Source organism: Rattus rattus, chromosome 12 (genome assembly GCF_011064425.1).
Source record: "Rattus rattus isolate New Zealand chromosome 12, Rrattus_CSIRO_v1, whole genome shotgun sequence".
NCBI classification, from domain to species: domain Eukaryota; kingdom Metazoa; phylum Chordata; class Mammalia; order Rodentia; family Muridae; genus Rattus; species Rattus rattus.
Window position 1 is genome coordinate 47,887,542 of NC_046165.1, and position 144,179 is coordinate 48,031,720.

A 144,179-nucleotide genomic window follows, 5' to 3' on the forward strand; every position below is an offset into this window, starting at 1 on the left:
GTCTGCGCTTGTGCTCACGCTACCCCACCGCACCTCTGCCCTGCCACTGGAATGTCCCCTCCTGCTTGTTCTCTGTCATCTTTCCACTCGTGGCCTTCTTTCAGAAGCTTTCCATGATTCTCAACATCCAACACCCAGGCACAAAGGACCCCATCTCCCCTCCATGTCCCCTTGTCTCATAACTGACCACAGTAGCTACCTCGTGTCAGTGACAAGTTGTTTGAAGGGGGTACCAAGTCATACCCAAGTACCTAAAAGCTGTCCTGAGCTAAAATAAGATTGTAGAGGAAGGAGCGAATGAGTGAGCGCCTCTCCTCTCCTCAATGCTTCTCTTTAGTCCATGGTGGTTTAGGGCTGGCTGCCTCGACACTGACTGTGATCATGTGAGCATGCGTAAATGATACCACCCCTCTGAGATTCCTTGTCCCTTTTCCGAAGGCAGAGGACAGGGGGGAGCTCTAGGCTGCTCAGTAGGTCTTCTACTCTTAGCCATGTGATCCTGTTGTGTGACTATGGGTGTCCCTGTGTGCTGTCCAGGAAGAGCCTTCCACACAAATCACACTCTCTGTTCTAGCCACCACCCAGCATCAGTTCCTGAATCCATGCTACACTGGCTCATCTAATCCCATCCCGATCTCTGCCCAGCCAGATGCTGATCCTAGAGCAGTTTCCAGGACAACAGATTTGGGAATTGTTACCTGCATGTAGAGGCTACAAGGAGGACCTCAGAGTGTGGATTTGCTTTTGGATCACAAGTCATTGCCTTCCGATATTTCCATCTGTGGATATTGCAAGTCTCCTCTCTGCTTTCCCTAGGAGCCCTCTCGGCCTTGCCTTCTGAGCATCCTGCAGACCTCGCCTTCTAACGTACACAGGACACGCTTTGTAGAGGGACGCTCATCTGTGCACCTGGAAGCCCATGTGTGTTTGTCCCAGCAACGTGCTCCTGCCGGCTCTGAGAAGTTGCTGGTTCCCCATCTGTGTTGTGGTTCCAGCATCTTCTTGCCCTCCCACCAGCTATCAGTTTTTATATTTGTGATTCATAAATGTACAACATGTCTTCTACCTTTTCATTTTTCCCCATGTCTAGTTCTTTTTCTTAGCTGGGTCCTTAAGACACTGCTTTCTGCTGTCTCCTCTCACTCTCTTTGACCTCATCACGCCATTGACCATACCCTTCAGTTAGGTCTTTGCTTTAATGTATCTAAACTCATCATTTAACAAGCTACCCCCAACATCCTTAAGGACACTTCCCATTGATCTCTCATGTTCACTCCCGTGCTTGCCACATGCTTCTCCTGGACTTGTCTGGCTTGTCTCTCTTACAGATGAAAACCCTTCCTTAGTGTCCTTTGCTGGTCCCTCCTTCTGCCCCCTCAGAACTGGGTTCCATCAAAAGTCTTCTCCTACTGGACTACACTTGTTCTGAGCCCCATGTTATCCCAAAATATTTGCTACCACCTATTCCTCGGAGAGCAGAGAAGGTAGCCCGATTCACAGAGGACCCTGAAGTTTGCAAGCCACAGTCAGCCCAACTGAAACCAGTTCAGAGAGAAGAGTCATATCCAGCGTGGAAATGGGGCTTCAGACTCTACTGAGGGAATGTAGTGAGTCCCATAGACTCACAGCTCAGCCCGGTTGTCTTTTGTCTATTGTAGATCTACCTAATGACGCCCACAGAAATGAGGGAAAAGGGGGATGATGAGGTGAAGGATTTGGATGAGGGGCACACAATGACAAGCTTCTGAATTTTATGGCTGGAGTTCATTCTGATGGGAACCCAGGGCCAGGTGCATCCATGCTGTCTTAGTTAGGGTTTCCATTGCTGTGAACAGACACCATGACCAAGGCAACTCTTATAAAGGACATTTAATTGGGTTTGATGATTGTCTGTGGATCTTCTACTCTTGCATCTATTTCCCCTCCCCCTTGGTGCCTTAGAGGACATTTCCACGGCTCCTGCTGGCCACGTGAGTTAACAGCCTCATAAGAGCTTGAGGCAGGATCCTCCATATTACTATTTGTTGGAAGAAATGGATTTCCATGCTAGCCCCAAACTGCTTCCACACGACCTCTCTTCATGGGATAAACGAAAGGAGTGGATAGAATGCCAGCTCTGGAATAACTACAGACCCTCTACTTGGCAAATGTAGCTGCGTATTTGGGGGAAGTTACTGAAAAGTGGCTAAGAGCTCCAGATTTTGGTACAGGACAAATGTGATTTGTGTCATCTATATTGTGTCCTTATAATTGACACAGTGACAAGTGACTTCTCTCTTCTGGTGTGAAGAATAATATCCTGAAAATGCTTAGCACACAGTAAGGGCATACTATATGCAATAAGGAATGGACTCCACTTTCCTTTTCCTGGGCCCTGGTTTAGCCATTCCAGATCTATAAAGGCAAGTGTCCAACCGTGCCCATCTCCAATTGCTTAGACCAATGCAGCAAGCAAACCAAAACCTTGATAGTCATGGCAACAGGATCTACGTCTTTCTTCTTCTTTAAGAGGTCAAATCATATAAACCATTACATAAAAATTTTAAGGAGCTGTTATTAGGGCTGATGAGAAGCCTCGGTTAGGCAAAGGCCCTCGCTGCCAACCCTAATGACCTGAGTAACAAGCTCCAGTCCAACACAGCAGGAGAGAACCACCCCCACGGTTGTGCTCCGACCACCACATGTAGGAATGGTATACACCCCACCTCAGATTAATTATTTATTTTTTTAATAAAAAAGATTGAGCTGTTATGATCTGACTTTAGAACACAATTTCAGATGTCTATCTGCAGCAGGTACGGGAATGAGTGGCGTGCAATAATGACTGATGGTGGAGGCTGTTGTGGCTGAATTGTCGGGCCTGGTCCAAGGGAACAGTACTCCTGACTTGGCGGGGGCTGGGGCCTGTCAGAGGGAATTAGACTCAAGACAGGATGAATGCCACAAATTCACTTTAATGAAAGCATGTCTGAAAGCCAGATCTGGCCACCGATCTTGAGATGACCCAAGGACCAACAGGGTGACATCTGATTGCAGCTGATGCCCCACCAGTGGTATTTGGAAAACTGAATTACACATCATGACTTTAGCCAGCCAATTCTCGCTGCATAATATTTTTCTAAACTATTAGAAAAACAGTTCATCCCCACCACAGAGGGAGGCAAGTGTTTTGATAACGATGCTGAAGATCACTCTTCCCGTGTGTTATTTTAGTTTCTTCCAAGTCAAACTCAAGATTTTAAGGGTCGGGCACATAGCTCAGTTGGTAGAGTGCTTGCCTAGCATGCAAGGAACCCTGGGATTGATCCTCAGCACTGTATTGACTGGGTGTGGTGGTGCTTGCCTATAATCTCAGCACTCGGCAGCAGAGGCAGAATGGTCAACTGTTCAAGGCCATCTTTATCTACTTAGTAAGTCTGAGGCCTGTCCGGGTATATGAGACCTGGTTTGTCTGTCTCTCTTATACACGGTGGGGGGGGGGAAGTCGGGGGGCAGGCAGGAAGAGTTTTATAGTTAAGTAAGTTTACAATATTGGGTTAGGCCAATTAACAGCAGCCCTTAGGTGCCAGGTTAAACATGACTGGTAGACTGGTTCCTGGTCCTTCTCTGTGGAAAGACATCTCTGGCACTTTGTTCTCTGAAGTTCCAGGTCTCTACCACTAGTTTCCTTGCTCAGGTTCCCCAGATGTAGAATGGTATTTAGGAGACCAAGCTTCTCAGGACCTAAAGAGCTATTCAGACAGACCATAACACACTCCCAGCTCCTGCAGAGTCCCGAAGCCTGAGGGTTGTTGAAAGGTTTTGCTGTGACAAGTCTGGATTGGCTTGTCTTCCTTGACAATGAACCCCCCTGGGAAAACTAGTCGGCATCTCCTTTATCCCTTTGTCAGCACACTGGGTCAGCAAGGGACTTCTGCACATGCCCGGTTTTCATTTTATTGCTTCCTCTTCTCTACCACCAGGGTAATAGGAACCATCCGAAGAACATCATCTAAAACTGATTCTCAACTTTCCTAATGGTCTGACACTTGAGCACAGTTCATGTTGTGGTGATCTCCAACCATGAAATTACCTAGTTGCTACTTCATAACCATAATTTTGCTAGTTATGAATCATAATGTAAACGTCTGATATGCAGTATTTGTAATATACAACCCTTGTGAGGATCGCTACCCGCAGGTTGAGAAGCACAGATCTAAAAGGCACACCCTGGGAGTCACCACAGACCAGAGTTCTACAGAAATGAATTTGCCACTTTGTAGTACAGATCTCAGGCTCCCAACAGTCGCCCACCCGCATGGCCCTCCCACTAGCAGTGCAACATAGTTTAGGGTGTATGTCAGAAGCCATGGACTTTGGGATACTCATTTCCACATTAGCTACCTGTACTGGCTAGTTTTGTGTGTCAACTTGACACAAGCTGGAGTTATCACAGAAAAAGGAGCCTCATTGTGGAAGGCCTTCATGAAATCCAGCTGTAAGACATTTTCTCAATTAGTGATCAAAGGGGGAGGACCCAGCCCATTGTGGGTGGTGCCGTCCCTGGTCTGGTGGTCCTGGGTTCTATAAGAAAGCAAGCTGAGGGGTTGGGGATTTAGCTCAGTGGTAGAGCGCGCAAGGCCCTGGGTTCGGTCCCCAGCTCTGAAAAAAAAAAATTTTTTTTTCTAAAAAAAAAAAGAAAGCAAGCTGAGCAAGCCAGGGGAAGCAAGCCAGTAAGAAACATCCCTCCATGGCCTCTGCATCAGCTCCTGCTTCCTGACCTGCTTGAGTTCCAGTCCTGATTTCCTTTGGTGATGAAACAGCAATGTGGAAAGTGTATGCTGAATAAACCCTTTCCTCCCCAACTTGCTTTTTGGCCATGATGTTTGTGCAGGAATAGAAACCCTGACTAAGACACTACACAAGCAGAAGATTCTAAAATGCTCTGTGGTAACCCATGCTTGCTTCTAGGGCTGTGCTTCCTGATTCAGGACAGATGGGGAAGGCATTCTGCTTTGACCATTCTGTACCCAGGATGGCAAGGGCCTCATTTCATGGTCACTAGGTCTTTCATTTGCAGATGGGTAGAAATTCAGAGGATCATTGAAAATTATTTTCTTCTAGGCCAATTTGGCAGAATTCAAACCCTTCAGTGCTCACTCACCTGTAAGGAAACCTAACTCCAAGGCAGGCACAAGAAAGGAGAAGACAATGGATCTAAGACAACCATCTTGTCCCAGTTTGCGCTGGGCGGTCCAATAAGTGCTACCTTCTGGGAAGACCCTGGCCAAACAGTGTGGCTGTTTGCCACAGCAGGTCACCACAGCAGTCCTGCTTCTTAAGAAAGTGCTTAAGGAAAGCCCTTATGAAACAATGGAGAGCATCTTCATTGAAATATATGTTGTCCCTGGAAATTCAGAGAAATTGTGACAAAAACTTGTAGCACACACATGCACAAACACAATCTTAGTCCCTGGGTTGGTTAGAGAAGGTGGGGATAGGACCATCCTATCAAGAGTAATGGCTTCCCATTTAACAATAACTGTTTTTAAATTTTGAGAAGTGTCATGTTCTATAGCACCAGATGACCTTGAACTCAAGATCTTCTTGCTTCAGTTGGAACTACAGGCACGCATCTCCACAGCCATTACCTAGAGCTCTTACAGATGTCTACCCATCACTCCCCTTACTGTCCCCAGGGGTCTGTCTGTCTGTCTATCTATCTATCTATCTATCTATCTATCTATCTATACACATATATATGTATATACATGTGTGTGTGTATATATATATATATATATATATATGTATATACACATGTACAGAGATTGCTACTATAGTATCTTTGGCAGGTTGAAGATACTTGTTGATAATCTCTGAAGAAGCTAACATAGTGACACAGTGTTTAAGACCCTGTGCCCCCAGTCTCCACTAGAAAGGCTTTTCTAACTTGAGCTGAAGTTCAGACAAGTTATGATTTCCTGAATGGGTTGGTGGGTCTGCAGAGTTCCTGTCTGGTCCAAAGATGGAGTAGCCAGTTTCCACAGCACTCGGGCACCATCAGCTATTCTTTCTCCCACACACCGAGCAGGAGCCTCACCACACAATCTGCTCCCCGCTTCTGTTGGGGAGCAGTTGGCGCTCCATTTTCAGGCTATTTTCTCTGGGAGGAAATTTCATTTTCTGCAGGTTTCTGATCTTACTGTGGTTATTACCGTCCGAATGGATCTGAGATGGACGTCTGAAGGCCATCACTGTGCAAGGCTTCGTCTTGTATTTCACACAGCCTGAGGGACAGCAGTGCCTTTATGGAAATCATTTTCATTTCTAATTATGGTTATAATTAACTTTTATACGTTTCTCCAGCAAATATAAACCTGACTTCTGGCATGCTGCATTCATCACTCTGTATGCAGACACCAAAAGCACAGCTCCTGAGATCTGAACAATCGTTAATTCCAAACAGAAAGCAGGCATCGCTAGAATCACGTGATTCCTCCATCATCTCACAGGCACTGGGCTGAGGGTCTGTCCTGCTGGTGATTCATGAACACCCAGCGCTCACACTAGATCTCCTCCCGCTTTAGAAGTCATTCCTGCTCTGTGGCTCGTGAAGTGTGACACCATCAACTCCACTGTGACCCACAGGCCAAGGAGGCCTAGTTAGGTTTGGAAGCCAGCAGTTAAGAGGTGCTTAAAAATCAACTTAAGATTATGTTCAAATAGCAGCCAGTAAACTGTTCTGAATTACGAAGGTGAGGAAAAAGGCCACAAAAACATATCTTGATTTTAATAATTCATTACTATTTCATGTATCAAGACACCACAATTTTGTGGGTCTTTTCCTATTAGTAGAAATAATGTCTATTTGATTCATCAAGGATGGAGACTTCAAATTCTCCACAATTACATGAAAAATGTAAGTTTTTTTTTTTTTTTTTTTTTTTCCGGAGCTGGGGACCGAACCCAGGGCCTTGCGCTCGCTAGGCAAGTGCTCTACCACTGAGCTAAATCCCCAACCCTGCTAGTTTTCTTTTTAAGAGATGCGTAATTACCATCTAGGCATCATCAGGTCAGTTATGTGGCTCTGAGGATGACAGACATTGTCAAGAGCTTGCTGCTCTCCAGTTATGTTTGTGACAACTGTCATCGGCTTACGGTACACGGCTTTACCCCTCCCCCTAATAAACCTCACCCGCTGGCGGCCACTCTTCCCAGTGGGCCCTGATGCGAGCCCTGTCCCTCCCACCTCCCCCCAGCTCTATACTAAGAACTGAGGGATCCAGGACTTAGGGAAGTCTGAGGATTGAGGATGCGCAGGACGGACCCAGCTCCCATTGGGTCCCAGGGCTGTTGCTGAGGACCTGGGGCAGACGACAAAGCTAAGCCCATCCTGTTCTCTCTCCTTAGTCCTTCAGGCTCCACCGCGTTTACACAGCATCCAGAAGGGACTCAAGTGCCAGGTCCTACCTAGCTCAAGACCAATATATTCCTTCGACCCTCAGAAGAGTTTCTAGAAACACAACTACTTCATGGGCCAATTATTCCGCTGTAGAACAGATGATCTGTCCCATAACAGAGCTGTCAATGTGGAAATGAACCTGCCACTTCTTCCTTAGATCCTGACTGGGAGTACACGTGAGGCAGGCTCATTCTCTCAGTTCAGTAGCTACACATGAATACTCTACATAAACCTTTCCAGTTTTAAGCAGGGGAAGTTGAAGATACTATCTCTTATCAGTCCAGAGGGGTGAGGTGACAGTCACAAGAGAACGAGCGCCTCCCCCTCCCCCAAGCAAAGCAATGTCCCCTCTCCCTTCTTGAGGCAAACCACTGGTGTTCACTCCGAGACTTTACCAGGCAAACTGCTGTTGACTTTATGAGGAGCAGCTGTGGAAATGACAATTGTATTAATGGTGCCATGTGGAAACACGTATGTATCAACATTTGATATGCTTTATTGAAAGGTGACAAGTAGAACAGGTAAATACAGTGGGTTCTGTGTGGGGAACATGCGCAGGACTATACAGGTGAGATGCAGAAACCCCTACTGGGAAATCCACTTCCTCAGCGACTGACTGACGTTTCTCCATCTATTTATTCACCAGCTCAACTGACATCAGTCAACAGGGGGTTTACTTTGCAAGACTCAGCAGCTAGATTCCGGGTGACACAAAGTGACTAACTGTGCCAAATTCTTAAAATTTCTTCAGGTGTGGTTTTTGTCACGAAGCAGTTTTTAAGTAGATCTCTCTAGAAAGGACAATCCACACCTTTTTCAGACAGCCAATGGAACATCTAAATTTCAATCTGTACAACCTAACAGTAGTTACGGTCCTCTATTGTACAAATTCGTTACACTACATACACAAATATACAACAAGCAAAACAACCTTCATAATACGATAGCCTAGGTCCCAGCTACCTGTCACCGTTGTGTCACTAACAGTTTTGTGTCTTCTGATGTTTCAGAAAAGAGGGACAGTACTGTCCTGTTTTATAAGCTTTGGTGACAGTTGTCGGTTTTGTAAAAGGACTGCATCCCCCCCTTGCAGTCTCATTTCTGGCCTCTCAAATTCTTTGAAGGGAAGGAGAGGAGAGCACAAAATCCAGGAGCAGCCCACCTTCTGAGCCCCATGCAGGCGAGCCCCAGAGCTTGGGAGCAGGGTGGGCGGCTGGGGAGGGTTGAAAAGGCACAGAGCTCCTCCTCAGCGTCAATCAAACCATTCCTCAGACATCTGCCACGTTGCACAGGGTACATCCATGCTCACTCTCTGTTTAACCTTTAATTCACTCAACTAGTATATTTCTTCAAGCCAAAAGCATATGAGTGCTTAATACTGGGGAGAAAGCGAGAACAGCATGTGTGAGTCTCACGTCTCTTTCGCAGACAGCAATGAAATGGGTGACTGGAGGCGGCTTCTCACTAGCACATCTCTTCGGTCTGTTCAGTTCAGACGGCAGCAGCCAGTTCTGTTGGGGCATAGCAGGCTATGCGGTTGATCCTGAGCCCTGGGACGCTGGCTGTGCAGGGGGCTGTGTGGTCCCCTGTGGCTGCGTGGTGGCCGGAGGGGAGCCAGTCTGCAGCTGGGCCTGAAACTGGGCGAGCTGCTCCGGACTGGCCAGTGTCTTCAACAGATTGTTCTCCTGCTCCAGTTGGGAGTTTTTCTCTATTAGTTCTTTGATCTGCTCCTTCAGAACCTCCACCTCCTCTCTAACTGCATACATCAAATGGCTTTTCACCAGATCCTGAAAACAAGAGGGAAAGAAACGTTTAGGCTTACTAGGTCCTGGACTCACTCTGGCTTTTCTGAAGGCCTTTCTTAGCTCTCCCTAGCCAATTATGCATTCTACCTCCAAAGAGCACACTTGTGGAAATCTGCCCATTATCACAACCTCGGAATACTCAAGTTTAATGTATACGTGATCAAGCTCTCCAAAAGTCTCTAGACTTTCTTTGCAGGCATTAACCAATGATGTCTACAGTCCAGCTTCCAATTCAAGATGGCAAACCACACCGGGGCTCCGTTCAGGCCCAGTGTTCTCATCAAGGCCCGAGGCCCAGTGGCCGCTTCCCCGCCCCCAGGCCCTCCCGGCGCAGGAGCGTCTCCTCCCACCCTCCCTCCCTCCCTCGGCACCGGCTGCAGCCAGTTCCTACAGCAGCGTGTTGCCGCATTTTCTTCCCTCCACCTCTACTCCCCCCGCCCCCCATGATTAAGCTGACATCACAGAAACCTGGGCAGACGTCGTAGCCAATGGGAGCCCGAGTTATTTATAGCTCTGAATTAAAGGTTCAGAGTTTGCCTAGCAACAGTGGGCAGAGAATCCCGTGAGAAGAGCCACAGGCGCTGCTCCAATAACAAAGAACGACCAAGGCGGAAATAAAAAATAGGAGAAATCCAGGCGCAGGCCGAGAAAGATAAAACTTTTCTCTCATTCCCCTCCTTTGTGGGGCTTCAGCAGCACGGGAGAGGTTCTGGTCTGGTCTAGAGACGCCTTCCCCAGCTCCCCTCGGTGGGGACACCCTCCTTCCCAGCTCCCCAGAAAAATCTCAGGGTTCCTAGTAAAGCCACAGTGCTGAAGGTGCTCCCAAGACGAGCAAGGAGGAGGCTGGGCCACTGCCTTCTTATCCCGACATTAAGTGAAATGGGTCCAGGGCAGGGCCTGGCTCAGAACCTGGGGCCCTTCTCCTTCTGTGGCAGTCCTGGGGATACCTGGAGGTACGTGGCTTCTCTCTACGGCGGCACGGCACCGCACGGCACGAGAGAGCGAGCTAGCGCTGGCATTTCGGACTGTTATGGAGAGCAACCAGCACCAACTGGCTAAGGGATGCACTAGTCCCTTCCCAAGACATCTTGGTTTTTGTGCTGTGCCCACATTGAGTACAAGTAATTTTAAATCAGTACATACCATAGCTTGCTCTATTTTGTTGTCGATAGCTACCACACTTGCACCAGAGCTGGAAGAGAGAATAAAAAAAGAGATCATCGATAAATGGAATCGATCTTTAACATCCAGGATAAGGACAGATCTCTGAATTCGAATGGCGTTACTAGCATCACATTTTGAGCATTCTTTAACGCTACAAAAATGCATCATACTCCAGAAAATACCAGCCACTCTCGACTATCCAGGCATTTTCCTATTTTAGGGAGCCACAAAGGACTAAATTACATAATGGAAGAAAGCCTGTTCTCGAGCCAGATCTACGAAAATAAGGCTCTTCTGGCCATTTCAAAAAGCAACATCTATGCCACAGTAACCCTAGGCATGGACAAAGGAATTCGCATGGCTATCTTATACCTGCATTACCGCAAGTCAATTTACTCCGAGTCAATCTAAACCAACTATCCCAGCTGACATTTACCTATTGTCAAGTCTCACGGAAGCGTTTTCAGTTCCCAGCAAAGACGACAAGAAAGAAATTGAAAAATGTCTCAGTTGGTAAACTCCTAGATCCATCGCCACTGGTCTACACCATTGGGATTTCATGCAATTGCAGCCAAATAAAAAAACAGCCTCGTGGAAAAAAAGAGAGGGAAGGAGCGAGCTCCAGCAGCCTGGTTCAAACTAGATAAAGCCTCCTAGCTGTCTGCAGCCCGGGGCGTGAAAACGGCAGTGCTGGCTGGAGTGGCCTGGCGTCTGCAGCAGCTCAGTCCGACTCGGCTGCCGGCTCCACTCCTCTAGAGGAGGCCGCCCGGCCCCAGCGCCACATATAGGCGGGGAGGCGCCACGCCGATTGGCCGCGCCATAGGCCCGCCCCGCGCTCCGGGCTGCGGTCCCTCCTGGTGCCCGCGGCGGCGGGGAGGGGAGGGGACAGAGGGGGTTGGGCGCCAACTCCTCCGAGGCTTGCGTCAGGGTCCCTGAAAGCACCCGGTGCCCGCACGCTTACATCTAAGGGAGTCAGACCCCGTCTCCAAAGCCGCCAAGGCCCCGCGGCGGCGCTGAACCCGACAAGCTTGCTCTTTGCAACCAGATCCAGCCGAGCTACTGGGCATGCCCAGTCCCACCACTAAGACTCTGGAACGCCAGCGTCTCGATTTCAATTACTGGGTTCTTACAAGAAGCACTAACAGGAGGCTACGGGGGCTGTGTTATGTGCAAGGATAATAGTCCTGCTGCATGAATTCTTTTTTCATACTAATGAAATTAATAGAAATATTACAGTTGGTCTTGGGGGGGGTGAGAGATAGCTCCACATAAAGTTTATCGGTTATGTGCAGAAAACAATATTGTATTTTTCTCTGCTAGGCAAATAAGAGTCAAAGGAATCTCTACAAAATGCAGGGGACCTTCCTCAAATGGCCCCAGAGTTGTAAGCCTTAAAATCTCATTACCCTAACTGCACCAGTAATTATGTCTTCTTCCATTTATAGCTAGAAAAGTCAATCTACAGGTTCAACCCCAAACAGATCTATTTTCAGCTCATCCCTAAGGCCGAGGGTTTTTGAACTGAGATCGCAATTCCGCCAAGACGCAATTTTCAGTCTTCTTAAATCGGAGGGACTGAAAGACCATCAAGGACGTTTTCCAAAAGAGCATACAATTCCTTATATGTAGCCTTTGCTCACTTGCAGTGTGGCCAGAACCAGTAAAAATGTGGAGAGAATCTGATGGCGGTTAAAAAGGTTCACCAGTCAAGAGATGCTGCAGGCCAGTCACTACACCTCACCAAACGGTCAGTCAGCAGATTAATGACATCAAATCATGGTCCTTAGATAAGGGTGTAAGATAGCTTAACCCGGGGCAAAGTTACCTCTAATAATTTAAATATCTGTGAAGATGCTTCAAGGAAGATTATACTTTAACATACTATAAAACCAAGACCAGAAGTTTGATTATTACATGTTACATACGGTTTGCAGTATGGCTGAGGAAAATTTAACCTCTACAATACTGCCCTCTGGTGGCCAAAGACTAAAAAAACAGAAAAGGAATCCCAACAGCGTGGGACCTCTCCATAGGCAAGCGGTATTCAAATAAATAACTCCAAACTCAAATTTGACTATGGTTCATAAATACTCACTCTACACCCATGTGAAGAGTGAACTACTTTCTCCCTCAAGATGAGGCTTCTCCTTCAAGGAACATCCTTTCCTAAATTGCCATTAGAGTCTCAGGCAATCTTTGAAGTTGACACAAGGCTAGAGGGGGCATTTGGTTTCAGAAGCCATAATTCAGTTAAACACCAAAGACATTGAATACAGCACAGAAAGAGGAGAGCAACTTTCTTCTGTGTTAAAAATGGGTGTTGCCTCAAAACAATATTCCGTTTACTGTGTTTCGTGTTAGGCTTTGCTTCTGAATAAAAACGTCAGTATATTGGTAGTTTACGATGTGTCTTGTTTGAAGACGGCGACACTTTCAGCGAGGGGAACACAGACTGAACAATTCTAATAACTCATGAAACGGATGCAGTTCCTATGTCTGTGAACGCTAAGTGGAGTTAGGTTCCTTACAGTTCCTGCACTTTTAAAGTCAATATTATAACTATCCGTCTATCTTTTTTTAACTGGACAGCAACCCCAGAGGAAAGAACATCACAGAAAGGTATGCTGCAATGGTAAACAAGCTAGACATGGAAACAAAACCCACTCAGGCCTTGTGAAGAAACGAGGTTACGATCCCAGCTGGAATTTTAAAAGATCACATGATTTTATTCATGTTGTTCTTGAACATAAGTAAAAGGGCTAAATCGGTTCTGTTCTCCATCATCTTTAACTGAATGACAACCGCTGTATTAGCAACAGAAGCAAATATGGACAACCAGTCTGTCTAATCGACATCCCTACTGGAGAACTGGCTGGACCGAAGGATACGGAGACAAGGGAGCCTCTTACTCCAATGTGCTGGACGCCCTTAAAGCTGGCTTTTATAAGAAAGGGGGAATATACAGCTTGAAAGCCAAGGCAATGGAAATAGAGGAGACCTCCTTGGGCTATAACCGATGGGCTAGAGTGTCCGAGAATTTCCCTTACAGCGTTTTCAATTTACAGACAAGTATCTGTGAGGCAGGTGCCATGTCGGAGACCACGAGAGGGCCGCTGAGATCGTAAAGAAATGCAACAGCCCTTCAGGAGAGACTCCCAAAGGCGTGGGCCATAAAAGTCAGCTTCATTGGGTCTCCACACACACACAGGAAAAGCTACAGACATTTGATTTGCTATTGTGGTCTGCTTGTGAGCCTTTCAACGGGTTCTACTTCAACAGCTCTTGGTATCAAAGGTGGGGAATGAAGGGGCGGCGAACAGGCAGGGTCTGCGAGGGGCAAAGGCTGGGCTTAGCCCACACTGCCTAGGCAGAGATCCACATACACAGTGCAGTCTCTTTCCCCATCTAGACTCCCTGTGAACCTACAGGGACTGTCAAGGAAGCAGGCAAGAGACGCACCTGGTAAAACTGCTCTTGTCTGGGCCCCTCCCCCGGCCACCTCACTTTCCCAGGTTCCTAGGAAGCAGAAGTAGAATACTGAGTTTAACAAAACCACAGATTTTATGGCCAAGGAAGATGTGATGATAAGCACAGAGTCAGAACTAGAGACGGGAACAGAGACAAAAATACTACTAAGCCATTAAACATAAAATCTTATGGCTACCACATGGATGGAACCACAGAGTCCAGAGAGTCAAAGGCAAATCCCACATGGTCTCACATCTAAAGAAGTTGATCTCACTGAAGTAGAGGGCAGAACAGTGGTTACCAAGGTCATCGACGGTGATGGATGAAGAAGAGGTGCGTGAAGGGACTCTGCTCAGAGGATACAATCCCAGAGAGGAAGAGGAAGTCAAGTGACCCACTGACTAGCACAGCAGCTTCAGTGAGTGGGGATTCGACTGCACCCTCTGAAGGGTGGATGCAGAGCCCTCTCCTGACAACCCAGAGCATGGGAAGTTGTGCATTTGTTAGCAAGCCACGTTAAAACTAGCCCGCATGCATTTCCATGAACACAGAAATAAGCAAAAACGGCTAAAAGTCACCACGCTAGCAATGAATAGCCTAGTAAGATCACCAGTGGAAGGGGAAGCCCTTGGTCCTGCCAAGATTGAACCCCCAGTGTGTGGGGGGGAGGGCGGTAAGGGGGGGAGGGTGAGGAGGGGAACACCCATAAAGAAGGGGAGAGGGGGAGGGTTAGGGGGATGTTGGCCCGGAAACTGGGAAAGGGAATAACATTCAAAATGTAAATAAGAAATACTCGTTCATAAAAAAAAAAAAGTCACCACGCACAACTTTACCTGTCAGTCTAAAGCAGTATCACGATATACAGAAATACAGTAAAGCTTCACAGATACACAACGGACAACGGTTTAGCGATGGCTCCTCTGTACACCGCCAGAGGCAGATGAACGCCATCGAGAGGTGAGCAAGGGGTTGCATGCAGCCTCCCTTTGGTTAGAAGAAAAGGTTGCAAAGCCTCCCCAATAAAAAGAACATGGACAGGAGGAAAAGACGCTGGAAAGCCAAGGTGCAAACAGGATGTGACCCAAAGACACCTGCAGCGAGAAGGAAATTACCAGACGGTCATCTAAAGCAGGAGTCTCGGGTGAACGGAGATGGCCGAACACCTACAACAGTAAAACAAAAACCAAAGGAATCATCAAAGTGCACCATCACGAAACGCAAGAACACACGGATGGAGAGGCAGATCCAAAGCACACAGATGGAAAGGGCAAGTCGCAAACAGGACAGGACAGGACAGGACAGGACAGGACAGGACAGGACAGGACAGGACAGGACAGGACAGGACAGCAGCAGCAGCTGTACAGCCGCTAGAAGACCATAGAGACAAGGTCTTCACAGTTCTGAAGGAAAAGGCCACACTCACTCGAGTTCTCTCTTGGCCAAATTATCTCTTCGGTGCAAAGTTAGAATAATAACATTTAGATATTTTGTACAACATGCTGGAGACTGAAATCAAGAGAAACAGTGGGCAGGGACACCACAGCCAGAGCCAGAGGTCAGACCCTGGGAAAGGTGACTGCCAGCCCAGAGAGGCTGCCTGGAAGGCTCACACGGCAGCTGCTTGGTGCTGGGGTGGCCGAATGGTGGAGGAGACTCCAGGAGCAAGAGTAGGGAGAATAAGCCAGACTTGCAGGGCCTAGGCAGCTGCTGCAATGGAGGTAGGTGACAGTCCTGCTGGAATCAGTCTACAGACTGAAAGGTAGCACACACCTCCCCCAGTCTATGTGGGCATCATTTTAGAGATTAAAAACCAAAGCCAAAACCATGAAATTTACTGAGAGGGTGGTAGGAAGGATATCTGTAGTGTGTGATAGCTTAAAAGAGCTAAACTGCATCTATATTTATCACAACTTAATCACAATGCTCAAAATTGAAAAATCAAAAAGAAAAAAGAAATGTCAGAGAAATATGGCGACAAAGAAACATTAAACGTAGTTGCCCTTGAGAAACAGATAAGGGGTGGGAGGGGGAAATACTAATTGTTGAGTATGTACATGGAATACCTGGATTTAAAAACAACATCTTTAAAAGGGAAGAATGCAAACACAAGCATACCAAAGACCGCCACTATCAAGCTTCTATAGAAACTACCCAAGCTTTGAGACAGCCATAGCCAAAGAGCAGTCAGAAGTCAGTGAGGGTCTTAGCTGGTGAGGGCTACAGAAGCCAAGAAACACGGTCTGAAAACAGCCTTGAAACACAAGTCACTCCCTACAACCGCCATTTGTTTAAAAGTGGCAGATACACAAGCAGGAAGTCAGGACTCACAATACAAGAAAAATCAACGAAAACGACCTGCATGTGACCCAAGGCAATAGCACCCAAAGACAAGGATATTAAATCAGAGACAGCTAACCGTGCTTTACATGGTCAAAGGTAGGCAAAGGAATTAGGATATTAAAGGCAGGTGTAAAAAAAAAAAAGAAGAAAATCCAGAATCAGTTAAAATGAAAACTGCATTTGAGAAGAACGGTATATTAGACAGGGTGGCAGCAGCAGACAGGGCAGCAGTGTGAGTGCTGCGTGAACAGACTCTATTCCAAGTGAGTCACAGAAAACAAGGATTAGGATAAAAAAAGAGTGGAGGGAGAGCACCGGCCACAGCAGGGGACCGGTGTACGGGGCAGTTTCAGTGATGGACCCTAGGAAACAGGTCGCGGAGGAGAACTACTGTAGGAAATAACAGCGGCTCCCCAAACAAGGTTACAACAACCACTGAAGCTAGGGCTGTTCACAAACCCCAAGGCAAGGCGACCCTGCCAGGTCAGGACGAAGTGCGGTCACCAAGACAGCGGCTCCCACACACAGGGGGACAGCAGCACAGAGACTCTCACACACAGGGGGACAGCAGTCTCCAGCTGGCTTGCTCCTTGGAAACAATCACAGGCAGGAAACAGTTCCAGAAATACATTTATGGTTACAAAAGAAAGATCTAGGTCAACACCTAATGGCAAGTTGATTTTCCACACCAATGTAAGAATTCTGTGAAGAACTGGTAACTTTTCAATAAATGCTCCTTGGTCCTGGGCCAACTGGATAAAGTCAAAATTAAATAGCAGAAAAAAAGAAGAAAAAAAAAAACCCACCTAAAACTATTCCGCACACATTTGAAACATTAACCACAAACAGATCATAGAGTAGATGGAAAATCCTGAACTAGATCTCTTCTGTAAGAAAACCCAGGAGAAATCATTTACTCTGTAGATCAGGGAATTCCAATTTAGATAAGACCCTAAAACCAAAATCCAAGAAGGGAAAAAAAGTTGGCAACTGGACTGCTATTGAAATTGTCTAAGTTAATGTTATAAGAATATTGGAAGCAAGTTAATAGTAACAGGTGCTAGGAATGAACCATAGCCAATAAAGGAAATGAGCTAAGGTTTTATTTATGTATATAAAAGTATACTGATATAATTTATATAAAATAATATATTATATATAATACAATTGTTATAAATGTATAATATAGTATATTATATATACTGTATTATAGTATACAATATAATATATATATGTATATATAAATGTGAAGAAATACTAAGCAGAATCAATCATCAATAATGCAAACCAGAGCTATGAGGTGCTGCTACTCTACAATATACCTGTATACATACAGCACTGTTAAAAATCAAACCTTCCAGTCTGAGTGAAAACAGCAGCACCAACGGTTGGGATGTGGGGTGCAAGAGACCATTCATTGTTGGCAGTGGGAATGTATAACGCACGATTGCTTCTGAACAGTCAGACACACACTTTACATCAGGGCCAGCAATCCCTGCTCAAGTTATGAATTCCAATCTGTATGTGCACATTCACAGTGACTTTAGCATAAGCACCATAATGTCACACAATCACACGACAGACAGCCACGTCCCAGCAGCTAGTCTAATGGGGTCTATCACTCAGCAGTAATGAGAAATAAACTAACACTGTGAATGGATCTCAGATTTAACACAGCAAGTGGAAGAAGCCATTAAATACAAAAGGCTGCAAAACACGCAGCGCCATGTCTGAGATCTCCTGGGAAAGACCAAGCAGCAGGGACAGAGGACACCGCCACAGCCACCTGAGTTTTGAGGCAAGGAAGAAAGTGGTGAGAAGACCCCATTCAAGGGCCTCTGCAGTCAGGGCTCCCCTCAAGCCTCTTGGCAACATGAACCAAATGGTGAACTTGTTTGTACATCTCCAAGAGAATAATCATTCTGAGCCAAATTTCTTCATAAATACCACTTCTGCTAAATGGTGGTAGATTATGAAAATCAGGAGCAGAGACAAAAATGGCACCCCAGATTTAGAAGCTAAATGACATTCTGTAAGAAACATCTGAAGTGAAAAGTTGTCCTGATTATGGTTCTATTTCAAGGACTTCACACGCATCTCCTATCAAAGATGAGCAGTATTTCTCCTTTACGTCCATGCAGCCATGGGGATAGGTGATTTGAGCTCCTTGCACCTTAACAATAAGTTGCCTCAACCCAGGATTTCATGGCAAATTCCTGAGGTAGCAGTGGGAAGCAGCAGAGACGAGATGGGGACACAGAATCAGCAGGGGCCATGACTGTTGGTCTCTTGGTGACCTTAAAATGGACAAACTTAGCTGAACAGTTTTATTTATAAAGGCGAGGATAAGCCGGAGGGTGGGTCACAGCCTCCAGAACTAGGAGCGCCTAGCACAGCATGGGCTCAGGTAAGTGCGCACACTGCAAAGGTAGCCAAGTCTGGCCAGCTCTTCTGCTCTGACAACGGACACACATCCGTATGACGGCCCCTCCTGGATGCCGGTTGTAGAGCTCCACCCGGCAGCATTTCCTCTAACTCTATGATTAGTCAGAATTTTAGAGGGGACACAAGCTTTGGGGGCCATTTTATTTGATAGCCTTAAGACACGATGTGTCCAGGATTTACCCACACAATTGGAGGATGGGCACAGAAACCACTGATCAATATATTATGTATTAGAGCTATAGCGAGACATCCCAGAGCCCTGTACAGAGTTCTAAAGCAATGATATCGACCAGGGATGGTAAGGAGGGGAGAAGGGGAAGGACCAGCTCTGCAGAACCTTCATAGCCATCTAATCCACCCTCTTTACAGGTAAACTGGAAACCCACACCATAGTCCAATGTGGCACAGAGCCTGCAGTCTGGTGCAGGGTGTCTAAGTCTAGTCTGGAGTGGAGACTGACCCTCCCAGCCCTCTGCTAGGATGCAGGGCAGACTGATCAGAGACGCCAGTCAGTCTCAGAGGCAGCGAGCTCGGCAGTCTGTGCAGGCGCTCATCAGGCACTGGGACCAGTCCTCTCAGTGAAGGCTTACCACAGGCTCCAGGCCGGCACATTACAGTGCAGACCCGCTCAAGACAGATGTTAAATGGTGACATCATGGGGCCTTCTTCTGAGAGCCCCGAGGAGCTGTGAGAAAGGCCTGAGGGAGTTCAAGTGGCCCAGAGGGAATGACACCTTATAAATTAGGCAGGCTGTATGTCTAAGGCCTGTGTCAGGAAGGAAGGGTGGCATTAGCAGTGTGTCCCGTGATAAGTCTTGAGTATCCCAGTATTCCTATGGGTCCTGCCAACACAGCAGCATCCTCTCTATTATATACATACACATCACCTATATACAATTCTAACCTTGCTATATCCTCTACTAGTGACAATTCAATAAGGGAAAGGGGACAAGAAGACAGAGAGAATAAATAATGGGGTGGGCGTTGGCCGATGAAGAGTGAGATGTAGGTCACTTAAACTTGTTGCCAGTGTGGGTGACTCTGCAGTCAAGGCACGTGACACTGCACAATGCACGCTCCAGTCATGTGAGCGCCAAAGGAAGGAACCGAGTCCACACGGCTGTCCTGACTTTCACACATGTACCCTCACTCACATATCACATGCACACACACAAAATACTTTTAAAAATAAAAATTGCTAACATTTTTAAAGGACTAATACAATACATTTTGACCAGAAGTATACAAACTAAAAAAAATTTAAAAATTCTCTTTGGGCACTCACTCATTCATCAATCCATCCTTACTTAACGAGATCTATGAAAGGCCAAGAACTCAAGTTACAGAGACAAATGAGTCAGAGTCCCTGCTTTCAGTGACTGGGGAGGGGTGAAGGGAGGAGAGGCAGGGGAGGGCATACTGTCTGATAGAACAGGATACACAGGATGCCGGTCCAGAGAAAGAAGCTAAGGGCCGTTTCTGAGAGCACAAGATTCCCTCTGGACCTTGGAAAAAAAAGGCATGTACATGGTACAAGTGGGGAGAACATTTGTGAGAAGGAAATGACCAGATGAATGCCCAGGTCATGAGGCATTGCCAGGGGTAGGGCGCAGAGGTGCAGAGAAGTAGCAAATGGGAAAGGGTTGAAAGGAGACTGGGATTCCTGGTACCTGAGGATCAAATGGGGCGTGTGCTTTATTTAGGAAGGTCACATCAGATGTACGAGATTCCAGGAGAGAAAGTAGGAATGACACAGGGAGGCCACTCGGGATGGGGCCACGCTGGAAGGGAGGGGGACCATTCAGGAGGGAGACAGAGGTGATGGCCAGGGCAGGTAGGGTGACCTTCTACTTTCCAGGTCCTGGGAATGCATGGAGGGTGAAGTCATTAACCAGTCAAGATGCTACAGCTGGTTTTGGGGAAGGATGGCGACTGGCTGGACCCAGCAGCCAGTGGAAAAGTGGTCTGGAACTCGAGAGAGTGGGCCTAAGAAAAATGTCTGAAGTTGAGAGACAGCAAAAATATCCACAGGACTGGCTGAAATCACCTCAGGGCTGTGCATGGGAAAGGGACCTCGAAGCTGGGGCACAGGTCATCAGGGCAGCCATGCGGCAGACACCTGAGCTTCCTGTGGGACTGGTGGACACAACAGAAGATAGGTGGTGAAAGCCATTGCTTTCAAGGTCCTAGAATAGGAGAGTGGCCTCTTGAATGAGACCAAACTGACAAACATGACCTGTCAGTGGAGGGCAGTAAGAAAGGGACAATTCAAATTAACAATGCCAAGTGGCCCGAGTGTTCCTCAGGAAGTCACCAACTGTGTCCTGCGAGAGCCCACTAAAGAGTACCCTGCAGCCAGTGCATGGTACCAATGCCCTCAGTCCAGGCAGACACTCACAGAATGTCTCAGAGACCATGGTCAGACTCTGGCCTGTCCTTGCCTCCTGCAGCTTAGCTGGCACAACCTGCTGAGGAGACGAGGGAAGTGCTTGAGCCAACCAAAGCCCAGCTCAGGGTCCAGGCTCCAGATGGTTCTCCTCTGTGGGGAAGGGTGGGCGAGACTCACTCACAACTCAATAGGAGCAAAACAGGCAGAACTCTGGTGGTGGGACTCACATTGCACAGGGGTTGAAAAGTAAGCCTGGCCAACAGGTGTGTGTGTGTGTGTGTGTGTGTGTGTGTGTGTGTGTGTGTGTGTGTGTGTATTATTGTGTGAGTATGCAGGTGTGTGAATCTGTATGTGTGCATGTATGTGTGTAAGAGCGTGAGCGTGAGAGTGTGGGTGTGTGAGAGTATTTGGGTGTGAGAGTGTATGAGACTGAGAGTGTGTGAGTGTGCATTAATGTATGTTTGAGTGTGTAGGTGAGTGTGTGGAGTGTGTATGAGAGAGACACACACACAGTGTAAAAGCACAGAGGGGACAAACTGTGGAGCCGAGATGAGCAAGGTCAGAGAGGACAGGGAGAAGTCCTTGAGAAGTGAGTTTGGGAGCAGTCCTGGAAAGGAATGAGTCTACCTCAGAAGAGCTTTTCACACAGAACAGCCAAGGACGTACGCCTCTGATACTCAGGGAGCCCAGGACAAAGCCTTGACGGTATGAAGAAGCATCACGAGAAGCTGCAGTAGCCAGCATGGTTTCAATGCTTTCCCCTGCTCTTTGATTGGCATATTCCGAGGACTGCCTTCTGAGTAGTGGGACTGTGCGGCTGACATCACACTGTACGTAAGGACCCATGCGCACTTGACAGCAGTGGGTATTACAGACCTCCTCACGGCCTAGGCTAGCTTCTTCAACAATCACTTGGGGATACTTCTCAGCTCCCAAGGAACGTTTTCCTGTCCAGAAGTACACATAAGTCATGTTTCCCACTGTAGAACTAGCTGCCTCAAGTTTCTGCACCAGAGACATGAGGGCAGCTCTTGTTTGAGTCTTGGTTTAATCTCATGAAGTCAGGTGACTCTTATCAGGAATTCACGTTTAAGGAGCTGGACTGAACACATACATCTGTTTCTACCTACACACTACTAAAGTCAAAAAGAATGCAGTTTTAACTTCATAGAGACAGAAGGAATATGGTAAAGATATCAATTCTGTCAGCTTTCCAAGACGAGGGTTGTGTCATCAAATCAAAGACCATGGGTGAGCCAGAAGATGGCTGACGGCCATCGCCGAGCCCCATGCTTACTCCAGGAAGTACAAGGGACAGGTGAGAGGGCCTGGAGCAGAGTCACTCACACTGCAGCAGCCGACAGCCTCTAATACAAGCAGACTTCACTGACAGGGACCCCCGAGGACGAGAATGCAGGGTGGGACGCTCACGAGGTTTCTCGAAGTCTCAAAAGAATACACAGATTCAACAGGACAGGACAAGAGTGGTCAGCAGGGGAGGAGCTGGCCTCAGCGGTGACACCGTGAACAGTGACAGGACTAATGAGAAACAGGGCACACCTCAGACCAGAACAGAATGAGATGGGGAGGACAAAGAGAACAGCTAATTAGACAAGCTGACATCTGCAAAGAGGCGTCAGAAGAAAAGGACCGGGCAAAGGTTAGGCATCATAAAATAATCCATGCAAGTTTCTACAGCTACAGATACAGAGTGCGGCCTACTGACATAGCATGAACAATGGATGTTTCTCATCTGCTGTGGATTTCAGACGCGGGAAACCCAACAGTGCAAGCGGCAGCTGCACCGAGCCACCAGGAGCTACCTCAGTCCACAGCTGTGTTTCACAAGGACAGACATTTCATGCTTCTGCAAGTCTTAGCTTCTATATCAAAAAAGTATGATTCAGAATCCTAACACTGGCTGGTCTCCTTGTTTTAATGTTGTACAGTGAATGCAAGAAAAAAAGTACTGAGAAGCCAGTGAGAGATCAGACACCTCCCTTGGAAGAGGCAGAAGGGAACACATGCCTTGTGCATTACCCATGGTCTATACACCCCGACCCCCGACCCCTGGCCCCCCACCCCCACCCCCCCCATCCCCACCCCTGACCCCCCCCTGACCCCGCCCCAACCCCCACCCTGCACACATACACATGGGGTGGGTGGGGAGTCTGTTGTGGGCAAGTGCTGCAGCGTCATTAGGAACAATGACTGAAAAGCAGAACTGGAAAGACCATTAGAGTGACTGACATGTAGATGGCAGTGACTAAGAAATCAATCGGAAACAGCCTTTTCCTTAATCAGAGAAATAACTTTCTACATGAAGACCAGACATCGCCAGAACATGATTTTCTTCATCCTAATGGTAGCCGAGTAGTTTCAGGCATCTCTAGTTTCCAGAGCCTTCGGCTACAGGTGAGACACGAAACACAGCCAGAGAATTCGCCAGTGAAACCCAAGTTAATCGAAGAAGGCAGCCACGCACTCCACCAAGCTTTCAATTTTAATAAAAGAGACACCTGTTATAATCACATCTGTCTCACACAGACCCGAGAGACAAGCCTATTGGCACTTTTAGATTATTTTATAATATTGGATAGACTTGGAAAAACTAACTTTCAATGTCTATTTATAGCAAAATAGAAAAAAAAATCTAGGGTTTGTTTTTATTTTCCAAGCAACCCAGTGAAGTCCGGTTACTTCTGAGTCACTGTACCCATCAAATCCGATCCTCTCATTTCTCACAGGGAGGATGACAGACCTGACTCATGGTCTCCTAACAGCACAATTCTGCACTGCCCTGGGAGGCAAGCCAGAGCGACGCATGCTAACTCCCATTTAATCTCTCTCTCTCTCTCTCTCTCTCTCTCTCTCTCTCTCTCTCTCTCTCTCTCTCTTCTCTCTCTCTCTCTCTCTCTCTCTCTCTCTCTCTCTGTGTGTGTGTGTGTGTGTGTGTGTGTGTGTGTGTGTGTGTGTGTGCCACACATGCATGCACACTCACACTTGTGTGCATCTCAAATGTCGCAGCACATGTGTGGAGATCAAAGAGCAATTTCTAAGTGTGGGTCTGCCTTCCACCCTACGGTTCTCTTGACCAAGTGTACGCTGTCTGTCAGGTTTGGCACAAGTTCTCTACCTGCTGCACTACTGCCTGGCTGGAAAATACTGATTGCTTTTAAAACACAGCCTTGTGTACAGTCAGATTTGGGGCTCTGGAGTTAGACCCCAATTTAAATTCCCCCAGATCATTTCTTCTTGTGTAAAACAGGGATATCATATTTTGTAATTTTGCTCTGACAATTAGAAGAAATGACATAAGAACCTGAGTTCCCTATAGGAATTTCAGCTGTGATCACGCTCTGAGTTACCTGGCTTCAGCAGTGATTGGGGCTATTTAAGAGACCTACACATTTCTCTACATAGTTTTGAAAGTAGAAAGTTGCTTGAGAGTGCCTAATACACAAAATTATTACATTTTCTTTTTTTTTTTCTTTTTTTCGGAGCTGGGGACTGAACCCAGGGCCTTGCGCTTGCTAGGCCACAAAATTATTATAAATTACCACCACCTCCCGTTTTTTATCAACTAGAACACCCACCTTTTTACAGTGTGTTACCCCTTTCTAAACACGGGATCATTACCAAAGTGTCCAGCTGACTTTGGAGTTGAGTGAAGCGGAAGTCTGAGGTTGGCTTCCACAGTAGCTCAAGGCCGAGTCTTCGTGTTTTTTATTTTATAGCTCAACACCCTCGCTTTCTTCCCTCACGCTTGGCTAACGTCCTAGACTATGCTGTAGATCTCTTGGCTTCTGTCAAGGCTACACGGACTCTGTGCCCTCTCCTGAAGGGAGCTGTCCTTCAAGGTTCTCCTGTACTAGTGTGGGTGTTTGTTCTCAGAAAGATAATAGACCATCTGCCCAGAATAAAGCTCAGGGAGGCTTTCCTCCCCGTGCACTATTTACGTGCAAACATCTACACAATGCTAAGTCCACAAACGTTTGTGACTGGCACAGCATTAATCCCTGGCGCCTTTGAGGAGTGAAATAGACTTATCCTAAAAAGCTTTCAACCAGAGACCATTAACGGGAATTCATAAACATTTTAACCTACGTGACTGCAGAACCACAGTTTTACACAGCATTAAAGAGAACCTCATGCAATACCAAATACATAGATCAACTGAAGGGCTCACTATGCAGACAGATCTACAGAGTCCACCTCGAACATACACACACACACACACACACACACACACACACACACACACACACACGTGTGCGAATACACACCCCATACACACAACCCCCAAAATCTAAAGAGGAAAACAAGAAGGGGAAGAGGAGACAGGGTAAGCTGGTGAGTCTTCTGAGAAACTAGGAACACCTGTTGATCTGAGGAAGTAAAATGCTGCCAAGCTAATGCATACTTTTAACCAACATTTTAGAGGCACTTAATAAGAACTCGAACATTTAAAAATTTAATCAGAGATCACTTAACCAGACATGGTGGCATGCACCTTTAACTCAGTATTCAGGAGGCTGAAACAGGAGGGCCGCTAACAGGAGGGCCGCTAACAGGAGGGGCCGCTAACAGGCCAAAAGTTGAAGTCCGCCTGAGCTACACAGTGAGACTCTAGTGTGTTTGTGTGGGGAAGGGGAGGAGGGGGGAGGGGAGAAAGAGAGGAGGGGGGGAGAGAGGGGGAGATCCCTAAGCTATGTTTTCGTCTCCTTCATCTAAATTAATCTGTAAAGCAACACTCGGTCATTTACTCTGCCGTCCAAGCAGCACTGCAGAAGAGCAGCCCAGCTGAGCTGCAGGCCTGTGGATGGCTGTACCAGGCTCTGAGTTAGAAGTGGGCGTGGCTGAGCCGTCCACTAAAGCCCTTACACACTTGGTCTTGGAGCTGGGTCAGTGCAAAGTCAATCAATCAACTGAATCCCATCACGGGGAAATCGTTTCCTCTCGAGATGGCATCTTAACAACAGCCATTTTGATGTGTGGCTTTTGATTAGAGGATTTCAGAAATTTTATATGAATGTAATATACCTAGGACCACATAAACCTCTCTCCAGAGTAGGGGCTGGAAGTGCCAAGTGTTTTAGGAACCCTGACACAGGCTTTCCTTCGCAGCCCAAGCCAGAGTAGGGTCGTCATTCTACTCTTTGTGCAGTTTTATATCTACCATCTGGGAGCTCGCTCGCCCGCTCGCCACTAGACTGAGCTGCTACAGCTTTGTATCTGCCCGGTGCTCCGGTTACGAGCTCTTCTGAGGGCTTGGTCTCTGCTCCATTTTGTGCCTCCGTTGCCTTATTTTTAGTGTGAACAGTAAACGATAAAGAGCTTCACCCAATGTGGGAACAGCACATCCGCCAGATTACAGCAGGAAGACAGGGAGGCAGGGAGCGTCTCCCTGAACCAAGCAGGGTAAGTGACCTTTCCCCTTACCTCAAAGCCTTGGTCATGAGCTCTCTCCTTACCCATGCAGATGATCTTGGCAGACGAGGAGATTCTAGTCACTAACACAGACACAACTTCTGCCTAATGAAGGGATAAGGCTGACTCGGTGGCTCTCAACCATGGCTGAACTTTACAATCAAGCAGGAAGCACTTATAAAACACAGACGCTCAAACCTGACCCTCAGATCCCAATTTCCTGGCACAGGGTTGGCTTCCCAGGTGATTTCCTGGTGTGAAGCCGAGGTGAACAGGCTGCAGCTGCATTGTGCGGGCTGGGGGCTGAGGTGAACAGGCTGCAGCTGCATTGCGCGGGCTGGGCTGGGGCAGAGGAGCCTTATCCAAAAGGTAAGTCAGTCAGAGTGAGCAGACAGTAGTCCTAGTCACAGGGTGAGTCCAGGGCTCTGAAAAGCAGAAAGACCGTGTGGCCCACAGATCTCTAAAACCCTCAAGTCCTGCCCAGGCACCGAGGAGACAGTATCTTCCCGGTCTGGTAAGTCAGCAGGAGACAAGACTCCCGTCTCTGGCAGGACCCATCTTGAGAGGTAACATATACAGGCCCTTCCCCCCCCCCCAGCCTAAGAACAGTCACAAGCAGGGACCCTGAATTCAAGCTCCACAACCTCATCAGGGGAGACGGCAGTGGGAGGACCCGACATTGCTGTGCCAAAGGCAGAGGCTTGGCCCAGGCAGTGAAGTGTCCAAGGAGAGGTAGCCTACTGTTGTTGGGTCCTGGCCACAACCCTGGAGAAGGGCAGTCCTGGGCCTGAGGTTGTCGGGTAGATCAACCTCTGAAGCCGCTGACCTGCTTCCAGGCTCCCTGCTGTAAGGCCTGAGAAATCTGAGACTCCAGTGGAATACCAGATACACGCGGCCAGGTGATTAGGGTTAAGTACACTTTGACTTTCAAGGCTTACAAAGAAAGGCAGATCATCTGTGTGTGGATCTCACGGCCACGCTGGTCTCCCCCATGCCCCTCACAAACGGGAGACACCTCAAAGCAACAACTTGGCACAACAGGGTTAGAACTGGGCGGTCCCACCCAGCCCACATACAGCAGAGTAAGGACTCCAAGAGGCCCTCACAGGCAGGAAAAGGAAAGCTTCGAAAGTGAAGACCGTTCCGGTGGGTATCACGCACCCAACACAGGCTCTGCAGCAGCACGGTTCAGAAAGGAAAAACCCCACGCTCCCCTGAGCCTCTCCCCCACTGCATGCCCTGAAGACTCCATTCCCAGCATCACCGTGTCCGCCCCACCCGACCCTTCCCCGACAGCAGACACAGTGCTTAGTTTACTGATTTGGTACAACAGCCCACTGTTTTACTTTTCACTCCCCTCGGAGTGTCCAGATTTGTTTCTGCATTGTTTCACTACTAGGCAACCTTATTTTTCTAACCTGTCTGTCTTTCCCCCTTCCCAGCATCCTTCTCTACTTACTTCTCTCCTCCCCTTTCTTTCCTTCATGCCTTTCTTACTCAGAGTCATCACCTCTACACTCACCCTGGGGGATTTCTCCGTCACAGTCCCGTCTATGTTGCCCCCGTGCTTCTCTGTTTCACGCCATCGGTAGGTAATGATTCTGTGCTTGTAGTCAACCCTAAGTGCATTGGGAACCTTGCTGGGCTTGGTGTGTGTTGTTACAGCAGTCTGTCTGCCCCTCGCTGGGTGGTACTGGGGATTTACCCTCAAGAGTAAACTGATCGTAGAAAGAGCCCCACATAACACTGAAAGCTCTCCACACGACACAAATAAGCCCAGGACTGTGACTTCTCCAACAGATCCAGCCACTGAACGCACAGAAAGGACTGGGTAAAATGGAGGAGGATGAAGACTTCACTTTACTTGGTAAAAAATGTGAGACACACCCCCCCCACACACACACACACAAGAGTAATCATTTCAGGACACTGGAGAAGAAAGCCGGCAACACAGATGAGAAAGTGGTCAGATGAATGAACTTAAGGAAAAACAAAACAACGACGACAATAACAACAACAGTAACAAAGACAGCAGCAGGTAACACAAATTCAGCCAAGAAACAAAATCTGAAGGATAAAAAAGAAATGGTGGAATGAAAAGGTCAATGAATCAAATACAGATGACCCAACAGACAGGTTACCAGTGAATACTTCCTTCACACACCAATAAGGAGGGCACAATCCTGAGTTCCAAGAACTCTGATAATATCAGGAGACCTGTCTATGAACCCATGGGAGAAGCAAGAAGCTGAGAGAAAAGCTAAAGGCACAGAAATCCACCCAATAAAACTTGAGGCATTTCTGAAATCTGCAAAAAGGAACAGCATCTAGGAATTCTGAATCCTAAACAGACATGATCAAAGACAGCCCTCTACCACACCGCCAAGACGCCAAAACCACAAAACTGAAAAACAGTCCTGCAAACACTAAGGAAACAAACCAACCAACCAACCACATCAACTCACATCAAACACATCAAAGTAGCACCAGGCTTCTCAGCGAAAGCATTAACACTCAGGAAGTAAGAAGCTGTATTTCAAGGTCTAAAAGCAAGTAACTTTCAGGCAAAACCGTTATATCTTAGAAAGTAATCCTTTAAAATTGACAGAGAAGTGAGGCCACTCCAGGGCGAGCATTAAACTAAGGCATTTCAAGGTCACCAAGCCAGCACTGAAGAAGACAGTTATGGAATGTTATACGAAGAGGAGGAAGTGTGTGTATGTATGCGTGTGTGGTGTGGTGTACGTAGAACACACACATGAGTCTACAGATAAACACACATGCATGTGTGTTTGCAAAGACAAGAGCAGGACACCAAGCAGATGCTCCCATGTTACTGCTTTGAACGAGGTCTCCCAGTGAACTGAACGAACTTCACCACTTTGGCCAGTGAGCTCTCCAGCCACCTGTCTGTTTACCTAGTGCTGGGGCTACAAATCATCGCAGCCATACTGGGCTTTTTGTGCTGGGGCATTCAGAAAGACAGACTTCACCAAGAGAACACAACCTGAAAGAGGAAACTTAGTTGAATGAACAAGATCCAGCTAGCTGTACTCCCAGAAGTCTGACACATGCAGTCAGTTTACTAAGCAAATGGAGGCCTACATTAGCAACTATTGGTAACTATTTGGTTGGATAGCCTAAAAAGTAAATTTCTAGGCAAAATCAGAAAAGTACAGAAGGCAACTTCACTAGTGGACATAAATAAAGATGCTGATAGGAACAACCCGTTCTCAGCAACAGGCCTTCCAGACGAAAAGCCAAGGAGGAAACTCGGGCTGATGTACAGCATAAGGCGTAGTTACCAGAACATTACACCCCAGGGCTGCAGAAGACCTTCCTCTCAGTAGCTCACGGAGCTCCCTCAAAAAATCACCACGTTTAGGTTGCAATGACTCTACACACATACACACACACACACACACACACAGAGAGAGAGAGACAGAGAGAGAGACAGAGACCTGAAATAGTTCCTTGTCTCGCATCAGATCACACTGGAACAAGACTTGAATTCAGTAATAAGATAAACCACAATAGCCACACAAATACCAGGAGATAGAGCAATATTGTCTAGAACAGTTATAAATCAAAAGGAACATTCTGAAGTTCTTATAATCAAGTGAAAATGAAAGCATGACTTAGCAGAACCTTTGGCACGCAGCTGAGGCAGCTCCAAGATGAAAGGTCACAGTTGTGAGTGCTTACATTGAAAGGTCAAGGGGTGCGTGGGGGTGGGGGGCACAGGGAGATGGCCTGCAGGTGAAGGCACTCACTGGCTGGACAGCCTGATGACCTGAGGATGACCCCTAGAGCTGGCATGGTGGAAGGAGAAGGTGGAAGGAGAAGGTGGAAGGAGAAGGCAGAGGGTACTGCAGCAAGTTACCCTTTGACCTCCACATGTGTGCCATGGCATGCCCCCACCACACACACAGTAATTTTTTTAAAAATAGCTGGAGAGATCCCAAGTCAGTGAATTAATGATGGACTTCCAGGTCTTAGGAAACAAGAACAAGTCCACCCCCAAAGCTGTGGACAGACAGACTGAACAATGGAGACAGAAACCTGGAGAAATGGAAATGAGTTGGTTCTTTGAAAAACATAAAATTAATGAATGTTTATCCTGACTAACCAAGGGAAAGAAAAGATCTAAGTTAATAGCAGAGATGAAATCCCAGTGAATTCAAATGGAATGCAAATGAGCATTAGTATTTTGAAAATTAAAATGGACAGACAGACAGGACACCGATGGGAAAGAAACTGAGATCCTTAAGAAGAGACAGCCCATATCAAATCAAGAGGGTATCAACACGTTCCACGTTAAGCAGATTGGTAACAAGCACGGACAGTGAGACAGTAATAGAAAGACAGTCCACGGCTGGATGTTCTCACCGCGCCTAACAAACTTAATAAGCTGAGAGCTAACGGTGACGCTCCTCAAACGGTCCCATCAAGTAGAAGTCCCTTGACTGGAAGGGGAGCCAGAGTACTTCACCACACTGCAGGGAACACTACCAAGCCGGTTCTATGGAGCCACTATATTGCTATCAAAACCAGGTAAGGATGGACAGACAGACACACACACCTACACACACACACACACACACACACACACACACACACACACCATGCAGACACACACCAATATTCCAGATGGACAATAGCATACAAAAAAAAAAAAATCAGTAAAGTACTTGTAAACCAATTTCTAGAAAACAGTAAAATCATATATACCATGACCACAGTAGTTTCATTCTAGGGAATGCAGAGATCTACATATGCAAATCAACAAAGGATTACACTGGACCACTTCCACCATGGAAAGGACAACCCTTTGTCCCTTCTGGAGTAAATATTTACTCTATTATGGGAATTGCCTTTCCTGAATGCAATGCTTCTGCCAAAGTCAGCAAAGGAGGACTATCAGAATGCCTTTCTTATCTACCATCACGGTATGTATGCTATGCGGTATTGCTTCTGACAGAAGAACTCACTCCACAGCCAGAGAAGTGCCACAATGGGCCCACTAGTCTTACCGTGTCCCCCACCATCCTGAAGCAGCTGGGCTGAACTTTTGAAGACACAGTTACAGCGCCTAATTGGACACAGCTACAGCCAACTAGTTTGGGCACAGCTGTCAGGAGCATATACTGGAGAAAACACAAGGGCTTTTAACAGAAGATTTGGGAAGAAAGAGGATATGCACATGAAAAAGAATCTCTCTCTCTCTCTCTCTCTCTCTCTCTCTCTCTCTCTCACACACACACACACACACACACACACACACACACACACACATCAATTTAAAACTGATAAAATGACTTCAATATATGACTTGAAACTCTGATTCTCTTACACAAAACCACAGGGAACATCCTTCTAGATACAAGAAGAGGCAAGAGCTTTCTGAAGAGAATTCAATTAGCACAGAAAGCAATCCAGTTTGCTCAGTGCATGTGTGAAATTAAAAGATTTCTACACATCGAAGGATACAACCACAACACTGGCTTTTGCTTAAGTTTCCTGCTCTTGACCTGCCTCCAAATGATAATAGATTCTACTTAACATTCTTCTTCTTAGCCTCGCCTGGCAAGCCCCGCCCCCACCCTGACGCAGCCTTACACAGCAAGGCCTCTCTAGATCAATGCAGCCCAGGCTCTCCAGGGGATGCAGGGGACATCTATGTATCCCTGCACCCTGGTTTGCTGCAAGCCTTGGAGTGACTGACTGTAGTCACCTATAGGGCAACCCTCCAGCTTTGAGCCTGGGTCTCCATCTGTACCGAGCTGCACCCAGCTCAACTTCTTTATCAGACCTGCAACAGCAATTCACTCTAATAACTTTAAACAAAAGAGGTAAGTGGGTCTTATGACAACAAGAGGTAAGTGGATCTTACGATAACAAAACCACCAGGGGTGTAGGCTAACTCACTGAGTCCTTATAATAAGATATTAGCAATGTGAGAAGTAAACGCTCAGATTCCCCACTCTCTCAGATGAGCTCCATCTCTGGATACCATGTTCTGAACACAGCTATGCTTCCGGTCTGAGTTAGACTCAGAGTGTAAGGGTAGTTACACAGAGTTCTGCCCTAAAGCCCCAAGATTTTAGGCTAAGACTAAAGTCGGTCTAAGGCAAAGTTATAGGATAATATTATATTATATAATCTAGTAAGGCAGTGAGCCAATTACTCAAAAGCACACAGTACCTGGCCAAAAGGAAAACGTTGACATTTTACAGCTATGATAAAGCTACCCATATATTTTAAGCACCTGGCCACCATATCTACATATCTGCCCACCACTACAAGGTTAAGAGTCCTGCTATTAGGGAGAGCTGGGAAGAGGGGTTCAAGTGTCCACAGTCCAGTGTCCCTGCTCCATGGTCAGGCAAAACACAGCTCATGCATAATGGCTGGTAGCTTCTCTATAGAATCTGGTATGAAAACTCCCTGTCACCCAAGGAGGGGGCAGTGCAGCCAGTGCAGCACTGAGGGAAACTATGGCTGGATAACGTCTATAGCCATGTGTAAAGTCCACGTCAGAGCCAGTGTGGGTCATTACAGAGACCACCGCAGACCTGGAAGCCCGTAAGAGCAAAGATTTGGTGACCACTGGTGCCCTGGTGCAGGAGACTGACGACTTACTACCCAGTGCTGTGTCACCAGAACCACAAACTGCTTTGAACGGCTGATGGCCGGACAAGCAGAGTCGGTACAAGCCACATCCCTGCAGTCAGTGTCCTCTCCTCCACACAAACGGTCTACAGACTAGAGGCTCAGGACTACAGAAAGGTCCCTCACCGGGCTTCAGACTGGACCTTACAGCTACAGATGCTTCTGTGGTGCGCCACCTTCCTACTGTGGCCTGGGATAAATAAATCTGGAGACGTCATGGTGCCTTCGTCCCCTCAAATAACCGATGTTACAAACCCCTTGAGGGAAGGCAGGGTTGGCCTGTCACTGTGCTATTTAAATTTGCAGAAAGCAGCCATGTTCCACCACACTGGAGACTAGCACTTGGCATTACTCACTTCATCATTAACAGGAAAACAATCACAGATTCAAAAAAACACAGGCAAGGTGGTGCCAGGCGGCGTTTAAACACCCACACCTGACTGCTCCATGTTAGTCTACGCAGTCACCGCTACCTAGAGGGTTCCCTGGTCACAACTATGCTGCATTCTACTGTTTAAGACAACAGGAAAGCATGGCGAGGCTTAGAGAGCACTTCATCGTTCCTTCGTAGAAGTTGGAATGTAAAGATCCGGCACATAAATCAGTTAACATTTAACCACACAGGAAAACTTAGATTTTTGCATAACCAAGAGCTTGCTCTGCACCGGACCAAAGGAAACCTACAAACATACAACCCTGCCACCTTGTGGAACACATTCAGAACTACAACCTCTGAGCTAGCTAAATATACTAAAATGCTAACTATGTATCAAATATACTAAAGCAGTAATCGAGATAACATATTTATTCTAAAACATTAAATATTAGTGGAGAGGTTCACTAACATGCATTCAATTGGTTTTTATTAATGTCTTATTTAGTAAAATCATTTGAAGGGCAAAACTAAGGTTTCTCTTTAGACCTGAGCAGAACTGCTCGTGTAGAATGTAGAATAAACTTGGGGTCTCATCCTCTCTGACGATTACAACAGCCACCACCTGACACAACACGACTCTGCCACCCACCAACTGTGCCAATTTTACCCTCTGAGGGAGAATTCCTACACGATCTTTAGTATTTCATAGTTAGATTGCAATTAGCTCAAACTCTCCAAAGAATCTATTTCTTGATATCAAACTTCCACAAACGAGCTGGGTCTAAAATAGTGAACACAAAGGCAGAGCCTATGGCGTCTTCAGAGTACTTGTTGCAGTAATGGATTTTTCAGAAACCATAGCCTTTAGAAAAACAAAGTCTCCTTTGATGAGGGTTAGCCGTGATCTTGTGAGAACATGGGCTGCCCGGTTACAGAAACTCACGAGGCAGATGCAACATCAGACCTCGTGAATGTGGCGCGGTTCCATCCAGAGCTCCCACGCCTCTGGGCCAGCCCTTTCCTGGCTCCCTTTAACAGTCTGCGTGTCCGCCTCGGGGAGGAAGTGACCTTTCACCCATGCACACACGAAAACATCTAAGCACCAGGTCTTAAGAATCAATCCGTGAGGAGCCACAGTTATCCTCCCAACTGCTGCTTAGCAGGGAGCCAGGAGAGACTCAGTCATTGTTAACTGCAGAACAAGTGCACACAGTTTAATCCACACTGAATCAGAGGTAGGAAACTCTGTTTTGAGCCATGCACTTTTTGTCGTCTCTGTATACCATTCCAAATCATTTTCAAATGTTACATATGTAACTGTATGACTTTGTGAAGAGTTTGCATTTACAGCCCAAAGCCTGCAGCTACAGGGAGAGTGCCTTCAAAAGTTAAAAAAAAGCACAGGACAAAGTTTTATCCGGGATCCTGATTACGTAAATGACTTCTGCTGGAACTCCCTTTCTTTAAAGTAAAATGACCAGATTATCTAGTAAATGACTATAGGAGAACTCTGGTTACAATAATTATTGTGGACTCCACAAGTAAACACAGCAATGTATAAAAGCGAAGAACTTCCTACAGTCAGCCATGAGCAGGTCGACTTGCTCTAAGCCGCACAATCAAGCATCATATTTGAAACTCCATTACCATCCAAGTGTCTGACTCAGCCTTCCAATTCTCTTGATTAAAAATCAGGGCCAAAAACAAAACAAATAAAACACAGCTTCTCTTGAGCTTCTCCATCTCTCCAACAAGAAACACATTCTACTGGAAGCATATTTACTCAGTCGTCCTCTGAGACATAAAGTGTACAAAGAAGAAAAGTTTTCCCTTTAAGACTTAGACGTGTGTATGTCAACTGCTACACCACACACCTTGGACGTACTGATGTAAAATGACATGGATTATAAATGCTATAAATGCACACAGACAACTGGCATACACAGACTTTCAAAAGCTCTTGCATATGCCAAATGTCCCATTAAATCTTTAATAAATACATTACTTCAAAAAGTTTATTCTAATTCACTCAGTAAATATTTATTGAACATGCTTTATATATAGTACAAAGCACAAAATGTTCACATCTTGTAACAAGAACTAGGAACTTGTCTAAATAGCCTCCATAAGTAAGTTTCTTGACTTGTATTTCTCCATTTCAAAATAAAGATAAAAATATTTGCCTTCTCTCCCTCATGAGTTATGAATGGTCCGGATGAGAAGACATTTGTAAAATGACTTGTACAATATCGGCTTTCAGTGTCAATGATGAGGGGCATCACATTGTAAAACAGAGAATCGCAAAAGCTAGTTAGAATGGGTTTCCTGCCACTCACAGGACTATGTGAAATTATTTTCAATTAATCATTCACTCAGTGGAGAGATTTGTGAACCTAAGCTCTAGGAGTTATAACTGTTGTTCTAGTATCACAGAAAGAGGGCTCAGTGGGTAAGGGCACTTGCCCCCAACCCTCATAATCGGAGTCCCCAGTTTATGAATTCCCCAAAGCAACATGGTGGGAAGAGAGCCTTGACTCCCTTAAGCTACCCTCTGACCTCCACATGTGAGCTATGCCCCCCCCACGCCCCTAATAAGTAAACAATAAAAAGTGGCCAGTTTTTTATGTCTTAAATCCCAGCTGTCTATTAAAAGTGACAACTAAAATATAAATTAATGATATTTAACCAAGCAGCCTTTTCATCTGTCTCTATGCACTAAGCAGCAATTTTGCCATTGGCAACTTCAGACCTTATGTAATATGTATCGATAACATGTTACTATGTATCTTCTACTCAAGCCGATCCTTTTCTGTTGCTGTGGTTTTTAAGACAATGCTCATACAGTCCAGGTTGGCCTTCAAGTCCCTATCAGCTGAACATCTTTCCTGATCCTCCTGCTTCAACTTCCTTCCAGCTGAGATGGCAGTCACCATGCCTATCCTGATGAATTCCTAATCTGAAGGATTAAGACAAACTACTTTGGAGTGTTAGGTATGTACGTCTGTCAACATAAACCCACTTAAGTAACTGACACAGTGCACTGTTTATTACCAGCCTTGCTATATTCAGGGGACTGGTTCTAGATACCCCAACTCTCTAGCAGAGACCAAAAATCACAGGGACCTCTAGCACCTTAATATGCAATGCTAACCCACACGCAAATACTGTGTGTATAACCTTCTGCATACTTTAATCCAACTCTAGATTGTATGGAACACATAAAACACCGAAAATGATATGTGAATAATTGTACACTCTTTAGGGGATAGTGACAAGAAAAAAAATCTGGGCCTGCAGGTGGAATCCAAAGAAGCCACACACACAGAAGGTCGCCTGTTAATGTATATAATTCATAAGTTATTAATAAAGTCAGTCGCCTCCAAACAGTATTCTCAAAAAGCTTGAACATTTCCAAAATACTCTACAAGCATGCTGGAGCACCTATTCCTTAGCATTCTTAGTAAGAGTGGCTAATACCATTTTCCAAATATGAATGTTAAGCTAACATTTTCTGACCCCCCCCCAAAAAGGCTCAGTATAAACCTCTTATATAAATACTGTACTTGTGCATGAGATTCTCAAAAAGTACCAATAAAAGGAAAACAAATGCTAAAATCATTTACAATGCTAATTCAAAATGGTTTCAGCTCTGGTGTCAAAGTTGAGAGCTAACCATGTTATTCAACTCAGTTTTTTTTCCTTATGTTTTTTAAAGACAGGCTCTCCCTCTAGGTATGTTGACACACACTTTCAGCCAAGGTCAAAGGATGCAGAAGCAAGGGGAACTCTGTAAATCTGAGGCCAGCCTGGTCTACATAGCAAGGAGAGCCAGACCACGGTGAGAGGCCCTGTCTTTAACAAAAAAGGGAGGGACGGAGGGTCTCACTGCACAGCACTCAATGGCTGGGGACTCTGTAGAACAAGCTGTCCACAACTCCCTACCCCCGCCCCCGCCTCCAAGCTGTTGGACTCGCTCACGGCCTTGTACCACCACACTAGGCTTTAGAAAAGAATCTCATATAATTTATCTGTCAACTGAAGCAAAAGACTCCTCTTATCCCAATCGACACCCAGTCCTCCAAGTGTCTTTAAAATAGCACTATAGGGCTGGAGCAATGGCTCAGTGGTTAAGAGCACGAACTGCTCTTCCAGAGGTCCTGAGTTCAATTCCCAGCAACCACATGGTGGCTCACAACCATCTGTAATGGCATCTGATGCCCTCTTCTGGTGTGTCTGAAAACAGTGACAGTATAAAAAAATAAATAAATCTTTAAAAAAAGAGAGAGAGCGATTTCCTAACTAAGAAAAAGAAACCAAAATGGCTGAACTGGACTTAATGGCAACTTCCAAAGCGGCAGAAGCCAACTGCCTTTCCAGGTAAAAATCAATGTGCAGGGGAGAGCCCGTCACCCCTCAGGAGAGCCGCAGGTGATACTCACAGCGCTCTGACCTCTAGATCACAGCACAGGTTTCATGTGTAGACACAATGGTGGCCGTCCTCCAAGCCTCCCTCTGCCCCGCTCCCCCCACCAGGTCCAACTGACACTCCTGGGGGACCAACAAGTGCTTCAGATGAAAGTTCTCAAGTTCCATCTGACCCTCCAGGCAGTTTCTACTTAAAGGGGAAGCGACCTAATTTATTTATGATCATACACTACTACAGATAGAATAAAAAACTGTTATGATACACGGTAGTGGCATTTGGCCCATTTCAAGGGGTTAAGGGGCACAGGAGATTGTCATACAGTTTTCTGAAGTTAACAACCGTTATGACCTGTCCACCATATCTACCCAACCCAAGGCCTGGGAGAGTTCAGTGGGAGTTTACGAAGGCTTTGAAACACGTTTGTATGGTGAGAGGAAAACTAGCAGTGAACAACAGCCAAAGGATTGTAAAATGGAAGGAAGACTTGGGAAGGAGAAAATCTAACGGGGAAGGAGGGAGGGAAGGAAGAAGGGAAGAGGGAGGAGGAAAGGAGGGGAGGGAGGGAGGATTGAGGAGGAAGAGGGAGAGGAAGGGAAGGAGGGAGGAGGGAGAGGAGAGAGGGGAGGACGAAGAGGAAAGAATGGAGGAGGGAAGGAAAAGGACCCAGTGTCCCAAATTAGCAGATGAGGACTACTGCCACCAGAACATAGATCATACAGTCACTGAAAGTTAATATTCTAACAAAACTTGAGGGCAAAGGGATTTAGAGTTTTTAAAACTCGACCACAATGTGATCACTGGTGGCTATGACAGGAAATGAGGCATTAATGTCTACCCAGCTTCCCGCTACAGCAACTACAGAGGCTCCATGCAAACTGGAAAGCCACGGGGCAACTTCTTTCTAAGACCCAAGGACGAAAGCATCAGAGGTGGCTCTGAAAACAGAAGTGTTAGTTCTACTGTCAGCAAAGTATAAACTTGTAATAGATGTAGGTAACTGCTAAAGCTGACTTTCTTTTGTTGATTTTTATCTAAGATTGTCAATACGCAAAAGTAAGGATCATGTGCTCTATTTTTACGTTTATATTTTAATTGTGTGTGTGGTATGTGTGTGCACGGTATATGTGTGAGCACAGTGTGTGTGTGTGCGGTGTGAGCAGGTACACTCTCCCTGTGTGTCGTAGGCAGAACAGACATCTACACCTCCTGTTTTCCCACACTCTCCGCCTTAGTTTTTGAGACAGGAGCTCACGTACCTTCCTCCAATACCTGCCTCCCCCAGCAGGTGGGTGCTGGGAAGCTCAGCTCAGGTTCTAGTGTCTGTGTAGCAAGCTCTGTGCCATCTCCTTGCTCCATATTTATTACAAAAGAGTGTCCACAGCTACATGAGCAGACATATCGATTATTGTGAATAAATGCCTTTGGTGGGTACTGCACACCTATAGCACCAAACACTTGGAAGGGACCATAAGTTCCAGGCCAGCCTAGGCTATAGTGAGCCCCACTAAAGAAGAACACATGAAAAAACAAATAAGACATCTACACAGAGATAATCCTTAATTTAAAAATACAGCCAATGGGAACATACAGTCATTTGATATTTAATAATTAAAGCTAGTATAAAAGTTAATGTTTTTATATTTTCCTAAATTTCCTAAAAATTACTAAGAAATTAATCATCACTGACTGATCAACGTTAAGATCATTCTATGTATTTTCCCAGATGAAGCATAAAAATAACATCACTGCAAAATATAAAAATCTACTGTTTTATTCTTAAAAATACAAGACAACCCCTCATGTAGAACAATGGCTTCTGCGCGTTTCTGGGTGGTAAACATATAACTGCGCCTGGTGTTTTAGTCAGGATTCGGCTCATGTTGGGATCACCGCTGAGGTTTGCTGCTGAAGGGAACCTTTTGGGAGCCGAGGCTCGCTAAGTCTCCTGCCAGAAGCTCCTATAGTTCCAAACGGCAGGAGTCCCGGGAAAACCGGCTCTCCTGCAGCATCACGTCCTAGAGTCCTTACTCTTCGCACCATCTCCCGTACTGTACGAATGCTCTACAGGGAACGTGACTGGGAGACTGTTTCGCCTGCATCCCTGTGCCTCATGTGGAACTTGGAAGTCGGATGTTTTGAAGAGAAAAAGGATACCACAGAGAAGCAAGAGTATCAGTCCTATTTAATTTAAAGATAAAAATGTATACGTAAATGATAAAATAGACATTGAAAAGGCTGGGACAGAGCGTAAACCACGAACCGTTCCTACACAGCTTAAGCAGCTGAGCGTAGCGCTCCAGCTCACACGAGGTTGCCAAGCAAGTTTTACTTCCATTTCAAATGTTTTCTATAGAAAAAGGACACAGCACAGTAACGCTACTGGCCTTGTTTTAAACATTATCAAAGTACCTAATACTCATGGTATTTATTTCATATTTTGTGGGCAGAAAAACAAAGGCACAGGGAGACTAGTACAGTAAAATTCGAAGGCACAAAGTAATAATTTTTGAGCCAGGCTTGAAACCTGGGAGCCTGATGGGTACTGATCTTTTTTCTGGCATTTTAAGCACATACCAGTTCTTTATGTAACGAAAAGATTTAGAGGCCCAGAGATAGGAGAAGCAGGGAAAACAAGGTCATCAAGGGAGGAGACTCACGGGAAGGAAGAGTCAAGGATGCGAGGCAAGGGATCAAAGGAACAGGAACGAGGCCAGATGACTGGAGAAGCAATGAACACACACACACACACACACACACACACACACACACATCACAGAGACAGACACACAGACACACACATAGATACACACACACCACAGAGACAGACACACCACAGACACACACACACACACACACACAGAGACAGACACACAGACACACACATCACAGAGACAGACACACACACAGAGACACACACACCACAGACACAGACACACACACACACACACACACACAGACAGACACACACACACATCACAGAGACAGACACACACACACACATACACACACACACACACACATACACACACACACACACACACAGAGACACACACACAGACACACACACACACACAGACACACACACACACACACACACACACACACACACAGACACACACACAGACACACACACAGACACACACACACAGACACACACACAGATACACATACACACACAGACACACACACAGATACACACACAGACACACACACACACACACACACACACACACACCACAGACACACACACACAGATACACACACACCACAGAGACACACACACAGACACACACATCCACAGAGACATATATACAGAAACACATGAACAGACATACATACACACATCACACATACAAACACATACACAAAGACAGACACACAGACACACACACGACACACAAACTCACACACGTATGTACACGCATCCACACAGGGATAGGGAGCCTGTGACAGACAGAGTATGGAAACCACTAAAATCAAGGCTGGAGAGCCGATGAGTCTCACTGAGGGCTGTTATTGGGAATATGGGGAGGGGTTACTTACTGGGGTAGAAATGACTCAGGACACAGCACGAGAGATGAAGGAGGGCAAGAGGAAATAGGTTCTTAGGAAGTAAAGCCCCAAGAGGCAAAAGAGAGAATGACCTACTTATAACTACACGGACAAGCTCAGCTAATCAGTAAGTCTGTGATCTTCTCTTATTCACTTATTTGTCCATCCATCATCCATCTATTCGTCCATCCATCATCCATACGTCCATCCATCATCCATCCATCCATCATCCAGCCAGGCATAGGCATCTCCTCTGCTCAGGGACCACCCTGGGGGCCCATCTTTTACCCTCACACTCTTAGGGTCTTGCCCTCACCGTGCAGACTGGAAACATTCACACCCATGGTCTATGAGGCCTGCGGATAACAGATGTCTAATAATCCATGAGTAGGTTTATATTGTCTATATCTTCCTAGAAGGCCCTATAGGTTATACTACGAAGAATGTGCTGTGTGTGCTGGCTGGGGCACACCAGTATAAAAGCATGCTTCCCTGGACCCTCTCTAGACACTCCGGTCACATATGTGTATAACTATGGCTGTCCAAACTGAGAAGGAACAACCCTGTGCTGTTTAAATCCTGTTTAATCCTGTATCTTCATCACACTCCTTGCCAACGTAAAATTTCTTCATAGCCTTATCAAACTCTGGCAGTCACTCGAACATAAATGGGGCTTAAAATCCCACACCAATACAATCAATGAATAAAGCAAAAATCACAGAATCATGTTAGTACATTTAAAGTATGCAATTAAAAGACAGACTAGTTCTACTGTTAGTCTAAGTGCCTGGAATCAAGGTTTCATAAGATATTAGTAGATTTTATCCTTAAAACAGCTCACAGAGCTGGGCTTCAGAGGCCAGCAGTTCACCATGAGACAGAGCCCAGATGGATGCCCAACGGGGATTCTCTACTCTGCCAAACCACGCCCTAAGGGATGTGCAAAACCAGACAGTAAACATTCTGCACGTTTATAATCTTAAGGTACACACATACCTTAGGACAAACATTCTAGGTCTTGCTGTAGGAGACGGATTGGTAACTACAATTAGGATACACATTTACTGAAATGTTGAATTCATTTTGATATAAAGAACTGCTACGAATGTAAATGCTGACAGTCAGTTACAGCAGCTAACATTTATGGAGTGCCTAGAGAAGTGTCACACAGTCTGTGCACGGTGGTACAAGCCTTTAATCCCAGGACATGGGAGGTGGAGGTAGGAGGATCAGGGGTTCAAGGTCTCCATCCACTATGTAGCAAGTTTGTGGTCAGCCCTGACACCCAATCAAAAACCACAAAAGCCACAAAATGTGAAGTGCCAGACACCAGGCTAAATACTTTAATACATGTTATTTGTACTTCGTAATGATCATAAGAAACAGATGATGTGAGAATGGATGCGAATATTGATGACGACCGTCACTCACAGCAAGAATTATTGCTGTTCGCCTTTCCAGTTCCCCTTGAGAAACCCAAGGTCCAGAGAAGTGAAGGCTCATGACCCCAAACCGAAAACCTGGGAAAGCCACTGTCTCAACTTGGGAGAGGAGCCGACTCAGTGGGTCAGTGGGTCAAGGCCCATGGCCACACAAGCCTGAACTGCTTGTCTGGAAGCCATGAGGGAGAACAAACAGACTCCCACAGCCTAATACTCCACACGCCCTAATGGTAAATGAAATCAAGAAACTCAGGGGTTCGTAAAACCTATGCTCTTACTTAGTATAACGTATGAAAATATTTTTATATATCCTTTATATTGAGAAATTAAATTCTGGGGGCTGGAGAGATGGCTCAGTGGTTAAGAGCACTAACTGCTCTTCCAGAGGTCCTGAGTCCAATTCCCAGCAACCACAAGGTGGCTCACAACCATCTGTAATGGGAGCCAACGCCCTCTTGTGGTGTATCTGAGAACAGCAACAGTGTACTCACATAAAATAAATCTTTTAAAAAAAAAAATTAAATTCCGAACCAATAAAATAACAACTGTGGCTTTAGACACAGCTTCTCCCAAATGCCTGTGCACTCCACACTGGGCAGACCTGTACACCCAGGTTAGGCTATAATGTGTTCATATAGAACTAAAATTACGAAATGTGTTAAGAAACACAAGAAACAAAATGTAGCAAAGCTTGAAGTTTTATAAAGGCCAGAACAGGCTAACAAAATTTCACACAAATCGTACATTAACGTACTGAGGTTTACTTAGCCTGAGAACTTGAGATTATTTTCTAAACCGAAGTATATGGAAGGACCCAGAAATGACTAATGTGAGAAGTGGGAAAAGGTAGCATTGCCAAAATAACTCAAGAAACTCAAAATAACATCGCCGAGCTCGTTTTAATCCAGGAGTCTTTGTCACAATGATCAATTAGGGTGTTTTAAACCAAGAACCCTATGTGAAAAGGTAGCATGATCAGTTAGTTATAAAGCTATCAAGAACATTCCTTTGACGACTCTGAGGCCAGACTGCCAAACACTGGCCAACTTGGAACAGACATTGTCGGTAGAGCAGCCAAAAACCCAGATTTTACACAACAGAAACTAAATGAAAATCCCCACGGCAAGGAGCCAGCTTTGGTTAGAATAAGGCTTCAGAAGAAAAAAAAATCCAGATGTACACTAAAAAGAAATTATGCCTACAGGACAGTAGATGGCGCCAACATGCCATGTCCTAGTAGAACGGCTTCCATATCCTTCTACAAGGTATAACCCAGGCTACCTAATGATTTTATTTATGTAATATTTCATAATTTTTATGACATGATTTTATTACTCTGAATACACAGGCATTTTATACCCTCATTACAGCTACTTTTTAAGATGCAGAAAACGTTAAGTGTAAGAACTACACTGCCACAGAACTTTACGTTTAAAACAGAAACGCCCAGTGTAGAAAGACATCTACATGTGAAAAGGCCATAATGAGATCATACTTCGCTAATTTAAACTACGTATACAGAGTAAAATACAGTAAGAGAGAGGAGAGTATGAGCAGGTTAAAGAAAGTAAAAGCCAAGAGTCTATGAATGCACTCAAGTTTGCTTAGCCTTAGAGTCCGAAGATATTTCCAGTCAATTATAGAAATGCTAAAATCTTCTTTCAAACTCGAGTGCCTACAGTAAGAATTTCACTTCTATATGAGACTGCAGAATATGATCATTTTCAAGGGGCAAAGTACAACACAGTCCTTTGTCCCCTTCCCCCACTAACCCATCCTGAGGGCTTCCGACACGGATACCAACAACATCTCTGACATAGTAGTAGACGGAACTGTAGCGGACAGAACTGTAGCAGACGGAACTGTAGTGGATGGAACTGTAGTGGACGGAACTGTAGTGGACGGAACTGTAGTGGATGGAACTTTAGGTCTGTGGTAAGAAAGCGTGCCTAGGGGTTGGGGTTTAGCTCAGTGGTAGAGCGCTTGCCTAGGAAGCACAAGGCCCTGGGTTGGGTCCCCAGCTCAAAAAAAGAACCCAAAAAAAAAAAAAAAAAAAAAAAAAAAAAGAAACATGTTTCTTGTTAGAAGGCAGCTCATGACAGAAATGGCTAAGTCTATAGTGATCAGAACAAACAGAGCGGAATATTTATAGCATAAGGCAACTAGACACCATGGTAAAAGTTAATCCAATTGTGGGCTTTGCTGCACCACGCTGACAGTGCTGGGCGAGCGGCTTCCTCACATCAATCAGTGAGTCAGCAGAGGCCTGCTTACCATGGAGCATCTGACTTGAAACTACAGAAAACACGAGTAGTGGGACTCCATTTACCTGGACTTCACAGGATGACGGATAGAAAAATAAGATTTAAAAGAATGGGAGTTCTGTCATCAAGGAAAAAAATATGGTAAACGTTTGCTTTAAAAAAAAAAGTGGTAATATGAATAAAATACTAAATGAAAGCTAACCCCTTCCCCACCCCCATTCCTGCTTAAACCTTTAGTTCTCAATATTCTCATTTTCGTAGAAGCCATATGAAACACCACTAGTTGGTAACCTGATCTAAAATATAATTTTTCAAAGGGGGAGTTTGGACAGAAGTTCCCTACAGTAGTAACTGCTATTCTCAGAAGTTACTAAATGAACATTTCAGTGCCAGGCAGGAATTTCCTCCCCGAGAGTTACAGTCAGACAGGTCCCAGGGGCACCCAAAGCAGCACAGGCCCCCGTCACTGCTCTTAGCTACCCACGATAGCCCCACAGCAATAGCCTGCTGCTGTGGAAACTCTACAGGACACAGGGAATCAATCTTGAACTGCCGGGAAAGTCCCTGCTTTCACAGTGCTGAAAAGGACCAGGCAGGCTGCTGGGAGAGGGACACCAGTGCCCTTAATTCAGTGCTGGACCCTCTCTCGCCACAGTAGCACCTGTCAGGGGAGATGTAGGAGTAGCTGCAAGTGTGTGTGTGTGGATAACCAGCAGCTCTCCTGACTGGCTCTGAGGCCTGCTCCACAGGAAGGAACTCAGACCTGCTACTGTAGACCTGGTCAAAACCCTTTATCTAGGGAAGTAACAGGACGGGAAGAACCTATTGGTGTCTGTTGTTACTGTTGTTTTTCTACATGGTTGCTTTACCACACTGCCTTCTAAACGTTTCTATCCACAGACTGGTGCGGCTCCAACCTTGGTCAGAGAAGCTTCTATGCCTGACTGTTCACAGTGAAAAGCAACGCGAGCCCTCAGCCATGAGTGGGGGCATCTGAATCCCCACTACTTATCGATGAACACTATGGTGGAGGGGGCAGAAAGGATGTAAGGACAGGTCACGGGGCAGAGTCTCTAGTCAGGACGTAGCTGAGGCCCTGCCCCCGGCTGAGGAGCTACTGACAGTGATGGCTGCTGAGGGATAGCCAGGTCACTGATAGGAACCACGTTCTCCAGTGGGTGAGCCCACACCTCTGCACACAAGGACGGTGCTAGCTGGACTCGATGGTTTTCAAAAAGGTAATGTTAATTAAATTATGAAAGGAAGGAATGAACTCAGAGATGTGATGGCGGGATTCCGAGCAGACAGAGGCAGAGACGTTGACACGACCTAGACACACTGACATACTCATGCTTGTAAGAACGTTTCAAACAACGTTCCTTATGTAGCAGGGGTAACCTCCTTAGCTTCACAGCCATTCTGTCCTGAGGGCAGCCTCCACCCAAGTGCACATGGAAAGTTTGAGTTACTTCAGCCTTTCACCGTGCAGCAGTTCTGCCAGTAACAAATGCTCCAGAGACTAGAGTGGTCTTCTCAGGTAAAAACAAACAAAACCTCAAAGCCCTGTGTACTAAATATTAGATTTCTGATCAGTTTTCCTAGGAGACATTTCAAAAGCATTCCGCTGATTCAGAGAGACTGGCTAATGAGGGTAACTTGCAAAGCCACAGGGGTCGTGGTGGGGTGGCTGAATATTTCAAGAGCTGGAGTGAAACAGGCACAAAATGAAATCTTCCTGCCATTTGTTGCCGTGGAAACATCTGAAGCATCTCTTAAGAAAAGTAAGCAAACCCAGTTAGATATGAATCAGAAGGTACAGTCGACAAATCATTGGTATAAAGGAAAAATCCAAATGTTTCGTAGGTAACATCAGATTTGTGAAATTGCTAAACACAAATTTAAAATTACAGGACGACGACAGTTGGCATACATTGTGAGGGGTAGGACTAGTAGCAATTAGTGTTAAAACGTAAGGACTTGGTTTTGTTTTTCTTTGAAAGTTGGCCTTAGGATGATTTCAGATTCCTAAAGTTGATAATACAAATGGTATGGATTAAAAGACCATCAGCAGACACGGAACACCCAAGCTAGAAAGGGGGTAAAACACAATAGGTAAAAAAGCAAAAAACAAAACAGAATCCTGAATCTCCAAGGATAAAGAATTTGGAAGTGGGTAATCACCGGGAGCTGGAAAAGGAACGGAGCAGGTGGACGTCACACAGCGCTCATCTCACCAGGGAAGGAGCTTAAGCTGCCCCTGCTGTCAACTTCCCTTGCACAGCATGACTGGAGAAAACCGCATTCAAGGGCATGGAACTGGTAAACTCAGGAAGTGGGGAGTACGGACAGTATTAATCTGGAAAGGTATATGCTTTGCAGAGACAAAACAGACCCCGTATGGGGCATCTCTAGGGAGAGACAAGACCCAAAAGGCTCAATGTACCATGAGAGCCCTGAACTTGCAGGCGCTGGGCCTATGAAATGTAGGAAGCAGGGAAGCAATGTGTTAAACTGGTTCCATTACTATTAAGACCATATTAATCGTAATGTAAGATTTAAGATAGCTTAAAGCTTGCGTTAATGCACACAGAGAAATCTCAACCTCAAAACCTAAAGAACGCACTTTGTAAGCACCTGGAAAACATCTGCATAAAGGCCTCCTGGGCTAAACCATAAAGCTAAGCAAACCTCAAAGGATGAGTTAAAATAAGTTTGAGGGCTAGAGAGATGGTACAATAGTTAAACGCATTTGCAGGACCTGGGTTCAGTTCCCAGCACCTGTGTGGCAACTCATGACTGCTTGTAACTTCAGTTCTGGGAGGAGTCTAGCCTTCCCTGGGCACCAGCACATATGTACGAATAAACAGGCAAACATGCATATACATAAAATAAACCAAATCTCTAAAAAAAAAAAATAGAAGAAATACTTCACAAATCAAGTTTGCAGCTCAGTGGTAGATCTCGCCTTTAAGTCCCAGCTTTAGGGAGGCAGAGGCAGATAGGTCTGTGTGACTTTAAAGTCTGTTTGATCTACATATCAAGTTTCAGGCCAGCCAGGACTACATGTCTAAAAAAAAAAAAAAAAAAAATACGGTTAATGTTTAATTCATTAACAAGATGAGAGACATATTGAGAAAAGTACACTTTATATTTCTAGATATTTGTGGGTAAAACCATTTACAAATATACAAATTTAAAACTTAAAAAATTTAAATTTCGGACTTATATATTATTTTATTTAATGACTTAAAAAGAATCTATAGCTCTTAAACAGATCCTAAGAAAGAAAACTTGGAGCCTAATGGGCTAAATTTTCAAACCTTAATCCACTAGAAAAGACAAACAAAGCAGCAGTTAGTAGCAGAGTCTGGGAGGACAGGGAGTGTGACCGGGACATACTGTGTATGTTCTGAAAGCCAGAAGGAGGGACTTGCAGTATCTGGGCCAAAAGGAAATGATAAGATGTTTGAGGAGAGAGGTGTGCGTGCGCACCCTGATTTCAACATTCCTCAGTGTGCACCTAACTGGTACTGAAGCATCATCTGGCACCACACGGGCAGGTATAATTCTATGTGGCAATTTAAAATTTAGAGACTAGTAAAGAAAGAGAGGTGGATTTCCCGAAGCATTTGAGAGGCAAACATAAATACCAGGGGAAATATTCCTATGGAAAGCAAAATACAGATGATTATAAACACAGGACCTTCAGTCAGGAGGCTACATGCCTGGCCCTGTTAAACTGTCAAAGAAAAATGACACTGTTTTAAAAACCTCCCAGGGATTTTATACACGTATAAAAACTTGTTTTCACCTAAAACTTATTTTAAGAAGCTAGTAAAACTTTGGAAAAAAAATAATCAAAAAAGCAGAGTTTAAGAAAAACCATACGCTATTTCCCTTTTATGAACAGTGTCAAAATCCCTTAAAAAACAAAACGAAAAAACTTGGGGCCAGGCAAGACTGGCTCCGTGGGTAGACACTTGCCTCATGACCTGACTTAGATCCCAGAACTCACGTAAAGGTCAAAGGGGAACTGATTCCTGTATGTTGCCCTCTGACCTCCACATGCTCCCCAAAGCATTAGATCCCAGTCCCTAATCCTCACACACAAAGGTCACGACTGGGCTGGATTCACAGCAACACCGCTAGGGTGCGTCAACATTATAAACTCTACACATTTTATCAGATCAACAAAAGAAACAGGCAGCAAGAAGAATAGATAAATCATTTCAAGAAATAAAAACTTAAGGCTGAGCATATGGTGCAGGCCTAACGCAGGAAGCTGAGGATTACTGGGATTTTAGACCACCTAGTGAGAAACTGACTCAAGAAACCAAACCCAGGAGGTGAGATGGTGGTTGGGTAGAGGCGGTGCCCACTGAGGCTGATGACTTACCTGGGTTTGATGCCAGGGACCCATGTGGTAGGAGGAGAGAGAGCTGCCTTCCACCAACTGTTTTCTGATCTCCGCATGTGCCCAGTGGTACATGTGCACACACACACACACCCATACACACACACACACACACACACACATACACACACACACACACACACACACAGCAACTAATAAATAATTTCAAGACCCAAAAATAAAAAGTAAATAGTAGCAATAATCTGACTGTCCTATCTTTGATATGGGGTGTGTGTGTGTGTGTGTGTGTGTGTGTGTGTGTGTGTGTGCGTGTGTGTGTGTGTGTGTGTGTGTGTGTGTGTGTGTGTGTTTATTGGCATGTTATGCAGGTCAGGTTCACAGAGCAAAAAAAAAAAAACAGAAAGAACGAATGCTGCCCAGGAAACAGAGTTCCCTCACAGACCCTCTGACTGCACACAACCAAGACAAAATGATGATCAAGTATTTATTGTAATCAATAAGAAGGCAACTGCATGACCTGTCTATCCATCTGGGCTCAACCTCACTGAGGTAGGGGATCCAACGCAAGATCAAGTGAAGGAACTGGAGAGATGGCTCAGAGGTTAAGAGCACTGACTGCTCTTCCAGAGGTCCTAAGTTCAATTCCCAGCAACCACATGGAGGCTCACAACCATCTTAATGGGATCCGATGCCCTCTTCTGGTGTGTCTGAAGACGGCTATAGTATAAAATAAATAAATAATAAAAAAGACCAAGTGAAGTAGTGCCACTGGATCACCCACCAATATAGCTAAAAACACAAACCCTCAAGAGGATTTAAGCTTAATGACAACTGGAATGTAGAGCCACCAGGCGCGCGCACACACACACACACACACACACACACACACACACACACACCCTAGTAGATGAAAATAGGCACAATGCCTTTAAAACAGCAATATCTAGCAAAAATGAACACACAAGAAACAGCCTAAATGTCTTATCGAGAAAACAACAACAAAAATCGAAAACTTATGATGCATTCCTACAATGTAGTATACAGCTATGAAAATGAGCAAACTTCTGATAATCTCACAAACACAGTATTCGGCAAGAAAAAGGAGAGCGAGAAGGTAGTTTTAAGTATGGTTCAAAGCAGACAATCTGTAAAAAATAAGGAAAGGAGTTTCACAGAAGAACACAAGTGGTTTGTGTGCATCCATTAGAAAGCACTTAACATCTAACATCTACATGCTCTACGCTGGCAAATGCTGGCAAAAGCAGCCGTCAGTGGGGCTGTTCAATGAATTGCTGCAGAGCAGCCAGATGGGGCAATCCACGGCAATCACCGTCCAGCAAAGCTGTGAGGGTCTCTCCCACCATCCACTACTCCAGCCCACCGCAAACACTGCAGTCTCATGCTGTTAGGATGGTCACAGGAGTACTGTACATCCAGCAACGGAAAAGACCTGGAGGTAAGTCACTCTAAAAGGCCGGCAAGAGAAAACAGACACCTGTGTGATCATGCATCTAAGTCTTTGTATTCATAGATGGCTTCGGGGCCACAAAGGCATGAGCGAAAACCACACCAGACACTGTACAGAATCCTGCTCCTGGGAAGCGCAAACACAAGCCAAAGTAAGCAGCGCACTGTCTGGGGACAGGCACAGGTAGAGTAAGCTGCTTTGGGGTTTCCTGAGTGTAAGCTCTCCCCATCCAAACAAAATAGCATTTAGCAGTTACCTCCAGAGGGAAGCAGAAGGCTGTGCTACAACGGGTTGGTATAGGCACTGTCCTGTTCTAGCTATGTTACGCCACCTCGTACACCTTCAGCAGTTTTTCTTTGTATCTCAAGTAATTGTTATGTATTTATTTATTTATTTAGCACAAATCTCATAACAAATTAATAAAAACTATTTAAGACTATATATGTATATGACTATATATGTATTTAATGTATATATGTATTTAAGACTATATATGTATATGATATACATGTATGTGTGTATGTGTGTGTATATATATATACATATATATATATTCATATTTTCTCCTGAAAATTGCTCAAGTAGTATGCTGTCCTGGTAGTCAAGTCCAAATGATAGCTCAGCCACCCACCACACCATGTTTCATCCCTCCATTACATTATTTCTAAGAGGAAAAGTCCTCTGAGGGGCTGGCGTCAGTAAAAACAGCAGAGAAGGAGGGCAAATGCCTTCCTCACCAAAGAAACGGTTAAACAGAGAGAAAAAATTAGCAGAAACTACATCATATACAACATGTGTACACGCATGCACACACAGAGGGGAAAAATACCCCTCGAATAATTCTACCACTGGCATAAATCTCCTTCCAAAATGACAGAGAATGTGAGACACCCTGACACAGGCGACAGCCGGGGAACTGCTGCTTCAGGCATGATGAACACATTTAGACGTGGTTAACGGTGGAGCTAGTGTAATGGGCCTAGTTGCCATCAGGTTGTACAGTTTAAAACGGTTGGTTCTGTGTGGATTAAGCTCAATTTACCTCAGTCTAAAAAAAAAAAATGAATTTATGGCCTGAATTAAAAAAACAAAAGCCAAATTATCTTCAGGGTTTTCTGTTTTGTTTCGCTTTTTCCTCTATCGCCGCCCCTCGCATCCTATCTGACAAGAAGCCACGGTTGATGCTATCTCTACATAGAATGAGATTCCCCTTCTTTCCCTTTGTGGCTGCCCTGCCGTGGGTGGACCGCAACTTCTTCTTTTTTTTTTTTTTTTTTTTTTTTTTTTTTAAATCCCCAACCCCTTGGGACAACCCATTCAGAGCCTGCCCCATGGGACATATACAGCCATCCAATTAGACAAGATGGATGAAGCAAAGAAGGGCCGACCCGGATGTAGATCTCTCCTGAGAGACACAGCCAGAATACAGCAAACACAGAGGCGAATGCCAGCAGCAAACAACTGAATTCTGCGAAGGAATCAGAGAAAGAACTGAAGAGCTAAATCAGGGACCCAACCTAAAGACCATTGGACCCTGGACTCTGAACTTAGGTAGTAAATGAATATCCTTAAGAGCACCAGTAACTTTCAGTGAACAGGTAGCCTAGGGGATGTTTGCCGGAACGGGGGAAAGGGAATAACACCAAATGGGTTAATAAAAAAAAACTCCAGGTAGTCTCCCACAGCTAACCCCTTTCCAGGCTGCTGGCACATCCATCCTTCTGAAGCGTTCAGTCAAACCTTCGTGTCCCCAGTTGCCTCAAGATAAAGGGAAACCCTTTATATTGGCACAAGAAGGTCTTTCTCTGTCCAGCCCCTTCTTACTCCTCCGGCCTCATCTTCTTCCTTCGCATTCCCTCCACAACACACATGATGTAGTTACACTATTTCAAAGACCTCTATGTCCTGTTTCTTCCTGGGAGAGCCTCCTCTGGCAACACTTCCTACATATCCATCTGCACGCCTCATCCTTCACAACCAGTCATCCCTCAGCCTCAACTCACCTTTGTCACATCACAGGGTCTTACAGCCCCGGCTGACCTTGAACTCACTTTCTAGCTTAGGATGATCTTGAACTTCTGATCCTCTCTCCTTTACCCTCTGAGTGCAGGGCTTACAGGCGGGCACCACGATGCCCGGCATGTGCAGCACCGGGATCAAACACCCAGAACTTCATGCACCATACCAACTGGGCTACAGCCCCAGCTCGCAATTCTTCACTTCTACCGCACACTCGGCCTTCCTCAGAGTGCTCTGCACAGTGACGTGAAATGACCAGTTTACCATTTCTAGCAAACTCGGAGAGCATGTCCACAGGCTGGCAAATGTTCATCCACTCGGCCATTCACTCCGTAAGCCCAGCAAAAGCGCCCAGATCCCTGGCCGCTCATCTTGCTACACAGCCAATGGGCACACATGCTGGTCCTGACCTGGGAGACTCAGCGACAACTTGTTCATGAGTTTAGGACCCACCTCACACTGATTAAAGTAAGAGCTTCGGATCTGGCTGACTGGTTCAGTTCACGAAAGAACGGTCTCTCAATCCTTCTTTAGGCCAGCAGAGAAAAGCATAAAAACAAGTTTACTGAGTAAGACTACAGTCAAGGTAGGATCCCTAAACTGACTTTAAGGGGGAAAGCCTAAGTTTACAAATTGAAACATTTCTCTCACGGTAGACACGCAATTCAACCTTCATTTTTAGATGTACAGAACACACCCCTCGTACCCTACCACCCACTATTCCCCAGGGCACAGCACCCTGCACTCTTCTCCTCGTAAACTCATCGGGTTTGTTTCAGACGACATTCTGGAGTCCAGAACCTTCTAGAATGTTTTTCCAAGAAAGCATTCTTAACTCTTCCCTCATGTTCTGCTGAAAATGCTTGGTATCTGAACATGTTGTAAGAACTTGACTCTCCGGGATACGAGAATATTCTGAGCTCTGTAAACGTATCAAATAAAACAGGCCTTGATAAACTGCGGCTACGTTTTTGATAAGTGGGATGAGTCCCTCTCTAGTTGTCTGAATCCAGTCTAATTCTTCGCACCTCACAGCAAGTGCCAAGCACCTGAGAGGAGGAACTACGGCCTGCTGATCAGGGCTGGCTTTTCTCTGGCTATTTCTACAGAACCTAAAGTGGTCAGGCAAACATCTATTTTTCTCAACGCCAGAAGTATTGTGCTTTGCATACATAATGTATTTGTTTTACGCCTTATGGGTTTAGAATCTTGTTCTGCGGCCAGAAGTCTCACAGATGACCCACATCTGTTTCTCGTTTGCAGTGTGGGTATATGAGTCTCGACTTGGGTTCCATGTTGATTATTTTAACTGTTTTTACTGTTCTACCACAATATATGCTTAATGAATAAGCTGTCTTTCTAGAAAACCTTCTACAAAATAATGCCTTTAATCCCAGTACTTATGAAGCAGAGGCAGGCGAATCTCTGAGTTCGAGACCAACCTGGTCTACAGAGTGAATTCCAGGACAGCCAGGACCACACAGAAAAATTCCATCTCAAAAAAAACCTAATTAATTAATTAACTAGCTAATTAATTACGATCTCAATATACACTTGATTAAGATACTAGCCTGTCTGCCTCTAGTTTCCACATGTTACAGAAACTAGACAGAAGCAAACTTACCCAGAGCTGTCCAGCAATCCTTGCGTTCATACCCATCCAAACAACTACAGACTTCTCCCCATCTTCCTTGGGGATCACACTGTATCCGACCCTCAACAGAGATCTCTACCTGCATTTCAGAGACGATGCAGCCACTCATGGAAGCATCTCAGCCCCCAGCTCCTGCTGTGGGGAATGGGAGGGATGAGGAATGTGACCCAAGGCATACACAGGTAAGACTGTGGCAGGAGACAGTTAATAACCAAGGAAGGGGCAGGTACGGTAGAGTCTCAGCATGGATTAACAGACAGAACATCACAACTGTCCAACGTCAGTCAACCCAGATTTCTGCAGTTACAACAGCCAAGACACTGCAGCAAGAACTGGCCTGGAAGTCTGGACTGAAACTGATGGTTTCCATTTCAAGGAGCTGATCGTAAGTCCTAGAAGATGAGTGTTAAACCCACACATCTGTCCTCACTCCTGAGTCCCCCGTACCTAACTGGAACTCTAATCCTCCCCAAGGTCAGCCTTGGTCCCAGAAGCCAGGCCAGGGAAAAGGCCACAGGCGGATGTTAACACGACACACATCATTACACTCATGAACTCACGGTGGCCTGCAGAAGAGACTGGACCCTTCGACATGTCATCATGAATGAGGGAGGGACCTATGAAGCCCTGCCCATCCTTGAAGAACTACCAGTCATCAACGGTTGGAGGGTGTGTGTGTCATTTTCTTCAGTGGTACATCATTAAAGATGTCCTTGCTCCCACACATGCTTGGGCCAAAAACACTAATTAAACTTAGTGGGCCACGTGCACAAAGAAGCCACGAGACTAGAAAGGGTCTTGGAGGAAAGTTTTAGGAGCACTGTGACAGGAGATGGCAGGGTAGGGAGGGGTGTGTAATAAATACAATTTATTACAGAAATGCATGAAATCGCCAAACAGTGAGTAGAGACTATAAACAAGGTATATAAACAAGACAGTATGTGCAGCAAAGATCTGTGGGCTTACACACCTTTTAAGGTCATGTTTAATTTGCAGCTGACATCTCTTATTTAGAAGACATTTCTGAAATCTCTCTCTTCCCCTTGCCGCCCATCCTTGATAAAGCACTCCATCCCTGGGAGGACTCTGACATGGGCTATGTGCTTACCGCCGAGCATGCGTCCTCGTGAGTGATCCTACAAATTCAGTGAGTGGCTGGTTTTCCTAGCCCCATTTAGCCCCAGCGATGCATAGAGAAGGAAAACACTTTCAGACAGCCTCCATTCTACATCTCTTAAAGGAAAATGCCTTTTATTTCAATGAAACAAATTCTCTTCTTTTTGTCAACAGTCCAGTAACAGTTAACCTATACCTACATGGTTTATAATAAGTGTCAACTTATTTACCTCTTAACTAAGGCTCTTTATCAAACCACTGCATTTGACAGAAGACTGAGAGGGTTTTTTCCCACCTCCCAAGGGCAGTCCTTAAGTAGGGTCCTTCTAGGACCATGGAATAAAGGTCAACCCATTCACATAGACGCCGTTGAATTTCTCAAGAAACCCCAGTAAAGAATCACAATCCAGCAGGCAAGCTCCATCATTCCCATTTGACAGCCAAGAAAACTGAGACTGGAATCGAGTTACCCAATCAGGCTAACATTGATAGCACACCATGGAACCAAAATACAGATTCAGCCTGGCTCCAGAACTCTTGCTACTATAGTCTGGCTACTCAGCTACGATGAACCCTTCCTCTGTGTGGGGATTTTCTGGCCTGTACCTTAAAAACCTGCCCTTCTCAAATCTTTATAAATTATTTCAGTAGTTCACAGTAAAACACCAGACATGTAAAATAAAGACCACAGAAAACTTTCCCTGGATCCCTGCAGCAGTGGCCTTACGAAGGGTACTCAGGATTTGCCTGACTGATCATTGCCACCAACCACAGTTATATATGAGACATCGAGAAGCAGAGGGAAGCAAGACCAGGCAGGCAGGCAGGCAGGCATGGCTCCCACAGGACCTGCTGACGTATAGCACAGTGAGCACTCCGGAACGTGAAGCTCTGGGCAGGCCTTACTGTACAAATACCCATATGCAGTACTTTTTGAGTTATCGAACCACAGGATGAAGGTCACCACTCTGCAGCTCGTCTTCTAATGCTCCAGGCAGGTGTTCCCAAGACACAAACTGAAGCAGAGAACATAAAGATGAAGTCCCTAGAAATCTAGGGGGCGCCATTTTTGGGATCTATGAACCTAGGTAACTCGGTAGAAAAAGAGAGAAAATAAATGGTCTTTACCCAAAGTACAGGAAGCCATAGGCAAATACCTTTGGATGTTCACAGAATCGTCCTTGCTAATAGGTCTGTAAACCATCCCAAGGCCCAAGATTTCGTCAGTTTGAGAAAAGAAGGGGTGAAGATACAATATACAACACAGAGAAATCTCTTGGTATTTCCAACTCTAACCCAGGGAAAACCCAAGTGTTCGCTGTAGAGACATCTTAACTCCCAGACAAAGGCGGCACGGACAGATGAAACAGAAGCGGAGCGGGCCACTGATAAAGTGGGTCGTAGGTATCCCATCGCTGTCACTCGATCCTCTCCCTCCCTCGACTTGAACACTGCCCTACTCAAACCCAACTTCAGACTCCTGGCTGTTTCTGCTTTTTATTTCAATTAGAAACACTTGAGAGACTTCACCACTAAAAATACTTTAATATTGTCCTGACAAAACAGAGCTTGTATTCGTATAAAGAGACAGAGTGTTTCAAGTCAACTGTGTCAAACAAGCCAGTTAATAAGCCTGGACTTTCGTGCAGGAATCCAGGCGAGTGTGAAACAGCGCCCCCTGCTGGTGATTCCTACAAGTGCTTCCAAACACAGGGAAAACCTCCAGCTGGGGAGAGGGTATACATTGTAACCTGACATCATCCAGGGGGATAAAACCCGCTCAGGACATTCAATCGGGCTTTTGCTTACTGGTGCAAATTCTTCTCCAGGAGAACCTAGCATTAGTTTTTACCCCTTAGTGTTAAAGCTTCCCGAAGTCTCCATTGATAGTCTTCAGCGAACCAATGAAAAATAATCTAAAATGAAATGGGGTATAATATACCCCAATGATAATGTCTATCATTTCTTTGAGATCATAGAAAATAAAACTGATAGCCAAACTGACATCACATGTTTAAACTGTCAGGAACTTAACATCAAGGCCAGCAGCTAACCTTCATCCTGAACACCCCTTCTTAAGCACCCCAGTTGAATTTGCTAGCTAAATGCATGAGCATGGGAGGGAGCTGGAAACCGGTGTGACCAGAGACCGTTACTGGGCAGCTGCGCTCTGCAAACACTCATGCAGAAGGCTGTCTCTGACACGGGGGCAGCCAAACTGCTAAGATTATGTTCTTCAAGTATTAAAGCTATGTGTTGTTTTAGCATCCAGGGACTCGATAGTCATCCCTTTTATATGGTTTCTGTTAAAATGTTTTTTAAATGACATTAGGCTTGTTTCATCCAAACCATATAATTAGACAGGGCAACCATATGCCCTTTGTTAAATTATCCCAGAAAACTTCAGTGACCTCACTTTGACTGATGAAACTGCTGTGTGCTGGCTTAAACGACCGGATTTCAAAACACCCTTTGTGGCTGTTATTGGAGAACTCGGCTTTTTGATAAACTTCAATTTGACTCAAAGGGTACTTCATGAAATGCCAGCTATGTATAAGGCACCGTGCTAGATTCTATGGAGCCAGTCACAGGATGCCCCGTCCTGGAGGTACCTCGGGGCAGATTTTTAATTTTAACACGTATCAATGGAGCTAGGAAGATATTTCAGTCAATATAATGCTTGCCACACATGCAGGAGAGGACCTGCGTTCAGATATCTACAACCCCAATGACGGGAAGTGGAGGCCATCTCAACACACCGAGTAGGGGGCTACTAAAAGATGACATGTACGATTGCCCCGCCTCCACATGCAGGTACACAGATGTGCAAGTGCATTTACAGAAACACACCTACCTGCACACTCACAGGGGCAATGGCAACAGCAAACGTTTCCCTACCCAAGTGGTGTCCTAAGTCTTTTAAACACTTATTAACTTATGGAGTCCTCACGAGGGCCCAGAAGTGAATTTTATTACTGCTCCCAACTTAGAGACGAGGAAAGCAAAGCCCAGAGAGATCGGAGAAGCAGCTGAAGGCCGGGTGCTGGCCAGAGGGGCAGGCAAGGGCGGGAAATGCGGAGAGGGTGGTATGAAAGGCCCGGGCGGGAACTTGTACAAAGTGCAACAAAAATACATGTTTTCAGAGGAAAAAAATATTGGGTAGGGCCTGCAAGATGGTCCCTAAATGGGAGGCCACTATGAGGGGAAGAGGAAGCAGGGATCCTGGGAAAAGGGAGATACACAAGAGAAGGAACTGAGCTCTAGTCAGGTGTGAGCAAGAGCGCCCCCTGGTGGCCACCAAGGTTATCTAAGGTGAGCGCAGGAGAGCGTTTTAATAAGAATAACACTGCGGCCGGGAAGGAGGAGAGGGCTTGGAGTCTGGCTGGTCACCAGTTTCTCTCACATTAGTGACAAATCAAGTGTCTGGATGGTCTGTGCTAAACGGAGACAGTGGGGAAGGCACTGAGAACACAAAAGCAAAATCATCAAGACAGTTATAAAACCGTGGGGACCGTGCACTGCCCACTGCGTGTCCCAGTGCTGCGGCTCAGGAACGAGCAGGCTGGAGAGGAGTGAAGTGGCCAGCTGTTGAGCACGGGTGACTAGAAAACCAGGGCAATCCCACACGGAGGAGGAGCTCAGGCCAATAGGAGGCAGAGAACATGTTCCTGAGAAGAGCTGGGGTCATCGTGCAGAGCTGAGGAAGATGAAGACAAGGCACAGAGCTAAGGGGACGACCTTCTCGTCCTACACAAGAGTGTGGTGAATGAGGGGGAGAGCCAGGAAGAAAATGTCAGCGGTGTACTGCCCAGAGGAGGGAGGAAAGACCAACCAGACAGAACTGGCCCGAATCAAAACAACAAGGCGATTAAAGAATCAAGAACCGAATTCTTTACACTGAACTTAAATACCTTACAGGAAGTTACATTTTTCAAATTTACAAAGCTCAATAATTGGATGCCAATTTAAAAGTAAGCAAATGCTACAGAAGCCTAAAACCCTTCGTTCTGGGAGACGGGGACCTGTGTTCCCCCAAAAGAGGGATCCATGATAGAAACAAAAAAATCAATACTCGGTGACGTGCTTCCTATGAAAACTGCAGTGCAGAATGAAATCAGTGGATTACAAGAAGTGGGAGGACTCTCACCCTGGCCCTCCTCCTCCAGATGTGCCGTGCATCCCCGGTCTCCCTGTGTGCACAAGTTCTCCCAAACTTCATCTCTGTCCTCAGAGCACCGTGAAACTCAGCATAATGGATGCTGACTTAGCACAGGGACTACACGGGTCCTGTGATAACACAGGGAATACAGAGGCCTGTCCCTATGCCTGGGGAGTCAGATAAATACACGACGTTGTCAAAATAACACACAGCCAAACACACGTCAAACACTTTGAGCTCATCCGCTGTGTGCCGAATTCACGACAGGACTTGGAAAGATTTAACCTTTGACGCGAATCACATGATGCTTGAGGTTGGGAGAAGCTGACAAATACTTTCCTTTCTGTTTCAGCACTGCAAATGACCCAACTTTCTGCTCCCTGGACAGAAAATGGGAATATGGGCATCTTTCTAAATTCACCAAATCAGTTAGCTTCACAGGGATGTTCAGAGACAGTTGACAATAAGCCTCCGAGATTAACACGTAAATGGGATTTGCCTAAGTTTCGTGCTAGGGTCGAGCGAGACCTGGACAGTCTTACACTTGCAGTTTCCATTTGGCAAGCTTTATTTTCCATGGAGTAAACCTGCCAGTTTATCGTGACTTATGCTGTCGATGGTCACAATAGCTAAAGTGCAGGAGAGGTGAATGAATCAGTATAACCTTGTCACCAGGACAACAGAAGTCGCTTTCCAACATATCCCCTGCTTCTATGATGGCTTGTCTGTAATCTCCAGCCCAGCAGCCAGAAGGATCTTAAGAAACAAAACACAGGAACATGATAGACTGCTGCCTCTATTCCTAGCTCCACTCGAAAGTCCTCAGCATGGTTCCAGCAAGGCACTGACCCCCTCCCTCTGTGTGCGCCCCGCCAGCCTCTGGCCTCTGCAATGTTGGCTCAACCGCTGGCCCTTTGCTCCGGACACTCGGACACTCGGGACTTTCTTCTGAGCCCTGAGCAAGCTCACTTCCTACTACAAAGATTTTGTCTCTCCTGGGCTCTCTGCCAGTGTAGAGGCAGAGACAGACACGCAGCCCCCATCCTCTGAGAGACTTCTGGGGAGTGTCTTCTCAAAACCAACGAGAAACCACACACGACCCCACCGGACCCCATGTCCTAGGCATGCCGTGACTAATGAGCAATCCTGCCAAGACATACTAAAGAATGCATTTTTAAAAATCAGTAAGTCCTGTTCACTGAACAAGGGGCTCTAAATGTTTACAGCAACTCCAGACCTGATATAAATTAAGTCAATGGTGCTGCACTGGTATCAGAAACAAAATAGCAATAAAGTATGATCCAGAAACGAAAGACGCTAGCAAGGTCTGAAAGGAACCTGTGTGGGATGTTGCCAGTCTTCATAAAAGGAGCGTGTCCAGAAGATACATTTGTATCTGCCCAGCAGATCACCCAAGGAAGCAATCCCGAGGGCATGCGCAGATGACTGCGTGAGCACAAGGCATACAAGGAGCTGAAAGCGAAATGGACACTTGGCCACAGAGAACACAAGGCTGGAGCATTCACATGTTTTTATACAGCAGCTAAAAAGGTTTCCAAAGAACGTGTGATAAACATTTTAAAGGCTAAAGAACAGCAACAGGAAAAAATTTGCAAAGTCGTATATACCAAACGTGCTCTCAAACATTTCCAAACAACATGAAGAAAATCCTTGCCCAGAGTTCTGCTTTTCTACAGCTAAGCTCACGTCACTATGATAGGGGACAGGTATGGTGGGACTAAAAATAAAGTTCAACTTACATTTGGGAGGAGAAAGGGAAGCTGTGAATTTATAAAATATCCACCTCCTTTATTTTTATCATTAAGTTGTTGGTACACTAAGGTTAGAGTTAACTCTGATTTCTAACGTCGAACACACAGCCAGCATAGTAGCTGTCCAACATGAAGATATATGCACTCACCCACTCACAGAGCCAGCTAAGCAAAAATACACACAAATGCTTTTTTTAAACAGACAAGAAACAGCCTGCCAAGTCAAAAATCTTTTGTGTGGAGTATAGTTGATTATTATTAAGAGCAAATGCTGACTCCTATAAGTGCCTTTTTAAAAAGCCTTTTGAAAAAAAAAACAAAAAACAAAACCAAGATTGCTTCACAGCTGACATGGGTTCTAATTTAAACACTGAGGTCAGATGAGACACGACTGGGTTGGAGCTTGGAAGGAAATCTGGATAGCGGACGGGTCCTGGCCACAGCTCTCATGAGCAGCCTCCACCCCTGGCCTTCTCCACATACTTCCGGGCAGTCACACTGCTTCTCCCCGCGTTAGTGATCACCATAACGATGACAGCTCCCAGCCAATGCCTTCATTTCAGATTCTTACCTCGAACTTGTTTAGATGTTTCTGATTCGTTGCACTCAAAGGGGACTTCGTGTTCCCTCTAGAATAAGAACCACCTCCCACCACTTCCTCTACAGCCATCAATAAGTCTTAGGAATTCACAGTAATTTTCAACCTGTCCTAGTTCAGGTTGATACTAGCTCTTCCAGGAACCCTGAACCTGCCTGCTAGTTAGCTTGCCTTCAGTCCTGACCCTCAGCAGCGCTCCACAGAAGCCATCTTCAATAGGCATGGACTTCTCAGAAAGGTCTTCCCAGTCTCCAGACCAGGCTAGTTTTAACAGCAATGGATCAAGCAGTATCCCTCTGCCACCCTTACAGTGACCTGGTGTCCTCTGCTGTGAAGTGGGCTTCAGCACACCGCAAACCCCTTTACCTCCCCTAGGCTGGCTCCACTGGGCAGGGTCTAATGTGTGACTGGCAGTTTGAAAGGCCTTGCTCTGCAAACCTCAACCACAAACCCCAACCACAAGCCTAGTAGTTATTTATATTTTCAAACGCATACTCATGATTTTGTGTCTATCAACTAAAATCTCACTGCTAGAAATGTTTTCCATGCACCTTTTAGTCACTGTATGAACCAATATGCAGAGACCTGTAACTATTTTGACGAAAGAAACAAACAGGTCTCCATGTGTCAAAACCCAGAGGTGACCATCAGAAACACACTGACCAGAAGAGAGGCCGTCTCAGAAGCCTCGCTACTTGTGCATCTCATAAGCTATGCTTGCTTCCTTATTCTTTCTCATTTTCATCCTGAATTTGTACAAACCGCTGGAAACCGAGATTAACAGAAGGTATAACCGGAGACTCAATACCAGTTCCCACGAGTTAACCGATGGCATGAAGAAGGGTGTGGAAAGCCCTCTCACCTCTTCTGCCCGCTCCTTTGCTAGAAAAGGCCTTTGTGAGAGAAAAGGCAAATGATAAGCAGGAACAACTGCGCAGATCAATTAAGAGGGCAGGTGGCTAGATCCACCCTGCAGGTAGCCAGAGGGCACCCCCAGCAATGTGGTAGGAGAGCTGGAGTAACTCAACCAGGGAACACCGTGACTCAAAGGAACTCTTGAGGGACATTCTGGTTACAATCCATTCTGTTGACCTACGGGCAGTTCCACGGTTAGCACTCTGGACTCTGAACATGATCTGATCACCAAAGGGAAAGTATAAATTATTCACTAAAGACTGTTAGAACAGCCAAGAGCCAGAAAGATACACAGAGACAGACAAAGTCAGAGAGACACACAGAAAAAGACAGACAGACAATCTGTATCAGAATACCAAGATCCCCAAGTGGGCAAAAAAAAAAAAAAAAAAAAAGATAATTTCCTTATATCCTTAAAGTAAGTTTTCTCGACTCTAAGTTCCAATTATGGAAAACTTTGATAAATTTTACTATATAAAAAAGGCATGACCTAAACACAGTACCCACCATAAACAAATTTATGACAGTAAACTGTCAAACAGGAAGAAATATTTACTACTCTTCATATCATGATAGAGGGCCAACATCAACAAGAAATCCTGGCAACATACAGATAAAATATGCAAATAAGGAGAACTTCACCCCTTCGTAAGGAACATGGAACATGCATGGAACATACAACAAGTTAGAACCGCGCTACCCACTGTTTTCAGGTCCAAAGGCACAAAGACAAAGCTGTAAGAGAACAGATTCTCATGCACTGCTGGTGTCTGAGTAAACCATAACTCTCAGGCTGGGTGGTGGTGGCCGGGCACACCTTTCATCCCAGCACTCGGGAGGCGGAGGCAGGTGGCTAAGTTCCAGGACAACCAGAGCGACACACAGAATAATTCATGGGAGGGGGCAAATCTATCGGGAATTTAACTCATGGACATGCAAACGCAGTTAGCAGCGGCAGGTGCAAGGTCACTCATTACAGAACTATTTGCAGTAACAAGAGGAATGGCCTAGACGTGCCGCGGTGCTCAGGAGCCAAGGGACTGTTAGAGTCAGGAAGAACCAGCTGTGGAGGAACCCGAGGTCCAGCACAGGACAGGCAGGAGCTCCACTGCAACTCCCAGGCCAGCCTGGGCTGCACAACAAAACGAGTTAAGAAGCTGTTTGCTGTCTGTAAAGGCTCCACGGGGCTGCAGAGGAGAACAGGAAGGGTAAGATGACGTGTATCTGATGTGCCACCATTTGTGTAAACTTGCTAAATGCAAACCCATGGACATGAACTGCCAATTGCTTGACCAGGTACAGACGCCTCCGCAAGACCACATGGCAGCAGACGTTTTTCACGTGTTTGATCCACAGCAGCTTTTCAAATGAATGGCTGGGGCAGAAACAGAGGCTGACTAAACAACGGAGGCGGAGGGAGGGAGGCCTCACTCCCTAAAAGCAGTTGGTTTTTTTTTTTAAACACTTTAGCTAGAATGCAGTGTCTCTGAAGTGGTATGTTACTTGATGTGCAGATTTTTGGCATTTATATGGCTAAAAATAAAAAATAAAAACCAAAGCCAGTTTCATGCTGCACATCATTAGTATGCCTGAGAGTCTTGGAGGGCACTAGGACAGGCCGACACTCACTACCAGCTCTCTCATACACACTTTTTCTTCATTCCACTTGTCTGACTTTAAAAGGTCTCTTAACGTCCACACTAAGGGTTCCCGAGGACTTGAGGCTCACTCAGGCATACAGCTGGGGGGTTGCTGGTACTATTTACGTGGTAGCCGATGACAAGCCAGAGCATCCCATCGCAAACACAGCCAGGTTACTTTCAAGGGACACCCAGTGGCTGCATTATACCAAATAAAAGATATTCTTCCTTGTCACAGGAAGCAAACATCACAAGTGAAATACTATTTGACTTCTATTTGTCGAAAATCTCAGTATGCCACCTTAGAAAAGCCCCGATCAAAAATCCGCTGGGAAAAGATTTGGCCAAGGCACGGGCAGCTTCCTCCCTCAAAGCCAGATCTCCCGTTATCCGTTCCTCGCTTTTCTTTCTGTGTCTTAGACATGGCAACACTACTGTCAACAGGAGCGTCTCAAAGCCGAAAACAAAACCCTTCAGCTCGGGCTGACCCATGAAGGATGAAGGGAGAAAGGGATGAGAGTCTTCACTATGCCATGCCCCTCTTCTTCTGGCCACCTCCTGATCTCTTACCTCTACCGGACCAATTATGCTATAAAAAGCAACTGGCAAGGCAGCTGTCAGATCCAGCGCACCTTTCTGACCTAGGATGAAGTGTTTGTACACGCATATCCACATGTGCGTGCATACACAAGCATGTGATTAGACGGTCTGCCTATGTGTTCAGTCTGTTTTATGGCCTGTTTTCACTATTTACCTGTGCTCGATAAACCTAAAGTTCAGGAACATGATGACAACCCTTGTTACTTTAAGAAAATGCCCCCTTTCCCATTAAACATTACTAAAAACCCTTTCTAAAACCTGGAAATATAGGCAGCAGCATCCTTGGCCTATGAAACTTAATATATTAGAAAGCCTAATGCCACAAATGGAGCATGAATCAAGTTTAAAGTTTAAAGTCCCTGCAAATCAAATGTGGTGGCACATACCTGTCATCCCAGCACAGAAGGGATTAAGGCAAGAGCATCTTAAGTTCGAGGCCAGCCTGGGCCATGAAGTGAGGCTATGGCTCAGAAGACAAAACACAGAATTGCCTGTGCTCAGTAATTGGTTCTGTCAAAATGGAGCTGACTGGGCTTTCTATTAATTCACAAACGGTTCTTCTCGTTAGAGTCCAGGCATTCTCTCAACAAGGACAAAGTTAGCAATGTGTTGCTTTCTTTCATTTTTATTTAGAGGCTTAACTATAGACCCCGCAAAGGATCGATGAGGGGCTCGCTTTAGTACTGACCTAACACTGTAAAATTCAGAAAAAGCTATCTAACCCTGATTTTTCCTAAATGCGGCATTAAGGTGACAGTAAAAATTATGGACTGGTAAGGCTACAATTTATTTTTATGTGCAAATCACTTGGACTTCAAAGGGCTGTATGTGTGAACCCCCAACTTTTTAATTACACTGTTATCCAGTTATCTGCAAGAGACTAATGAATTTGGTGATGTAAGAAAATACTAGAATTTAGTAATTGAAGTTGGAGGAAACTGACAAATGCTTTCCTTTCTATTTCAGGACTGTAAATGACCCAACTTTCTGCTCTTCAGAAAAAAACAAGAATATGATGTCCTTTTAAATTCAACAAATCATTTTTGGTTAATATTTAAAGTTCAGTTAACTTCACAGGAATGTTCAAAGATAGTTGACAATTAGCCTCTGAGATTAACATGTCAACAGTGTTTGCCTGGATTTAGCTTTAGGGTTGAGAGAGATACTGACGAGTTCATGCTTTTCTATTTGGTAAGCTTTATTTTTTCCGATGGGGGGGAAAAAAGAATAATAGGTGACACCATGCTATTCCCACACAAACTGGCACTGCACGCGTGGCATCCGTTGTCGGGTTTCCCACACCCGTACTGCACAAGTCCATACTGCATGTGCCCAAGCTGTTTCCCTAGTGGCCTCACCGGGGATCTCCAGCCTCCGTTACCTGGCTATCTGTGATACACAGATATGGAGCCATCAGCCCTTACAGTGGGTGGACGCCTGCCTGAGTTAGTGAAGAAAGCAGCAGCTTCCCAACGCTCTTGCAAGGAACAGAGAGGGTCAGGGTCACTTGATGCCACGGCCACAATGGAAGAACAGCACATCAGACCCAAACTCCATGTTGATCTCATCAGCTCACAGGGGCACCAAGAAAGCAAAAGCGTCAAGGATTCTATAGGAAACACACATCTGCCCGCTAATGAAATGATACTCAGTCCTGAGCGCATTCTCCAGACACTGTTAGAAAAGCACTATCATCAACCAGACCTCAAATGTAAACACCCAAGGAGACAAACTTGTCTAAAGCCACACAATACTCAGTGGAGTTCACTTAACATTTTTAAATACTTGCTAAATATTACTAACACTGCAGGAAGAATTGCTGTTTAAGTCACTTAAAAACCATCCACTGAAACTAAAAATGCAAAAGCCTATCAGCCCAAGGGGTACTAGCAAGTGTGAGACACACAAGTTGGGATAGAAGAATCGGATATGGCTGGGCAGCCTGTAATCACCACACTCAAGAGGCTAAGGCAGGCTGAGGAGACAGGAGAATTAAGATCTACTTCTTTACACAGGTTGGCCTCTGGCATTTGCAACATTGTTTCAGCACAAAATAAACAGTATATGTATTTGGTGATGGACAGAAGGCAGGTTTTACTGAAAATATAAACTCAGTAACAAAGTCCTCCATAACACACACACACACACACACACACACACACACACACACACACACACACACACTGTATGTGTAGAAGTTCTCCTTTAACCAAAAGGCAATTCTCTGATATTGCTTAGAGAGCAACTGTAGATTCCCCCTGACTCACTGAGCCACATGCAAGTTACTGAGAAGAGAATCGGAAGTGTGATGTGGGCCACCATCCAGGATCCCATCACCATGCTTAATATATACACAGCTCTGAGCACGTGCATATGGAAGGCCTTTAAACAAAGAAATCCTTGGGACATTTTAGTTAAAGGGTGGAATTGAAAAGTCCCCTTTCTCTCTTCTACAGTTCACCACCAGTCACTTACTGTAAATGATTCAAAGACCGTGTGAACTAAGAGACAGGCTAGGGGGCTGGAGAGATGGCTCGGCAGTTAAGAGCACTGGCTGCTCTTCCAGAGGACTCCTGTTTAATTCCCAGCACCCACATTGACAGTTCACATCTATCTGCCTGTAACTACAGTTCCAGGGCTGACTCACACAAACATACATGCAGGCAAGACATCAATGCACATAAAATAAAGTAAAAATAAATCAGTTAATAGACTCATTTCTACTTCTTTCTCTCACGTGGCACAAATCCCAACAGCATCCTGAGTCTGCCCTGTCTGTAAAGAAGATATTTCAAGAGTTTGTGAGGGTAACTGTTCCTCTAACATCTTATGGAAAAGGAGCTTTATGGATAGATGCTTGAAAACATCTGCATCTCGCAGTGATTTGCATTAAACACGTGGATGGGGTAATTTAAAAACTCACTTGCATATTCAAAAAGTTGAAATTAGAAATTATAAACTCACTTGTATTAGGCTTTAATTTTGTTTAAACAAACAAAAAAAACATGTCTTTAACCTTTACTCATGTGTTTGTATTAAAGGTCAGAGGGCAACTTCTAGACACTGCTACTCCCTTCCACCTTGTGTGCTCCAGGGATCGAGCCCGGGGCATAGGCTTGCTGGTGGGCGTCTTAAGCTACTGTGCTCTCACCAGGCTAGGGCTTTATGTCTTAAAATGATGGACACATACGATTTCCAAGCTGAAGTCTGAGCAGAGCCCCTGGAAAGCTGAGGCACAAGCCAAGCCATGTTAAACTCAGGTGGCCAGGAAGCAGTGTGCCAGCCCCTCAGACTGTTGGTAACTGAGTCACACAGGCCCTGAGTGCTACATCACACACACCTTAGAATCGCCCATAAAACCCTTCAAAGCATGGTGTACACTGATGAGTGTTTAGAAAATCACCCATCATTCTGTGCTTGGTACTGAGACATTAGAGTGAGCCGGCAAAGACCTTACATCTGCATACACAAAACAGGTGCTCTCGACTCACAGAGAAGAGTAATAAAAATAAATCTAGAGTACAAATCTGGTTCTCTAGAAACATGAAGGTGATACCCACAGTGTAGTCAATAAATAGTACCTAGTTGTTTTCCTCTGGAAAATTCAGTTTAAATTTATATAAACTCATTCAATTCTTAAGAGTTCCCGAGTTACACAATTCAGCGTACACAATCTTTGCAGTAACTTGACCTTTTCAGCGGAGTAGGTGAAGACGCGATCTAAACACGGGGCTGGCAGACCACCCACCTACTCCACCCACCTACTCCACCTACTGCGGAGGGCAGAGATCTGGAGCTTGGAGAGAGATGCTCATTAGAAAATGTGCATAACCCGTGCCCTGCTGGATCTGAAGCACCCAGGAGGGGATTGCTAGCTTGTTGTCAGTTCATAGGAGAAGTGGGAACCACGCAGTCTTTAAAAACTAGTTAAAATACTGGTGAAACACAGGTCCGATGTTAGTGCAATCCCATTTTCCACGGGGAAAATAAGCCAAGCGACAGGTCACTGAGAGAACGCTGGGACGGTGAACTTCTTATCTGGGGAAGTATCCACTTAGGACGTTTCCGTAACAAGTACTTAGGGAAAAGTTTCTGATTTTAGGATTAGAAATTTTAGGAAACATGTAAGAAGTTATTTTGCACAGTTTTCCTCAGTGTAAAAAATAAACCCATCTCTAACTTACGAGAAAAAAAAAATACTGCAAAGTTGTCAAGCAAGCTGGAGATGATCAGGGTCCTATTAACCAATTCTTTTCCCAAAATAAACCTGTCATGCCTGAGCACGTGAACGCACTAGACTTCAGCCTACGCTGTGCTCTGCAAGGGGCGCCTCACAGACGCTGTTATTACTTAGAATAGTTTGTGCTCTCGATGTGCATTTTGGCATTAGTCAGTTGTGAGGGGTGGCGCGCACATTAAACTCACAACTGTCACAAAACGTCCCCACTCAGTAAGACAATTCAAGCAAGGAAAACAACAAAGAGCTACAATGTAGATGATTTCAAAACCGTGACTTGCTCCTAATGAGTGTTTTAAGGGACTGCAAAAGGCTGAGATGACAGATTTATTCCAAAGGCTAACTGTGGGACTACCGACTACCAACAGAGCTTATCACACAGCGTCCTAGCAAAGAGGTCCTCCTGTGAAGGCCCCAAAGAGTTTTTAAGTTTAGGAACACTGCAACACTGCAGCAGGTGACTCTCCCCTGGCCATCTCCCCTTGCAGGAATAACCGGAAGGCTTCTCCCACTCCCAGGGCTGGAGCAGAGCCCTGCAAATAGAAATGCTACAGTGGTTGGGTTTCTAAATCAAAAGCACTTGGAGAAGTATGGACGGAATCTAGGCAAGCGTGTGGGATTCACGGGCTCCCTCTAGATGTACAAGGCCTTTAAGGAACAACCATCCCAGTTTGGTGTTCACACATTACAGCCGAACCCAACAGACCTACTCAGGACATATCCGTTTCCACGAGGAACAAGTCTATTTCATGGAGAATGGAAAAAATGGAAAAGGGCCAATCACTTTCTTGAGGTGCCACAGGCTTGAAAAAGAAAATATTCAGATTACGCACACATATGCAAGCCCGCACTAAGAAAAAAAATCCACCGATCCTTCTTTTATCACTAAAGAAGGCGCTTAGGGAAGTCACAGTTCTAGCTAATTCCATTTTTAAAGAACACTCTTTCAAGCTGAAGAGATGGCCCAATAGTTAAGAGTATTTGCTGTTCTTGGAGATAACCCAGTTCCTAGAACCCACATGGGGCAGTTCACAACCAACTGTCACTCCGGGTCCTGGGGATCTGAAGCCCTCTTCTGAACTCCATAAGTGACTATATATGCATGGTGCTCATACAGAACACGAGAAAACACACACACACACACACACACACACACACACACACACACACACACACACTTATAAACTGTCTTCAAGCTAAGTGTATTAGATGTATTAGGTACAAATGAGAAGCAATGATGAGACCGACAATATCATGGGCCTCAGGAAGGCAGGCAGTACAAAGAGCAATATGTACTTTTAAATAGAGAAAAACCCCTACGGAGTCCATCCAAAGAATGGGGGTTAAGGAGAGGAACATAGTTACATATGATGACAAGAGCCGAATTAGCTCAGTTGGGAGAACATATGATGACAAACCAAAGGTATTTTTAACATGAGGAAATGTACCTGGGTTCTTAAAGGGGAAGTAGGGAATCTCCCAGCCACAGAAATCCCCTACGACAAGAGAGAGTAAGACATTTTGTCTTAAGCAAGCCTAAGACGCTGGGAGGACAAACCATGGGGCTTGTCACGGTTTGCATAAAAAGAAATACTTTTCAAAAGTGGGTTTAAGTAGGCATGAAGGGGAAAGGCTATGGCTGCAGCTGAGGCTGGGTGAGGCCCACAAGGGAAAGAGGCTGACGAGAAAAGACACTGAGAGAAGAGGTGTGAAGGCTGATTAAGCTTAGAGGCCTCAGACACGGGAGAAAAGTTTCTCAAGAGTCGGGGCTGGAAAAACTGGGTGGGATACAACAGGGAAGTAAGAATTGCAAGAAAAAACAGAAAACCTGGTCACTGACCTCACTTTTTGTAAGTCAAAATAGATCACAGACTTCAGTGTAAACTCAACTGTTAAAACTTTACGAAAAGCAATACAGGGATCCATGAAGACTAGTTTTTGTTATTGATTTTTGTTTTTTTTTTTTTTTAACTACCAAACTCTTGGCATATTAAAGAAAAAAGTTGAAGCACAGCTCATTAAAATTAAACATTTCTCCCAGGCACTGCTGGGTGAAGGAGAGGTCAAGCCGCAGACTGGAGGGGATATCAGACATCTGGGAAAGAACCAGCACTGGACTAGGACTCCTCAGAGTCGCCAAGAAAATGACTTTAAATGGGTAACAGTTACAGCTATCTGACCAGAGAGAAAAGAGAGAGAGAGAGAGAGAGAGAGAGAGACAGAACACGACTTTGACAGAGCCCGACATGGACTAGGGGCCTGAAGATTAAAACAATGAGAAGCCACTACACGACACTGTGAACAGACGGACTCAGACACTGGCACTGCCAGATGCTGGGGATGACGCCAACTGACAGACCCGGTGGCCACAGCTGTCAAGAATGCAAGATGAAAACGGCCACTTTACAGGATGAATGAAGAGGAACCATTCGGCTGCTTAGTGCCAATGAGAGCACGCCAGTCAGCCATCACACTTAAGGTAGGCAAAAGCAGCCGGTAAGGTGATCAGCGGATGCCACAGGTCACAGTGAGAAGGACGAATGTGCGAAGACCATGCATTTCCAACCTTGTTACAAAACTGACTTACGCACCACGTAGTCAGTGTATAAAACTGTTCACCCACTGCGATGAACATGCCACTTCATTATTAATGGAGCAACATCAAGGGAGAGGCCAAGAGCCAAGGAGATAAGGCAGAGAAAGAGCAAAGGGCTACATGTTACCTCTCTTTTCCTGAGTGAAAGATTTGAGAAAAAGGGCAAAAGATTAGAAACTGGTGGACAGCTAGCAAGAGAGAGCCACCTGTTTGGGTAAGACTAAGCACTGAGAGAATGAAGGAAAACCCAGGGTGAGCTCTGAGGTACACTCATGGCTGGGTAGGATAGCAATGACAACTAGAAAGACACTGGTAAGAAAGAAAAATGAAGTTACAGAAGCCAAGAGAGTGCATTTCAGGAAGTACAAGTGTTCAAACGAGGTTGTGCTTGCACAAGGTCAGACAGAGAGGCGGCCATTTTCTCCTGCGTTTGTCAACGGGGGTACTGGATGACTGTGACCACAGTCATCCGAGTGCTGCAGAAAGCAACAGCCAGGCTGGAGCAGACTGAAGAGGAAACAGAATCTGAAAAGCTGTGACAATACAAATAGACCATTCTGAGTGTCCAAAGGGCAGTGGCTGAAAATGACGTGTGATGTGGATTTCCTTCTCTTAAGATGACACCCGGCTTTCTGCTTGAAGCCCAGAGTGAGGTGAGCCACTCTGCACCATCCTCTGTCCCGAACACGAGGGAGGCAGGCAACCACAGACTCAGCAATGCACAGGTAAGAAGCCTTCCTGTGAGAAGTTTTCAATTATTTCTAAGTCCATTAGACTACATAAGCCATCCTTACTAAAACTGGCGTGCGAAGGCATGGCTGAGACTTATGGTGGGGCTGGGGCAGGGGGTCATCCAGAAAGAATACACACTGCTCTAGCAGAGGACCCAAGTTCAGTACTCAGCACTCACAGTGGACGGCTGATAACTTGTACCAAACACACACACACAGACACACACACACACACAAATATACAGTTAAAAATGAAAAAATATAGATACCCACAGCAATGATCTATCAGGACTATCTGATAGTAAAGAGAAAATACCATCAAGGCAAGGAAAGAAAAAAAATCCCTCAACAAGATTCAAGAGTCAGGAAGTGGCAATGATGGTTTGCAGGTGCCCGGGAGCAACTCTCCCCTGACATGGGGCTCAAACACTCTGACTCCCAGTTTAGCTCAACAAGGAGCGGGCAATGCTATTTAGCTTCTACTGCTGCCTAGCTTCGCGGCTGGTGCAGAGGCCAGGAGGAGTGAGCAGCTACCCGGGACTAGGAGAGAAAAGCTCCTGCAAAGCACTGTGGGACCTCACTCCTACATGATCCTAGATGGCAGAACCCCCTCCAGGTTCTTGTGGTAAAGAACATACAAAAATACCAGGCTTCTGTGTCTAGCAAAACTATCATTGAAAAGCGAGACGAGACTTCGGCAGACAAGAAGAGATGGGGGCAGACAGTCTCAGAGCCGTGCCTGGGAACGTTAGAAGTTCCTGTAGGAGGAACTGAGGCAGCAGCAAGCCTGGAGACAACAGGAAAGCGTAAAAGCTACTTATAGATTCTCAACCAATCTAAGCCTTTTCTAAACGGTGACTGCACCAATACGGGAAAGCTAGGGACGGACAGGGAGAGGTCTAGGATGCTCCAGGAGGATGCACAGGAACTGAAACAGTTGCCTCAAGGTGGACTTGCCATAATGGATACCATGTAATAAACCTTAGTTATAAGGCTAGGGGAAAAGAGACATGAAAGTCCATAGAATGCTCCATTACTTCCACAGGAAGTGGGGAAGGGGAGACAGAGTAAGGTTGACGGTACATGAAAGAAAAGTTAAATACAAGGTAGCCAATACGCCAGCTAGCTCAGCCATCACTTCAGGGGCTGACAATGCCAATCAACCCCTCAAAGGACAAATGCCATCAGGAAAACAGTGTGAAGATGCAGATGTGTGCCGTCTACGAGATACTCTGCTTAAGTTCAAACGCCCGTCCAGATTGGGAAGAGTGTTGAGACACACTGTGGTCTGCATCTGGAACTCTGGCACTCCCACGGTGAGATGGCAGGTGCAAACAGAACTGTCCAGAACATCGAGGGCCAGCTAGCTAGCCTGAAGCATGCAGCTTGGCAGAGAGAGGAGACTCACCTCAACAGTATGAGGGCTGATCCCTGACTACTGTCCTATGTCTTCCAAACATGCCCCATGACACGTGCCTACACTCGTGAACACACACGACAAGCACGGCAATCACCTACTTTTAAGTAGAGAAAAGATAGCATGTATCATGCTTACACTAAGAAATCGGAAGGCTGGGATAGTGGTAGAGTTCTTGCTGATCAGACATGAAGCCCTTGAGTTTGTGTCCCAATACCACATGCTGATCACCCCGACACTTGGGAGAGGCAGAGGAATCCAAAGTTCAAAGCTGAGTTTGAGGCCAGAAAGTCGGCTCAGTGGTCAAGAACTCACTGTTCCTGCAGAAGATCCTGGTTTGGTTCCTAACACTCAAGTCAGGCTCTGCCCTCAGATCCAGCTCCAGGGCATCCCATACCCACCATTAGCACCTGCATTCACAGACCCAACCCCCACCCAGACCCTCACATACCCATAAATTTAAAAATTAAAAGAAAATTTTTTGAAAGAGAACATCTAAAACTGTGGAAGTAGTTGTTTTCATTTCAAAGTAGGTTTGAGAACAGGAAAGACATTCAAGATATAGATGAGTATTAATGATTAAAAAAATATTGTAAGCTGTAAACGTGTCTGTAGTATGTATGTGCTTGCCCCCACCCCACCCCACAATGAGAATACGAGGCACAACCTGACAGAAATATTAGAAAAACAAGCAAATCCTCTATCCCAGTGAAGGACTGGTATGAGTAACTGACAAGACCTATCAGGAGAGAAGGCCCAACCTAACAGCACTGCCAGTCAGCAGGACCTAAATGACAGCTCCGGGTTTCTACCTCCAACAGAATAAAAATCTGTTCTTTTGGAGCTCACGCAGCGCATTCACCAAGACAATTCAGTGCCGAGCAATCAAACGCCCAACAACAAATGCAAAAAGCACTCAAATGTTTTCAGACAACAGTGAAATTAACACAAAAGTTAGTGACACTTATCAATCACTTCCAGTCAGCTGAAGCCCCTCAAATCCTTGCCAACGCAACATACTTTTAAGGTCAAGAAGCGGTCTCAAGAGAAACCTAAAGTATCTCAAACTGGGGCCGCCAGGATGACTCCTACTGGGCAAACCTGATGATCTAGGTTCGATCCCCAGAGCGCACACAAGGCGGAGGGAGAAAAGCAACTCAGCAAAGCCTGTCTCCGAACACACCCCAACATAAACACACTTTTCAGAAACATTCCAGACCAAAGGGAAAGGAAATCCAGTAAGATCTGGGGATCAGCGCAGCAGAAACACTGCGTGGAAGGAAACGTACAGTGGTGAATGCACGTGCGGGGGAAAAACTCAATCTCAGCTTCCATCGTAGGAAAGCTAGAAACAGAAAAGCAATGTAAACCAGGTAACATGGCTTGACCGGAAATCAAACAAGCCCAAAGCAAGAAAACATTGAAAAGATATCAACAAAACCCAACTCCAGTTCTTTGGTCAATACACTGACTACTGGCTACAGTGACAGCACACACCAATGACACACTTGAGAGACCATGAGACCCAGCAAACACTAAGAGGACAATAAACATCAAAAGAGCTGTCCCCAAACTTAAATGAAATACACCAATCCCTTTTAAGACAGTCTACTTAAACATGGTGGGGAGGGGGTAAGCGTTGTTAAATGCAGACCTGTGCTTATTAATGAAGGCAGTAATTAGTAACCTTCCCAAACAGAAGCAGTAGACACTGATGATTGCACTCCTGAAATCAACCAAATATCTAATGAACAATATTCTCTACCAACACCTTGTTTAGGTCATGTACATGTGTGGTGTGCCCGCACTCACACATGTACTGTCTATTCAGAAAGATGAAACACTGCCATGCATTACACAGATGTCTAAAACTATGATAGCACAAGAAAGGGAAATTATAGATTCACTTCTCTTATCAGCAATGATGCAGAAAACCTTGACAAATGAAATCCCACCACACCTAAGTGCCACTCACTGTAATTCATGACAAATGAGATTTATCCAATGTATACAAGGCTGGCTCAACTCAGAAACCAATTAACAGGATCAAGCCACAGCAGAAAAACCGTACAATGTAATAATAAATGCACTTTTAAAGATTTGGTTTTTAAAGGTTTTATGTCTGTGTGTGTGGTGGGATGTGGGTATAAGGAATGTGCGGGTGCCTTTGATGATCATATGAGGGCATCTGGTGCCCTGGAGCTGAAGCGAGAGGTAGCCCTAAACTACCCAACATGGGTACCTGGGGCAAACTTGGGTCCGCTGGAGGAGCAAGTGTTGTCTGTCAACCAGAGTCCTCTCTGCAGCCCCTTCAATAAATGCTCACGCATCTGTCAAGAGTCAACATCAATCCAGGATCAAAAGCACTAAGGGCCACTAGAATGGAGAGGAACTTCAATCTCACGAGCATGCCTACAAGACTGCAGCTAACCTCACAATGCCTTCCCCTAATGCTGACAACACAAGAACATGTCCTCTCTCACGTATCCAGTATCAGATGGGCTAATGCAATACAAAGGAAATGAAAGACAGACTCGAGAGGAATAAATCACAAGTATCTCTGTCCCCAGACACCAAGCACTCCAAGTGAACGTCTCTGGAACACGGGTGGGGAGGGGGATCTCAACTGTGTAGGTCACTACAGCGGGGATGAAGGACATGAAGCTAATACACGACAGTAAAGCCAGCTGCTTCAAGGGATAAGTCACTGGAAATGAGATAAAAACCACTGCTTCGCTTTTACAGTAAACAAAACACAAATGGCTGGTGTACAACTATCAAGGCACTCCAGAGGCTGAAGCAGAGGCCTGAGTTTGAGGCTAGCCTGGGCTACAAGAGCTTGTCACAAATTTTAAAAATGGGAATTAAATCTTCTATTATCTCATATAATTTGTATGTATATTTAGGTAAAGGACTGAAGTGCTGATGAAAATGAGCACAGACAGCTCCCCTCGTCAGGAAGGGGAAGACAAACTTTTCAGAGGGCAAGTTCATCCCATATTGACTCAAGAGTCAATGTAGCCAATCAAATGCTCAGTGGGTTTTGTGGATGGAGACAAAGACCTGAGAGATGGAGAGGCATGGAAAAGCTGAAGATGGAGAACACAAGACTGGAGGCAAGTGAAGCCTCGCACGACCATGGCTTCAAGTCTTCCCAAAGCTCCAGACTGAGAGGAAATGGTAGCATCGCAGTAACGGAGGAACGTCGTGCCAAGAGACTGAAACCAAGAACAGAGTAGTTATCTGAAGAAGTAACAAGGGCGACTCAGCTAAGTCGTCAAATTTCGGCCTGACTGCTCAAAGGGAGACAAGTATGTATCCTACAACTTTGGCAAAAAGTTAATTCAAAGTCAAAGAAATACTTGTTAAATGTCAAACTTGGGGATAGGCAGGGAGCATAAGAGGGCACAAGACAACAACAGAGTGGGGGGAAAAAAATCTATGTGAGTGGATTTGGAATAAATTTTTACAAACACCACCAAATCATGACTCATTAAAAGGAGAGTGGCAGGATGAACTTTACTTAAGATAAAAACACTCCTCCGAAAAGATCGTCAGAGACTAAAGACGAGCCAGAATGGGGCATAAATTTTGCCAAACATACATCTGACAAAGGACTGGTATCCAAAACACACCGTGAGTCAATTAACTGACTTCTGAGCAGGCAAAATCCCTTAGGATACCTAATGTCAAAGATAACAGAGACAAAACCCACCATACACAAAGGACCTTTCAACGAGGATGGCCAGGGACTTGTGAGCTCAAACTATGAACAGCCCAAACCAGATGCCACCAAGCGCTGAGGAGATTTGGGGGCTAGAGGATTCAGTCACTGCTGGCAGGGATGCAAAACAGGATGGCCAAAGAATCTATTTCTAAGATGCCTCCTCACCTCCAAGCCCTGGTGCCCAGGGGCAGCCAGTCCCAAACTACACTTTGAAAATTATTACAGAGGAAAATCAAATCTTTTCTGGGGTTTTGGGAGGAGAGGAGGGGTGATAGCTCTGACATCAAGGCACTTGCCTTCATGACAGCTTTGTGTATAATGGAGCCGAGCATGCGCTTACCACAGGACCTAGCCACACCGTGAGCAGGAGCCCCTAGGAGTCCTAGGTCGGTGAGCCTTTTCTGATGCCATCAGTGAATGATGACAGTGTGTAATCTGGCACAGGACACAGCACGAACAGAAACATAGAGGGCCGCACTAGGTGAAAAGAGAATACAGGAGAGATGTCCGCCTCACTGTCTGGTGCATTTCTCTCTAATTCCCAAACTTTTCAAAGTCTGGGAGCACACACTAAGTGAACCGATGTAGACCTGATACTGCATTCTATGAAAATAACCCACCTTCTTTTGGCAAAGATTTTTGATCAGACAGTAGAATTCTTCAAACTAACAGACTTTGAAATGGCATCTCTTCTGCCCATCGGCAGTACGCTCTTGGGCGGATTTTTATAAAAGCGGAGTTGCTTGGCATAGAAAATGGAAATACCCCCAACTTTCTCATAGGTTAGCTGAACCACTGGGTAAGGTTAGGCACAGCACCCAAGAAGTGTGTCCACTGTAGCTATGTAAAGAATATCCTTGTTTTCTCCAAAATCCTAATTCTGCCAAAGTAGGACAGTAGGCCCTCCCTCCTCCATACCTGTGGATCCAACATTTCGGACTGAAAACACTAGGGGTTAAAAGTTGTCTTACTATGCATGAGGAGGGCAGGTCTTATTGTTGCTCCTAAGTGCCAGTGTATCGGCAAGTCCAGAGATGATCAGACATGTTAATAGTTGTGGGTAGGAACACACATATACCACACCATTTTATAAAAGGCACTTGATATCCTGGATTTGAGCACATCCATTCGCACTCCAGAGACCAGTAAGCTCCTCATATCTTCCTGGAGGTCAGCCTTGGGTTCCGGTGAAGAACTAAACATCCTGACTGGCAACTAAAGAAAGTGCTGAGTTCCAGCGACACTGTGCTGCAGGGTAACTGGGTTTCACCTCAACGCACAGCACAGAACTGCAACTGCACTAGAACTCAGGCTTCCGCATCTACTCGTCACCATCTTCGGTGGTGTGGTGAATTTCCCAAACTGTTCCAAAGAAGCACTGCTTCTCATTTCTAATTCTGTTACTAAGCACAAGTTCATTTCCTCATGCCAGCCATGTAACAATAGTTTGGCTCCAAAAGTCCTGATTACCCTTAAATCTGCAAGGACATCCTGGAAGAGTAACATTTTATATTATACAGGTCATTTAACACGCAATTCAGTTATCTGTGTCAGAACTAAGCAAGCAAGCCCAAAATACCGTAAGTGGAGATTATACTTTTGTATCTGATTTTCCAAGGTCTTACCTATTTCCTTGACTCTATTCTTTTACTAAACTATGCACCTTGTACAGTTTGACTACTGATCTGATTCTTATAAATAATCCCTTTGTAAGACAACCTCAGCATAATAAACAAGGGCTTACGGGATAAATACGTAAGGACTTATATAGGATACATATATATGACATATGTATATATGACATAAGATCCCATGGACAAGGAAGGTTGGGTTTTAATAGTCAGACACATCTGTATTGTGCTGGGTCAATGTTACACATTAAGAAACAATGAAAATCCAAACATGTTCAGAGACCTATAAGGCTCCCAAAGACGTGCTTTATGCGTAAGGGTAGGGCAATGCCTGATCTAGAAGAAAGGGGGCTCAAAGCTGACGGGACCAACTACTAGACATCATTACGAGTGTCATATGTGACAAGGATCAAACTTGTTTTGCCATCCAGGAGGGCCAGTAAGATCCAGTCCCAGCTGTGGCTGAGTCTTCCACACATTTCCTATTTGTGAATAGTGTGGAATTAGAAATGCTACACTGTTTCTATGTATCCATCAAGATGTATGTACAGGGGTGATAAACTGGTTAAAGATCACATTTATAATGCACACTGGAGCAAATTCTGGGTCAGATTCTTCTTAGAACTAACTATCCCAAACTCAGAACCATCTATGTCATCAAAGGGTGAGCTGATGACAGATTTACACCAGCAATTATTCTGTTTTATACTAAGAAGTAGAAGAGATTTTAAAATCCTTCTAAGTAAAAGCAGAATGATGACAAACTGGAGTTCTTATGAAGACAGCTTAAATGCGATATAATTCATGTTGTTTTCTATATTACCTCTCATGAGTCAATGACACTTGTGACCTTAAGAAAAAAATTCTAACTGGTTTTCTACCATAGTCAAGACTGAATTTCTCTCAGATACACTAAGTATTAACACTCAAGCTTTTTAACCTACTGAACTGTCCTTACGGATAGAATATAATAGTATAACTTTCCCTTTTCAATTACTTTTATATACTAGACATTATTTCTTACTCTTAGAAATATGGGATTACCTTAAGTGAATTTTTATAAAATCCTTCATTTATTAAACCAAAATAAAGATTTAATATTTTCTAAATAAAGATTTAATATTTTCTAAATCTAGGTGTAAAGCAAAGGAAACGAGAGGACGAAGTGGGGCCGGGCGGTGACTGAAGAACCCACATTTCCATGCCAAGTCCAGTGCTTTCACAGCCCTCACAGGATGCAAAACACCACACTAAAGGCCGGAAGTGATACACTCAGGAGGCTGAGGCAGGAGGATCACAAGTTTCAGACAGCCTGTGCTACACAAGAAGACTGTCTCAAGTAAGACCCACTAAATTAAGAATGGGTCGAGAACACTGAGAGGACAGGTAGAAGTGACCTCGGCACCCGTAATATTAGGTTACTTGTACATAAAGAAAAATACAATGTCTACAGATATCTTTCTAAATAAACCGCAAACATGTAAAAACACATCTGTGGCTTTCTGTGGACTGGGAAGTTTCTGGAAAATCCCATTCCTGCTCCTTTATCTTTGCAGAGAAGCCAACCCACCCTGCTGGGGTGCTGTCGTCAGGACACTGCTGACCGCATCCTGAAGCTCGTCTACCTGCAGCATGCCTTACCTCTTGTGTAGAGGATCCCTCTGACCAGAATTTCTGAAAACTCCGACGCACACTTCACAGTTCTGTAGAATTTTTACTATAATAATCTAATTTTGCCTTAGATTTTACTAGTGGAAAAACTCCAAGGCACCTGTGTGATTACTTTGATTTTTTTTTGTTTTGTTTTTTTTGTTTTTACCTTTAGAACCCAATTAATATGAAATCCTTTTAACAGGTAACAAAAACAACCAAATGGGAGGGAAAAAAACCTTGCTTAGAAAACCCAAGCATAGACATTCTGCTCAATGGGGCAAAGAAAAGTGAGCTGTGTGCAGACTTGCAGTAAGTTTAAAGGTCAGGATCTCATAGTCACTGGCTTGTGACTTTTCATAGACAGAAGCTATCCAAAGGTCTATCTTTCTCCAAAAAACCAAAACCCCAAAACCCAACTTTTATTTTACCACATACAAAAAACCAAGTATGTTAATACCACAGCTAAGCTATTCAGTGGTGAAGCCAGAGGCCAGGCCTGACTCCTGAGCATGTGGGAATAACCACATTTCCACTTTGCCATGCTTTATTGTGAGGGAGGGCTAATGATAGCACAGGGAAGACTGCAAACGCAGCACGGACACCTCTCCCTTTGTCATTATCTTTGTAATCAAAGAGCTTGTGTGGAGAAACACAGCCTTCCTCTCAAACGGGGTTGCGAACCTCTCGACGACTCAATTCTAACATTAGGCACTCTGCCCTTTAATAGAACATTAACTCATCTTTTCCAAACTTACCCGATGAACAAGACCAAAAAATCCTGGCTTCATTTCCCCTGCCCCAGTGTAGTAGGTATTTCAAGTTAAACCTCCCACTTATAGCGCTCATTTTGCTCAGAGTAGCATTTCCTTGGGAAGCCAAATCGCTAGGCTGTCAAGCCTCAAGCTTTATTTCTCGTGTGGGACTCCATCTTGGGTAATTTAAAGTATAGGAGTCCACTTTCTGAGCTTCACTTATTGTCACCTGGTTCCTCTAACAGACCCAGCAGGAAAAGGGAAGGGCATGACGGCTGCCGCAGGGAGGTGAATATATACAGCTATGAAGACCAGAGTCACCCGTGTCTGGAGAAGTTAAAGGCACGGGACTCTCAAGTCAAGGTCTACTATTTGTTCAAGCTGAACAGTAAACAGAAAACATTTTTCTTGGTGATACCTCATGACTTGGGTGATTCTCCAATCAGTCACTATTTCCAATAGTTTCTGCTTTAAGCAGAGGAACAATTTATGTATGCTATTTTGTAAGGCGTTATATTTTGATTAATCTAATCTCAGAAATGTGATCAAATTACTCCTAATATTTACTATATTGACTCTAGAATTTTAACAATTAGAGGATTTTTTCCAAGATAAAAAAAAAAATTAGAAAACAATATATTCAGAAATACTTAGCAAAAGACACATTTAAGTACACTTAAAAATATGGTTGCAATTTTTCACTTTCTACTCCTGAAACAAAAATAAGCCATTTATCAGTAAGTGCATTTTTTTCATGGAGAAAATATTTATTAGTTTTCAAATGATCACATAATACAAATATTACACAATATATCATTCTAGAGAAAAATCACTTATATTAATATTCATAAAGTAAACATGGAAAGATATAGATTGCATATTGTGACACGAAAATGTTCTTTAAGAATCTAAAAAGAAAATGCATCAAAATTAAAATCCAAACAAAACAGTTCACAGTGATACACAGTTTCCCTTTGCAGTAGCTTGTAGTGATGGGGAGTGGATATGAACTTACATCTCATTTGCATACTTTAAGGGACAGAGCTGAAATTCATTAAAGCTTGAGATTCCAAGGTTAAATCACTTTGTCTTCAGTGCCAAGACAAAAGGCTAGTGGACTCAGGCCATAAAATGGGTTGTACTGTGCTTTAAAGAATGCCACAGGATTTCTATGTAAATCTTGCTTTCAGTTCTGAATTCCTTCTAAAATATTCATTTGTTTTTCGTTTATATGCACTTGTGAATTATCTTATTAAGTCAGGACTACAAAGCTGTAATCATTCTACAGGAATTCAGAGTTCCATGGGGAATTTTTTCGTTCAAAATTATCTTTAATATCTACTTTTTAAGCATTATACTTTTAAAAAATGATTTATAATTAAGAAATAGTTCTTATAGCCAAGAAAGACTAAAAGTAGATTATCTCTTAGCTGATAGTCTTAAATTTTAAGAGGCTAACATTTTAGTAGTCCTATTATTAATTCTACAATTTCTCTTCTTAAAACTTACTCTAACTTAAAAGGAACTGGCAGTATCAGGTGACTGTCATGGTTTTCTTCAATAGTTTTGACTGGCCAGTTACTAGATAACCAAAGAAAGAAATGTCATTTTGACAGCCTCTGCCAATTGGTAATTTGGACAAGTACCTCAAGACCACTCACACCTACAGGTTCTTTCTGACGGGCACCTCTGCTCCATCACTCAGCGGCAGGACGCCGTCAGTGCAGCGTAAACCCTAGCAGGCGTTTATTTACTGCCTAGGAACACAGAAGACAGCTCCACAGCTTTCATCATTTGATAAATTACAGCAAAAATAAGGCTCGGGGCCAGCAAGAGATGAGCCAAGAGTACATCCTAACACTAAGACTCGAGCTCACCCTTTATTTGCTGTCCCCTTTAGCACTGGGTGACAAAGGAGGAGGTGGTAGAAGGGTTCCTCAAGCTTTCTGTATTTTTTTTACGCTACTTTTTAAAGTGGGGGTTGCCTATGTGATTAAAATGATTTTCAGTTCCACAAATCTTTAAGTGAAACGGATACAGAGAGCTGCTTTGAAAGACAAGACTCTCAAGCTTCCTCTATTTCAGTCTTCAGAATAAGAAATATTTTCATGGCCATGTAAAACTCCAAAATGAAAAGATTACTTCATTACTTGAGCCTTTCCATTTTCAGACCAAAAGTAAACCAGAGTAAATCTTAAAAGTTTGTAAGTAACAAGATCAGGTGGTTGGCTCATCCTTGTGTCTTCTAGACATATTGCATGGATCCATTCACCACTGCCTTCCAAACTGCAGGTGCTGCCATGTGTGACAGATATCATCCATGAGGGCTCTGCTAGAGGAGTTCCTTTTGCTGAAGAGGTATGATGTTTTACCAGTTGAAAGAAATCTGGGCAATTAGAGAACAAATAAACCGGTCTCCCATTATCAAGATACCTGGAGTCACAGAAGAAGCCACCAAGGAAACAATGAAAACTTGCCAAGGCACCAAGTTCACATTCTACCCACTGCAGATGGTAAGAAATGCCTGGACTCACACCCTACCCCTGGCATCAGAGAAACTAAGAAAGAACCATCTTAATGCCCTAGGAAAAAATACAGTGTTGGCATAAGTTACATTCCAAGGGACTAGAAAACTTGATTACATAGCTTTCAGGGACATTAACTTCTGAAACTTATATTCGTTCATATTTATTGTCTTAAAGAATGAAGCCTACATTTGACAGTAAAGCCACAACAGTCCTAAAATTCCATCTCCTAAGAGACTGAGTGTGAAGGCCTAACACTTAAGGTAGAAAAAAAGACCAAAATACCCTCACTAACAGGCCAGGGTGACACCTGAATATTCAACTATATAAGTTTAGAGATTTCAGGTGTCTAGTTCAAAGATGAAGCACAGAAACTTCAATTTCCGGACTCTACAAGAACTCTATCAAGTCCACTGTTACAATAAAGGCCCATGCAGAAAATGACTGCCTTTCTTTAATTCCTGTGAACTACACAGGCATGGAACAAACTGTGTGTGCCCCAGATTAGCCACTGCATTAATTATCTGGAGAGGAAATAAATAGATTTGCGGTTGTTTTGTGAATGGGCACTAGACAGTTCTCTCAGGAAACACAGAGTCGCACCTGGCTCTGGGAAGAAGCCAAGGGGATCACCAACAGAATAAATGGGCAATGGAAAGACACTCCACTCTACAGATAAACCCCAGTAAGTAACGGAAAGCACCCACTTGTTTATTATCCTTTCCCACTCTCTCCAGAAGCTGGGTATTCTGTCTCCAAGGGCTCAGTGGAGAAAGTGGAGCCCTGACGTCAAAGCTCCCCGTGGTCTTGGCTGTATCTGTGGCTCTAGGATCACTCCTTGCACCTCTGGTAGGAGAGAAGCACTGAAATAGAGCTGAATATAGATTTAAGAAAAAACTCTTATTAAAAAATTGCATACTCTGGTCATTTGAGTTTGTAATGGCTTATCCTCAGAACAAAAAGGAGCGGTCTTGGTACAAACTTTCTTAAGCACCATCTTAATTTCAATTGTAGAAATCTGTTACCACAAACGATTGACTTCCTTGGTAGCTACTAAGAAGGGGCCTGTGCTGGTCTAAGCCATAACATACTCTGTGACAAATCACTCAACTTCAAACAGAAGATCAGAGCAAAAACATAAACCATAAGTTATTATGGGAAACAAGATCATATTTGTTTAAAGGGACAGGGAGAAGGCATTCAGCCTGAGATATATCAGAAGATCCCAGCTAATTCTTCTATTGAAGAGAAGAGGATGGATTGGAAAGTAGAAACAGAATCATCATAGTAAAAGAGGAATGTCTATAGAGCTCAACTCAATGGTTTAAATTGCAGTAATTTAGACAGACTGATCAACATTATAGGCCAATATTATAGCTTGAAAACAGGTTAAACTGGAGTTTTATCAAAACTCTGACTAATGTCAATGAAAAAGGTTTCTTCTTCAAGCAATCAGCAATCCTTGGAACTGGAGGCAGGACAATGTTCATAGTACTAGATATAAATTTTTATAAATGCATAATCCTTTTATTTGGAGTCAAGAGGGACCAGGAATAATCATTAGTGGCCAGAATGTAGAAATTAAAACATCAAAGTATACCAAACAATAGATGAAGGTGAAGATGCTGGAAATAGTTTTACTACAGGACAGAGGTTCAAGAGCACATAGTGTCTGATCAGGGAAGGCTCAAGGAGAAGCAGAGGCAGTGCAGACTTACAGTTACAGGGACTAACAGCACTGCCTCGGGGTGACCTGTTATCTCATACACAGCGTGCTTAAGTCTGCATGTATCAGTCAGCCGTGGTGTCCTATTTCTGGGACATGTTATATTCTGGGTGAATGAAGGAGGGGAAATGCAGCCAAGTTATCTTCCCCTCACACCAACTGGTTATCACAAGGTTTCCTTACCTGGTAGTGGACCGAGGGTTGTGCTGTCCTGTTCTCTACCAAACAACCAACAAAGGTTACATCTCAGCATTAAGGAGGCAGTGACCATGACAGTGTCTACTGCCTTCACTTCCTCCTGGCTCTGGCAGCCAGTGTGGAAACATACCAAAGCTGAAAAGGAATGGTTACTCCATTATCTAACAACGTTTAGACTCAACTTTCTCTAAGCCTGGAGGTGAAGAGAAAGCTGAACACTTCTACTTAGCAACACACCCCACTCTGCACAAATGAGGAATAACGACAATGTGGCCTAATAAAAGGAGTCTGTGATAAATTTAGCCACCCAACCTATAATTCCAAAAATTAAATGGAAAAGCAAAACAAAACCACCAAAGTTAACAGGAGGTGCGATTGGCACCTAGGGAGATATGGAATCAACAGAGTGCTTCACAGGCCAAAGTGGCAGCACGCAGTCCTCGATCACAGTGCCTGATAGATTGCCAACAGACTGCTGTAGACAGTGTGGTTTTTAAAGGGCTGCCCAGTGTTATCTCCTTGGGGAGGGAGACCAGGAATGACGAAAGAGAGCAGCACACATTAGAACCAAGGCCTGAGTACCTGAGTACAGACTATCTAGAGAAACGCTTCTAGTCCTTAGAACTGAAGGACATCAATGACGTTCCTACGGCTGGAATTGTCCTTAGTAACTCTGCTGCGAGAACGGCATGGACACAGTGCATCGAAGTTGCCTCAGACACACGCCCTGTGGATGTCTCCAAGTAAGCGATAGAGAAATGGTGCTGCGAAAGTTACCCCACAGTAGTTAATCTTGTTGGAAAGTCCTTCCTTTTGTGATAATATTTCAGTATAAGTATACTGATGATTACTTAAGAATTCTACATTGATGAAATCTAAGTAAAATTTAACGATATCAAGGTAGAGTTTTTAAAATCTATTCAGAAATTATAAACAAAGGTTGAGATTTTTTCCAAAATTTCCCAGTTTCCCCCCAATAATCAAATACCAATCATAACACAGAGCTGGGTGAAAGCTGGAAAAAGACGAAGGTCATCTTGAGATTAGGTTGGGTTCACAACTTCAGCAGAAGCTCTAAGCTGATTACTTCTAAACATTTATTTTTACAGCTTCAAGAATACAGGTTAAAAACACAGCCATCTTGGCTTGAAAACAAGAGGGACCACAGAAAGGAAGCCTTAAACTCTGTATGTTCAGTTACAGAGCAAGGTCAGTGCGAGCTTCCCAAAGTCCCATTTCTCTCAAGACAGTCCTTTATTCTGCCTTTAGCACCAGGCCTCTGACATGCTCTTACTCAACAACAAACGTTCGCCAAATAAAAATTACTCTGAAACCATTCAAGAGAGCTGGTATTCTTTTTACTGTAAATTAAAATCCCAGTTGGATTTGATGATTTTATACAGAAAATGTACAATTTCAAGATGAGGTCATGAAGTGAAAATCATCAACGTTGACCACCCAAGGCATTCCTCTATGTGAGATTTTTAAGGGGAAAACTAAGCTTTCTGCAAGACTAAGACTTAATTACAGAGAATAAATTTCAAACCACAGTCATAAACTCTGTCATGCTATAATGTCACAGCAAGGACGTGAATGGCCTCTGTACCCACAGGTCAGCAATCGTCAACATTCTCTGATTGTCTACATTTCTGAAGATTCTTACAGAAAATCCAGCTACGTTCAAACCAAAAAGAAACACTAAGTATTTTTATATATACTTAGCATTATCTGCATTTACACGTCCCACTGACAAAGACATGTTCCTTGGAAATGTCTATCAAATGAGACTATCTGTAAAATTTGCCCTTAGTATTTACTGTATTATACGCATTCCTACTATCAAAGAAAAAGAGAACGCTATACCTACTTATTTTTAACCAATGCACTGGAACATCATTTTTGTTGCTGCTTTTGAGGCAGGGCCTCTCGGAGCCCAAGATGGCCTTGATCTTCCACTTCTGCCTCCCTAGTGCTTGGACCACACAACAGTCTGCCCACAGATGTGGTTCTCCCTTACAGACTGTGCAGCCCCTGATCTAGTTAATCTGCTGCCTACCAGTGTGCAGATTTATAAAGGAAGACAGCATAAATGACTTGGTCACTACCACAGCATCTTTTTCTTACCTTCCAGCACTCTCACTGGTTCAAAAGAACGTCCATTTAAAAATAAACTTCCTATAGATTCCTGTCTATAACCGTTCCAAGTTGGTCATCAAAAGAAAATGTTTTGCTTTGTCTTTTAAATAAATGCAGAATCTTTGCTCTCCAGGCCCTAGGACAGTGTGTGCCACCCTGAATAAATAATTCAGTGCATGTTTTCCAAGTGAAGCGCACTAGTCAAGACAACGGTAAGGAGAACTGTGTTTCCTGGCTAATACACAAGTAGACACTACATGGCTCAACTTTAATTCTTAAGGAAACATCTTCATCCATTGTATCAGAGTTCAGACAGGAGACGAGACCAAACCCAGATCTGCCAAGTGCCAAACCAGTGTGGCTACATAGTCAGACCCCATCTCAAAACAAACCACCCAACAGACAACGAAACTCCCTCCCACGTAACAAAGTCCCATTATAAATGTTCTTTCATCCTTTTGAAAAAAGTAATGTTCAAAATGTTGCTGGGACTGAAGTCACAGCACTAGACTTAAATGTCAAGTTCTGTGAAAAGGACAAGAGAGGGTAACTAACCAAATGTGTCTTCACATGAACTAGGGCATACGATCGAGTAAAGGGCTGAAAATGGAGACAATCCTTAACGCACTACATTTAAGGCAGTCAACTTATGGAAGACTGATGGGCAAAGGGCAATCAGAAAGCAGACCTGCTAAGTTCTGCCAACGAGGGGCAACCCCAAAGGAAAGGCACAGCACAAACATCCTAAATCTGCCTCTGAAGAGAGAGCGGTCTATGTGACCTGCCGCATCACTGAGAGTCATTTTAAGTCTCGAGTCACTCAACTGTGCTTTTCTAGTTAGCCTCCTGTTCCCTCTCCAAAAGCTCCTTATGCCAGCTTGTCTTCTTAGTATAAATTACTGGCTTTGTTCTTAGGACAGTCAAGAGACGCCTCCACTGTATTTTTTATCCTAGGACCCCGAGTTGTACACTGTATAAATACTCAGAAAGAGCTAAAAAAGACAACAGACAATACTCTTGTTTCACTGACTAAATCAATTCCTTTAGTATCTTAATCCATTTATGGCAAAAACTGTTATTGGTCACCAACAACAACAAGATGAAGAATACAACTGAAAAGACCCTGAGGCAATAAGGATGTCAGACACTAAATCAAGACAAGAACAAGAAACAGAATACATAATGCTGGCCCAGGCCATCACCTCCACAAAGCAAAGAGAGAAACAAAAACCCTCTTGATCAACGATTGAGACAACTCCAGCACTGGGGCGACTGGAGAGCAGGCAGCTCCTGATCTAGGCATGGGCAGGCAGGACACAGCAGCAATCCTCTGCTACTACACTCCTATCATCATCCCATCAGGAGAAAACAGAACCGAGTTGGCTGGTACACTCTAAAGACAGTGAGACCCAACACAGGATGAAGGCATTGCCAAGATGCGACCACCAAGTACAACATGGGAATCTAGACTGGACCCTAAAACTCTGACAATATGTCAAAGTTCAAAACCAGCCCACAGACTGATTACTGATTTCCAAATTTCTAGATTTGTGATAGGAATGCCAAGGAAAGCTGGGTGGTAGTTTCTAAAAAGACTGCACGACTCACTCCTTCTGCTTCAACATGAAAGGCGAAAATTAAAAAACCAAAAGGTGCTGAATCAGTTGCTATCACCATGTAATAGTCACTGAAAAGAAATATAAAGCATTTTCCAGATTCAGGATAACTTAGTCCATTGTTTCCCCGATAACTAATCTCAATGGAAATAACGGTATGTCATTGTGAACCTAAAGTTTCACAGTAGCAAATTAAAAGAAACTAATAAAGCCTGTGTTGTCTCCCGCTCACCAAGAAAGATCCCTACTCAACACTCAGACTGTACTGCCCCCACAGACTAAAACCGTCCAACCTGATTATCTGTATTTCAAATCCTCGTGTCTTACTAATTATTCAAAGCTTTCATGGTTTTTTTCAACTTTTCAAAAATTTTGAGAACAAAATTTTGATGGTAACAATGTCTAACTAAGAAGGAAAATGCTGCCAAAGAGAGTGAGGTGAAAAGAACGCCTATCACCATCAAACCAACGACTCTTGAGATGGGACTTGGGCCAGACTTGGTGGAGCAGGTCTTTAATTCCAGCACTCAGGAGGCACAGAAAAGCTGACCTCTGTGAGTTCAAGGCCCGGTAGGGCTAAGTAGTGAAATGCTGTATAAAAGAAAAAAAGAGAAAAAAGAAAAAAAAAAAAAAAAAAAAGAGGGGGTGGGTTTTTTATGTTTTGTTTTATTTTGTTTTTTAACATTAATCTTAGCACTGGGAGGTTAGGGAAGATTAGGTATTCAAGACCAGCCTTGCCTACATAAAACCCTGTCTGACAAACAAAGCAAAGCAAAAGACAGACAGAATGCTTTGAGTTCACAGTGCATTTGGTTTTAATCCCTGACGGTGCCACTGCTACAGGAATTTATTTTCTGATCAAGCCGGAGACCTAAGCCTCCACTAAGAAATAAAGCCTGGTGTTAGAATGGCGGCTGAGCAGTGAAGAGTACTGTCTGCAACTCCAGAGGGCTGGGGCTCAGTTCCCAGCACCACATGGTGGTTCGCAACTGTCGGCAACTCTAGTTCAAAAGATCCAATACTGTCTTCTAGCATCCCACAGAACTAGGCATAAACATTGTGCAGGCAAAACTCCCATAAACATAAATAAAATTAAGAAGGAAGGAAGGGGGAGTGGTGGGTGGAGAGGGAGGGACCAGAGGGACGGCTCTGTGTAACCTTCTCGCAGAGGATCCGAAGCCAGTGCCCAGCGCCCTGTGCCAGGAGGTTTATAATCCCTTGTGAATCCAGCTCCAGGGAGCTCGAGTCTCTGCTGGCCTCTTCAGGTACTTACACCCAAATACATGCGTGCACACACACATATACACACACAATTAAAACAATACTTTTAATGGAATGACTCATCTAGTATCCTTCACACATTCTGAAAGTCACTGACTGCTTATTACTCAGAAATAATGCCAGATTGTGGTATTTCTAAAAGTTAAAAAAAAAAAAAAAACAAAAAAAAAAAAAAAAAAAAAACCAAAAACAACAACTCATTCTGTCCTCAAATGTAGAGTTCAGCAAATACTTTAAAGCCTGAGTTGACGTCACAGTTCTATGGCAGCCCAGAAGAGCTCCCTCCACATTAAGTAGCATTATCCTCAAAAACATCTTCCATGGCAGATTTTTCACCCTTTAAAAAAAAATGTCTTGGGCTACAAAAGACTTCAAATTTTACCTCAAAAGTTGAGGTTTTTTTAAAGCATGCATGGTGGCTCAATTTATAATTCCCCCCCACTCAGAGGCCGCCTCAGGAGGATCACTACAGGAGGATAGCCTGGGCTACACAACAAATACTATTTACAGTGTGAGCTATATAGTACACTATGGCCAGGTTACAGAGCAAGAACCTGTCTCAAAACAAAATCAAACAACAAAATTGAAATGTTTGTATTAGCTAGCTCCTTGAAACCTAATTTGGATTTCCTGAAGAATACCATGTATAGACTCCACCCCTAATAACTGCCAACTGTTTACAAAGGCAGGGACAGCTGAACGAGGGAGGGTGTGTCAGCAGCACTTCCTGCGAGCATGTTCCCAAGCATCTGGTGACCACCACTTTGGTGCACTCTCACATGGCAATAATCACACTTTTATTTCTAATATGAATGTATACTTACAAAAAGCAAGACAGAAACATCACCAACTGTTATGGCAGGATAATAAATGTAGAGAAAAATGGGCTCAAGGAGATACAAAAAGCATTTGGCAAGACTCTTGGGCTCCAAACTTTGCTTTTCTCACGTGACAAGCTAGTATTATTTAAAAAAAAAAAAAAAAAATTTGGAAAGTTTATAGAGAAGCTCAAAATGCAGTTCAATGAATCTGCGAGCCTTAAAACTCCTGATTCTGAGTCATTACCTGATTGATCAGTCTCATTCATCTCTGAGATGTTTACCATCCCATATGGGGCTGAGAATTGAACAGATGGTCTTTGGGGCACTGCGCCCATCTAAAACAATCTTCACAGAGTTCCAGATCCTTCCTCTGGAAGTTGAGTCTGCTCTGCCACATGACACTGTCCTTCCCTCAGTCCACGTCACTCCCATTAGAAACAAAGATGGAAAGTGTATTTAGTAACTACTTCTGCATTTGTGAACTTAACCCACGTATTCATCAGATACTCAGAATGGAATTCAGAAAAACAACCAACCCCTGGTGTCTCCACTGAATGGAGTAGGTTTGTTTTTAACAGAATGAAGGCACTCAATATACACCATGCTTGGTAGAAATGAGAAAGAAGCCACTGTATAGACAAGTTCTTTCGTGTAACCCTGGTGACCCAGACTGTACCAAATATCACAGAGACCCAGAATGACTTGTGAGAAGGCTGTCGTCTGTAGAAGTCTTAGCCTGGCAGGCAAGCTCTCTACTTTAACTCATAATGCTACAGAGGACCTTCTAACTTGGCGCAATATGAACAGCGACCATGAACACAGCCACAGATGTATTACACAGCTATCTCCTTTGATCTTCCCAAATAGTACCAGGGTTATGTTCTACTCCACAGATCAGGTAAGGAAACTGGACTAACAAAGTTTAACTCACTTATCAGAGTCATACAGTTAAGAGCTAAAAGAAATAGGCTAGAGACCAGGTCTGATGCCAAAAGTGACGCTCAGTAAAATCTACCTCATCATATGCTGAAAGCACGAACAGCCTTGTTGATCAATTATCTGAATGCAAAAGCTGTCATGTGCACTATATATGGAACAACCGAGCACACACTTAATCTGGAAGACATCAAGGTCTACGATGCTTAAAACACGGGAAGATCTCATGGGCTTTTCCCTTTACATCTTTCGGTCTGTACGAAGCACTCGGTGTTTCTGAGACAGTCCATCTCCATGGAGTACTGTGAAGAACACTCTGGATTAACAGACAAGGCCCTAAACTAGCTGCTGCCATCTTAACTTCCTATGAGGAGACCTCCAAATGTAGGCAACGACTGGAGAATAGCCCTGCAGAGTAGGTTGTACCAAGTTGCTCCACAAAAATTACCAACTGTGACAACTGCGTCTTTCCTTACCGCCCTCTCTAATGGCTGACCACCGTCCTGGTTTTCTTTGTTCATTTCCTGGTGATTTGATCAATCTCTAACTCAAACCTCAGTTATTCAGTACTCACAGTATTTAGACTCAGTATTAATGGGATTTAAGTTCCCTATTCAAAAGCTCAAATACAGTACAGCTTGGCTCTGTTAGACCAGCCTCTATTCTTAAAAGCTTTTGGTTTTACATATTAGATCTATTTATAAGCCATTGTAAAGCCTCGTGGGCTTAGACTCTGAGTACAACTAGAAAAATAATTGAAACTAAGAAAAATCCCAAAATGAGCCTTACCTTCCACAAGTTTAACTCCTTAAGATGCTCTCCTGCAACTTCTGGCCTGGCCTGGCAGGTCTAGGAGCAGCCCCCGTGTGGGTGTAAACTGAGGTGCTTTCACCAGCAGCTGCTCCCTCCTACTAGTGACAGCGGGAGTTAGGGAGCAGACAGGGCACAATCCATACCCATCACACCCCAAAAACCCCAGCCATCACCTTCAACAGCTCCCATGCTCACTCATGGACAAGAACGAATGTGACTAACTTCTGCAACAACTCTCAAGTAAGACACCTACCGAAACCTTGCCAACAACAAATGGGTTTACCTTCCAGCAGACAGGGGCAAAAGCGGTAAACACCACTATTAAACTACATTATTAATCGCTCATATAAGGCAGCACTTCTGTAGTTCATTGACAAACATAAGCTGCAACAACTCAGAATGAAAGACCTGAGTATTAAGTACGCTATTACAACTCAATTAATTAGAACGAGGTTTCTGCTTTTAAACTATTGTAATGGAAGTTATGCTGAGCTTAAGGCAAACACCATAAGTAAGCTTAGAACTGAAAACAGACTGCTGCCAGTTTCATTTACTGATCATTCACAGCATTAAACTGGCTCACTGGACGTGGTGGCATCTGCCTTTAATCCTGGCACTTGGGAGGCAAGGCAGATAGATCTCTGTGACATTAAGGACAGGCTAGGCTACACAGTAAGTAAGTTCCAAGACAAATAAGGGTTACACAGTGAGATCTGTCTTAAAAAAAAAAAAATGAAAGAAAGGTGTCTCCTGTTATTCTTCTGAATTGTGATTAGACTCCCACAATTCCAAGTAAAATACGAGGCAATAAACTTGGAAATGCTAACCACAGCAAAGGGATGCCATCACTGTCTTCCTCTCAGGTGTCCACAGGCCCTTATAAATTTATCCTCATTGTATAAATCTGCCAAGAGAAGAAGCTAAAAGGACTGGAGTGTGGAGTAGTCTTTAATCCAACAGGACATGAGGATAGACGTAAAACCATAGTCCTGTTCGCGATCCTCCCTTCTGCGAATCTTAAAACTGAAAGAAGTGCTTGCTAGGAATCAAGTGTTACCGATTCCAGCAGTTGAACAAATGTGAACACCCAACTTCAAACAGTAACTGATGAGCGTGTGTGGAATTCCATGAAGGAAGAGAACAGTAAAGACAGCAGCTAGGGTATATGCAGGAGAGAAAGGGGAGCGGGACAGGGCTGATGAAAATGCTGGACCACCATACAGATTCTACAGTTAACTACAACATCGGCCATGCCCATGCTGGAGTCGAAAGCAATGCAGGGCGAGTGTGATGGAAGACCTACTGAGCATGCTAGAGGAGAGCTGCGGACATATCACTGGGCTCCTCACAGAAAACAGACGCTGGCTGTGGCCACTCACGAGGCTCATTGCCTTTGTGACCGAAGGACTCCTGAAGCAACGCCCAATGACATAAGCACTCAGGGCAAAGTGCTCAGTTGGGGGCATATTTTTATGGCAAACTCAAGTCTATCTTTTTAAAGTAAATTTTAAAACAGGACTATGTTCAACAAAAGAAACTGTATAACTGTCACAAATACAACAGTTATCTAAAGAGACCAATCAAAAGATGAGCCTGAGGTCAAACACAGACCTTCCTTACAAAGTTAACAAAGTTAACTAGAGTCTTCCTTTCTTCAAAAATACCCTGACAGCCACCCTTTCCAACACGCCAAATCACAATACAAAACAAAATCAAAGGGCCCTCTGTTATATCACAATGTTTTTATTAATAATTCTACTGTGGTAGCAGAAAATGCAGTGTCTCAGTGCCTCCCAACATACTTTAACTTGAGAATGCAGATAACTGGTTCTGATAACATGCTGCTAAAGTGTGATATTTCGACTTGAGGTTTAGAAGGGCCACAAAATGAAATCTTTAGGCATGAAGAAATCTCTACAATGAACTAAATGTGGGGGTCACCGTTCCATAGGTGGGGGTCCTGGTGACTGGAAATGGGAGAGTGAGCTGAGCAGCAGCATTCATACCCATTCCCCCAACACCCACCCATCGTTTCCTGTCAGTTATTTTGCTGCAGCCATGAGAAGAAAGTCAAAGTCCAAACCCTGAAACCAGAATTCCATACACACATCCCAGATTCCACTATACAGGCAGGTGACCCTGAATAAAAGGCTTCTTTCTCTATTCTCAGTTTCCTCACCTGTAAAATGAGGATAAATATGAAGCCAAAAAGATGTCCTGAGGATTAAGTAACACCTCTGTGCTCAGACAACTCGGACAGTAGAATTGGTTCTCTACAGCTCTACTTCAAAGCCACCACTGGTGTTACTAGAGTCTGAGCAGCACACAACACATGGCAGAAACTATCAACTCCAAGGCAGGACAGACCCTCAAGAGGGCATTGTCTAAGTGCTAAGCTAAAAACAAATTAAAAATTACATGAAAGTAATCTTATTACTACTGCTACTGAGATACACCATAACCACGTGGCAATTTTAACTGGTGTCATTTCAACTGTATGTGTATCCTTTCAAAGCATTCCTAATTAGTCAATATACATTTGTACACACACACTATGAAGGCCTAAAGACAAAAAAAACAAAAAAAGGTAATAACTAAATAACCAGGATGAGCTATGAGAAAATTGTTTTTATCAACAAACAATTCTGAATTTGAAAGTCAAATAATACTCAGAAATGTAAATGGGCTATCAAGAATCCCCCAAACTGGGTAGTCAGGTGTTACTAAGAAAATGTGAGGGCCCTGGAAGAGTAAGCCATTACTTCATCTGTCTTAACTAGAGAAAGCGCACAGTTGCTCTGTGGCTCCCAGGATGAGCAAAGCCACACCATGCACCAGGACCTAACACTGATCCTTTATGAAACCAAGTCACAGTTAGTCTCCCCAGTCAACACAAAATGGTTCTCTGACAGGCAACCAGGCTGAACATCTGACAAGTTCACAGTGATGGAGGGAGACTCTTTCACTAGGTTTCAAACTGGCCTCTGGCGATCAGTGCAGTGCATCATTTCCCTCCTGCTGGTGGGGGTGTTGCTGCTCTTAGTGTCACCATCATCAGTACCCTACCCTTCAGAACAGAGGTCTCATCTGCCTCCCAATGCTTCTCGACACACACAGACAGTCTTTCAAGCTGACTGTTACTTCTGACCACTGCCAGCCCTGCTATGGTTCTTCTCCATCTGAAGAACCCTACTTTCCTCTTCTGTATAACAGGCATCTAACAATGACCACGAGTAAAACATCACAGAAACTGTAAACAACATTTGCTAACTGGTTAGAAGGAAACAAATAAAACCCTCAACAGAAGCAAGTGGCATTCTACAAGCTCAAAGCCTGTTTTGAACAGCTGACTGCAAAGGAGTCCCAAGATAATACCTAGATATTTTAGAGCCACTTAATGGAAAATAGCTATGCCAGTCAAAAGTAGGAAAAATACTGAGTATTCAAATTACCAAATAAATGGAGGGGTTTTTTTTTTGTTGTTTCATTCAAGTTAAAGATTTTTTAACAGCTTTAAAGAATACAAAATAAACAAAACACAGTGCTTGTTTAGAAAAAGAATAGTCAACTTAGAAGCAGCAAAAAGTAAAGCAAGTCTCAATCATATCAAAGACAAAAGCTGATGATGTCACGGTAGCCTCTAAGGAATTTAATTCTAGTCTCTAAAAAAGATGCATTTGATTTCCCGGTTCTTATGCCATGATTAAGAGTAGATTTTCTTCATTAAACAGGCTCTCACCATCTCTGTAAACACTGAAATAAGTTTTGGATACTGGTAGATTCCAAACATCCCTGTCACAGAGGTTAAAATTTTATCAGATAATCACATACAGTAATAAATTATAACAGGTATTACAAACAAAAGTAACAAGGTGCTTTTAATTAGTTTTAACAACCTCAATTTAAATCGGTATGTCAGAGGCCCTCCCAAAAGTGAACGGTTTAGCCAGGTGCGGTGGTACATACCTGTAACCCCAGGGCGCTGGAGGCCGAAGCAGGAAGAGCACAAATTCAAGGCCATCTGGGCTACATAGCTATTTCAAGGTTGGCCTAGGCTACATAGCAAGATCTTGTCTCAAAAGAGAAAAAAAAAAAATTAAACTTTAAGAAAGAGTTGAGGAGGTGACCTTGGTCATGTTTATGTTCAAATGCCCAGAGGAGAATGGGGGGCAGGTCAGAAGGTTCCTGAGAGGTCATCGAGTGTCACAAGGAATGAAGCGGGGCAGTGGAAGCAGGGGTGGAGCTCAGCGGTAGAGCACTTGCCTGGCATGCACAAGGCCACAGGCTCCAAGCCCAGCACTGAGAGAGGCGAATGTTTACTTTCCCTTTTATCTGTTTCTTGTCTGCCAAGAACAGCGAGCCCTTGCCACATGCTCCCACTACCAGGCGCACGAGGCCAAGCAACCAAGGACAGAACCTTCTAAAACCAGGAGCCAAAATAAACCTTTCCTGGGGAAATGGAGCCTGATAGGAGGCCAGGAGCAGGCAAAGACAGAAGGAATTACCTTACACCAGAGGGGAAGGCTTTATTAAGGGGATCTAGGCGAGTGAATTACATACGACTTCCACATTAAAAGCATCATTCAGACTGCAGCGCAGTAGCAGAGAAAGGCAGGATGTGTGCGGGCCGCTCAGTGAGAAAGCTACCACAGGCAGCACCTCTTTCAGTGAAGGCTGTTCTCTCTTGGACTGGAACTGTGCCAGCAGGGAAGAGACGGAAGAAAAGTAAGGATGGATGTTCCGTTCAGGATGGAGCGGGTGAGGAAAGACATGAGGAATATAATCTAGGTGTCTAAAGTAAGACGGTGATTCCCCATAACAGGACAACTAGAAGGCCTAAACAGCAGCGGTAGCTTGACGGCCTGGGAAGACAGAGGAGCTCTGCAGGCACAGGCTCATGCCTGTGAGCCCAGCACCAGGGAGGCTACAGCAGGATGGCTGCCTCAAGTTTGGGGCAGCCAGTACTACCTTACCTAAGCAAGACAACAGACTGGGTGCAGCCTGTGAGAATCCAAGGCTGGGGAAGCTGACACTGGCCGTTTGGCAGAGAATGATCTCAAAGAGACCAACACAGGATGGCGAGAAAGTGGGAAACAAAACAAAACAACAAAAAACAAAGAAGGGTGTCTTGGTCAGCTGGAGTGCTGCAGGAGGGAGTGCGGTCAGGTGGCAGAAGGCAGCAGAGGTGACTTTCTGGTCAGGATGAAGAAATGGTGGGAAAAAGAGGCATTTCTGTCTGTGAGACCACAACCCTCCATTTACAATATAAGTGAAGATGGGTTACTTTTTCTTCTCCTGTACCTTCCTTTGAATGAGTCATGAGGGGATGTCTGAAGCCGTGTGTGGTAGGCCCTATCAGGAATCCCAGCACCTGGAAGGCTGAGGCAAGAGAACTGCTGTAAGAGACTAGTCCCTGCTACATAAGGAGCATGCCACCTCAAAAAGCAAGAACAAGAAACAAGGAAGTGCATAGTCTGCCATGCCATCCGGCCTTCATGGTGGCAACCAAACCCAAAGAACAAGGCTTTGACTGTGACTCCAAGCCAGGTTTTTTTCAGTTTCAAGTTTTAAATTTCTAGACAAGAAATCGTATATATATTCTTTTGCTTTTAAAGTGAATTTTTGAGGCCCTATCTCAAATAAATAAAAGGAAACGTAAGCCTATTTAAAAAAAAAAAAAAACAAAACACAACAGGCCATGAAAAGACAACAGTAATACAAATCTGGATGCTAGGAAGCAGACGGTTGAGTGACAACTGACTTCACAAACAGTAAAAACAATCAGATTCAGCAAACAAAGCCAGAAACAAATCCAACCGAAACTTCAAAAAGCCCCAAAGGCCCTGGAACTGGCAGCAGCACAGGCACTGCTCCTTACCCAACGGCCAAGTCTGCAGACCAAGGGGGGCTCTTGCAAAGCACAGACTGAGGGAGCGAAGCACACAGCAGAAGGCAAGGCGGGGAGTGGAACTCAGCTGAATGAAGACGTGGGCTGGGGATCCAAGACTTTTCATTCCTCCACCCCCCCTCCCTGCAGCCCTTGTGGACAGATCAGGAGCTAATCAACTAAGGGGAGGTACAAAGATGTCAGGACCCCCAGTGGGACAGCCCAGTCAGGTTACCATCTAGTCTAGTCTAGACTAGTGGAGCCGATGGTCGACAAGCTTTGTTGAGAATCTGTAACCAACACTGCTTACTCTTACACACAACTGCCAACTACCTAAAGGTTCTATTGAAATGAAAGACACAGACCAAGGTAAGGGAGAAAATGAAACCTGGGAAAAGCAGACCCCACAGAAAGAAAACTTTTAAAGAGCTAGGCATGATGACACACTGGAGGGGCAGGGCTGGAGAATGCCAAGTTCAAGGCCAGCCTGAACTACACAGAGAAACCCTGTGTGATAAATCAAATCTAACGTGTGCACAGAGCTAAGAGAAAGCTCTGTTAAATTAAACCGGAGCAATATACAGTTTTTTAAAAAGGCAAAGATCTGCAACCAAAAAAAGGCTCTTGGAAATTAAATGTAAGAGAAACTCAGTAGAAACCGAAGAAATTAGAAGATCAGCCAGGAAGGCCCATCATACAAATAAATTTGAGGAAAAATTCTGGAATGTAGTTCATTGGCAGATCCTTTGCCAAGTCTGAAGCCCTGGATTCAAACTCAGTACCCCAAACTTTGCAGGTTAAATAGCACACAGTAAAAAAAGCAGAATCACGTTCCCCTGCCACACATATGCCATCCGTGTAAAATTCATAACACTGGAAACAAACTTTAAAAGCTTTCATAGATGTTTGTAAAATGAGAAGAGAGGAAGGGGAGGAATGAAAGAGAGGAAAAACAAAGACAGGCCACATATGGCATTAAGAAACCAAAATGGCTATAGAATTCTCAAAAGCAGTATGGAAGCCAGGAAGTGTTGTCAATAAAAAGTTGTAAGAGAACAACCTGGTGTCCTTTACCTAAACAAAGGCATCAACTGGGATAAGCTGACACCGTCTAAAAACAGCAGGCAAACCAAGAATGAAGTCAACACAGGCTGTGGAAAATGAAGCTATACCACAGGAGAAGTGAAGGAGAGAGAAGCCAAGAGCAACAGTAAGTAGCGAGCCTACGCGACCCTGGACTTTCCTAGGGAAAGGCTGAGGCTGAGGGGCTGGTGACAGACAATTAGTGACAAGCAGAGATGAAGTACAGGGTTCAATGGGGACCATGCACTCCAGCCGTGGACCCCAAGCCAAGTTCCACACTAAGAGCAACCCTGGTGAAATGTTCTAAGTAGTCCTCCATCCTCTGGCACTACAGTGCAAGCACACAAGCAAGAAACCACCAGAGAGCCGAGGAAGGACGCTGCCCAGGTGGAGACCAAGGCACACACAACTTGGGAGACCAGGAGAAGGAAGGAGGAAGGAATTCTGAGAGGGGGACCCACCCCTTCCAATACAGCAATTGTCTGGGGACCGAGGGAGGAGCAAGGCAGCCACAGGACTGTACTGTGGACAGTAAAAGGAATCATCTTTTACAAGGCTTATAAATATTCAAGAGTGACATAACTGTTGGGAGAAACTCCTGGAGCACCGGCAACCAACGGGCAGGTCCATTTTATCTGAGAAATTTAAAAACACAAAGTGAGGATAGTTCTTATTTGATAAACTCTTAGGAGCACAGTGAGTTAAGTTCTGAGAGTCTTTGAAACTCATTTATTTTACCTGACGATTCTGAGAAATGCTATTATTGCCTTTACTGTTTTCAAATGAGGAAACTGAGGCATAAGCAACTTAAACAGCCTCAAGTTATACGACTGGAGCAGAGGACAGAGAAAAGACAAGGCTGGGTGGTCTGGTCTGTTTTCTGAGCTGCTCCTCACAGGCACACTGTTGCCTGTCTGGTAGCAAGACAGGCCTGTCAAAGAGGAATCATCTAAACAAAATTAAAGGGATTCTAGAAAGGAAATCTGGGAAGGAAGGAGGTGGGAGGTATAGACTTTGATTCTTTAAACTGTATATGTAAAAAACAAATGCTTCAGGTCGGGTGTAATGGTGCACTGGGAAGGCAGAAGCAGGCCGATCTCTGTGAGTTCAAGGCCAGCCGGCCAGTCAGCCAGTCAGCCAGCCAGCCATCGATACTGGGTCAAAACAAAAACCATTAAAAGGTGTTTTACATGATTTTAATTGATCCATCCTACCATTCCCAGTAGATAAGTAATACAAGTGTTGTTCCTTTTCCGAAAGAAAACCCTGATTTCCAGGCTAGGGAGACGGCTCACTCTTTTACCTTACAAGATGGGAGGTGCTTGCTACACAGCATGTGAACCTGAGTTTGGACCCCAGAATCCATAGAAAAACCTGCCGCAGAGGCACAGGCTTCTAATCTCAGCACTGAGGAAGTACAGACAAGGGTATCCCTGAGGCTGGTACACCAGCCCAGCCAGCACAGTGAGCTCCAATTTAATCTCAAAAAATAAATTGGACACAGTTGAGGGAGACAATTGATACTGACCTCTGACTTCATGATCACATACAGGCATGCAACCAAAAATAAACAAACAAACAAACATGAAAAAGAAAACCCACTTGTTCCTGTATAATACTTGAGGGCTATGAAACAGACACTGTTTACAAGGCTGACACCATGTCACCTTAAGGAGCAAGAAGATAGCAAAGTCACATTGCTCATTCAATTTATTACATAAATTATAGCACCCACATTTCTAATGGTGTGGTTAAGATGACAAAGTGAGCTGTGCCTTCATCGGAAAAACAGAAAAAGATCTGCTAAGTTTGTTGAAAAAAAAAAAAAAATTTTTTTTTTTTGTTCCTGCCCTTGTGGGAAAGACTGGTAAACATCATTATCACCAAATATACAGTACTTAAATAGGACAGTAAAATGTGCTGAGGAGACACCCCCTGGGGAAGAACAATCTTTCAGAGGGAACATCTGAGCTTTGCTTATAAACAAGAATTTCACATAGCACTGTGCTAACAAGTACAGAACATTAGAGCAAAATATCTGTGTCTTCCAGTTCCTGCAAACGTTAAGTCACGTTAAAGGCGAAGACATCAAGACCTTTATAATAAAATGGCCTTTAAAAAAAAAAAAGGCGCATGATCTTCCATCCTCGTCTGCAATGTTTAGTCTCCTCTGAGTAACACAGTGGGTAAGAGGACAACCCAAAGGCACTTTCCCCGTGTCTGAGCATCTAAATCTAAAGAGTAGACTATATCGCAATATATACGCAAGGGTGATCTCTCTCTCCTGCCACCAAACAGTTTCATGTTAGCATTACTTCCTGGGTCATAAAGTGAAATGAGGGCACAGCCCTTTCTTCCAAAGGAGATCAATGGTGACACAGACTGGCGATGAGCAAAGGCAGTGAGTGGCTCTAAGGCTGCTTCACTTTTGCCTCTCCTAGGTATTTCCCAATTATCTCCCAAGGGCAAATTTAAGTGATTTTTTTTTTTAAATCAAACTACAGTGAGATTAAAAACAATCTGCAATAAAACACAATTAAAAATAGACCTGGATGGTCGGTCCTGCATGCTCCTTGGCTGGGGGACTAAGATCTTAAGAGAACTTGAAGGAGGCCTGGCAAACAATGTGTCCAGTCTTGATGACTCAACTTTGATGTGAACTGACACAGGTTTGTAATGAAGTTCAAAGACAGTCTGAGGACTGCTTCTGTTAGTTACTGCACACAACTACCTCACGTGCCCCCGTGCTGCTGCCCTGGAACATAACTCCACCCCACTGACTCCTGGCCCACCTTCATCTCAGTCACTGTGTGTCTACTGGGAAAGGGCTCTGCACTCTCACACTGGGATTCACCCTACAGATAAAAGCTAGTGTACAGTATCCTGCCTTAACTGTGGACAGCAGGTCTTCCCAAGGCCGCCATCTCCCTGCCAACAGGGGGAAAACAATGGAAGCCCTCCCAGGAGCCCACAAACAGTAATTAAGAAAACCTCCACGGTTTGTAAGCAGTGTGCGGCTTCCATCGCTCTCTGTCACCTGTCTTTGACATCCTAGGTCAGCTTCTGTATTACACGGTTAAACAGGAGCTTCACTTGAACTGATTTAGATTTAGGAAACCAAAAAGAGTAAATAATTTCTTAAACTAAATTACAGGTGAGGTTCAGAACGATAAAGATAAAATTAAAGGTTGAACAATAGTTATAATTGGACTACTACAGAAACTACATCTTACAAGTCTCTCTTGTGAAGTACTTCTGTATGGGGGTAAGGGCTACATTTAGTTAGTAACAAAATTTAAGTATATGACTATTAGAAAAAAACACTAAAAAAGTATTTTCCCCTGATTTCAAGTATCATTATCTTTTAAACAACTTGGGGGAAAATGATGAAAACGTCACTAAAACACATGGCCATTTTTTCTCTTTATAAAATTCTTTTGCAACAGTTTCAGTTTTTCCAAAGTAAACCCACGAATATACAAATAGACTATAAATGCTTCAATTGGAATGGTTGAAAACTTAATGTCAAAAATCTCCAACAGATACTAAAATAACTCTCTTAAATGTTTTTCAAAACTTCAGTGAAGAAGTCTTTTTACAACTACTATACTTCTGTTCACTGTTTCTATACACTGGCAAAATTACAAAAAACTTTCCTTTAAAAAAAAAATCTTAAAGCAATGTAGACATAGAGTTCACAGCTTCTCTGGCAATCTGATGCATTAAGTGTGATTAGCATATTATTTCCAATATGATTTAAAAAAAAATGCTGGGCTAATACTGACTTTTAGACTCTGTCTTTTGGCAAGAGAAGAAACAGGTGGGACAGATTAGCCTGTATAAAATCAGCCCTTTAAGACTGAGTGCATGCTTTAAAATGGCTACCACTTTCATCTACTCTCAAAAGGAAAAAAAAGTACAGCCATTACTTACTACTAAGGATAAAGTAGGCATTTTGTCCTCGAAAAACACGCGTTAAGACTTCTATTCCTCCTCTGTCTGGACAGAGTTTACAAAAGCCGGTTGCTAACAGTATGAGGACAACCTACATCACCCAGATTAGGTCATCTTTCCCACAGTGCCTTAGGAGGACAAGCAGGTAACAGTATCTTTCAAAGCCTGAGATCAAACTTCCTAAAGAAAAGGGCTGTATGGCAACAAGAAATGTGGGAGCCACAGCGCCTAACAAGAAATGATCATTAAGATTTTAGTAGCTCAAAAGAATAGCTTTAACTATTTCATGGGATAACCAAATCTAAGCTGCTTTGCATAATCTTCTCAAAAGCACTTTATAAATAATAAAATCTACCTGGTAGCCCCGTCTATTTGTAATATACACTTACACTTTATAACTATCGTGAACATTATGTTCATAACCTAGTCTGCCTCCCAACCACTCTGAAACCATTCTGTAAGATTCTTACCCTGGAAAACTTACCATGAATATGCACTTCTCACATGCAAATGGAAAGGCATATATATACATATGGACTAAGTGTACCCACACGTACTGCTGCTAAAGAGATCAACTTTGAACTGCCCGATGCCTGCAGAAGCACATGATCTTACCTCTCGTCCTCGCCATCCACCAGGGGTGTTGTCAGCGGTAGCACCTTCAACGGGAAGAGAGAAGCAGAGGCTGCTAGGCTGCTGCTACTCCCATCTGAGACTGCTGACACTCCCCCACTGTCACCACTGAGAGTCTGAGGTAAGCCGCCTGAGGAGGGCTCCGCTGGACGCCTGGTGTCTTCCATTTGGCTTCCAATTGCCTGAGCTAATGATTGTGTAGAGAACTGAGTAGAACTTAGCGGTATCTGTTGTGCCAAAGGCAAATTTATGTTAGTGGCTATCAATGGAGATTGACTAACACTTTGAACCAAACTGCCATTTTGGGTGGCTGGGGGTTGTGCTATATTCTGTGGTGGAACTAAGTTTGTTGGGACAGAAGACATTCCAGAAGGACCAGCTGAACTAACCTGACTTGTAACAGAAATGGTGCTAGCAGAGGGCAAAGGACTACCTGTGGGCAACTGGTGGGAAACAACTCCATGAGCCACTGCTTCCACTCCCTGTGTCTGGGGAGGCACCGCTACCATGGTACTCTGGGGTGCAATAACCAATTGCTGAGGAAGGCTTGGAGCACTGGTTTGAACGCCCTGATGAATGATCCCAGTTGGAGCAGGTAGGACTACTTGTGAAGATGGAGGAGCACCTTGCTGAACAACTGAAGGTGTAACTTGGGTAGAGGGTGGCTGTACTGCAGTGGGTATGTTTGCCTGCTGACCGATACTTGCAATCTGACCACCAGCTGGTACAGTAGACACTGCTGTTGGAGCCTGGCCAATGGGCTGCCCAGTCGCCCCTGCAGGCTGTGCTTGTACTGCTGTGGGCTGCACTGGCAGCTGGATCCCTTGTGGCTGAGCCACGGGAATCACTGACGCTCCTGTGCCTGTGGAACTGGACTGTCCAGAGGACATTGCCGCTTGGAACATTGGCTGCTGCTGTGCGTACTCTGAAGGAGGGTTTTGAGTTGCTGGCTGGCCATGGCCTGGGGCTATCTGCGTAGGAACCATTGGTTGCTGTTGCCCATATTGTAACTGCTGGGGTGGTGCCCCTGGAAGAGGAGTTTGCACGGGAGGAGCTGGCTGAGGATACGGCAGCTGGGGCTGAGCCAGACTGGAAATGGAAGGCTGTTGACCTACAGCTGACGTTACACCCACCACGTTGACAGGTGAAGGCTGGATACCAGTTGCTGCGCTCATAGTGGCTTGCAGAGGAACAGGTTGAAGACTTGGCTTCTGCTGAAAGCTCAATTCTTGAGGCTGTAGTTGTACCTGTGACATCTGTGACTGAGAAATACTCTGTGGACCAGGGCTACTGAAATCTAGCTGTTGGAGGGCCACGCCTTGAAGACCTGGTGGTGCTGGTGGTAGCGGCTGCTGCTGCTGCACCACCACAGTAGGGGCTCCCATCTCTCCGCTTCCCACACTCTCTGTGTAGTGACTCAGTGTGCTGACACTACTGCTCACGGAACTCCCACTAGTGCTCTCCCTCTCCGAAGAGGACGCTTCCGTGGGGGTTTGCTTCACGGTCTCCACCACTTTATTTATGGCCACGCCTTCTGGACCTGGCACAGCATTTTCTCTCTCATAGAATTCAGTGCAAGTCCATCTGCCTTTTTTAAAGGGTTCAGAAGTAGAGTCTAACTTCACAACTCTGAACCTTGATGTGTTAACTGTTGGCGGCGGCTGCTGCGGCTGCTGCTGCTGCTGCTGACTTGAAACCACTCCCACCGTGATACCTGCAGCTGCGTTAAGGACAGGAGAAGAAATGGTACCGTTGCCCATGCCACTCAAGACATTCACATTAACACCGCTGGTCACTCCAGGCCCACCGCTTATGCTAACCGCATTGGGATGCACGCTGTTCGCCACGCCGGGACTGAAACCACCCACAGCAGCAACGTTAACATTATTCGTTGCATTCGTGCCGGTAACTGAATTTACACCTATGCTGCCTGGAGTGCTCGGAGCACGGATGCTCGTCATCACTGAGGCAGGTAAGCCAGCCGATGATACAGCAGAAGCAGGTGGGGCTGGCACACCACCGTCAGAACTCCCAGCTGTAGAGAGTTTCCTGGACACGGGGCTCGTGGGTGGTGGCCCTCCAGGAACGGATGTACTGGCCACAGCAGCATGTGATGAATGGTGGTGTCCGTGGTGAAGGTGGTGCCCATGATGAATGTGATGGTGGTGATGGAGGTGGTGTGGATGAGCGTTCCCATTGATCACAACGTTCTGTTGTGGAAGGTGAGGCAAATGAGGCTGAGGAAGGTGGGGCTGGTTAGGAGAGACTGCCCCAGGTGTCTCAGCTTCCTGGAAGTTATTCAGAGTCTCCTCGGAGGAACTGCGTTCAGGCTCACCTAAGTCAGTGGCCCTGGAAAGGGAGACATCAAGGATCTCGGAAGAAGAGAGATCTTCCGTGTGCGACTCATCCAGGTCGTCATAGCTCTCGGTGTCCTCTGCTATGCTGTTGTTCGAGCTGATGCTGGCAGAGATCTGAGCCGGAGTAACGCTAGTTATCTGGAAGCCACTTTTCTTTTTCATCTGAGTTCCGCCTGGCGCAAGAGGCTGTCCCTGCAGCTGAGCCTGTGAAAGGAGGTTCAGGCTTTGTGGAGGCGGAGGCTGTGGTCCCTGTGTGGAAGATGCAGCAGGAGGCGGCGGCTGGAGCAGCGAAGAAGGAGGAGGAAAATCTTCAGAAGATGGAGCAGCACCACTGACGCCGGTACCTGCTGCACTGAGAGCAGAGGCGCTGCCACCACCGCTGCCCCTTCGAGGGAACATTGCCGGGTGCGCCATCTTCCTAGCACTAATGTCTGCAGCAGCGGCCGCCGCGGCGGTGGACTCTGGCGGCTGGTGCATTGTGCTGGGTACCGGGGGGCGGAGGAGGCGAGTGCAATTTCCTTCTGCACCGTAATCTTTGTATGGAGAAGCCGGAGAGGCGAACAGGACCTGAAGCTCCGCCCGACGCGATCCCTCCTCCTCCTCCTCCTCTGCCGAAGGCGCCGGCTGCTCGTGCCTTCGAGGGCTAGCTTCGGGAAGGGAGGATGAACCGGGTGAACCAGGTGGCTGGGGAACCGAAGGGGGACCCCTTCAGTCCTTCGCCATTCACTTTCCCCTCCAGTCACACACCCCCCTTTATATTCCGCTTCACGTGGGGTGCGGGGCGGGAGGGAGGGGAGCCCAGGAGGGGGCGGGGGAGGCGAGGAGAAGCGAGAAATGCCCACCTTCTTTGGCCAACTCCGGAGCCAGCTCAACCCCCTCCTCCCGCGGCGGCGGCCGCTGCAAAGCCCCTCCGCTCGCCCTGCACCGAGGCAGCGCGGAGCGAGCGGTCGCCCGGCCCTCGCCACCCCCGGCGCCGCGGCCGCCGGCGAGCCCTGAGCTCAGCGTCGCTCCAACCTCCCTTGCCGGCGCGGCCGGCCCTGCTCAGGCCTCCCCCGCGGCCCGCGGCCCCTCTCAAACCCCTGGGCTCGCGACGGCTGCTCCGGGAGGAAAGGCTGACCGCGACTGGGGCCCAGGCAGCGCGGCTGCGAGCGGGCGGCGGCGGGGCGCCGGGTACGGTGAGCCCAGCAACGAGGCGAGGGCGGGCGCGCAGAGACGCCGGGTCCTCGCGGAGCGCGGCCGGGGCGCGGCGGCGGCGGTGGCGGCGGCAGCGGGAGCCCAGGGACCGCTCCATCACTGGCAGCCATGGAGCCCGAGCATTTTCCTCTCTCGGGGCAGGCGCTCGGCTCGGCACACGTCCTCTGAGAGGAAGGGCGCCGGCGCCCAGGCTGCTCCGGCGGGTGGCGGGACGTGCGCGGGAGCGGAGGGGCGAGCTCGCGTCCTCTTCTCAGCCCGCCGGCTGGCTCGGCACCGAGCTGCTCCCGCGACCGGGAGGGAGGGGGCCGCGGGCGGCGGTGGCTCCTTTTCGCGGCGGCGGCGACGGCCAGACGGGGCTGGTGCAGCGGCTGCAGCCGACGCCGTTCAAAGAAATGAGAGGTGGGGTTGGTCGGTGGCGGCGCGGGGCGGGGGAGTGGGAGGGCGTCGGGCGAGGAGGGGGCTGTGGTGGTTGTTACTAGTGCTCTTCTCGGGCTGCTCCGTATCCCCTGGTCTCTCGCGGCATCAAGAGAGGAGGGACCAGCGCCCCAGCGCGAGGGGAGGAGGGTCGAGCTCTGACCGAAGAGAAGGAGGAGGAGGAGGAGGAGGAGGAGAAGGCGGGGGGGAGGGGTCGCGGAGGAGAGGGAAGATGGCGTCTGCGCGTGCGCGCCGGCGCTGCAGACATAAAGCCGAGTCTGACTAGGGGAGGTGGCCTGTCTTCGGTCCGTGCCGAGCTCTCGGCTCCGTCTCCACGGAAATTGCCGAAGGCCGGCGGAGCCGCCGACGCCTGAGGGCGATGGGGGTGGGGCACTCGGGCGCGCGAGCGAATCCGGGTCGCGTGGAGAAGCTAGGGTGGGGCGTGGGGGCCACGCCGCGCGCGTGCGCGCAGGTTAGGCGTGTCCGCTGCTGTCTCCCACGCGGACCCCGGCGAGGCGGGTGAGGAGCGATAGGTCTCGGGTGTGCGCGCCCTGGGGCGGTGTCCCCCCGGCCTGCTGAATGGGTAATAAGGCTTTTCTCCTCAGCAACAGCATCACGAGTTGCAGCTCCCAGGAGCCCTCCGCTGCTGCCACGACATGAGTCAGGCTTTCTTCCTCGGCGCGTGGCGGAGCCTTCCTCCTCCTCCTCCTCCTTCCCCTCCTCCTTCTCCGAGCAGTATCTGGGTTCCCCCTCGACCCGCACCGCCCTCGCCCCTTCCGGGGATGCCCCGATGGAGTCGGGTGCCTTCCCCCACAGCAGTGGTACCTTTTGTGCAGAGCGGTGGTGGCTGCCACGCGGTCCTTCGCCCTTCGACGTGCAGGGGCGAGGCTGCTAGCAGATGGCACGGATGTTTGCAGTGAATCTCCCAAGCCCACCCCAGGGGAAGGCTCTTACAAAAGGGAGTGGTCCTTGCTGTCCCTCCTTAGCTGGTGGGAAGAAGCGAGCCTGCCCGGCCAGCTAACTAACCAACAGGTGGAGCTTCCCTCCAGCCATTCATTGTCTTTGTGTCCTTGCTGTGGCCCTCGTAGAGGTAAAAGGTTAGGGCTTGGTCTTAGTGGAATTTAAAGGAAATTTGTGAAGAATGCCTTTTAGGGCTAGAAAAGCAAAAGGACCAGCTAAAAATCGCCCCCCACCCCTTAACTACATTTCATGGATGTAGATGGGTTTGCTTGGAGGCAATTTTCTGTTAGCTGCCTCCGAAGTATTACATGTCAAAACCTCTCAAACGAGTGCTTTGCTTCTAACCAAGAATATAAATCTCACACGCAGAAAAATTTTTAAGCAGAGGTGAAAAGGGTTGTTCGAGAGTGGTTTGTTTCTGTTCTAATTTGGGTGTCAGGGATACAAATTGTTTAGAAGATAGACCTCTGACTCAGGAAATTACCGATATTGTTTCTGTAGGTTAACACTCAACAAACAAAAAACCCAAAACTGTTACCATCAGTTGTCTTCGAGCTTAGCACCCCTCATTCTGTACATAAGAAGTTTGAATGTCACCTATATACTGTTGGATAGAAATGACTCCTTGATATCTTTATCTGGTCTGTACCAAACTCTCGCACATGCCACCTCACACATGTAGGTCTCCCCCACAATACAGGTACGATTCACATTATTTTGATTTTTTTTTTTAAATGAGATGGGGTCTCACTATGGATGGAAGGGTAACCTTCAATTCACTGTACCCCGCTTTTAGTTTCCTGAGTGCTGTAATTACAAGCCTTCACTAGCACACCCACTCCTTAATATAAAGAGTTCTCTGCTAGGTTCAAAGTATGCGCTCAGAGATTCTGAAAGTAATAGGCGGTAAGTCATTTTGAAAAAGATAAAACTGAGTTGTGTCCTAGTATGGGAACGCCTGTACTTTCAGACAACTGAAGCCATTTGAGTATTTTACAAATGTAATCATTTCACTGGGTTTGGTGGCATAACTTGTAAGCCCAGCTCTGAGGAGGTAGAGGCAGGGAGACCACCTTAAGTTCCAGGTCAGCTGGGCTACATTAAAAAAAAAAAAAAAAACTCAAAAAAAAATCTTTTATAGTGTGCTATCTGGAAGTCACCTGTGTTCGTGGACATAACCCCCAGCAGCTTTTGTCAAAAGTGACTCACCAGATTCTGAAATGCATATTGGACATGCTTTTTCAGCAGTTTTTTTAATAGAAAATAGAAGCTGCCCTAATGGACTGAAACTGCGAGAGGATGTGGACAGAGAGGCGTTTCTTTCGACTGTAGTGAGAAGAGCGCCCCTTATATCCCAAATGGTGCCTTAAGTCAAAGTTTTAAATGGCACATGGCAGCATGTCACCCCTCAGCCAAGGCAAAGCCTACTGTCACCGTGATGATACAGCTAAAAAGTAAAGTACAGGAAAGTCTTATGCAAAGTGGGAAAATGAAAGCTGCTTAGAAAGGGCCTCATTACATGCAGCTGTTCATTCTGATAACCCAGCATCCCACTGGGTTTTGATTGGGAGAGGAAATTCCTTTCAAAAGAAAGGTTTCAAACAAATTAAAAACAGCTGGGCATGGTGGCACACTCCTATAGTCCTAGCACTGGGGACGCAGAGGCAGACAGATCTCTGAGTTCGAGACCAACCTGGTCTACATAATGAGTTCCATGCCAGCCAAGGCTACATAGTGAGACCTTGTTATTCTAGTTTCTATTCTACACCTATAACTTGGAGAAAAAAAGTGTTTGGAGTCAAGAGCTGACATGGTATCTCGTGCATATAATCCCAATACTCAGGAGATGAAGTCAAGAGTGCCCAAGTTTGTAGGTAACCTCGACTACATAGTGAATTCCAGGACAACGTGGGCTCTGGTGTAAGCCCTCCAAAAATGTTAATTTAGTTTTTTTTTTTTAAGACTTTAGGCATTGGGTGAGAATGAAGCTCCATGGAAGAACACTTCTGTAGCACACAGAAAGGCCTGGATCCAGTCCCCATATCTCCCTCCAGATCTCACCAATAACAGCAGCTTATGCGTAATGCCCTCTGTAACTACACCATTGCTTTATGTGCTAAGAGTCGCAGCTCACTTAATCCCCACAACGGTATAAAGTGGGTACTATAATTGTCCCCATCTGACTACTGAGGAGAGGGAAGTCCAGAGAAGTTGTGGTCCTACAGCTTGGCTAGTAACCAGGCCAAGACACAAACCCTGGCTGTCTACTGCCCTGTCATACGTACAACTGACACATACTTCAGGATCCTGTCAACCCAAGCACTCAGCTCAAGTTTAAGTTCTACTGAACCATGTTTGAATTTTCCGAACTAGAAAGCTCCAAAGAATCTATAAGTACTGCTTCCCCCCGTGCAGGGACATTCCAGGGAAGGATGTAAACTGTAGGGACCTACTATGGCCACCTAGAAATTGGGCATAAGTGAGAAGAACAATAATTTGATTAAGTTGGATGATCCTTTACTGAAATGCCAAGTGCTTGGAAGAAAGGTATTAATCGTACATAAATAAGACATATTTTCTGTATAGGACAGGATAAATGCTTTCCTGTTTGAGCAGTTAGCATTCCGATGCTAATCAGAGCCTGTACACGAGAATGTAAGCTTCTCTTCTGAACATGTTCTTTTTAAAGGACCGTTAACATCTGTGCATCTTTTTAACTATAGAAAGAAAATCATGTATCACACTCGCTTGTATCAGGATGTTAATGAGACTCAGGCCACTATGGACTATGTGGTCCAAGCACCACAAAAATCCAGAGCAACCATTATCGTAATTATCCTCCCAACACTGAACTTCATGATCAGTCTCAGCTCTCAGGAGCACGGATGCTTTATCTGTGGCACACACAGCTAGCTTACAGCATATATACGTCAATGTAAGGTATACCGCTTTAACAGACAGGAAGAGAAAACACACATGGTTATATCAACCGATTGATAAACATCAAATCATCCAGCATTACTCAACATCCTTTTTTTAATAGAAACTGTTGACAGTTTAACTATATAAGGAAGGTTATCAAAGATAGTAAAGACCATGGGTGAAAAATCTGGAACTAGTATTCTAATGAATGGGAAGACACTGATAGTCTTTCCTGTAAGATGCGGTACAAGGTGTGGATGCCCAGTCTGGTCACTTCAAATTACACAATACTATAAGAAGCACTAAAGAAGCAAGAAATTGAGCTGGAGAGATGGCGCAGTGGTTAAGAGCACTGACTACTCTTCCAGAGATCCTGAGTTCAATTCCCAGCAACCACATGGTGGCTCACAACCATCTGTAATGGGATCTGATGCCCTCTTCTGGTGTGTCTGAAGACAGCAACAGTGTACTCATATAAATAAAATACATCTTTAAAAAAAGAAGCAAGAAAATGAAAATTCTATCAGAATTAGAGATAAACAAGCAATATTATCTGATAAGGTTTCCAAAAATGAAGAGGAAGGGGAGGAGGAAGAGGAGGGTGAAGAAATAATTATATTCCTTAGGAATTACATTTTGCTCACTCAATTTCTCTGCTTTAACAACTTTAAGGGAAAAAAATGATGGTTTTTAGTAACATGTTCAAATTTCTGTTTCCATTTCATTTTGTTGTGGAAGAGAAACAAAATCAGTAGTCTTAGGGGCCAGAATAGTTTGTGGGGTTTTTTTGTTGTTGTTGTTTTTGTTTTGTTTTTAGTATTTATTTAAATGCTATTAAAAAATAAAATCTTCAAACATAGGGGCTCACACCTGTAATCCTGGAGCCTGAGGCAGGAGTATCATTATCACTAAATGTTTGAGTCCTGGTTACAAAATTCCAGGATAGACAAGGTGACAGAATAAGGCCATGCCTCCAAAACAGAGGGCGGACAGCTGACAGCATAGCTCAGGGAAAGGCACGTGCTGTGAGCCTGAGGACTTGATCCAATCTCTGGCATTCATGTAATGCAAAGAGAGAACTAATTCCTGCAAGTTGTCCTCTGATTTACACACATGCACGCATGTATACACACACACACACACACACACACACACACACACACACACACACACACACACACACACACACACACACACACACTGTGCTGCTTCCCCAACAAAGAAATAGTTTTTAAAATACCTTAAATATATGCAAGCTAAATTACATTCAGAAGCACACAATAAAATTCGGTTAACATCACAAACATTTAGAGGTAACTTCTGTTTGACACCTAGTGACTTTTACAGTGCTGTTCTACATGGATGATAAATTAGAATTCTTTTTTTTTTTTTTTTTTTTCGGAGCTGGGGACCGAACCCAGGGCCTTGTACTTGCTAGGCAAGTGCTCTACCACTGAGCTAAATCCCCAACCCATAAATTAGAATTCTTAAGCAAGAAATACTCAGATACCTGAAGCAATTGCAAGGTTTTTTGAGGAAATGCTCAACAAAGTTGTTATATGTAACACAAAGATACCTGTCACATGCAAGAAAATTAAATGTAAACCTGCCTCCGCCTCTTCACTGAGTTAAATATGAAGCTAATTGCAAAGACGCCAGCAAAGCCCTCCCTCAAGGATGGGAGGGGAGAGCCCAGACGCCCTGGCCCCGTTAGGAGCAGCCAAGTCTGCTACCTCGTGATAATTCCAACCGGCGGTATAATGCTGGTCTTCAAAAGACCTGCATGACTGTAACTGAGATACAAAGGCTAGGTTACAGTGACCTCAGTGTTGATTTCGGGGGAAGACCGAGCGACTTTCAAAGCTGCCCCCTTGTTGATCCTAACCGGTTGGTAAATTTAAACAAAGTCTTGAAGTACTTCTAATGCAAGATATCTTGAGAAAGAAGCTAGATGTGCTTTGTTCTTTCAGGAATAGAATAGAAAATATACAGTTGCAGAGAATCTTTTGAGTCCCACACTATCTAGCAACTGTGTCAATATAATTTATCACCTGACCTTTACAACTAGGCTTTTTGGGTGTCTCTGAAAGAGATTAGGTTTGAAAATTATAACATCAGAAAGCAAGCTCCTTATTAAGATTTTGATCAGGGTATCCAATACTGTTGTATTGACTTGATCTCTGTAAAATTCATTATGCCCAACAGCTTGCTGACTACTCTTTCTTATGTAACACCATCCAAAAAGCGTTTTTTAAGAGGCAGAGTTCAGTGAAAAATGGCCCACCTGTTAGAGTTGAGTGATGTCCACTGATCACTGTACGCCTCTTAGAATAGCGGTTGATGAGGGGCAGGAGCTAGGAGCCCCCTGCGTTGGTGAATTTGGGAAGTGCTCTCCTTACCGCCCGACTGACCGTGTGGCATCCATCTCCATCTCTGATCAGATGAGCTTGTGGACATTTTCTAAGGCACTTCCTAAGTGATCTTTGTTTTGTTTTGTTTTGTGACTCACCAGATGCCCACAGTGAACAGAGTAATTACAGACAAAGTAGTTCATTAGACAAAGTTGACTTAATGTGTCGGAAACATTTACAACCTGTTTGCTGGTCAGAAGTTTCATTACCTAATGAAATCTCAGCCATTTTTCATTTCTTCAAATAGACTCTTTTGTACTTCATTTATGATCAAATCAATAAAACCCACAGTGGGGCCAGCAGAGTGGCTTAGCAGGTAAAGTCACTTGCCACCAAGCCTAATGATCTGAGTTCAGTCCCCAAAACCTGTATGATGGAATTAGACAACTGACTCCTACAAGTTACCCTCTGACCTCCACATTGCTGTGGTATGTGGACATGGCATACATACATGTATCAACATACACACAAACACACACACATGCACGCACACAAATACATAGAAGTAATTTTAAAAGAAATATTTTAAATCACTATTATATAACTAAGTAATAATAAAGAACTAAGTTGCTAATTATAATAGATGGCTTTTCACAATTAAGTGGCTGTGGTAATACATGAGTTTCATCCAGCACTCAGGAGTCTGAAGCAGGAGGATTTCCATGGATGAGAGTAGCCAGCTTAGTCTATATAGCAGGTTCCAAGTCATAGCAAAACACTGTCTTAATCACACTGCATACTGCAATCGTGTGCAAGGGCATGATGTTTAATATTCATTTTCCCCTTTTGTAGTAGGTCCCTGCTATGTAGCTCAGGCTGGCCCGGACCTTGGTCCCCTGCTTTAGCCTCCAGAGTTAGGGAATTACAGAAGAATATCCGCCATGCTCAGTTACAATTTCTTTTAATGTTAATGACTCTGTAGCCAAATATATTTTTATTAAGTATATGCTAATTGATTGAAATATGACTTCCGTGCTTCCTGTTCCCTTGTTATACATAATACAAAATATGTGTGAAATTCAAGAAAAATCTAACAAGAAGATTCTGGCCCATAGCTTCTTGAATCTATAGACTATCCAGAGGAAGCAAATCGCTATTCCTGCCCAGCTCTGCCTGTGGCCCTGTTATGAGAACTCTGTTCTAACAACACATTAATCCAGCATTCATCTTATAAACCACTTGTACTGAATCAGTAGCTTATGTAATACCTCACAACTAGCATGCTTTCAAATAGCTGGGAATTCAGTGGTTCTCAACCTGTGGGTCCAGATACCCTGCATATCAGACATTTACATTATGATCCACAGCAGTAGCAAAATTAGTTATGAGGTAGCAATGAAATAGTTTATATTTTTTTGGCATGAGGAAGTTTGAGAACCACTGACTTACATGCAGTCCTCTGCATGTGAAGTTTTTAACGATTTTAGGAGAGACAACAGTTCAGTCCCTCATTTTCTTTCCTTCCCATCCACTGATGTGCCCACCACTCTCTCACTCTGCCTCCAAATTAGAAATTACAGCCATTTTCATGTTAGCAGAATCTCGGAACAGTAATATTCTATTATCTGCCTTGTGCTTACTTCCACAGGAGTCAACCGGTAATGCCGTTTGCCAGGCAGCTCTTCCTAGGTGTTCCATGAATGGTATATGTATCACTCATAAGTCATGAATGGCACTGCCATAGAAGCATGGAGCTAAAAAAAATGAAAAGGAGAGAACATTAAACTTCCCACAAATACATGTTGAGAGCAGTCGCCGATTTCATTCGAATCAGACGGTAAGACCTTTTTATTTTATTCAGTTAAGAAAGGTTACCTCTGCACAAAGTAAGTTGAATTAGCCAAAAATCTACAAGAATTCATGTGCTGCCACATCCCACATCAGCAGGTAAGGACTAGAAGAGGGGAAGTGCAGAATCTGATTAGAAAACTTAGGAATAGAACTGATAAAATCCAAACTTTATGTCATTAATTCAGTGTCTGCTGGCTAGTTTGGAGTGCGTGTGTGTGTGTGTGTGTGTGTGTGTGATATGCTTGTTGGTTCCTTGGGGGTTGGTTGATTGCTGTTGTGCTTGGCTGGTTAGTTTTTGTTTGTTAGATTTCAGGTTCAGGCTCTCCCTGTGCAGTTCATGAAAACCTTGAACTCACTGCGTGTAACCCAGGGTGGCCTCAAACCAAAGGCAATTCTTGTGCTCCAGCCTTCTGAGTAGCAGGTACATGGGCATATGCCACCAAGCCCAGCATTGGTTCTTTAGGGGACAGAATCACATGTGATGTGTCTCGGTTTCATAAATATGGGCAGTGGGGAGACGAGAGGAGGAGCCTCCCTGATCCACTCCCAAAGTCTGCACAAACTTACTGGAAACAGGAATACAATTTGGTTCAAGTTGCACCAAAGATATTTTTTCTCTCAAAAGTGATCCGAGTTATCGCAAACTCTCTGTAGCTGTTAATTGCTTACAAGTACAATAGCAGATCTTTGGGCATTAGGAAGATTAGTTTTAATGTGAAATGACAGTAATACAGTTTAAGGCCCATGATGCCGAGACCTCACTGGCGGGTAGATCTGCTAGGGAATGGGCATACGGTAAGGATCTGATACAAGGGCAATGCTATCATAGTACCTAGTAAGACAGGAGATTCCAAGCAGGCACACGTGTTGGTCAGCTGCCTCAATGCTGTTTCACTCTTACTCTTTGCTAGTTTGTTGATGACAGAAACTTGGGAGGAGACAGCCCCAAAGGAAGAAGATGTCTGTGATACACCAAAATTTAGCTATCATGAGCCAGGAAAGTACACAACACTTGCTAGGAAGCTTCGACACTGACAAAACACCAAAGGACACACACAGCCAAGGCTGTTAATGTCATAATAGCCCACAGCTGTGTGGAGAATAAAACAGTATCCTTTTTATATTGGCAATCACCAACCTTATTCCATGACAAAGCATTATTTACGTAATGAGAGAACAGTTCATGAGTAGAAAGTGTGCTATGTTTACAAGTTACCATAAGTAATCAACTGCACTTTTAAAGTACTGGACTGAATTTCTCCTCCATTCCCAGCAGTGACAGGGGCCATCTGCTCTGTCAGACCCACTTGCTCTGTTAAAGCCCTATGACATTGACCGGACTATCCATGGCAGTCAAGAGCCAGGAGATCAGAGCGTGTGAACAAGCTGGACTGCATGTTGACCGTACTTTTGCATGCAGCCATGCCCTACTTTGCTTTTCTACTGCTGTGGTAAAACACTGGCCAAAACCAACTTTGTGGGTGGGGAGGAGGGAGGGCTTTGGTTAGCTTACACTTCCCTATCATAATCCATCATGCTGGAATTTAGGATAGGAACCTGCAGATAAGAACTGAAGCAGAGCTCAGGGAGGAATGCTGCTTGCTGGCTTGCTCTCCACGGCTTGCTCAGACTGCCTTCTTATGTCACCCAGACCAGGGCAGCAACACTCATAGTGGATGGAGCCCATTAAAAATTAATCCAGAAAAATCCCGGACTTGCCCACAGAATAATTTCACAGAGGCAGTTCCTCAGCTAAGATTTCCTCTTCCCAGATACATCTAGGTTTGTGTCAACTTACAAACTAACCAGGACAGACCACCACCCTACTCTCTCTGAATGTGAATTCCCCATGGGCCGTTCATGCCAACCACAATGAAACTCCCATTCAACACCAGTGGGGTCCACCATCCCCATGTCACATGCTGTGTGCACACAAAAGATTTGGAATCATTCCAAGTATGGTCTAGACCAAAAGAGTTTAGGCAAGCAAGCCCATTGATTGAGAATACAGTCATTAAATTTAATTCAAATTCTATTATAGTTTAACCCTATTTTAGGAAAGTTCCATGAATGGTTTTTTTTTTCCTAATAGTTAACAAAATTGGTTTCTTTTGTCCCGAGGCTTCTTCACCATCAAACTTTTACAAAGGACTTGACTAAGTGGAATTCATTTTTAACGTGCTTTTTACTGCACTCTACTTCTTACCACGTGCTCCATTACGGATCATTACAGAATGGCTAGAGCCATATACTTCATTACAGCCGAACTACACTTATGCAAACAGCAGAACCTAGAGTGACCGTCATCACATTAAGCTGGTACGGTCAGTTGTGGAACAAGTACTACATTCCAGAAAAAGGGAATGACCAGAAGTTTTCAGTGCTGCCTTGTGAGTAGCTCTTAAGATTGTAAGGACTCTCACTTACTCCTCTGCAGATGGGCCGAGACTGACTGGAAGTCAGTGACAGAGGAAGAAACCTACCTCTGGCCAGACAAACCTTTAAAGGTTAAAGGTCCCCAGCTTGATTTATTGCTGTTGTTTTAATTTGGGGAAAACACAACCATGCCTTCATAAACTAAAAGTAAAGCCAGGCATACCTGGACGCCTGAACACAATCTCACACCGCCGTTGCCTTTCATGAAGGCCCAAGCTATTTTTCTAATACCATGACCTAAAGTCCTACCATTTGGTGATTTGAATGACAGATGTAGTCAGAACTACATGATTTCTTTAGTACTTAAATTTAAAAGTGTACATCAAAATTCATAAGCAAAATCAGCTCTTCCTTCTAGAGTTTTCCACATCAGGATTGTTCTCATGAGTGTTGATTGTCCTGTTCTAGTGTTTCCATTTCCTTAGTTCCACCCATTAATTCCCATAATTTTTCCTTCTCTACCCGCTTATTGTGGGTTTTGCATAGTTTTGTTACTGAGACAGGTTCCTGGCTAACCTGGAACTCACTGTGTAACCCAGGCTGTCCTCAAGCTTTGTAATGATTCTGCTTCTGCCTGCTGAGTGCTGGGCTTCTGGGAGTGCATGACCATGCCCAGTGCCCGCTAGTTATTCTTTCGTGGGACTCTCGTTGTTTTCTGAAACAGTCTCATTCCGAAGCCCAGTCTGGCCTGGAACTCGATATGTAGCCTAGGCTAACCTTAAACTCACGGCAGTCCTCCTGCCTCAGCATCTCCAGAAGTATGATTACAGTCACAAACCACCACAGCCACTCTAACGTTTTGAATTGCTCATGTAACCCACCATTTTCAATTCATTGTATGTTTAAAATGAGTTGGTTTATACTTACATATTTCACTTTAATTACCCAAAATTGCCATCATCTCCCTAACCCATACGTTTTTATATACTGCACAAGTAAGGGGAGTTTGAAATTTCTGTTATAATTTTTTTCTTGAGTCTGTGAATTCTGTATGAGACTTTTGCTTGTTTGTTTGAGACCCCAGAGTTCTATTTTACAGATAGAAAAGTTAAAGTTGGGAGTAACCGAATGCCTTGCTCAACATTTTGTATTTCACATGTGATTGGAAAATGATAAACACTTCGAATTACTCTTCCCCTTGTGCCTTTCCACTTTCTTAACTTATATCCTTCTCTGTCTGGAAGCTTTCTGAAGTCAAACTGCCACTGTCTTTAACTCATGTTGAACCTACAGTTACACAATATTAAGATTCTCTGTCAAAATTTTCACTTGTGCCTAAGCCGTTCTCAGGTATCTTGAGACAGCTCCCTTTGACTTTCTTGTGCATCAGGACCTATTGATTTCTAGATGTCCACGTCCACTGTGATAGCCAGAGAAGCTCCATTTATGCTGGGCCTTCGGCTTGATACCCACCAGCCATTCGTCTCTGACACCAGTCCTTAGGAGACAAGTTCCCAGAAACCATGGCTCAATGACCCCTATCCAAAAATGTAAAGCCATGACCATCTTCTTCGTTATGATAGAACTTTTTGGCTTCCATTCAAGGACTCTAGTGAGGTGGAGTATCTAATCTTAGCAAAATATCTCTTGGCTTGCCTATATAGATGCTTAAGATCTTTTTTTTTTTTTTTTTTTTTGGTTTTCACCTTTATCAATTCTTTCCTCAACCCCCCTTCTCTTGACAATCTCAAATTTGGCTCAGAGATTGTTCTGTTAGTAGTATCAATAAAGTGAACTAATTATAAGCCCAATTGAGTCTATAATCTTCTCCTGCAGATCATGAACTCCAGAATACTAGTACAAGACTGTTTTGATTTAAAATAGTTACAGCCATGGTAGAACGTACCTGTAATTCAGCACTCAGGAAGCTAAAGTAAGATCATTGCTAGGAGCTAGAGGTGCTCGTGCTACATTGTGGATACCAGACCAGCCAAGGCTACATGGCAAGACACCGTCTCAAAAATAATAGATAATCGAAGGAACCGAGTTTCACAAATGTTTGCAGAGTGTGATTGGTGTCACCTCTGAAATTGATTCACCACCAAAGAGCAAGTCCTGTGGTGGAAGAATGGCTGCTTAGCACAAACAGATCAGAGACCATGATGGAATGAGCAAGGATGAGAAACTGTGACCATACTGAAAGGACCTATGATTCCATGATTAAACCAAGAAAGCAAATGGAAATGTTTTACATGATTGCTGTATTACTGAAAATGGTGACACCACAGCAAAGTGTGAAATCATGAAAAAATAATAACCAACTTCATAAACACATTCGAGAAGTAGGATGTACTGTTCCCATTGTATCAATGGACAGAGAAGCCCGAAAGTTGAGGGGCTTGACCTGTGAGAAGAGTGTCAGCCCTTGGATTGCAGTTGAGCTTCTGCCTGACTCCATAGCCCAGCGCTGCAAGCACCCACTGTCTATCTTTTCCATCCCAGCTGTATCCTGGGACTGCTACCCATGCCCCACCATGCACATCCAAGGTGTAACTGGGAGATCGCTCTGACGAGACTGGGAGGGGTGGTGGTCAGCTCCCTGCAGACACAAAGTACATTGCTGGCCTTTCATTTTTCTCTATCTTTGAGAATAACCCTTTGGTTATGGGAAGTACAGTTGTCTAAGCATTGGATGTAAACTGTGTGGTCCTACTTACCTCTCTGTGAGTCTTCACTGAAGATGGTATAGGGGCTCTCCAATGCAGAAACTACACTGTGTATTAAAAAATACTGTGCTAATGCGATGTCTGAGCATCTTCATACATGGTTCCTAGGCACCACTGAGAAAGCTGGGGATTTCTATCACTTAACGAGACTATGCTCATCTCTCCAATATGATGTGGCATTGCTGTCCAGTGATAACTAATATTTACTTGTTTTATACTACACCCTTCCTGACAACCAGTTTTCATCAGTTCACAGGTGTACCAAAGCAACCTCTTTGGTCTTGTGCTAGCAAACTGGGAGGTAAAAGGACCACTGCCTATAGCATAGTTCATAATTTTTCATTTGCACTTCTTCCCTGTGACCATGAGGACTTGAAAATTGGTAACTGGGATCGTCATTCTTCCATCTTCAATGTTTAGATTAGCTTTCCTCCTGTTTTTGGCCTCCTGTTTGATCTCTAAAATTATTATTTTATAACAAGTATAAAGATCACAAAGAATGTTTTTAGAGCACAATCCTTCGTAATTTAAAGTTAGAAGATATATACGTGTGTGTGTGTGTGCATAAACATTTGCATATATAGTGAGCCCAACTAAATGAACATTTTTATTTAGATAAAATGTGCTAAACCAAAACATGGGCGAGCATCACTCTAGGTAGTAAGATTGTGCGTTATTAAACATATATCTGAGTATTTTTCATGCCTTCTACAATGGGTTACATAAGATGTTTTTTGGCAGACGTAGGTCAGAGCCAAAAGCCAGAAGAGAGGCCAAGGGACAGTGTTGCTGAAGAGCTCTTTCTGCCACTAAGGGCTCTCTTGCTGTGCCAAGGCCTCCCTGATTGCCCTATCTGGAGGAAATTGGATTACTAGCAGCTGCTGGGATTACGAGGGCCTTAAGTTTGAGTTTGTATGGTAAGGTAAGGAGTCTAATAATCTCCGTTCTCTGGGGCAAGGTTTGTGCTATGGTGAAAAGCAGGTATCCCATTATGGGTTACCTAGAAACTGCATCTGCACCCAGCCAGCCACCGAATGTCTCCTGTCTGTGTGGCCCACCTCACTCTTCATCTTGAAGTTCAGTTCTCCGAGCCAGGACAGTTGAGCAAGTTCAGATAGTTTTGTTTTTTAAAGCTTTTTAAAAATGTATCTATGTCCATTGCTGTCTTATCTACTTGAATGTCTGTTTGATGACGTCAGATCGCCCAGACCTGGAGTTAGCCAGCTGTGAGCTACCATATCAGTGCTGGGAATTGAACCCAGGTCCTCTGGAAAAGCAGCCAGTGCTCTTAAGCTCTGAGCCATCTCTCCAGCCTCTGTCTTATTTTTTGAGACAGGGTTTCTCCATGTAGTCCTGGCTGTCCTGGAACTCGCTCTGTAGAACAGGTTGGCCTCAAACTAAGAGATCTGCCTGCCTCTGCCTTCTGAATGCTGAGGTTAAATGTGTGTGCCACCAATGCTCAGCTTAATTCAGATCTTTTAACTTAGACTAATACTGTAACTTCCCAGCACCCCTCCCTTCGCTCACTATTCCAAAGTATTAAGGATCTAATAATGATCTCCCACTGGTGCATGAAAATCTCATGAAGACTGAGAATGTGTGTCTCTTGTTCCTTTTGCCATTTAAACATGGCTTTTGGCCATTAAATTATGTTGCCTTTCTAGAAAGACGTGCACACATGTCCCTGTGTGTGCGTGTTGCTTGGCCCCTTTATTTTAAACTTTTCCTCTGAACTCAGGTATCCATTGCTCTTCTTTCTGGGAAATGAGACAGAAGAAGAGAGCTCCTGTCATCTTTCAAGGTTCATTTCATGTTTACTCTGTGAGAACACAGGCAGACACAGCAGAGAAACATGATGGATATGACCATATTGGTCCATAGGATGGGCTCCCCATCAAATATGAATGAGTCATTCCATAAAATGATGTTTACAATTGCTTTTTCTAGAATGCAGGTCCAAATGTTGTAAGAAAAGTAAAGGAACCTCAGGTTTTCCCACGGAAGAGAGCTCTTAACTCAATAGCCTAAGCGGTTTTCCCTCAAGCGACATTTCCTCACACAGAAAAATCCGATGTCATTTCACGTGGCAAATGAATAGACATAAAGGATATTTCCAAGGAGCGGCTTTTTTTTAAAGCTAACAGCTAGGTTTAGTTCCTGTCCATCAAACCGTGTTCTGCTCTACTGCTTACTGCGAGCTTTTGGACCAATAGACCGCTGATTAAAGTTGAGCTGATACAATTTCATCACTCTGGCATGACCCTCCTTGTCATGAAGTCTAAACAGGCCATCAGTTTCCTTTGGTATAGCTTGGGACTTCACACTGTGTGAGTAAATAAAATTTGAAACAGCCATCTACTGTGGATTCATCCTCTTTAAACTCAACACATCTCATGTTTGCACACGTGTGGTTTGGGGAGAGAACATGGAGTCAACTCTCACCACCCAAACAGGACTCAGTAAAACCAGAACCATAAGCAGAATTAGGATTGAGTTCTAACTCAGCATTCCACCTGAAATCACTTATTCACCAACACTACTGTCAAACTAGCTGGCAGGACTCAGAGCTAGGTCATTCTGTACAGACTGCTTCCTGCTCAGGATGGGACCTTCACTCTAAGGCCAACAGCCATCCCATCCCACATTTTAAATCACAGGTACTTTGCCTTTTAAAACATTTAGACAACCAATTAAATCATGTTTATTGCTCAAATATATGGAGAGTCTGGCATGTTTGGTTGAGCCTTGGATATTGCATCATTTAGGATTCCTGGACATACCAGATGCTGGCAGCAAGCCGCTCACTATGGAGATGTTTGTTTGGTGCTTAGATATGCCAAACTTTGGCATCTTCTTTCAAAGGAAGAGTAACAGTTTCTTGTAAGGCATAAATGATGATTCTTTTTATGACCAAAAAAGTCAATAAGAAACTCAGTTTGAAAGCAGACTTTTTTCCCAGTGTGAATGAGAGTCCAATTATTTTCTCATGTATCCTTGACATCGTTTTTCTCTTGTTGGACGGTTTTGTATCTCATTTTCTGGACAGATGTCTACTGCCTTCAAGGCTCTCGCAGAGAATTTAATCCTTGGCAGTGAAAAGAGAGAATCCCAAAGTGTCAAATCAGTAGGGAAGGGGGAGAGACTAGACAAGTTGAAGGGTTTAATCCAAAGTGCAAATCCTTTAGCTTTGCCAAAGATGTGTAATTATCAAAGAAACATAGCATTTCCATTGTAAAAACAGGAGCAAAAGCTCTGCCTTGAGGGAAACAGATTTTTTTTCCTCAGAACCTAAAAATGTGGTGTAAATCCGGAAGTGGGTTTCGGTTGTTTTGTTTTGCTTGATTTTGTGACTGCATCTTGCGCTGTAACCCAGCCTGGATTGCCTTGCAATCCTCCTGCGGCAGACTCCCCAAGGTTTGAACTACCACTTACAGCGAATTGAAAAGGAATATTACTCTTACCACTGCTGCCTTATGGTGTGATTATTTTACCCTTAGAGATGTGCTGAGATGATCAAATGCTGATCTGCGTTTTGAATCAGGGTTAAGCTGGAATTGTTTGTTCTCAGTGGCTGTCTTTGGAACTGAAAATACATTCTCGATGGATCTCATCCCAAGTCTTCTTTTTCATTTCTCCCCTGTTGCCAGTTAGTTTTGGTTTGCCAGCCTGGTAGACTTAAGCAAGGGCAATTATTGGACAAATTGCAAGGAGAGCAAAAGATGGAAAGAGAAGGGCCCGCATGAGGAAAGCAGATGAGGAAGCTCGCTTAGGTCTCCGTACCATGAACATCGGACCAGCAGCTCCTTACTGAATAAGTGACTCTGAAGACAGAACTTGACTGGGATAACTAAGTCAACTTCGCTCTCCTTGGCTAGAGGGAGGAGAACCACCTGAACAGCAGGCCATCAGGTGACAGCCAAATGAGGATGCCACCACTGAAGGAAGGCGGGCTGGGTGTTGGGCAGCAACGGTGAATAGATAAGAAGTAGGAGCGGATGGGATGGCTCAGAAGGTAATAGTACTTGTTTCAAAGGTGACCCAAGTTTGCTTCCCCAAGATGTGAAGGTGGGATTAGAGAACCATCTCTACAAAGTAGCCTTCTGACCTCCACTTCTACGCTGTGGCACTCATGCCCACAAACACACCCACCCACCCACATACATCTAATGATGAAATGTATAACACAGACACAACTGTCCTCATTTTACTTCTTCTTCTCCATTGTTGGCTGACCCAGGCAGACCTTGAACTGTGATACTCCTTGTATTAGTCTCCCAAGTAGCTGACATCATAGGCCTGCTCCACCAGGCCTGGCCAAAGTCCTTCTTTTAACAAATATTGACTGAACACCTACTATGCCCACCCATGCTAAACTCCCCAGAGATTTACAATGGGAGAAAACAGGGTTACAACAATCAAAATCTAATATTCATTAGAGGCCTATGAATAAAGGTATTCATACAACATAAATACAGATATGAATTAATTAAGGAAAGCACTCAGTCAAGTTGAATTCACTAGAAATATGCAGTTGATAAGTCTGGGATCCAGAGCAAAGTAACACAAGCTGAAGAGGATTTGTTAAAGAGGTCATAGTTCTATGTTTGTGTAGGAAAAAAAGAACATGAACATGGTTTGCTCTCTCTCTCTCTCTCTCTCTCTCTCTCTCTCTCTGTGTGTGTGTGTGTGTGTGTGTGTGTGTGTGTGTGTGTGTGTGTGTACATGTACCACTGGGCACATATGGAGATCAGAAAACAGTTGGTGGAAGGCAGCTCTCTCTCCTTCTACCACATGGGTCCCTGGCATCAAACCCAGGTAAGTCATCAGCCTCAGTGGGCACCGCCTCTACCCAACCACCATCTCACCTCCTGGGTTTGCAGGCATTCATGTTACTACATATGTGTGGGATTCAGAGGACAGCATTGTGTTCTCCACATTTGCCTGGGTCCTGAGGATTGCACTCAAATTGCCAGGCTGCACTGCAAGCAGCTTTACCCACTGTACCGTCTTACAAATATCGTGGAAAGATTTAATTGTATATGGTTCCACATGAAAGATCTTTGGAATATTTGAATGATTTAGGCACTATATGAACTAGTTTGTCAGTCGTATTTGATTCACTTCATACTAAGTTGTAACACGTGGGCAGCTGATAATGCTTCCTCAGGAGCCATTAGACTAACATTTCTAGTACCAGGCATGATAAACCACCTTTCAAGTCGTTGGTCTTGGTAATCCGAGTGACTCCCCCAATATATAGGTTATTGCTGTTTCCCGTGGTTACCTTTCAGAGGTTAAAGGTAAGTCCCTACTGCTGATGACATTGCAAAGTTAGGACACAGAATTTGGATGAGCTCCTTTCTGCAGTCTAGCTTTCATTGTACCAGAAATGACAGTGCAAACTGCCAAGAGAGGGAAGCAATCAATAGTCCTCTCCAGCTGTGAGGCCTGTGGGCCACAGCAAGACCACATGGCAAGATTCACCAAAGATGTAACCATAGCACTCGGACTTTGGCGGTAACCAAAAACTGTCTAATTGGTTTTAAGGCCCCTTCAAGAGCAAGGGATTATGCCTGGTATCAGAAAACCTACCCATGTACCTGGGGCTAGTGAGGTCATGGGTCTTAAAAGAACCTAACACCACCATTTTACTACACCAGCATAATTCCTAACTGCACTCTAGAACTCATCCCTCATACTCTCAGTATGTAGTTCTCAGCCTTCTTCAGAGAAGCTTACCTTACAGAAAATGGAGACCATTACAGAAAACCATGACTGGACACAGTACAGAGATGAGCAGATCGTGGGAAGCACATCCCCAAATGAATACACCTATAACACATTACGTAAAGCTCAGGGAACATCACTGAAGAGACGGGAGAAAATTGTTATGAACCAGAGAACTAGGAAGTCAGTTGTGAGACTATATTCTAGAAATGGTTGCCTAACAAGACCTGAACAATGACAATATCAATAGACATGGTAATGCAGGACAAAAATCTCACCGGGTCCCATCCCTAGACAAAGAATTACATAAGCAACTAGTGACTGCTGAGTGATGGGGAAGTAGCTGTAGCAGGAATGAGCTCCTAATTGGTTACTCAATATAAATGGGTCAGCCCTGAAATTGTATACACACTAACCACAAACATGGACTTGACAGGTTGTATTTATAGATTGGTACCTCTCTCCGTCCCTCCCCCTCCCTTTCGCTTTTTCTCTCTCTGTGTTTGCATGTGTGTATGTGTGTGTGCATGTGTGTATGTATGTCTACATGTGTGTGTGCCTATGTGTATGTGTGTGCATGCATATATGTGTGTTTGCACAGTACACACAGCGGTTCTCATGCACATCTGGAGGGAATTATTCTGAGGCTATGAATTGTAACTGGCTAATAAAGGCAAAGTGGACACAAGCGCATACTTTTGAGTGAAAGCACTCAGAAGTTAAGTGAAGCCTGGGGATTACAAGATCAAGGACAGCTTGATCTGCATAGCAAAACCCTGTTTCAAAACAGATAGCAACCGAGAAACTGCACTAAAGTAAGACTCTCTGCCTTGTGAACTTGGAAGAAAAGATGAGTGCTGCCTTAAGAACTAGCTTTATTAGTCATGGGAAAGTATGTTTATGGTTAGTGTGTGTATACCGCCAGTCGTTGTACTCTTTGGCCTCTGTTAATGAAGTAGTATTGTCCAGCAGCTACATCACTGAGGTTCCATTTAATTCTTTCATATCCACTCACATGTGGGCTTTAATGATAAAGTAGTTATATTTAATATTGCCCTAAATTACCATTCTTTAATCTTCATATGATGTGACTTAGAAACAAAATAGATTATAATTACTTTTATTATGAGTGAATTTTTTTGACAAAATTTTTTTGAAAAAATAATATAAATTTAATAGAATTTTTTTTGTCTGAGCAAATCAACTGAAAGTAAAACATTTTCATTTTGTGCTTTATTCTTTATATAATGTTGTACCTCCATGGAATTTATCCATTTATTTTCTAGCATTTTTAAGATGGAATACAATTTCCGTTCACCTCCTTAAGGTAACAGGCCTTCCTGTAAGGCTCAGGAGCACACATTCAGATCCAAGGAAGGGCAGACAAATTGAGCTTGTCAGGGAGTGAGCTTTTTATTGTCCCTTCCACTTTTACTGTCTGTATTCATTATTCCCTGTTCATCTCTCCCTTCCTGAAAGCTGAGAAACACACTTCCCCGTTCACCTTCAGGGATGCTGAGTTTGGAGTTAGAAAGCTGAAAAGCTGAAAAGGAGGAATGATAAGCCACAAATCTTTTTTTTTTTTTTTTTTTTTTTTTTTTTTGAGATTTGGTTAAAACAGCTTACTAAACTACTAAAAGCAGTAGTTGGATGAGAAGAAAAACATAGAAAAAGAAAAGTAAAGTAGGTCAATGTTAAACCTAGTGATCTGTTATGGACTGCTGTCATGAATGGGGTTCCCTGGGCACCTCCAGAAAGGAAACAGTTTATGTCCCTGACGGTCCTTCCACTGCTGTCCTGGGACGTCCAAATGAAAGGCTTGATGGGCAAGTGGAGGGGTGGTCATCATCTCTTACTATGTTTTGCACTGAAAGCAGTGACGCCATTGCGAACAAGGCTTGCCACTGATGCTGAGTGCCTGGTCCAGTTCGAGACTGGTCTGTACCACCCAGACACTCGAGGTGAACTGATGAGGGGGTTGTCTCCACCCAGGTCTGTTTGTCTCCCCCTGGCTAGAATCCACAGACGAGTTATGGCAGAAGGTGCATCTTGTTCTGATGCCTTTTGATATTTATTTATCCATTTTTCTAGTTTTTCTAGTTTCCCACACTGCATAGAACGTAAGAGCCTAGTATTAGTAAAGTACAGATAGTGCTCATTGCTGAGATTGCCATGTGAGAGCTGTGCAGCTTTTCAACGTATCACCAAACTCTGTTTTGAAGGTTGGTGGCCGCCATGCTTGAAATCTCTGGGTACCGAACCCACAGGAAGTGCTAACATCAGGCAGAGTTTTTGAACTCTAAAGACTCATACCCAGTATTATTTTTGTCCTTTAAGGTTTTCCTGTATTTTTTACTGAACCAACCAACCTAAGATTTCAGATGATAGATAAGAAAAATCAGATTCCCAGTTCAGCACATCCAACTGTCCAGAGGAGGCATCTTCAGCATTACATGGTAAGGTGATAATGATCTTAATGTGGTGTAAATATGGGTGCCTTTCATGCAGGCCCTTCTAGAGCCACTTTGGCTCTCATCCACTTACTGGAATTCTGACTTTTGTTTGTTTGTTTGTTTGTTTGTTTGTTTTTCAATAGAGGCACACTATATAGCCCAGGCTCACCTTAAACTCCAGATTCTTCCTCAGTCTCCTCGGTGCTGGATTACTGGCTTATACCATCATGGTCAGCTAGACCTGTGTTTTTCATCCGTTTTCATTGAATATTGGAATGGTTTGCTTTCTTTTCTTTGTCAAAGGTTTCTTGGTCCTGACAGAGCAAGGAGAGGAGGTGAGGACAAACACCAAGCCATGGAGAGAAGACCAGAAATGCTTTTATTTTTAATCGCAGCTCTCCAATGAGTACCAGGGGGGGCTGGGAACTAGGTCTATTGGTTGCGTTTGGATTTGACCCTTCTTATTTTAAGAACAGTCCCAACCTGTAGTTGGCAACATTTCGCTAGCAACATGTCCTTGTCTACTATCCAAGACTTTTTTACCGTGAGATCGGGAAGTCAAATTGGTTTAAATTAACAAAAAGAATGATAAAACAAGAAAACAGCTAAAAATAAAGGACTGCTGTGGGTTAATATAGTTTATAAGAAAGTATTTAAGTAGAGAATGAGCTGCACTCTTGGCTTTACTGAAGGTGAGTCCAAAGCAATGGTAAGGAGAACACAGGAGCAAGACTTAGCAATCGAAACCAAAGCATTAGTTGTAGAAACTGTTTGTCCACTTAAATAGCTTTTGCTTTAACAATCCTTAAAGCCAAGGGAAAATAGACAAGCCAAAAGTATGCCCGAGAGGTTTATGCCTCTCTTGCTCAGGCATGGCAGGGGTCAAATGACTTTCCTGTCATTGGAGGGGTGCCAATCTTTCTATTTTGAATTAAAATGTTCTCATCTCTCATTTTATTGTTATCTAAAAAAGAACCCAGTTCAGCTCAAATAGTACAACTCTCCATCAATTACTTACCCTATGAGGAAAGTTTTCAAACTTATAAATAGACAGCTTACAACAGTGGCTTAAAGATGCGCAAAGTATCAACAAAAACCCATCAAACACCGCTGGCAATTATAATGAATGAGGCCACACTTGTTAATTTGCACAAGAACTCGGGGAGTATGACAGAAGAAAATTGAATCTTCCTTAAGTCTGAAAAAAAATCAAACTATTAAATTCATAAAATTATGGAAACTTGTGATTGTTAAAAAATGATGCATAATTAACACTATTCCTATCTTACTTTGTCCTTGCTTACACAAGAGAGCAAAAAAATATTTCTTTTTCTTTTGGTCTCTCTGTGCGTAACTCTGGCTGTCCTGGAACTACATCTACAGATCATGTAGGCCTTGAACTCAGGTCTGTCAGCCTCTACCTCCCAAGTATGTATGCCACCAAACATTTTAAAGAGTGAGACAGAAAACAAACAAGTGAGTGCATTTGCTGAAGAGTCCATCTACAGAAGGCTGGGAAAGTAAAGTGACTATGAAACTGACAGGAGGTAAATTGTGAAAATTAGCATAATTTTATTAGTGTAACCTTTACATTTAATTTTATTTAAAAATCACTTTTTCTTTGAGAATTTCATAGAATGTATTTTGATTATATTCACACACACACACACACACACAAACATACACACACACTCCTCCCACAGCCATTCTCTCCTCTCTCACCTCTCTACCCATATAACTTTGAGTCTTATTCCTCCTTCCCTCCCATCCTGTCCAGTTTGTGTTACCCAACTACTCTTGGGAGTATGGCTGACCTGTCATTTCTCTGGTTTACAAAACAAATTGCTCTGCAGTCCATCAAAAGTGGCAATCGGGGATGAGATGAGACTATGTAGGGCAGCAAAGGGTAGTTTGTGCCTACATTGCAAAATTGTTGGCTGGTATTTTAATTCCATCACTATCTACCTTTCAAGAATCCTACCCTTCCTGCTTCCCTTCATTTGCTCAGATGTGAAGGCATAAGGCTCAAGTCCCAGAAGCAACAAGAAAATATTTCAAACCCGAACCAAACTGTCATAACTACTTCTCTATGCCTGTGACAAACACCATGACTAGGGCAACTTATAGAAGAAAGTGTTTATTGGGGCTCACAGTGTTAGAGGGTTAGAGTCCATGACTATCATGGCAGGAAGAATGGCAGCAGACACACAGGCATGATGCCTAAGCAGTAGCTGAGAGTTCATATCTTGAGACATAGCCATGAGGCAACAAGGAGGAAGAGACAGAAGACAACAGGGAGACAGACAGACAGATGGACGGACAGACAGAGATTAGGCATGACCCACATCTTTTGAAACCTCAAAGCCTAACCCTAGTGACACACCTCCTCCAACCCCATACCTTCTAATCCTTCCCAAACAGTTCCACCAAGTAGGGACCAAGTATTCAAACATATGAGCCTATAGGAGCCATATCTCATTCAAACTACACACAGAGACAATTCAGGCAATGATAAGATTGACATGTGTTGAATAAAAATTGGACTCTATCAACTTTAAACCTGTGGAAGAAGTAGATACCTACATCTTGAGCTTCAATCCAATAGTTTCATGTATTGGTCATTTCAGTACAACCTGTTTCACTTTCATTGCTATTTCAACCAAAACAGTTTTGTCAGTAAGAAAGCCAACATTGAGCAAGCAATCCTAGTGACTCAGTTACATTTCAGAAAGTTTCAGGGTTGCGTGGACCAAGTGTGGAGTTTGTCTAGTAGAATTATAAGACATGAGGTCAGAACAGATTGAAGAGAGATTGCCAAGAGCCTTATCAACAGGCTGATAACGAAAGGAACTCTGGTGAAAGCTGAAGCTATGCTGTGTGTCAGGCGCCATGCTTGCTTCCCTTGTTTTGTTTCTTCTTCATTCTTCAGAAGCAGGGCTGCCTGCCGACCCATAACTATGAAAATAATCATCACTTCTGTCTTAGGGTTTCATTGCTGTAAAGGGACACCACAACCAAGGTAACTCTTATAAAGAAAACATTTTATTGGGGCTGGCTTATAGTTTCAGGGCTTCAGTCCATTATCATCATGGTGGGAAACATGGCAGCATAGGCAGACATGTGCTGGAAGAGCAGAGAGGTCTACATCTTGATCTGAAGGCAGCCGGGAAGAGGCTGTCTTCCACACTGGGCAGAGTTTGAGCACTAGTAGACCTCGAAGCCCATCCACACAGTTACACACTTTCTCCAAGAAGGCCACACCTATTCCAACAAGGTCAGACTTCCTAATAGTGCCACTTCCCATGGGCCAATTATATTCAAACTACCACATTTCCCTATTCAGAGATTGAAGAGCTAAAACAACCTGTCCAATGTTACAGCTTATAAGTTGCAAAGCTAATATCATAAAGTTAGTATGACTCGATAAACTGAGTTCCTAGTCAGGAGTTTGGGGGTTATCCTACCAGTTTTGGAATTTATTTTTGTTTCTTCTTGTTTTTGTTTTGTCGAAATTGAATATGGAAAAAAAGGGCAAACTTGTAGAGGGAGGTGTCGATTATGTAAGTCATAGTCTTCTATATCTACTTATTTTTTAGCTCAAAGGCAAACATTTCTACCTTTTAAATTATCATTATTATCACCATCTCCAAATCTTGATTTCTTGATTTTACAATAGTGTACATGATCTATGCTGCTTATGGTTTTTTGTTTTGTTTTATTTTGTTTTTGTCAACCTGACAGGTCATCTGGGAAGAGGGACATCAGCTGAGAAAATGCATCCATCAGATGTGCCTGTAGGAAATGCATAGGTTATTTTCCTGATTCATGATGGATGCCATCCACCCCTGGGACGTATGGTCCTAGTTTGTATAAGAAAGCCAACTGAGCAAGCCATGGAGAGAAAACCAATAGAAAGCATTCCTCCATGGTCTCGCTTTAGTTCCTTCCTGGATCTCCCACCATGGTTTCCCTGAAAATGCACTATAACTTGAGATAAACTCCCTCCTCTACAAGTTGCTTTCAGCCACTGTTTTGTTGTAGCAACAGAAAACAAACCAGAACATTATCAACTTCCATAACCAATGATGATGATTTAGGTTTCATTTTCTATTCTCACCCCAAGCAGCATCTTTCACATAAATATTAATTCTGTTAAATAATATTTGTATTATCCTGGCAGTAAATATCCATTTCTGAGCCAGGCATACTAATCGATACTATCACTTTTCCCTTTCTTGAATAGCCTTTTACTTTTCTTGGATTTAATTATTTTCTTGCTTTTATAAACATTGGCTTCAGTTTTATATCCCCAACCCATGCCCAAGAGATAACACATCTCTTATTATGTGTCTTGGTGTTCTATTACTTATGAAGAGACACCAGGGCCACAGTAATGCTTTTAAAGAAAAATATCTAACTTGAGGCTTGCTTACAATTTCAAAAGCTTGGTCCATTATCATCATGGGGTGGGGGTGGGAGAGCATGGCAGCAGGCACAACAAGGGCTGCTGAGAGTTACATCCTGACTTGCAGGCAGACAGAGACAGAGACAGAGACAGAGAGACAGACAGAGAGACAAAAACAGACAGAGAGACAGAGACAGACAGACTGGACTTGGTGTAGACTTTTGAAACCTCAAAGCTTACCCCCAGTTGACACACTTCCTCCAAGCAAGGCCACGCCTCCTAATCCTTTCAAATAGTGCCACTCCCCAGTGACTAAGCATTCAAATCTGTGAGTGAACAGGGGCCATTCTTATTCAAACCACCACACTAAGTTTAGTCTTTGAGTCTGATGGGATTCCTATCCCTTGAGGCCTCCTGTCCAGAATCTCCAAACTCTTGCAGTTTGCACCAACAGTTTCTGTCTAATGCAGGTATAGCCTAGAATCCCCTATAGCATCCTGCTAAGTATTTCGGGTCTTTTGTACCCTGCATCTGTCAATCACTGGATGTCCCACCCTCCTCTTTTTTTCATTACTCCTTCTTCTGAGGAAAGAGGCATGGGGAAAGGTATGGTGTGAACTTCATTTATGAAAAGGCCATATTCTACCCTTAAATTTAGTAGGCTTGGTTGAGATTTGAATTCTAGGTGAAAGTGTTTTTCTCAGAAGACATTGTTGTCCTCTACTGATGAGGAAGTCAATCAATTCTTGATTATTTATAGACACAGTCACCCTCCACACTCCAGGTTTTATGTCTGTAAAGTCAATCATTCTTTGATAGAAAATATTCAGAAAAGCTGTGTGTGGTGGTACATGGCTTTAATCCCAGCACTGGGGAGGGGGAGGCAGGCGGATCTCTGTGATTCTGAGAGCAGCCTGGTCTACATAGTGAGTTCTGGGACAGTTAGGGCTATGTAAACTGACTCCATCTCATTCCACTCACCACTATCCAAAAAGAAAAAAAATGGAGAAAATTATGTGTCTTTACTTCTTAAATAATACATAATAGTGTAGAACCTATTTACCTCACACCATATTGGGTAGTCTATGCATTTAGAAATTAAAGTATGTGAGCAAGGATGTATACATGACTGCAAGCACTGTCATTTCTGTAAGGAATTTAGGCATCCGTGCAGGTCCTGAGCCCACCTGTGGCAGGTACCGAGAGGCAAACATAATCTACCCTCCCTGCCCACTCAAAACATTTCTATCTTCAGTTTCTTAAATGATGAAATGACGTGGTTCTGATACATATCTTCTGGGTTTGGAACTTTATAAATCTTTTTTTTTTTTATTCTTTTTTTCAGAGCTGGGGACCGAACCCAGGGCCTCGCACTTGCTAGGCAAGTGCTCTACCACTGAGCTAAATCCCCAACCCCTTTATAAATCTTTTGAATTGGGAAATGCATGATGTTTAAAGCCTCCTCTATGTCCTCCATTTTCTCTGCTCTCTCCGAAATCCTCTCTCCCGAAATCTTTCTCTCTCTCTCTCTCTCTCTCTCTCTCTCTCTCTCTCTCTCTCTCTCTCTCTCTGTCTCTCTGTGTGTGTGTGTGTGTCTGTGAAGAGCTCTGTCAGACACAGGGAGTCTCTGTTTTCTCTGTGTCTGAGTGTGCCTTACCTCTTCTCCTGGGTCTGCTCACTGAATGTGCTGCAGGAGTTTCCCTAGTCTCCTGATTTTGTTGAGGTACCCTTCTGATTCACTCTGGGAAGAGAATAAGAAACCCTTTTCTAAAAACTTATAACCATCATACTGAAAACGAAAATAAATTAGCCCCTGAATTTCAGTTCATTGGCTTCTAACGTGGCACTTAAAACTTCTGGGATATATATTTTAAGTTTGTTTGTTTGTTTAGCAAGTTTTAAGTTGGCACAAAAAGCAGTGTGCTTTGTTACAGCATTTTCATACACGCTTGGTTCTTTTTGGTCCTCCTCCCCATGCTGCTCCTCTCCTGTTCCTTGTGCCCACGATCGGATGCCCACCCCCTGCTTTCACGTATTCCCCACTGTCTGTTTTGTCCTCCACCGTAAGATCTCTACCTCTCCTCTCTTTTCTTTTCTTTTCTTTTTTTTAATCCGGAGCTGGGGACTGAATCCAGGGCCTTGTGCTTGCTAGGCAAGCGCTCTGCCACTGAGCTAAATCCCCAACCCTCTACCTTTCCTCTCATGCCACCCTTTCTAGTCTCATTATTTTCAGAGAGAGAGAGAGAGAGAGGAGTGTGTGTATGTATAATTTAAAATGTAAGATCTGCATATAAGACAAAAAAAAAAAAAAAAATGTAAGATCTGCATATGAGACAATATATGACATTTGTCTTTCTGAGTCTGAGTTATTTTACTTAACATAGGGATTTTCCAGTTCTATCCGTTTTCCTTCAAATGTCATAATTTCAGTTTCCCTTGGACCACAGTTTCTTTATCTGTTCATCAGTTGGGGGAATATCAAAGCTGGTTCCATTTCTCATCTGTTGTAAACAGTGCAATAACACACACGGATGTGCCAGCATCTTTGTGCTAGGACTTAGAGTCCTTTGGGCCTCTGCCCAGGAGTGGTATCACCAGGTCGGATGGTAGTCCTATTTTTAGTCTTTTGAAAAACCTCTGCGCTGATTTCCATACTGGCTGCGTAAGTTTACCTTCACCAGTATAGATGAGAGCTCACCTTTCTCCACATCGGTGGCAGCATTTGTTGTCACTCATGTTCCGAAGTTAGTCCTTTTGACTGGGATGACTTGACATTCCAACTTAGTTTCAATTTGCATTTCCCTGATGACTAAAGATGTTAAACACTCTCAAATATTTATTGGCCATTTATATTTCTACTTTTGAGACTATCCCATCCATTAGTCCACTTATTGATTAGCAGATTTGAAGGTTTTGGCTTGGAGGGGGTTAATTCTTTGTGTATTGTAAATATTACCCTCCTCATCTGAAGCATAATTTTAAAAGAATTTTCCTCATTATGTGGGCCATCTCTTTACTCTTGTGATTGGTTTACTTCCTACTCAAAAGCCTTTTAATTTCAGTTTTTGCCTGGAATTATGCATGTACCCTGAAGTGCTTTCTCTGAGTCTTCCTCCTGTGGTTTTGGTGTTTCAAGGTTGTCTTAAGGTCTTTGAAGCATTGTAAATTGATTTTTGTTCAGGGTGAGAGATGTGGCTCTAATTTCATTCCCATGTGTGTGATAGCTAGTTTCCCTGGTAACCAATTTTGCTGTGTTGTTTTTGTATTCTGATACTTTGCTGAAAGTATTTATCAGGTATAATAATTTTCTTGTGGCGTTTCGGTGTCTTTTAGGTACAGAATCATGTCATTTGCAAATAAGGGTACTCTGACCCTATCCCTTCCTAATCAGATCTCCTTTATTTCTTTCTCTTGTCTTATTGCTCTAGCTAAGATTGAAGCACTATACTGAGTGGAGAGTGAGAGCCCTTATCTCAGGTCTCGGAGAAGCACTCTTACCCTTAGTACCCTTAGTTGCTCTAAGTCTGTCATACATGTGTTCCTAGTTTCTTCTTTTTCATTGTGAAAAGATGTTTAACTTTATCAAGTAACTTTTCCATCTATGGAAATGATCATGCCATTTCTATCCTTAAATCTGTCTGTTGTATTACAGTTGTATTATGGTTGATTTATGTATGTTGAGCCAACCTTGAGTTGTTTGATGAGACTTGGTCATCAGGACTGATGACCTTCTAAATGTATATTGCAAGTATTTTGTTGAATATTTTTGTGTCTATGCTCACAGGGGAAGTTGGTGTGTGGTTTCCTTTCTTGTTGTCACTTATGTTTAATCTGGTTTTTACCACTATTACCCTTTAAAGTCGATCTTTCCAATGGCTCCCAACTTACAATAGTTCAACCCTGGACCTTATTTTTCTTATTTTTCACTAGAAATCATACTTTGGTTTGTAAGTTCTTACTGCTTTTTCCAGAATACTGGTATGAAATAGACTAGTATCTCAAGCAGCTAGATGGTGACAGCAAGACACAGGTCTCAGAGAGTTGTGTTCTCACAAGGAAAGATGAGTGATGCTTTACAGTGTACTGTACTCAACTGTAGTATTCAGTAGGTGACGTATAAACTCTAGTATTCAGTAGGTGACATGTAAACTCTAGTATTCAGTAGGTGACGTACAAACTCTAGTATTTAGTAGGTGACATGTAAACTCTAGTATTCAGTAGGTGACGTGTAAACTCTAGTATTTAGTAGGTATACTATGCCCATTTCACAATCTGAACTTAGGAGTCCACTACGTTATAATGACATCATAAGTCTTACATTTACATTATTACAGTCTTACATTATTTTGCTTTATTTTGAACCCAGGAGGTTTTACATCTAGACAAGTGCTCTGACTGGTCTCCACATCTCCAGACTCTCACTGGTTTTCTTCTTTGTTATTGCTGTTTTTGGGGACAAGTGTTTACTGTCTAGGCTGTGTTCACACTCATGACCCCATGATTCCAGGCATACGTCACCAAATCCCTTTTTAACCATTTCCTTTCTGGCCAGCAACTGGACCAATGCTTGGACAGTTGGTGTGCCTGACCCTTTTCTGATGTTGGGGTCTAATTCAAGAATTCTAAAACTGGGGAATCCCATGAGGTGGTCTCTATGAGAATATTCTTTGCCTACAAGCCAAAGATGTACCTGAAGCTGTTTTAGTAGTAACCAACTTACAACTTTGTGTATTTGGAACTCCAAGAGACAGCAATTCTACATTTTCTCCAGTGGTGCCCCACACCACCAAGAACAGTGCGTCCCTGTGTCTGGCTGAGCAGCTCAGCATCCTATGTGTGCGGACAACAGCATCCCTGACTCACGGGCTCCAGAGGCTGCAGCAGGTACCACCTAGGACTGCATAGATGGCAAATAAGGAGAGAAATGTATTCTTCTGGGCATCTTCTTGTTTTCAATTAGCAATAAATAGTTATCCCATAAGTGCCCCCCAAAAGAGGTACCGTTTGGTAAGGACTAGGTCAAGGTAGCAATGCCTAAGTTTGTCACTGACAAAAAGTAGACCATGGTGGTCTTCTTTGCTGTTGCCTGCCTTCTTTGAGCACATGGACCCAGAATATCACTGCAGGGACAGGGTTGAGATTGGGACTAGTTCTTCAGTAGACAGAGAGTAATCTTACCTGAGCATGATGTGGTTTTATATACCTATAATTCCAGAATTCAGGAGGCTGAGGCAAGAGGATCAAAAGTTCAGAGCCAGTCTCAGCAACAGAGAAAGTTCAAGGCTGGTTTAGGGTAAGTGTGACCCTTTCTCAAGAAAATAAATAAAATAAAATAAAATAAAATAAAAGCCCTAAATGTGATGGTTTGTATGTGTTTGACCCAGTGAGTGGCACTATTTGGAGGTGTGGCCTTGTTGGAGTAGGCGTGGCTCCATTGGAATGGGCGTGGCCTTGTTGGAGTAGGCATGTCACTGTGGGTTAAGACCCTAACCCTAGCTATCTGGAAGTGAGTATTCTGCTAGCAGCCTTCATATGAAGATTGGAACTCTCAGCTCCTGCTGCACCATGTCTGCCTGGACACTGCCATGCTCCCACCTTGATGGTGATGGACTGAACCTCTGAACCTGTAAGCCAGCCCCAAGTATATGTTGTCCTTATAAGACTTGCCTTGGTCATGGTGTCTGTTCACAGAAGTAAAACCTTAACTAAGACACTAATCATTATCATCATCATCATGACCATCATCACCATTGTGCTGGAAATAATAAAACTTGGTATTCTTTTCTTCCCATGAATTCAGACCTCATGTAGATGAAACATTAAGGGAGTTCCCAATAGGGGAAGACAGTTCTTACCTTTACTAAGGCCTATATATGTCACAAGCCAGGGGGAGAGAGGCAGGACATGCTACCTTGCATTTGTCTCCTACAAGGAAGTGATGCTCAGTTTTAACCATCCATTTTCCAAACCATTCTGAAATACTTGAGGCTGGCTCGCAGTTCTGAAGGTTCACAGTCAAGATACTACATTTATTCACGGTCTTCTTGCTGGCAGTTGGAGACTGCCACATAGGCATCACATGGGAAGAGACAGAGAGTGAGATCATTGAGAGGTGTGTGTGTGTGTGTGTGTATAGGTGTATAGGTGTAGTGTGTGTGTGTGTGTGTGAGTGTGTGTGTGAGTGTGTGTGAGTGTGAGTGTGTATATGTGTGAGTGTGAGTGAGTGCGTGAGTGTGTGTGAGTGTGTGTGTGAGTGTGTGTGTGTGTGTTTTCTGGTCTCTTTCCCTCTGATAAAGTGATCAGGATGCAATCATGGGAGCTCACTTTTCATAGGCCTCACCTCTAAACACTATTGTCATATTAAACTTGCATCCTCTTATTACTTCACAATGGAGATCACATTTCTTTTCTCTCTGAAAAAAAAATACACATGATGGCTATTCTTGGTTGCCGATTTGATTACATCTGGAATTAATTAAAACCCAAGCAATTGGGAATATCTGTGAGGGATTTTCCTTTTCTTAATTAAATAACTTGAAATGGGAAGACCCACTTTTAATCTGTGTCTTTTAGAATGGGAAAATACACTTTTAGTTCATATATTTTGAGGTGGGAAGATCCACCTTTAATCTGGGACGCACGTTTCCTGGAAGCCTATTTAAGAACATGGAAGAAGGAAGCTTGCTGTCTTGGCCTATTGCTCTTGCCCTCACTAGCAAGTCCATTTCGTCACTGGCATTAAAGGCTACTTCTTTAGGATTCTGTTGTACACTAAAGCCTAGCTGAGACATCTAGCCTCATGGACTGAACCAACTACTGGATTATTGGACTTTCTACTGGTAAGCAACCATTGTTGGACTAGCTAGACCACAGCCTGTAAAACATTCTAATTAATTCCCTTTCTCTCTGTTTTTCTGTTTCTTTGTTTCTCCATTTCTCTGTTTCGATCGATCGATAGATAGATAGATAGATAGATAGATAGATAGATAGATAGATAGATAGATTTTTAAAGTTTGAATCCTCTAAAGGACCCTGATTAATATGACATTTTAAAAATACAACCTGCTGGTTCCATTTAATATTGGTCATGTGTATATGTGTTCAGGGCTGACAGCTTGGGATTAGATAACCTTTTAGGAGGCTTGTCTTTCTCTCAGCACCCACTGGTTGCCTGTAACTCTTTATATATAGGTGTAGCTTTATGAGATTTTCTCTATCCATACTAGCATGTCAGTTGGTGTCATTATTTTTCAGATTATTTTAGGGAACCATATAGTTGGTATTTCATGGATCCAACTTCTCTGTCGCATATAAAAGGAACAACCTCACAGTAGATCCTGGCCCTCTGGCTCTTACAATCTTCCATCCTCTCTTGCAAATTGTTCCTTGAGCCTTAGGTGTAGGGATTGTGTTGTAAACAGGCACATCAGTGGTTCTTCACATTTTTTGACCAGCTGTGACTCTCTGTAATGTCCTTCTGCTACAGAAAGACATTTCTTTGATAAGGGACAGGAATCACCTTTCAGCACAAGAACTCTTGGGTTGCATTTCATGCACATCCCTGATGTAATAAGAGGTAAAACAGAAAGTTAGGGCCTACTTAAGAGCAAAGGTGTGTTCCCACCACCACCATCTTCGTCGTCACCATGATGCTTGTCACCACCATTGTTGCTTCAGGCACCTTTATGAGATGCTCACACTGTTCCACAATGACAGAATCACCCAAAGTGACATGACCTCAACTCATCACAGATGTTGACTACGCCCCCTCTTTCACAAATAGCAGCGCACCCGTGGTTCATGGCATCAGAGCTAAAAGCTATGAATGCTTTAAGAACCTATATTCCAAGAGAATTAATTACATAGGGAAAATGCTGACAACCTGCAAAGGGATTTTTTTAAAAGTAAATACACCAGCTTAGCAATTTTCATTCCTTACTTGTCATAAGCAACTGTTGGGGGAGAAGAAATGGGTAAACTTAGAGTATTTCTTGAAATAAGAAAACCATCACCACTCCTTAAATAATGAATTGTTCACTCCTCAAATACATTTCTGCCACTGGCTTGATTGATAATATTTGACATAAGTAGCTAAATCATTACAAGAAGAGTTGATAATGCCTGGGATATAGATTAATGGTGGAGTACCAGCCTCACAGGCAAAAGGTTTTGGGTTCAGTCCCCAGCATTGTAATATAATAACAATGGCAATAATAAAGCATGAATTCAGGGATTCATTTTTAAAGATTATTTGTTTAATATGAATATGAAATAATAGGTCTGGATCAGTGCCATTTTCACTGCTCGAAATTAATACGTCCTTAACAAGATTATAAATAGCAAAATTAAATCAAATTTCTTATTTGAAAGTCAGTCTATTTCGGTACAACAACTCTCCTAGACGTAATTACATATTACAATATTTTTTTTCTAATGTGCCCTCACCCGAGCTACATACTGTACCACAAATAGAATGGGGAAATGTGATTTCCCAGAAAATAGAATTAAACCAGGAAATCTATGAAGTATGGAGCATTTGTTCTGTCAGGTTTTTCTATAAA

At 44.3% G+C, this 144,179-nt stretch overlaps 1 protein-coding gene and 1 long non-coding RNA gene across 6 annotated transcripts; one reads left to right on the forward strand and one right to left on the reverse strand.

The window, feature by feature from the left end:
* Window positions 1-7,913: 7,913 nt before the first annotated feature.
* Tsc22d1 (TSC22 domain family member 1) lies at window positions 7,914-109,159 on the reverse strand. 5 transcript variants are annotated; one of them, XM_032917663.1, is made up of 3 exons: window positions 105,865-109,101; window positions 10,390-10,438; window positions 7,914-9,228 (listed from the first exon to the last, which is right to left on the reverse strand). In XM_032917663.1, the coding sequence occupies exons 1-3, from the start codon at window positions 108,714-108,716 to the stop codon at window positions 8,971-8,973; spliced, it is 3,159 nt and encodes a 1,052-aa protein (XP_032773554.1). In that variant the 5' UTR covers window positions 108,717-109,101; the 3' UTR covers window positions 7,914-8,970. The 5 variants fall into 5 exon arrangements, 3 of the variants coding, with proteins under 3 accessions (XP_032773554.1, XP_032773556.1, XP_032773555.1); XM_032917665.1 differs by lacking the exon at window positions 105,865-109,101 and adding an exon at window positions 10,847-11,178; XR_004389618.1 differs by lacking the exons at window positions 7,914-9,228; window positions 10,390-10,438 and adding exons at window positions 83,020-84,659; window positions 85,506-85,672 and having other exon boundaries at window positions 105,865-109,159.
* A 31,207-nt stretch (window positions 109,160-140,366) lies between these two features.
* On the forward strand, window positions 140,367-141,108 carry LOC116913082. The gene is made up of 3 exons (XR_004389591.1): window positions 140,367-140,502; window positions 140,834-140,911; window positions 141,003-141,108. It is a non-coding gene; the product is annotated as an uncharacterized LOC116913082 (long non-coding RNA).
* Window positions 141,109-144,179: the final 3,071 nt, after the last annotated feature.

Coding starts and splice junctions, on each gene's coding strand:
- Tsc22d1 (XM_032917663.1), bottom strand. CDS start 108,716: ATGCACCAGCCGCCAGAGTCCACCGCCGCGGCGGCCGCTGCTGCAGAC. Junction 10,439..105,864: donor GTGGATGGCGAGGACGAGAG/GTAAGATCATGT, acceptor TCTCTCTTCCAG/CTCTGGTGCAAGTGTGGTAG. Junction 9,229..10,389: donor ACAAAATAGAGCAAGCTATG/GTATGTACTGAT, acceptor TCTTGTTTTCAG/GATCTGGTGAAAAGCCATTT.